The sequence below is a fragment of the Engraulis encrasicolus genome, chromosome 16 (assembly GCF_034702125.1).
Source record: "Engraulis encrasicolus isolate BLACKSEA-1 chromosome 16, IST_EnEncr_1.0, whole genome shotgun sequence".
In the NCBI taxonomy this organism is placed as follows: Eukaryota; Metazoa; Chordata; class Actinopteri; order Clupeiformes; family Engraulidae; genus Engraulis; species Engraulis encrasicolus.
Window position 1 is genome coordinate 29,256,757 of NC_085872.1, and position 144,179 is coordinate 29,400,935.

Sequence of the window (144,179 nt, forward strand, 5' to 3'; positions counted from 1 at the left end):
ATTAATTGGAGATCTCGATAAAACAATAATGTCGTGTCACAGGCGGAACTGCATTCACTTGCGTTGTTTCCGAGGGGAACAATAGTCACAGCGACACCTGAGGTGCAGGTAAACAACAGCTCATTGGTAAACGCTGGCATGCCAATTCAGTTTGTTAATTAATGTAAAGCAAAGCAATGAGAGCCACTTTAGTAATTAACCACTCTAGCGGTAGGCAGGAGTGCAATTTAAAAGCATCAGCTATCCGGAGAGGAACATAGCCGAGAGGGAACAGTGAAGAACTGGAGGAGTTGTAAACTGTGAAATCGCTGTGGAGGACCCCATCACGGACGGGAAACGGTGGACGGAGCCCCCCTTCTGCCCTTTGGGCAAGGTAAGTGCTACTTTGTGCGATATACCTAGGGTGACCAGACGTCCCGGTTTGACCGGGACAGTCCCGGTTTGGAGTTGTGTGTCCCAGGTGCCCAGCGAACCCTCTTGGGACACAAATATGTCCCGGTTTTGGCCACCCACTACATTGCGCCATGTCTATCAGGGTAAATATATGGAAAAGATGACATGTTTACCTGCCACAATTAATGGCAGCCAGCGCTTGTATGGAAAGCTTGAAGGAGTCAGTTGCGATTTGTCATTCCTCCCTCTAAAATTGATTAGAATGCAGGAAATTACATCTAAAAAATAAAAATTTTCCTGGGGGAGGACCCCCAGACCCGCCCGTCAAATATTGTCCTTCAGTCACGCACGAAGTGTCCCGGTTTCAGACTACAAAAATCTGGTCACCCTAGATATACCCCCCTTGCCACTGCCTGCCTAATGCTCTGTTGGCCCTTGCTCGCTAGGCTACACCTCCACCGTAGGTTACCATTGTGCTTGCAATTGCCTCCTTGCCTTCGCTTGCCCCTGGTAACCCATCGTTGTGTTGCTGTCGCTACCCTGCCAGCATTATAATAATGTTGCTGGCCCATGGCCACTGCTGTGCTCGCACTGTTAACTCCTTTCTGTGTGTGCTGCTATCAAGTCAAGTCAACTGTACTTTATTGTCAAAAATCTATGTAACAGTGTTGGCACAGAACCAGTTTGAAATTGCGTTTGACCAGTCTCCAATGTGCAGTCTCCAATGTGCAATACAAACACACACACACACACACACACACACACACACACACACACACACACACACACACACACACACACACACACACACACACACACTAACTAACCTACTCATACATGAATTTACTAAGCTTATTCTTTCTCTGACACATTCATTCACAGCATGTGCAGTACACAGACAATACACACTCACACAAACTCTGTCATACTGATATAGACATGTAGGCTACAATACAATACACGCACACACACACCCAATCGCTTCCCCCAACCCCTGCTTGCATTAATGCTGCTACTCCCCTAGCCACCTGAGCTGCTAAAACTCTGAAGCGCTTGCCCACTGCATGTGCTACTGTTACTATTCCCGAGCCTTGCCTGTATGACTGTTGCTATAGTTCCCCAACATGGCTGTAAATTGTGCTGTGCTTACCATTGCTGTCCCCTTATTGCAAGAGCTGCTGCTATCCCCCGGGCCCCTCCCTTTGCATGGGCTACTAACCTAGTCACCTGAACTACTGCAACCGTGCTGTGCTTACCCCTCTTGCCCCTCTGGCGTAACTACCTTGCTAACCTCCCCATCTCTTTTTCTCTAGCCCCAGCCCACAGGAAACCAGGCGGCTCCGACCTACTGTACCCCACCCACTCCTGCCAGAACGCCACCACATCTCCCCAACGTTGGTCTGTCTTCACGTGTGAGTCTGTAGTGTTATTATGCTCCCTCTCCTGAGCTAAAGCAAGGGTGGGGAACCTTTTTCATTCGAGGGGCCACTTCAAATTCCTCCAAGGGCCGTAGAAGTTCTCAGAAGTCTGTACTATGAACACAAACCAGCATATTCCCCTGCACTTCATGTCTATATTGAAGGCAGCAAACTTTAAAAGAGACCACACCTTCTCTAGGCCCCCTTAATATAACATGATTGTATTGCCAATGCAGTTTTACAATGTCATATTTCATGTGAAGGATGCATAGCATTAAAATTATATCGGGGGCCGGATAAAACGCTTCAAGGGCTGCAAACGGTCCTCAACACATAGGTTACCCACCCCTGACCTTAAGTGTGCCATGTTTATACATGCGGGTAGCTGACCAGGAGTCCCCACCCCTACTTGGACAGTGACTGGAGCCGACCTGATCCATGCTGCTGTTGCTGCCCCGATCTCTTCCAGTGCAATTGTTGCCATCCCCCAAGTGCCAATCCCTGCCCCTATGCATGCTGTTAACCCTTTAACCACCTGAACTGCTGCAACAGTGCTGTGCTTGTCTCTGTTGCTCCATCAATGCATATTCTTTCACTACCCCTGAGCCCTATCTGTATGCATGCTGGAACTAGGAACGGCAACCTGCCCTGGCCCGTTGTACCTGCCCTACTCTGCTGCTGCCCAGGCTTTGTCCCTCTCCTGGCGTGGGTTTGTCATCACGCGTAAGTTTGTAATGACACTTGTGCCTAACCTGATTACACTGTTGTGTTCTGTATGCCTCCTCACAGGTCACATTCGATGTAGCTGCACAGCCCGCTGGTACCGGACGGGACCTAACAGATCGGACTATTGCTGCTTTCCCCTCCCCCAAAGACGGGGACCTCATCGGGCTCCCATCCACCCCCTGACCTGTGGACTAGTGCTGTTCTCTCCTGCCCCTTCTAACCAGCTCGCCCAAGTTGATTGACCTACAGTGTGCTGTGTATACCGGTAGTTATTCACCCTACTTACATGGATTGCTGTGTTCTCATTGTGTGGTCTCATTTTAAATAAAAAAAATTCAACCCTTTAATTCTGTAGTCCCGTGTGTCTTATTGGAGGTGTGTCCCAACTCCTCAAGGTTGCTAGGGTAAATTCCAAGTAGGCATTTTTGCCTGGTGACGCAGCAGTGCTTTCCAATATGCGACCTTGCGTCCTCCACTCGGGCTTGTGGCCTCACGTTTTGATGATACCCCGCCTCTGTGGAGAAAACGATTACGTTTTCCCCGCTGTCAGCCTAGCCAAAACAATTTTTGGCGGACTATTCTTCATTTACCATCCTGTTTGAAAATGAGAAAATGACTTTACAATTGAGTTTTGCGAGATATTGAAATATAATGCTGTTGTTTTTGATGTCATTACAATGTATTACTTCCTGGTACGAGGCCACAAGCACAAGTGGAGGACACAAGGTCACATATTGGAACGCACCCATAGACCCTAGAATATCAACATTTGCCAGTATATGCCACTTTAGTACTGAGAATAACCACTGAAGTATGCAAACATGAGGCACTAGAGATGTCAGAGTAACGAGGTGGAAGTAGTAGGCTACTACAATACAGTGTCTGAACTTTTGGAGTAGTGTTTACACCCATTTCCACTTTCATATGATGAAATAACTACTTGATAAGGACAGTTAAAAGACAAATCTGAGTAAGTTAACCTGGAGGCAGTGGTTAACTGTTTGAGATCCCTTTGCCTTGATGGCAATTGTGCACCAGGGCTGTTTTATTACTTCTTAACTTTTCCTTTCAGTAGTAGAGTTTTTCTTTAATATTTAAAGACGCACTGTGTAACATTTCCAGTTCATTTCCAGAATTCATGCTGCCCATTCACAAATGACCTTTTCACGAACAAGCCTGCTTATCACAATCTCACATTGTCAGCCTTATTCATTATGATTGGGAAAGAGCACTTTTCATTCTTGAAAAGATTGATATGCTCCATGTCTGCCATTTTGAATTTCCAGACATTTTCGCTGCAAAACTTATTTTTATATAGTGCTTGTTGTACTTCTTCTCCAGTCCTGTGCTTCAGTAGTACTACATTTAATATACGGTATACAATAATATGTACAATGATACATTTTCAGCCCTGACCCTGTGATTCAGTAGCACAAAATGCTGTGTGACTGTATGATGGTAGCCTTGAGCAAGTAAGGCAGTGTAGTGATTAAGGCAAGAGTCTAGCATTGGGAACAATGAACCCAGATGATAACAGTAATATGTTTGATCAGTCATCCGCTTCTTCCAGGAGTGCCCTTATCAATGGCCTCAGGTCTTTGTAGAGTTTAATGGCTCCTTCAGCTCCAGGGCGGTGAGTCAAGTTGTGTTCCTCCATCACCATCAAGCACAAGTCATGTAGGTCAATGTCACATGAAATATCTGTTTTCCACTGGCAAATGTCTTCACCTAGGATTGTGCTTATTTTGTACAGTTCAACTGGATGCAGATAATTCTGTGCATGATACAGCTCAGGGACGTTGTACATCATCACTGGCTTGCCATGGTAGACATCACGTCTATTCCTTCCCCGACGAATGCGATGGTAGTCCCACATTTGCACCACTGTGTCCAGCTCGTCCTGTAAGGCAGGCAATTAGTGAGAAGCATTGTTTACAACTATAATTAACGGCTTTAACCCTTGTAAGGTGTTTGTGTTTTTGTTGAAGGGGTGGGTCATTTTGACCCGGGCCTATGGAAAATAATGTTAGGGGGGGCATAGCTCGTATTCACCATGTTCCCTTCATCATGCTTGTGAATTTCTGTGTAAATATATTTTTGAGTGAGAGATTCAAAGAGCGATAAGGAAATGGTGAAGAAAGTGAGTCACTGTCCCGACTCTCAGACTGAGCCAACATTGATGCACAACCCAAAAATATTGGCACTCATTTTCCCACATAATTCACCCCCTGCCTTGTCTACTCAACATGTGATCACTATTATATCAGAGAGTTTAGACAATATTGCTCTATAACCCCCCCAAATGATACTGGTCAAAATGACCCAGCAACACCTCCAGTGTAATAGAAATATGTAATGGGGTTAGCAAGGGGGGTCTCTCGTTTTGCTTTCAGATTATATTTTCCCCTGAGAAAATGAACCAAAGTCAGTGAATGTCAATGTGAAACAATAATAACTGATATTTTTTTTCTCAAGCAAAATGGGTCACCCAAACACCTTGGAAGGGTTGCAAATTGGTAGCGAGACTGTGCCCTCCTAGTGACGCAACACCCTCAAGAGATTTGAATGTCGATGATTATCAGGCTAGCAAATTGGGCTAGTTGCGCACAATGGCCAAACCGTTACGCACAATATTACGCACACATCCACCACTTTATTTCAACCGTTTTACTCTCAAAATAAATAGCATATTGCGTATTGATTCCTTACCTGTATAATCTTCAGGAAACAGAATTGCACAAGACCCTTGTCGACGAAATCACCGCTGAAATCACCCGTAGCTTGGAACTCTCTGAAGACGTCTCGCCAGTAGTCCACGTTCTGTCTCCTGTACATCCCCCACCAACATTCGATTCTCTGGTTTGCCGTGCTCCTTCCTTGTATAACACAAGGGGGCCCAGGGGCCTCTCAAGTGTCATCTTCCCTGAAAAAAGTCTGTAGTCTGTTGGCATGGACATTTTCTGTTCCATGATCTTTTGGCGCAGCCTCCGAGTTTAGAGACAGTTTGCGTAAAATAGGCTGCGATTACGCACGGGTTGCTGTTGGTAGAGTTTGCTTCCATCCAAATTATATACCTCGAAAATCCATCGATGCACCCGTTCACCCCAATGCCAAAGGGGGTGAGCTTGTCATATGAATCCATGTGCCATATGTAATTAGGCCCCGGAACACTGTATGATCTTCGCCGCAGTCTCCTGCCTTTCCGACGCTGCACGGCCACGGGATCAAGGGTGGTCTGGATCTCCGCAACGACATCCCGACTGACACGGAATCCAGCTAAAAGGCACCTTGCGTGCATCATACGGTAGCCATGAAGCCGTCCTGGTCCGTTCATAAGACTCGAGATGAACTCTACGACCTCAGCTGGATCGCTATATGTCCGTCGGTACAGACGAAGCCGGGCCAGTCTTCTGCGGAGGTGCCGCAGACTAATTTTGAAATTATTCCTTATTAAAAGACTTAATGCAATCTCTGCCTGTGTCATCCCCTAATCAAAATATTGCCTTATTAGGTTATCCATTATTCCAGACATTGTAAAGACAAGCGTTGCAACTATGAGAGCCCCGAAGTCATCAAAAGCTCTTCCCGTGGTGCCTATGAATGACCCATTTGTCAGCTGTTTGCTGATCATAAAAAAATGATTCGTTTTCCCGAGATCACGGAATAATTGTTGTGTTTTTTCGAGATCACGGAATAATGGTTGTGTTTTCTCGAGATCACGGAATAATTGTTGTGTTTTCTCGAGATCACGGAATAATTGTTGCGTTTTCTCGAGGTCTCCAATTAATTATATCGTTATCTCGGGATAACAAGGTGAATTAAAAGTGTACTACAAGATGGGCCGCTCTTGTCTTCCGTACATATGCACTATATCTCCTCCTCTTTCCTAATGTGACTATATTGCATTCATTTGTTATAATTATATTTTTTAGCATACCCCTGGTGGATCCTATTCCACCATCAGGGGCGCCGATGGGGGGACAAAGGGGTCTCGTGTCCCGGGCCCAGGGAGATGGGGGGGGGGGGCATAATTGGATCCACATTACATTGTATTGGGTTTGGGGCCCCTTCATGTGTCTTTGTCCCGGGCCCAGCCAAAGCTGTCAGCAGCCCTGCCACCATTGAGAGACAATGGCAAAAAAACCTATTTGGGCAGAGATTTTGTTGTGAAGGGAAAGGGTAAGACAGGAATGGGCAATACTCACCAATGCAACATCTGAGCTACCTTTAGGTACTAATAGTTCTCATACAATAATTGCATTGCGGTCTGAGTAAAACTCACTGACTGCTTATTGAAGTCCATAGCTTGTTGATAGTTATGCATAGAGTAGAATAATATTCTATAGGAATGTCATAGTCATACTATGGAAATGTTTGAAGGACAATATCATGGAAATGTGAAAAGTTCAAAGTTATTTACCGGCTCTGAAGAAGACAGTTTGGCAGACCTTATCAACAGCCACAACTGAAGCTAAGTCTGACCATAATTTTAAGCAACTTTATTTCATTGTGCCAAAGTGCACCTGCTTATGAGACAAAAGGTGAAGCAGCACTCCTCCATGACCAGCATTCCTTAGCATTCCTTTTTTTTAGCTTATTATTTCCCCACACTTTGTATACCGCTATTGGTGTCGTCTTTTGTTAATCACTTTGGATAAAAATGTCTGCTATATGTAAAGTAATTGAAATGGAAGGCAAAAAGCCCAAAATGCAAAAGCTACACCTGCTGTGTGACGGATCGATTCTTGGAAATGTTGTCCCAGAACTTCACATTTATTTGCAAAGAAAATGTGCTTATGGTTAGTTGTACGGTACGTCAGAAATGTTTCCCGCAGATTGTATGTTCTCTGGAACCTTATTGCACCCACATGTTGAGTGAGTCATGTCGGGTCAGGTGGCCACACAAAGCATTATGCTTCCCCCTCCTGGTCAACAAGGAGAACTGCAGCAGATGTCTGCAGCCAAGGATTCACTTTTCACTCTGTGTGTTTAATGACAGTTTGTTCGGGACAGTGATTTTGTGTTCTGTTAGGCAAAATAAATCATCAATCATGTTTTGACGTTTAATTCCATGAAATAATCATTGGGTGACTGAAATATGCAAAGTCTGCTAAGAATCATTGATGGGCTACAGCAGAGGTGCAATTATTTTGGCTCAGGGGCCACATTGGGTGTAGTATACTGACTGAAGGGTGAGATGTCGCAGGCAAGTTGCCGGTGTCAACATTAGATACGATAGGATAGCGAATTGGGAGAGAGACGGGGAGGGGTCGGCAAAGGACCGGGATTCGAACCCGGATCAGCCGCATGGCAGGCAAGTGCCCCACCGGTTGTCCACGGCAGGGCCCATTCCCGCACCATTGTAATTAAATTTATTTGAAAGCCCCATTGGGAAACTCAAACTCCCATTGTCATTGTGACACAGCTCTACACAGCACACAAGTGAACACTGCACACTGCACACAACGAAATTGCATTTATGCCTCACCCGTGCAAGGGGGCAGCCCTCAATGGCGCCCCAAGGGAGCAGTGCAGTTGGACGGTACCATGCTCAGGGTACCTCAGTCATGAAGTAGGATGGGGGAGAGCACTGGTTAATTACTCCCCCCACCAACCTGGCGGGTCGGGAGTCGAACCGGCAACCTTTGGGCTACAAGTGTGACGCCCTATCCGCTTACCCATGACTGCCCCTTTTTTGAATTTAGATTAATACAGTAGCATATCTCAGTCATACCCACAAGACCCTGTCATGGGTAGCAGCTTAACCATTTTGCTATCTTCCTATCTTGCAAAGGCTCTGCGGACCGGATCAAATGGCTTGGCGGGCCGCATGTGGCCCCCGGTCCCGAGTTTGCCCACCTCTGGGTTACAGCGTATATGGCCATCTTGTCTAATTCTATATGCACAGTACACCCTCCACATGCTTCCACAGCCATTGGCCTATCTCTAGCCCAGTGTTTCCCAACCTTTTTTGTCTCGAGTACCCCCTAAGCCTTTTCTTTGTGCCATGAGTACCCTGAACTCATGTTCTATATCACTTTCTCTATCTCAATGTGACTATGTTACATTACATTACATTATGCTATTACTATGTTCCATGCATTTGATAAAATTTCATTTTTCCAAGTACCCCCTGCAGTGTGCTTGCGTACCCCTAGTGGTACACGTACCTGGTTGGGAAACACTGCTCTAGCCTATGGCCAAATATCGTGATCCTCCGAACACATGTAAATGGAAACATATTACATCAGCATGAAATAGGCTACAGCCTACGGAACAACTGACATTGCCTCCATGTCATTGCTCAGCATATTGTTTCATAACACGTGAACTTGAACTAGGCCTACAGTGAGGCATTAACAGCTGTAGGCCTAATAGATTGCAAGTAGGCCTATATAGTCTTAACCTGACTCTCGCGCAGATGGATTGTCATCCACGAAGTGTAACGAAGATGCACGAAGCACTAGGGGTCTCGCGAGAGCCAGGCCTATATAGTCTGGCCTTTAGTCTAAATTCTGCCTCTGTTCAGTAGGTGATTATCGCAGTCCAGAAGTCAACTCTTGTCAGTTGTAATAAAAAATATATATATTTTAAAAAATGTCAATGCGGGGACTAGGTAGTGCATTGCTATGTAAAATTTCTATCTGGCAGCACTCATACATTTTTATTGTTGGGACCAATTTACACCATGTAGGCTAGGCCAGAACTAGTGGTTGTGCCTGTCAATGGGGCTGCCTTGGTCTCGTGTGCTCTCTCAGCTGCGCGTCTGATTCACACGAGCACATTCTGTTCCACGAGGCATGACTACGATCACCCGCGCCTCCAGTTACATCAGAGCAAGGCTCTGGTTACTGATGTTACATCAACATTTTTTTGCTCGGTTTTGCGTGGCATTCTGGGAAAATGAGTCTGCCCTACGTATACCATCTCAGATTTACCGGAATATATCAAATGCACACTTTTTCTTTTAAAACACGGACTGCTATCCAACGCCATGCTAGTATATCGTTTCACCATAGTAATGTATTGTGCTTTGTATTCGTAAGTAGAGTGACATTTAGCCCTACAAGAACTCACACTGCATGTCCCCTGCGTTGGATATACGTCACGTTTCGTCACGAGGAAGGACATTACTTTCGTAATTTGCGGCTGTCCACTCCAGGCGCGCTCTTCATTGCGGTATTATTCACAGTTGGTAAGTACAGTACCTCATCTCTCAACTTAAAGTTTCATTTATAGTAACGTGTTAATAACAATGTCAGGCCGACATCCTGCTACATAGCGTAAATTGTTTCTACCACGGCCTAGTGTTACAATGGTAGTAACATTGTTTCAGTCCTCTAGAGACCCGGTTTCCCGGCATAGCCTATTATCGAATGGACCTCCTGAATTAGATTACTCTACACTCACATGGCCATGGCTATTGTAGGTTCTTTGACCATTGACTGAAAGTCTTATGGCAGACTAGCTCTATGTGTAGCCTACGCCTGGAGTGAAAATATATCCAAAAGCTAGTGTGGGGACGCTCAGGTGGCCACAAAAACTTATCTGACCTTCGGTGAAGAACCTTATGTGCTGAAGCAAAGTAATGTGAACACGGCTTAGTTGGCTAGTGTCCTAAAGTTAGACCATGTTTCAACCAGGTGGCCTAGGCTTAGGCTATGTCATTAAAAAAAGATGCTAATGAACATCTCTATGCAAGTCCATAACTTGCATAATAAGACAGTAGCTTGCTTTACACTGTTACAGACATCGTTCTGATGGGACTGTCTCTCACGTGTGCCATGATAATATCTTCTAGGCAGGATCCAACAATTCGAAGGTCAACATGTCTACCATGGATTATGACGAACATGAGTCCAAATTTATGCGCAAAGCAAGAGAAAACCCATTCGTCCCTGCAGGTAAGTTACCCTTGGCCATTGATATGCTGTAGACATCAATGCACTGTTGTGATTGTATGTTCAAAGGTGTAAAAAATAATGTAGAAGTACACTTAAAATGTAGCTACCTTATTAGGTACAATGGAATAACTGGTGTATTAACAATGTAAGATCATAGTGTTGTAATTACACCAGTTAGAGTACTTCTACTTCTGCTTGTATCGGTTACACCTCTGTATGTGATGATACTTCACCTAAGATGTCTGATGCTATTGTTTTGCCTCGTCAGGAATGGCTGGATTTGTAGGTATTGTGGCCTTTGGACTACTCAAATTGAGAAGTCGTGGGAACACCAAGATGTCTGTCCATCTTATTCACATGCGTGTAGCAGCACAGGGTTGTGTGGTCGGAGCAATGACAATAGGTATGGTTGACATTTGAACATCTGTATGTGGCACATTCAATGGTGTTTGTCATTTTAACGTCAATATTTATATTCGTTCATTCAATGCACCGAATATAAATATTGATGTTAAAAGGTGATTCAATGGTGTTTGGTTCTGTATACCTTGCAATGATGCCATACCTTACGATGCTGTGCCTCCTTTCCTCTGTAGGTGTCATCTACTCGATGTACAGAGACTACGTGCTGAAGCCCATGGAGGAACAGAAAGCCCTGAACCACAAGTGAATGTTGTCATGTATAGCTATGAACTGCACCTGATACGTTTGTCCTTGACACTTTCTAATTTATAGAATCAAGTAGTGTTTTTTAGTAATGGGGGTCTTTTCCCATTTTATACATTTTGCGCCTCAGTTTTCTGAGGTCATCACTTTATTTTATTGTTGGGCCTGATCAAGTGAAGATTTTAAGGGAAGGTGGTTTGTAGACAGCAGCAAATTATGCTGTGTACTGCAAGTGGTCTGCATCAAGACATTTGTGAAGTGGGTAACTCCATTCAAAAAAGGGACATATGGTCGTATGGAGTTACAGGAAAAGAATGCAAAGCTGTGGACATCACAGTTGTAAAAACAAGGGGTACCGACGGGGCACAATATCCCTTGATCAAGGCCTTGTATCATCACAAGGGACAAAACGGCATGAGTTTGGGAGTACGAACATATTCATGTAACCTAAGTTGATACCCTTTTCGGTAATACCCTACCGGTACCGGTAGTACCGCTAGTACCCTACCCCCCAGTTATGGAAGGGCATTTCACACTTTGGTGGACATACACCTCCACCCTGCACAGGCTCGCCTCTTGAATAACTCCACCAGCACCAAAGGAATGCCATCAGCCAGCCTTTTTTGTTGTTGTTAATTGTTTGTAAGTGCCATGTGCCTTATTGAAAATTGTATTTATTTTGTGGAGTTGAATTGTATCTTACTCAGTGTTTTTGAAGCAACCTGCATAGAAAAGAAGATACTGTGATTTGTTTTAAGCCCAGCCCTTTTATAGGAAGTTTAACTATTCCCAGTCAAATAGGGATTACTCTCATTTGACAGTGATGTGCTACCTACGTTTGTATTAAACAAACAATGCTTTAGTTTTTATCGAGCCGTTTGTGTTGTTCGGTTTCAAGATGTACACGGTAGATCACCAGTATTTTATTGTGGATAGGGTGACTGGCATGACAGCCATCATTTCTTCACTTTTTTTTTTTTTTTACCTCTGGTTCAAATGACTCAAAACCATAACTGATGTTACTAGCATCAGTATAAGGGGAGAATGAATGATTGTTTTCCTTTTCCCATGATGATCTACTGTGTAAAACTGTAGAGATGAAAATAAACAATTTTCAGATATGTGAATTTCACTGTTTTGACGTATGTAATTTATAACATATAAGCCAGCCACATTACTACTGCTGTTATGAAATGAAAAGCTTGAGGAAAAGAGTATTGTTTTAGAGGTTGACGCTCTGATGAAGACCCAGTGCGGGTTGAAACTGGTTAGCGGTTTAGCCTTTGTTACAATGCCCATGGATTAATAGAGGGCTTTTATACTAAGAACAATCCTTGTCGGCCTGTGGAGTTGCCTGAAGTCGGCCCTAGTGCCAACACGCTCTATTGTTTTAGTTGTTTGATTTCTACACTCACAAAGAAGCCACAGCTACAGTATTGCTGTATTTTCATAGAATAGATCTGCATATCTCCAAAATACATCAGATGCACAAGTATTTACCCAATCTGATCTAGGTTCTGTTCAGGTGCAGCACTCAGTTTTCCAACCAGTGTCTGGCCTCCTGAACTCAATCACTCTGTGCCTTGTGGTTTTATCACAGATTCTGTAAGAGACTATATAGGCTGTGGTTTGATGATATTCAGCAGTACCTTGCTACATAATTTCAAAGACACTAATTTTAAATCTAAGCTTTAAATCTAGACTCAAGACAAAGCTGTTCTCAGATGCTTTCCCCTAGCTTAAATGTATTATTATTATTTTGATGTTTATTTAATTTGTTTTATTTTATTATTATTTTTACCTTATGTTTTATCTTTATGTTTTAAATGTTTTTTGACTCTAATTTATTTCCTTCTTTCTTCCCTGTTTCCTTCATTTACATTTGTTAACTTTGTGAAGCACATTGAGTTGCACCTGTGTATGAAATGCGCTATATACAGTGCCCTCCATAATTATTGGCACCCCTGGTTGAGATGTGTTTTTTAGCTTCCAATTATTTTATTTTTTTTCTAAATAATATGGGACCTTAATGGAAAAAAAATGAAAAATCCAACCTTCAATACAAGTGCATTTATTCAGTGGGGAAAAAATCCCACATAAAGAAATAATTATTTGACATCAAATAATGTGTGTCACAATTATTAGCACCCCTGGTGTTAATATTTTGTACAACCCCCTTTTACCAACAAAACAGCACCTAATCTTCTCCTATAATGTTTCACAAGATGGGAAAAGACAGAAAGAGGGATCTTCAGCCATTCCTTTTTGCAGAATCTCTCTAAATCATCCAGAGACCTGGGTCCTCTCCTCTGTACTCTCCTCTTCAGCTCACCCCACAGGTTCTCAATGGGGTTGAGGTCAGGGGACTGAGATGGCCATGGGAGGAGCTTGATTTTGTGTCTGGTGAACCATTTCTGTGTAGATTTGGCCATATGTTTAGGGTCATTGTCTTGCTGAAAGACCCAGTGACGACCCAGCTTCAGCTTTCGGGCAGAAGGCAATAGATTTTTATTTAAAATGTCCTGGTATTTCAAAGCATTCATGATGCCATGCACCCTAACAAGGTTCCCAGGGCCTTTGGAAGCGAAACAGCCCCACAGCATCACTGACCCACCCCCATACTTCACAGTGGGTATGAGGTGCTTTTCAGCATGCGCATCTTTCGTGGTACGCCAGACCCACTTAGAGTGTTTGTTGCCAAAAAGCTCAATCTTGGTCTCATCTGACCAAAGCACACGGTCCCAGTTGAAGCCCCAATACCGCTTGGCGAACTCCAGACGCTTGCGTTTATGATTGTGAGTGAGGAAAGGTTTTCTCCGTGCATGCCTCCCAAACAGCTTGTTGGCGTGTAGACAGCGCCTGATGGTTGATTTGGAGACTTTGTGACCCCAGGATGCTACCATTTGTTGTAATTCTGTAACAGTGAGCTTTGGAGATCTTTTGATTTCTCTTACCATCCTCCTCACTGTGCGTGGTGGCAAAATAAACTTGGGTCCTCGTCCAGGCTTGTTTACCACTGTTCCAGTTGTTTTGAACTTCTTAATTATTCCTCTCACAGTGGATATGGGCAGCTGCAGTTGAGTGGCAATCTTCTTGTAGCCTCTGCCTGACCTGTGAAGGTCGACGCACATCTGCCTCACTTGTATGCTGTGTTCCTTTGTCTTTCCCATGTTTAAGAGTGGATAAGAGAAATGGCCTCGGTGTCACGTCATATTTATACCCCAGGGAAACAGGAAGTGATGAATTACTAATTAAATGTTCCTACATACTCTGGTAAACTTTGTAAACTACTTTAGAAATGACAGAAATGCTTCAATTATATTTATTTCCTGGGAATTGTTAAGGGTGCCAATAATTGTGGAACAGGTGATTTAATGAAAAATAATTCTTTTTTAGTCAGGGATTTTTTTATTTTCTTACAATTCATTTGAGTTGAAGGCTACATTTTCCTACAATTTTCAGTGTGACAGTATTCTTCTGCAATAAACACTGAATTTATTTTAAGGCTTTTAACACATCTCAACCAGGGGTGCCAATAATTATGGAGGGCACTGTAAATAAACTTGCCTTGCCTTGCCTGTTCTTAGAGTATGCCCCACTATCTTAGCTTCTGAGATGTGATAGGACAGGACATGCATGTGGCATTACATGTCTCAGAGCTGTTCTTGAAGCCAGCGACAAGAAGAGCACAGTAACCTGTGGCACAACGATGCTGCTAACCAACTAACCAATCAGCCATCTGCTTCCTTGTCCGAGCCACTGGGCCCATTCTGAAAAGTGCATTGGTGAAGACTTTTGTGGACATGTTGGGGTAGTAGACGACAACTTTTTATTCAGTTAGTTAGAAGGGACATACATCATTCTATGGTGGTTATGACTATTTATTTATTTATTTTACTTTTGGGATCTATTTTAGGTTAATTGTCAGGTGTTTCTGTTGGTCAACACAAGAAAAAGTTAAATTGTCATCCAACCCTGACATGTTCAACACAGTAGTCTTCTGTTTGCAACATGTATTCATGCAGTGAGCACAATGGAAAATCAATTCTTAATCTCAGAGGTAACCAGTTACCAAGTCATAACAAATATGTGATGTACTGTCACCTATTCCAGTAAATTGTTGGACAACTCATTTTTTTAAATACATATTCACTGTAAAATGAAATGATAAAAGTGAGAGAAGTCAAACACTCCAAGGTTTCTTTTATGATCTCTGAAGTTTTTTTTGCTTTTGAAAGCTCTTTCATAGTTGGCAGCCCAAACAACAGCAACCAATTCAAACCAAATGTTCAGAATCTTTAAAAGTTTCTATGGTGTCATTTTTAGAGTATGTTCAGAGCCCACAAACCATTCATTACTCATTGTGTTCATCACACTGAAAGTGTTATTCTATGAACGGGCTCTGGCTTTGTGGTTGTTGCTGGGTTGAAATCGGGCAGGCCTCTGCGGTTCTCCCCCCTAGAAGTTCATGTCCCTTCTGTCATCATGTCCTTGGCTATTACACTGTCACAAAGACAAACCCATGGGAAAACACTGGAACACATCCATGGGCCAATGTAAATGCAAACATGAATAATTAAAATGACACAAAGCACCTCGCATTTTGGCATCGCTTTTATTATTATTATTATTATTATTATTATTATTATTATTATTATTATTATTATTACAGTAGTAGTACAGTAGAAGTAGTAGTAATAGTAATATTAGTAGGCTTAGTAGTACTATAATATATAATTATTGTTGCTATGAATATGCATGTAAGTGTCTTTTTTGTTGTTATTGTCCAAATATTGCAAAAAGGCATGCCAAATATGACATTTTACCTGTGACGACAGTCAACACAGTGGACTTTAACTTAAATTTTCGTTTATTAGTCTCTCTCTCTCTCTCTCTCTCTCTCTCTCTCTCTCTCTCTCTCTCTCTCTCTCTCTCTGTGCCTCCTTGTTTGTGTGTGTCTCTGTGTGTGTCTGTGTGTGTGAGAGTACTTTCTCATATCAGGTGACTGTTGGACAATTAGGCCTACTTTGAGTCAACTGTATAGTTGTGATATGGTGCTGTATAAATGCATATTGATTGATTGATTGATTGATTGATTGATCGATTGATCGATTGAGTTTAATTGTGTTATAGATGTAGCCTACTCCATTCAGGGTCGCCAACCGTCCCTTGAAATACGGAATCATCCCGTATTAAGAAATAAAACTACAGTTCTGTATTGAGTTGAAACGTGACCAAGTTTTGGTTAAAATGCAGGAAATTGCTAATCTGGTTCTCACGATGGCGAGCTCACGATGTTTAACGAAGATGCACGAAGCACGAAGAGTCTGCGTGAGAGCCAGGCTAGGAAATTGCATCTTAGAAATGCAACATTTTCTGAAGGACCCCAAGACCCCTGCAACAATTAAGTGTCACATTTTTCCCCCAGACAGTTGACAACCCAAACTCCATTGTGTAATGCCCACTCCATGTTGTGTGGCAGTCTGCTTGAAACAAAGCATCCACTCCAGAGCAAATATCTAATTCAACGGTGTCTAGCTAAATTTAGGGGCCACTATGTTTAGGGACCACTGTCAATTCTCTGATGCTATTTGTAGGCCTATGCCTCATCATTCTCTAGTCCTGTGTAGGCCTATATTATACTAGCCTAGTAGGCTATCATAAATAGATGGATTTCACACAATTTAGCTGATAGCTCAAATTTCAGAGAAAAAATACCAAAATACTCTTTCATTCACTATTTCTATTATAACGCCATAAAAGCATGAACAGGTAGCCTAATCAAACGACATCTAGGCCTATTCTGTCTTTAGTGCATCTGGCTCGAGCTAATGGCCCCGCCCTACTGCTAGACCAAAGTTTTGCTGTCATGGATACGGCGGCTGGGGGAGGTGTCAGAATACAAATGCAGAAAAGGAACGATGTCAAGCTGGAAAAAAACATTCATACATTTAAAATAATGTAAATTGTGTATTGTAGTACTTGTGTTTTCTGCTTTTGTGATAAGGTAAGCTTACAATTATGTTGACCTCTGTCCACACAGGGAAGAACTGCTTTTTTAATCGCAACTTCATCTAGTTATCTGTTCTGCGACGCTACGTAACCTGAGGAAGATTGTGTTACATTGTAGCTCTAGACTCCAATGTAGTCTAATTCAGATGCCATAACAGTATCCCGTCATAAAAAGAACTGTAGTAGCCCAACTCCAAAAAGAGAGACATGGAAGTCAATGGGTAGTAGCCATCGCTACGCTACGGCTGAACGAACAAGTTTGACAGCTGCTTGGCTACAACGTAGGCCTAACGCATATGGTTGAGATACTAAATTAATGGAAGTGTGTTGTAGGCTAATTAATCGTTATGCATGTAATCTGTTGCACAAGTAACCCCAGTAACGGCACTGAGGAGGATCTATAATTGCTATGAATTGCATTACAAAGCCTGTGTTTTGGTTGCACAGCGATGGAGGGGGACCACGATGAAATCAGGGAGCACCTGAAGATGCAGTTCCAAGCTCTGCAGGAGCAGCAAGAGAGACGACTCCAGCAAAGACTTGAACAAAAGAAGAGAGACGTGGACAATGTGCCTACTAGGTCTTCCTCACAGACTTTGCCTGGCCTGGAGGAATTACAACTGACAGGACCAGACACAGATAATAATATTGATATAAGGTGGTTACAGTCACAAGACCAAACTCTACTAGAGTTAGAGTCACCTGATTCTTGTTAGGCCCGTGTTTTACTTTGCTTTTGTCTAATAATTACTCCAATACATCTTGCAGAAACACACCATTGTATAGAGTGTTGCAGAATGAAAATGAGATGTTGCACGACCAACTGAGGGAGCTCAAAGATGAAAACGGAAGAGTCCACAAATTGCTACTCCAGCAAGACTTTGAAATACAGTTCCTGAAAAAGAAAAGAGAGGAAGAGCGATTGGCACTAGCAGGTGGGCAATGAAATAGCCTAATCATTTGTAAATTACATTTAACTCGAGAGCGACATATAATATATGTATTTCAAGTTTATAGGCCTACATACACTAAAATAAACTGAATGTCATTCTCTTGTTATCCCTATCCCACACAGGTACAGCAGGCGTGGCAGGAGATGCTGCTGCTACAAAGATTGTAGAGCTGTCAAAAAAGAACAGAGCGCTCACCGTTGAAATCGAGAAAGAGAAGGCCAAAACAAAGCAATTTACCAACCGAGTAACAGAGCTGGAGAAAGAGGTACTGTGAGAAGCTGTCAAATACACCATCACAGTTGATTATTGCAGATATTTTGTGTTGCTGATACATACATAACAGAGTGTGGAAGTGTGGACCGGTCTATGGTTTTCTTTCAGGTATGTGTGCATGAAATGCATCTATCTGGAGTTACCGGTATTTCATAATATGTGCCACATTCTATTTCCACAGTTACACAATGCCTCCCTGATTTTGCCTCAGACTGATGCAGATAAGAGTAAAAAGACAAGAGCTACAGAGGAAAACCATGGGGTAATGCATTTTACATAAAGTGAATGCTGTTTCATATCCGTAGTGTTGACACAACACAATGATAGACAGTAATTGCTTGATACATGTTTCAGCAGCATGCTTTTTGTGTAGTTAGTTACCACTGTCTTAACAGCACTGGAACTCCCTGGTTCATAAAGTAAGGTTCCCCCAACCCCTATTTGCTCTAACCAATGCACTGAATATGGGGGTCTTAATTTGAGTGGATCTGTTTGTTCTAATTCCCTTTCACGCTTTGACGCAGGACCTCTATTATACTGTAAGCTGGTTGTTGTCAACATGGGAATGACCATTGAGTCATTGAGTCAGATCGCCCGGTTATCCCATCTGCACTAAAGGCTACATGGGTAGCCTAGATTAGCTGATTACTGAAACCCCCTGCATTTATGCAAGACAAATTAAGTAATTTCTCCTAAAGTTAGTCTGACCACTGCTGCTGTTGAATACACTGTATGATGTCCTTTGCCCTAACAGGCAAACCCAGTGGTGAAGTCCCTTCAGGACAAGCTGTCAGCCGCCCAATTCAAAATGACTGAATATCGCAACCAGATCCAAGCTGTCAAACAAGAGCTGAAAGTGGCCCACAAGGTTTGTTTTTACATCATTTAAAACTCTGAACTGAGCTGACTTAATCAATGTACTTAAACTGTAAAATAGCAGCAGTTTTTGCACACTTTTGGCCAATTTTAAATCAAATGACCTTTGTTTGCATGGCATTCATCCTGTTTGAGCATACGATAATTCTACTACATTGGCATCACTGGCTTCATGTCTGTGATCATTGAGAGAGTTTCTGGGAATTGCATAAACTTGCACTTATACCTTTGTTTATGAAAATAATAGCTTTCATATAAGGACAGTGTGTGTATTTGTCTCATTTGTTAATTGTGTATTTTAATTCAGTGATGTAACAGTCATTTTATATCCCCATTGGTGCTGCTTCCTTGAACTCTAGGTTCTAAGCAGTGAGGTGGGGGAAGATGTCAACATTCAGCAGTTGCTAAGCAGTCCAAGTAGCTGGAGAGGACGTGCTCAACAGATACTGGCCTTGCAAAACAGAGTATGTCTGTCCAGTTTTTTCATATAGAGTGGAAAATATAATTCATTATTTCTTTCTTTCTTTCTTTCTTTCTTTCTTTCTTTCTTTCTTTCATAAACACATATGCACATACACACATACTGTACATACACCAATGTCTGTGTGTGTGTCGACACAAAACTTGAGAATGGAAGTTCTAAGAAGGGTGTGAGAGGGGTTTAACGAGGCTTTCAATGTCCCTGCACTTTACTGTACTGTACCGTGCTGTACTGTACTGTACTGTACTGTACTGTACTGTATTGCACTGCACTTTACTGTACTGTACTGTACTGTACTGTACTGTACTGTACTTTACTATGCTGTACTGTACTGTACTGTACTGTACGGCACTTTACTGTACTGCACTTAACTGTACTGTACTGCACTTTACTGTACTGCACTTAACTGTACTGTACTGTACTGTACTGCACTTTACTGTACTGTACTGTACTGTACTGTACTGTACTGTACTGTACTGTACTGTACTGTACTGTACTGTAGGTGCGAGACCTGGAGCAGCAGCTGGGCCAGAGGAAGCAGCCGGGAGTCCTGACCCTGGAGGAGGAGATGCTGGGACTCAGGGGCCAGCAGGGGGCAGTGGAGAGGAACCTCAGCCACATTCGCTCTATGGAGAAGGAGAGGAAGGAGGCTTTAGAGGTACCGCTCCAGGGATAAATACCATTCAGATTTAAATAATAAGCAACAAGCATTTCATTTGCTGTGGTTTTTTTTTTGTGCCAAGATCTAGGTGAATGCAACGCAAAAGAAGTTGTTGGGGAGAGATGTGTTAGTCAGGACTATGTGACAGGAGACAAGAACAGCCATGAAACAATTTAACAAGACAATCAGCATTGTAATGAGAGTTTGAACACTTGGTTATGTTTAGTCTTACATACAGTTTTAGTCTCCCGAACAGGTTGAATGATCTGATAAAGAAAGTCTAAGTTGTTTAATTATATGGGGTGTATTGTTCCATGTGTGGCCACGTGTATCCAAGTGAAAAGGTTTTTGTCTGCACATATTCTATTGTTTCCTGTTTTCCATCATTTGTATGTGAAGAAGCCAGATAGGCTCTTCATCCAATGTTTGTTGAATTTCATACCTGGATGAAATTTCATTGGTGATCTAAAAAAAGACAAAAAACAAAAACAAATAAATCTTCTGGTTGACTATACAATTGCACAATTATGCAGTACCGTTTTCCTAGTGATGGCTTTCAATTTCTTTGTGTGTGTTCCCCGGACCTTGGCAGAAGATAACGGAGGAGTATGAGGCCCTCCTCAAAGACCAGGAGGAGGTGAAGAAGAAGCTGGAGGCCTCCAAGGCCAGGAACCGTGTTCTGAGCATGGAGGTGAAGACGCTGAAAACCCAGATCACCACCCTGGTGGAGAAAGGCAAACACGACGATGAGCTGGTGGATGCCCTACTGGTGAGAGAGCGTAGTGTGGCTGTTGGCGGTTGTCCTAAAGCATGAATAGCAATAGCAATATCAATTGTATTAGCACATTATCATACAGAAGAGAAGGAATCGTGTGGCACGGCTGTCTCCACTGTACATACACTAGTACATGCCTCTACTCTGTGAATGGTTGCCAACATTACAGTTTATTACTGAAATACTTTACTCTACAAAACAAGCAAGCTTTTTTTCTAGAAGAAAAAACCTTGGTCTTCTCCTAAACATTATTTTCTCATTTTATGAGAACTGAATCATGGTACATTGTGCACAAAAGGGCCTTACTTGTCCTCCAGATGATGATGTGCTGCATGGCAATCAGGACAGGCATCTCTGAGAGGGGCAGGAGTGTAATTCAGTGAAGCACCTTAGATTAGGCCTGTGATTCGAGACATGTCTTGATTAAGATCCAGCAACCTTGTCCTTGCTCTAATTCACTCTCTCTCATGCTGCTTCTCTCTCTCTCTCTCTCTCTCTCTCTCTCTCTCTCTCTCTCTCTCTCTCTCTCGCTCTCTCTCTCTCTCTCTCCTTGTCTTTCTCTTTCTGCTGTCACTTGTTGAACACACTCTGTTTCTCTGTCTCTGTTCTTCTGTATTTGTTTCTCTTTCTCTCTCCTCCCCCTCTCCCCTCTCCAACCCCTATCCTCCCTCTTGTTTTCCTTCCCTTTCCCCTGTGACCCGTGACAACAGAAGCAGCAGGCCCAGCTGCAGGGGGTGCTGAGCCGCCTGAGCCAGCAGGACGAGCAGCACACGGAGGCGCAGCAGAGCCTGGGCAAGCAGCTGAGTAGCGAGGCCCAGCGCCACGGCTCTCTGGTGCAGCAGCTGCAGCGCATGGTGGCCGACAGGGAGGCCAAAGTCAAGGAGCTGGAGGAGGAGATTCGCCTCCTGGCCCTCAAGGTTACCATACACACATAACACACGAATAGACTTTTTTTTTAGAAAGCATGTAAGTTAATGTGTGTTTGTATGCAGATGTGTCTGCTATATTTTATTTTATGTCTGCCTGTATGCAGATGTGCTCGTTTTGACTTTGCCATGTGTAGTGTGTGTATGCGAAGGCTGCTACTAGGAACCTGAATTTCCTTCGGGATCAATAAAGTCACTCCATTATGGAGTCTCCATATCTCAGGGTTGCCTTGTTTTGTGCTTGTGATGTTTTAGTGGCTAGTGTGTAAGGCCAGTATCGTGTTGTCCATGAGACTGCTGAGCATTATAGTCATGGGCATAATGTTAAGTGTGGATGGTGGGGATGTGTCCATACCACTTTTGAGATAAACCTAGCTTGTCCTTGCCATTTTTTCACAAATAGAATGCTAAAATAGCATACCCGGACAATTTGCCAAACAATAGTTACCGGTATGTTCCCACCACTTTCCAAGCCACACTTACACCTTTGCTGATAGTTTAGAAGCATGCAGTCTCTATAACTCCGTATCTTCAGGTTGGGTTCTTGTTTTTGTGTTGTATTGTTTTGCTAGCATCAAAGTTGTGTCGGTCATAATAAATACTGCTAATTGCCAATGCCAGTATTTAAGAGACATGTTCTTACTTGCTGTTCAACAGAAAAGAGAGGATGCTGAGACAAAGGCCACCGTTTCATCAAGAGCGGAGAGTGTTCGCAGATCAAGGTCAGCACAATATTTCATTCATTCGGAGACATAATCCTCACGGCTGAATTATACATTTTAAGTTAGAACATGTTAATCACTTTGTTTCGTCACTTTTTAATAATTTTGTTTCCAAGCACAAAATCTTTGGAGGTGACTTGAACTCACTTCCTTTTTTTTGTTAGCATCGGCATTCCAGCAAAGGTTATAGAGCAGAGAGTTTCGCAACGTTGGCAGCATAAAACACTTTTGAAGCAGTCATTTAAATTGCCATGACTTGTTCAGAATTACTGCTGAAAGTTGCCTGTCCTTTGTAATAAATTGTCTGCTGGTGTCTCTAACTTTGCCAGCAGCGCAGTCTCTTCTCTTGGACACAAGTTGGTTGAAAGTGCTGCCAGTCTACCAGCAGGGGGCAGTGCTGAAGCAAGGTTAGTGACCAGTGCTGTTCTGTCTATGCCGTTTGTTCAGTGCGGCTTCATTATTTCCTCGCTGCTCTTCTAGAAGTAGTAGTGCAAATACAGTTAAATAAATATGATGGCTTGCTTACCATTGCTGTACTGTTTTGGCCTGTGTATTTTGCTTTATGAGTTACATAATGCAATTATTGTCATATTAATAATGCAGTATACATCCAAACACACCCTGAAAGCTCAAATCAAACAGGATTAAACAAATGTTGTAAGTCTGTGTCAGACTATGGCGAACCAACAGACTTTATTTAGCATGACAATTATTTAGCATGACAATTTCCCGATTATGATTCCCTTACATATCACCTAATACATCTCTCCTCTGAACTGATCTCTATCTACCTGATACCTAACCATTTGGTACAAGTCGGGTGTCAGACAACTGTAGGATTGGAAAAGAAGCAATATACCGTAAGCTAGCTGTTGCTACCTGAGTGCACGTGACTGTGAATGGACATACAGTAATAAAGCCTGTTGCTGGGCCCGTGGTCCCTGAGGTCCTTAGCTACATTACAGCAGCGCTGTACATCTCTGCAGCCACACAAGTAACCAGCGCTGATCAGTAAAGGGCAGACCTAGGCAGTGCACAGGGGACCCATGTGATGTTGTGACACTGAGCCAAGCTGACAGGAAGGGGAGGGCAGTGTGCTTCTGGGCCTTCCCCAGGGAGTTACAGAGCACAGGCATGCTATGACTCTCACCAGTGGGAGAACAAGCAACACAAGTCAGATGATGTTTCCACAGTGGTGGGCTAGTTTATAATAAGCCGTATAGGATATATTTTTCACTCCTGTGTATGTATGCTTTGGATGTTTGGTCAGAGTGGTGTGGTATGCAATATGCTGTATTGCCATGTTCCACTAACAGGCTATCTGTAAATTGGGGGGAAAACTTCGATTGATAGGTATTGCACGTCTGAATTGTAATTTGAAAACTGTCTAGACTGCAAAGTAGCAACATGAGATAGACACAGTCATTGTACTGGCTAGTGTGCTGAGTTAATTAAGATGAAGCTTAATGAAGCTTGGGACTGGGCACGAGTGCAGGCTATGGGCTAATGGCGATTTGCAATATCCCGTCGTCTCTCCCTCTGATCTTTTCTGACTTTGATAAATTCTTGCTGCGATCCGTTCTGACTGAAATGATAGAATTATTGTTGGTCTTTTCATGAAGTTGCTCGTTTTATACTTAATGAGATGGCACGAGAAAGCACAAGGGTTACTTCGTCACACACCAAAATGAAATACACCCTTTTCACTGCATTAAACAGAATGCTTGGCCAAAAAAGCCCATTCTACATACCAGCCATTGTGGCTGGCCAAAGCAATAGCACCCAAGAGTGCATAGTCCCTCATTCAGACAGGTGATGCCAGATCATGAAGGCAAAGACATGGGATTTACCATAACAATATCTCAATGCAATTCATGTATTGTTTAACTTGTCAATGCCTGCCCATTGACGAGCAATTGCTGTGTGCGTGCGTGTGTGTGTGTGTGTGTGTGTGTGTGTGTGTGTGTGTGTGTGTGTGTGTGTGTGTGTGTGTGTGTGCGTGCGTGTGTGTGTGTGTGTGCGTGTGTGTTTCATCACTGCAGCCATAATTGTCCGGGCTGCTCTGCCAGAATAAAGTCCCTGCTGGCCCAGTGTGCTGAATACAAGGCGCTGAGCCAGGCGGCTGGTGTGGAGAGGGACAGGCTTCTGGAGCTGGCCAAGGTGCAGCACGGCAGGTGAGGCAGAGCTAAGGTACAGGTGGCCCCCTGATAAGAGAGGAGCCCCGTGGGGCAGAGCCTCTCCTCGTTACATGGAGGAGAATACAATGAAACCTGCAGGGTGGCATGAGGAGATGTTGCTGTGCGAGTGAGTGTCTTGTGGGATGATCTGTCAGCTTCTTGTCTCAGCTCAGCTCAGCTCCGCTTGTCTCGTATTGTCCTGTGTGCCTCGTCGTTGTTTTTGCCGTGCCAGGGAGGAGGACGTGCAGCAGAGGTGTGCGGAGGCGGAGCAGAGGCTGCGAGAGGAGCGGCGGCGGGCCGTGGTGCTGGAGCAGAAGCTGGAGAAGAGCAGGCTGGAGCTGGGCAGGACGGCCGCCGCGGGCCCCCACAGAACACCCAGCAAGGGCAGGGGTGGTGGTGGTGAGTGATGGGATGGGATGGGGTGGTGCCGGTCTGGGGAGAACTGGACTGTTGCGGAGGTGTACACTGAAGTGTGTATGATTGTTTGTGCTTGTGTGTGTGTGTGTCTGTGTTTGTGTGATACTTTATGAATATGTGTGTGCATGCTTGCATGCGTGCCTGTGTGTGTGTGTGTGTGTGTGTGTGTGTGTGCGTGTGTGTGCGTGTGTGCATGTGTGTGTGTTTGTCTGACTGTGAATATGTGTGACTGAGTGTGTCTTGCCTTTGTATGTGTGTGTGTGTGTGTGTGTGTGTCTGTGTGTGTCTGTGTGTGTCTGTGTGTGTGTACTGTGTGAATGTCTGTGTGTGTGTACTGTGTGTGTGTTTGTGTGTACTGTGTGTGTGTACTGTGTGTACTGTGTGATTGTCTGCGAGTCATTGTCTCTAAGGAATGCACTGATCTGTACCTTCTCGTTGGTCTAATTTACTGCTTGTCTAAAGTATGTTATATCCTGTATATATAAGCTAAACATTCTGTTCTGTTACACTGCATTACATTACTTTAGCGAGCACTTTTGACAATGGGTAACAGCTACTAAATGGACAGTCAACTTTGTAAAAGCCTGAGGCTATATTTCCTACCAGTGTTTTATTGACGTTGTCCATAACTCAGATGATTAGACCACAACCATCGCACCACTTTAGCGTAAAGAGCCTCACAGATAAATTTGTATGTGTTTTAATTACATTATTGCTTTGAAATATTTTATGCTAAAATATAACACAAAAGGCAGTGACACTGAACACACGTGTGTCTGATGTCCCTCTTATTGACACAGGTCTGTCCTCGAGCACCGTGGGCCTACCGGACAGACAAGACGACCACTCCCCCAAAGGGACAAACCCAAGCCAGGAGGAGGGCCATGTCAACGAACTCACCATCCAGTACGCCACTACACTACACTTGCCTTTAATTACACTTGTCTGTTGGGGCCACAGGGGTTGAAAGGACGGCAGTGTGCTACTTGCATGTCAGCCTTGCTGAGCTTCTGAGAGAAGCTGAGCATGTCTAGTTGTTAGCACATTATTTAGACTTAGAAACTAAACCTTCAGTCTGATGTGGACTTGGCAACTCTGCCGTTTGCTTTCATGTGTTTACAGATTTGAAAACAAAAATGTGGTGTATGGCTGACGTATGAAGTACTGTAGGCTTTGATTTTGGATTTGAAGAGATACTGGGGTTTGTACAATAACAGGGCATTTTGTGGAGGTGAAGGCCGACCCGAACACTATGCTCTCTCCGCTCAGCTGCAGGTTTGCTTTACAGTCACAGTGTGAGTCACGAAATGAGTGGTGTTGCAGTAGGTTGTCAACCAAAAGTAATGAACTCCGGGGCAGCTCTAAGGCTCTTCCTGTGCAGATGGCAGACTGTTTCCACTTTCAGCTCTGCTAACTATACAAAGTGCAAAATATAGATCTTCAGAAGTATCGCAGCCTTCCTGTCAAAGATAAAGCCAAATTCCGACACCAACTCAAACTCTGCTCTAAGATCATTGGGCTGCCCAGAGCACACCTGTTCCAGGAAGCTCACAAAAAGAATATGCTCAGACTGGCCACATACATCTCCACTCACATCACGCACATCCTACACCAAGAATATCAATTATTACCCTCAAATAGGAGTTTCAGAGTTCCCTTCTTCAAGTGCAATAGATGCAAACATTCCTTCACACATCAATCACTTCTTCTGTTGAGTCTACAAGGAGATAATTGTCCTCATGTTATGCATGTATGTACATATGTATGTCTGTACATAGGTCTTTGTTCGCTATCTTATGGTTATCTGTGACTGGCTGTGGGTTAATGTGGTCCCAGGCTCCATGTTTTGTTTGTGGCTATGCTCCACATGCATGGTACTAATGCGCATGGGCTGTACTGTCTTGTCCTTTGAACTTGCCTTGTTCAGGGATGCAAAATGAATTTCAATGAAAAACTGACAATAGAGTGATATTGCATTGTATTGTAGAAGTGCAATATGTGTACCCTCTGTATTTTAATTTGAAATGAAGGGGGCACACATAAGGGTGCACATACTGTAGTCACTTTGTGTTCAATAATGGCACTCTACCGTTGAATATACTGTAGCTTGAAAGATGGTGAAATGTCCAAGGAACAGACAACCTGCTTGGTAGGTGTCCAAGTCTACACACAGTTGACTTGGAATGACGCATTGGCGCTTGTATGGACATGCTAACAAGACTCCTGCCAGGGCCATTGGGAAGGCTGTGGTTGCACCTGTGCCATGTGCTGCAACAGAGTGGTGTACTCTGATGCCTAATTGGTTGCTGTCATTCTTGGGCTCGTGTTCTGCCTCTTGTGTAGAGTAATTACAGCGGGCTCAGCCCACTGCCAGAACTCCCCTTGGCTTTGGGATGAAATGACTTTGAAGTCTTTTCCCCTGTCTGACACACCACACGAGTCTCTCTCTCTCTCTCTCTCTCTCTCTCTCTCTCTCTCTCTCTCTCTCTCTCTCTCTCTCTCTCTCTCTCTCTCTCTCTCTCTCTCTCTCTCTCTCTCTCTCTCTTTCTCTCTCTCTCTCTCGCTCGCTCGCTCGATATTCTGGAAAGAGGCTGTAGTGGGGATTGAGATGAGAGACACTGTGGACCTCCCCTTCTAAAGGCGTGAGTGTTTTAGCTGGAGAGCGTGTTTGAAGGGGAGATGGCAGAGGATCAAAGGACGTGAACATATTGCACCTGTTACAAGTCATTGCCACCATGTTATCACATAGAAATTACAACCCTGTGTTAGAAACCCTGGGGACAGCTCCCAATTAGAATGATTACCATATAAGTAAGCATAATGTTACCTGAGCAAAATTGGTGTGTAGTCTGTGAAGTCTTGTTTTTTGCTCGCTGGAAATTTCCACTGAAATTCAAATTAAATCTGTGACATGGCTACATGCCTGTCCAAGAACTGATCCATAGGGTTTGCTGGATAGCAATCAAAAGAAGAAATCGGGAGATGCTGAACAAATACTGCACTGCTAAGCTGTCTTACCTACCTATTTCTTACATTTGCAATGAGGCTTTTCAAGTATGTTTTATTATTTACAATAGGCACATGGCACTCAGACATACTGTAAGCCTACTAAACATAATGCCTTCCAAGCACAGGACATGTTTCTTTTTATGTGTCCAGTCCACTAATCAATGTTCATTTCCGTGCTGCTGTAAGTGATGTGTGCTTTTTGTTGTGTGTGTGCGTGTGCGTGGGTGTGTGCATGCACGCGTGTGTGAGTGCGTGCGTGTGTGTGTGTGTTTGCGGGCGCGTGCGTGTGCGTGCGTGCCTGTGTGGGTGTGTGCGTGTGTGTGTGTGTGTGTGTACTGCAGGCTAGCCGGCCAGCTGGAGGAGATGGAGGCGCTGCGGGCCACTCTGAGGACCACCCGGCAGGCCAAAGAGGAGGACCTGCAGCTCTACAATGACATGATGAGCCAAGTCAAGCAGGTGTTCCTGCAGGCCCTGCGACAGCACAAACAAGACACAGCCAGCCTGGAGGGCTAGCGGGGGATGCCGCGGCCGACCGTCCCCGTCCGATTCGTCCCGCAGAGGGGAGCCTGTGAAGAGGCAGAGCATAGCTTCGCTGCAGAAACAGCGGCAGTGTGGATCCATGGTATCTCTTTTCACGCCTGATTACACACGCTTTATAAACATAATCAGTGCCTTTCTCAGTACCTGGGTAGAGAGCAGGATTTCAAACAGTATGTACTCTTAAAGACAACAGAGGAGAAATGCCACAAAGGGAAATGTCACTGAGATAGTGTGAAGGAAGCGTCACGCTTTTATGTCAGATGCTTGTTTCATGGTTGTCAGAGCGGGAGGCTGTGAAGTTCAGATGGAATTTGGGGAGAAATTACACATTGTGATACTTTGAAAATGTCGATGTCCGTTGCAGAGGCCTTAGGGAAAAATGGTGTTTTCAGGGAAACAGTAGCTAGTTGTAGAATTTGCTAGACCATAAAACATTAAAATAGGCCAGCAGTTTAAATTAAATATGCTTCAATATTACCCAGACTGTTGTGAATTATTGAAATTATATTCTAAGTCATGCAAACAAATAAATGTTTTTGCTGTAAACACAAGCTCTAAAATGGACACAATCGACTAGTGAGCCCCATTTCGTCCAGTCCAAAGATAAATATTGGCGCAGTCTGCTATGTAAAAACAAGAGAGAGCAACATTCCCCACGTTACCACGTTTAAAAACAGAGGAACCACACAGACAAGCGTGTGCACACATTTAACCAAACCTTCTCTCGAGTGAGGGAAATGAAATCATCACTGACATGACTTGTGATCCAGTTGTAAAAGTGTCTGTCGACATGAAATGCCTTGGAACTACACCGTTCTTTACTTAGTCCACATATATATCGGCCGCTCCCCTGGCCTTTGACAAATGCACACCCTACATGTGCTGAGCCACCCCGGCCGTCTGGAGGCTGCTCCCTAGAGCTGCCTCACTGGATCGCCTTCCTCTAGCATACTCGCGTACACAAGAAAATGTTCTTCCGACTTGGCAAAAAAGGGACTTCAGCAGCCACCACACACTGCCCTGCCTTCCCGCGCTGTTCCACTACGCTTAATTTAAGCCTGTGGCTGAGGTACTGTGTAGAGCCTGAAATACAGCAGTATTTTCTCCTTCCCAGAACCCTAAGGGACACTGGCAAGCACCCTAGGCTCCAGCGAGTGAAAAGTACCACGAGACAAAAATGTCACAGAGGTGTCGTGGATATCATGGAAAATAGGACTTTTTGCACCAGGAACTCAAAAAGCAGCTTGTGTTTAACATGTCAAGGATTGGTGACGATGGGGAATGCATCGGTGGAGAGCATGAGGTGACGTTTGACGAGTCGGAGGTGATGGGGCGCAGGAGTGGGGGCTGGGGCTTGGGATCTTACCCAACAGCCTTTTGGCACACACACGGTAAATCCGTTCAAGAGGAGTCCACTTTCCCTTTGCGGTTGAATGAGCAAATAGCCGTCACGCTAAATAAATGTTTTTGAATCCATCTTTGCTTCCCAGTGTCATTTGGATGTCTAAATTAGACCAGCAAACTGTTTGTACATAAGTCCACAATGAAATGTAAACAGACAACCCAAATATAAGCTGTTCATTAAAAAGTTATTTTCTAGTTTATATTCTACATTGACATTCATGACTATCATTAATAATTTCGCAGGGCGTTACTACCACATAGCAGTTCATTTACATTTATTAAATGTAAAATATTTCCACATCGCTACTATGAATGTGATAGAGGTGGCATACCACAGGGGTCAGGTCCTAGACCTTTCATATTCAATCATGCCCTAAGGTGAAATCCTAATACTTTTTGGCAAGTGATATTTTTGGTGAATACACATAAGTGTGTGCATGTTATCAAATAATAGTATTTCCCCAATTTTTTGTTACGCTATCGGAAACTGTTCAATTTATTATAGTTATTAAAAATATAAGCACCATGCATTTGATAGCACACATACAATATGTTGGTCAACTAGTGTTGACTGGCAATAAAAGGGGAATTATTACATTTGTACACCACAGCTCTGCAACCCACTTTGGATCTTGACCCATCAGTTAAGAAACACTTCTTAGTGCATTCCCTGCCTTTCAGGAGAAGCACTTTTCCAGAGGAGCAGGCTTTTTTAATGACCTCTTCACTGTCACTCTTAAGAAGACAGTTTACCAGCTATAGCTTATCACAAACACTACTGGTAGAATTTCATCCAAGAACAAGAAATTGAAGCATATGCACCACCACCACCACTCAAAACACACATGCACGCCCACACGCAGGCAGGCACACGCGCGCGTGCACACACACACACACACACACACACACACACACACACACACACACACACACACACACACACACACACACACACACACACACACACACACACACACACACACACACACACACACACAATGGACCCAACAATCAAAGCATAGAGATAGTACAAGTATACCCAATAATATAGTCTAGGTTTAACCAAGATGGACTCCTGAGAATCAGAGAGACAGAGTGTACTCTAGTGCTGTATGCAACTTGAACCAAATCTATTATAGATGTGCAGATGTACCCTGAAATGTAGCCAGTTTTATCCCAGTTAAACATGCATGTGCTCTTGATTGATGCACTCTATTCCTACAGTGCATTTATTTGAATGTAATGTTATTCCTTACCTTCCCTATCACTGTTTTAAAGTATGTTGCATCTCACTCTTTATTGATTTGCACTTGGTCTCGTTTTTATTTAGACTTTCCATTTGGTTTAATCTGTAGAAAACACATTGCAAATGCTCTGATTAAATACACTTGCCTTGGCTTTTCAAACTAACTTCAAGTTTCAAACTAAAATGAGTTTTCATGTTTCAAACTAAACTGTCATACCATTTTGCTAATTGTGACAAGATGACATACTATTCCATTCTAATGCCCAAGGTTGTGGTTGCCTTTCTGGAAAGGCAGAGTACCAGGAGAGTAAACATCAGCGGTGTGATAGCTCAGCTCCATTTTGGCAAAACAACAAGCAAAACACACACTATGATCCTCTCCGTTACGCAAATTCTAATTAAGACACTAAATTATGTACAGAGCCAAAGTCCCAGTGAGCACCTACTAGTGTTGTTGCCAAAACAAGTATATCTTTAAAGTGATAGAAAAAATTATACAGCATTTATATTTGATGTTCCCACCTCATGTTTGAGGCTTACTACAAGCAGCCCCCATCCATAACACATGGGCATATGCATGCATACCAGAGTGGGGAATATCATGGCCTGCTTTACATGTGCTGCTTGTAACTTGGCGTCCATGGTGGATTCCTGAAAACAAACATAGCTGTCTCCCAGAGAACCTCTGACTGACAGAGCAATTAAGGACTTTGTCACATCCATATAAATTAAGTTTTACTATACAGATTAGTATTGTCTCCTCATGCTGTGCTGCTCAGAAAGGTGAAGATTTATTCCAAAAATCCTTCGCAATAACCAACTAGGCCAAACAGAAACTTGTGTAAACATAGCGTACGTAAACAGCCTCACCTATTTGTCATTCCAGGTTTGAATGAGTCCTTTCTCCATCCTTCTCCTCAGAGGTATTCCCTCGTTCTGGACCAATGCTTCCTCCAGACCATTGACTGTATCCAGGGACTTAAGTAAACAGGTCCTGCTGTGAAGGCAGAGGTTAAAGTTTGCCATGTGAGTTTGACGGAGTTGTGAAAATGTGTCGACCTGAAGTGCTGAGGGTCTCAATGAGCTCATTCATCCCGCGGCAGAGAAACCTCTCATTTGCATGCAATGGAAAAAACACAAACAGGGCCATTTATCTGCGAACGTGAGGCGTTGGGTTGTTTATGATGTGCAGTAAAATATTTTATTTCAAACATGTGTGTCATAAAGCTGTGTCCTGTGCTCACCATCAAAACTGGAACACTCTGGATTTTTTTTGCAATCAGTCTAGAATTTACTGATATTCCGACAAGTTCTCTGAGCAGAAGCCAGTGGATGCCTGTGAGAAGCCCAGAGGGCCTGATGGGTCAGTGCCTTGTTAGTTCCTTATCAGCTTCAACTCCTCTGTCGGTACTGTGGTTGTGTGGACACAAGAGTAGCACTTAGGGTGTAAAATATGTAAAATGCTGTATATTTCTGGATCATGGAATTGATGGAAGAGCCTTGAACTTGTCTCCGGATTTACTACTCTTCATTTTTTGTCAGGTGTTATGCAATCTACTGTATGGGCTGAGAAGACGTCAAATCCAGCCATTGTATTGCAGTCAGGGCACATGTCATGAGGTTTAGTGGTTTAGGATGTGCACATCACTAGATGGCAGTATATGGTAGATCCTATTTTCTCACTGTAGCGTGGCACCAAAGCAACAGTGCTTTCACAAAGTGGAAACTAGCCACATGTATAGGGCTGCGTGCAGGGCCGCTGACAACTGTGGCTGTGCCCAGGACAAAGTTGTCTGAAAGCCACCCCACCAAATACTGTACATACAATGTAATGATGACCCAATTCTGGGCCCTCTTTCTCCCTGGGCCCGGGCCAACTGACCTGTTGGTCCCTCCACCCCAACCCCTCATCAGCTTCAGCTTCCTTGGCTGTGTGGGTTGTCCATATAAAGCAACATTATGGTTGCCAGCACTGTGGTGTACCTTTTAGCATCTTGTGTTAGTCATTCTTAACTGTAATTACATGTGGGTCTGTGAATGGGAGATTAGAGGCGATATCTTGTACTACAGTCTCTGCACATCCTCAGTGTTGTGTACCTGCTCCTTGAAACTCCTTGCAGCAGTGCAAGACAGATCAGTACACAATGCCAGACGGGATTTGAGCAAGCTTGGATTGTTGCCAACTACACTGCTGTTAGACAAACAATTACAAGGATTTTGCACAATTTTTAGCAACTTGAGGGAAGCAAAAACAGTAATTCTTCAGCATGTGCCTTCTGTACACCTATGTCGGTTTGTTGGGTTGATACTTCAAATCCCTTTCATTTCAACCCACACACATTCTTGCAACATCTTGTTTCTGTCGCTGTAGGGTTTTAGTGATTTTGACAGTGAATGATTTTTACTTGCCGATTGCAGTCATCTTTCATGGCTGGTTTTGTGGTGTGGATTGCAGGGCATATTAGTAATCGTATTGGATTTCTTCTGTGAGAGGCTGGACCTCCTGCCGGACAGATTTGTCAGGTGCATGGAATTGTGTTGTTAGGATGTCAACAGTAGATGTTCTGAAAATCAATTGAATTGCAGCTCTTCTCACTGCCCCCTCAGAGATACCACGTCATATACTGCATTGTAGTAGAAAAAAAACAGTGTTCCCATTTGTATCACTGTCACCGTGGACAGCCCTTACAGGTATATTGGGATGTATATATTAATGAATAATTTCTAGGTTAGAAAACCATTATTGTGTGCTCGAGAAACCACACAGAAAAAAATGGTGGGTAAAATAAAATGCAGTCACTTATGTGTTTATACACACACACACACGCACACACACGCACATAGATGATTTCTATTTGTGGATGCTGTAGAAGCAGGCCACAGAGCATTTGTGTCATGATGGGGGAATCTTTGGGAAAGCCAGCATGGATAAAGGTCATGGAATCAAAGGTTAAAGGTCAAGAATATGGCAATCTAATTGAGAATGAATACAGAATCAAGCATACACAAACATCAAGGGTGCAAACGTGCAGAGTATGCTGCGTCACAAACACGGGCATAGTACATATCATGCAGTGTGTTTCTCAACAGGGGCTCTACAGCCCCCTGGGGGTCATTAGGGAGCCTTTGAGGGGTGTCGAGAAGGACTCAGCTGAGAGGGGCGGGACTTAGTTGCAAATGGGGGACAATAGTCCTTAGTTTTTTTAATTCTGAAGGGGGTGTTGACAGGCTTATCATGAAGTAAAGGAGGTGTTGGCAGGCTTATGATGAGGTGAAGGGGGTGTTTTTTCCAAAAATGTTGAGAGCCACTGATGTGGTATGTATAAGCCTCTTTGTTGTTGTTTTTGTTGTTGTTGTTGTTTTGTTTGTTGTTGCTGCTGCTGCTGCTACTGTGACTCCTGAATTTATCATGGTGTATGCCTGCTAGAGTGCAGGGGAAATCTTAGACAGAGGACATGCGTGGGTGAGAGCTGGGATCGAAGCTGGAAGTGTGAATCAATGACTGCTTGACATGGCCACTGGCGCAGAAATCCTATGTATGTGTCATTTCCATTGCCTGTGCATCTGGGGTGGGGGGTTGAGAGACTGAGGCAGCTGCAGGTGGCGGTGCGGTCCTCAGTGGAGGATGATTGGCATTCGAGTCACACCGCCAACACATCTGTGCAGCACCTCTGTGGTTCATTTGGGGGGGAAGTGAACAGATTGCTTACGTGTTTATAATTAGTATCGATGGCTGACATGCCAGCGTGACATGCCAGTGACATGATCACAGAGGAACAGCAGACATTCATTGACTCAGAGTGGGGATTTTATTCTATTAAAAGCTGTTAGAAGTGTAGATAGGGAGCTGTTGAAATATGACACAATGATTTATAAAGGATTGAACGGCCCGGACCAGTTAGCCTGGGCGAAAAGCCGACTGTTGAGATGTGCGGAACCAAAATCTTTGGGTGGAGTACATAGGATGGCGTCGCCAGGCTACAGACCAGTCACCATGGCTCCGAATTTGAGCTCCTTTCAGCAGTGGTGCAGCAGGCAGCAGAGTCTTATCTCCAAAGAATCTAGGGCTACACACATGGTATGCATCAGCGCTGTGTCCGTGTTGTTTAAAAGGGTATGAGGATCACATAACGGAAGGTCAGATCCCTTGAAAATATATGGATTATTCACAAGTACAGTGTAAGGGACTGGGAGCAATCTACTGTGCCTCGCGTTTTTTTTTGTGGTCTATTGAGTCCTCTGTAGGCCTACGTTCACACTTGGCAGCTGTATCTAGATTATTATGTCTTATGTAGAATATGGTGAACAGCACTGACTTACATCAAAACACACAAACATGCTTAGTAATATTTTCAAACGGCTGATCCGATGTAAATAAATGTATGCTAAAAATAATAAGAAGAATGAAAGGCTCTTGCCAAGACAAAAAGGTTATATTCTATCGTGGGTTTATAAGATGATTGCTTTCTTTGTTGTAAGTGCAGTATTGTCGTGGCCAAAGGGCCAGTTGAGTTTGATGAACTGCTCAGTTTGAGTCTGGTCCAGTTGTGTGAGTGGGGCAAAGTGCCATGTCAAGTGAGCAGCGTGGTGTTGTCACTGTGGAGCTGGCTAGATTGTGCCCACTGCGAAGAGTCCATCTGCAAGAAGCAGTTGACAAAGTGGTGCACTCACAAACCAGACAGGCTTGCCGACCCTTGCGATCCCTTGGACTGCAGATCGGCAAAGCCACTGGTCGGTTCGCCTACTCTTGACTGGCACAGAAACAGTTCTAGTAGTACAGAAGCTTGCAACTTTCTGAAACGTGGCAGCATTTTGACATTAAACAGCACGCTCAGAACTTTCCAGATTAATGTAACAGGGATGGACTTGGATGTATTAGGAATGAAAATCCTTAAATCCTTTGAAGGGGTTAGGGACTAGCGAGGCTGAAATGCTGACGCAGCAGGCCTCAGCTGTGTGCCTTTATTGAAATAAAGACGGTAAATAAGCAAGCAAACAAGCAAAAAAAAAGTTTTCAAAATAAATATGACACAACTGTAATTCAACAGTATGCAGCTGCCTCTGCTCAGACATCGCCACTGCATTGTCTACCCCGCTCCACCTGACGTGACATGACACCTCAAAGCCAGTGTCAACTTTGATGGTACCCTACAACAGAGAAATAGCCTCCCTGGATGAGGCACTGAAGCCAGGGTGCCGGGAATCTAGAGGATGCATGCACATACAATATGGAAACCTCGCAAAACCACTGCCATTCAGAATATGAGATTAAACAAACAAACAAAAAATGAAACGGGAGATGTGTTTCATATACTTACAGTTCAGCTGGCATTCTTTATTTGTAAAGAATAGTATTTGGCATTCTTTTTCATGTTTGTCACGCCAGGCAAGGATGCTGGGAACTGTGTCGAAAAGGCAGAGAGATACATGTATCTGTCTTCCTTTGGTAAATAGACAAACCAGTGACCCAGAAATTTGTCAGTGTAGCTCAAAAAAACTGTTAGCCTACCCTTTGGGATATTGATTTGTCTGGAAACAGCGAGCCAAAGGGCCCCTCCTAGATAGGAAATGCCATTTGTTCTACCGTGAAGTCCTGGAGGATTAATGCCAAAAAAGTGAAATGAAACAGAAAAAACACTGTTTCAATGGATTGCCAATGCTGTCAAGTAGCATTACTTCAGAAAATGTTTCCAGTGCAACTGCAGAAAAAAGAAATTCACTTCGTCAGTTGTGTGTTTTCACTGGTGACAAGGCAAATTATGTGCTTCCGTGTCACCATGGAATCCACCACACTTCCTTTTGGTTGAAAAGGCAGTTGCCCTATATGATTGAAAAGGTCTGTGATGAAAACTGAATTTCATTGGATAAAAAAAGAACGATTTCCCATTTATCCTAGTATTGATGGCTATTCCTGTTTCATCACCGTTACACGTTTCACTTAGTCCCACCATATGAAACCATTTCTCCATCTAAATAGGGCAGAAAATGACAGCATTCTGGAATGTTATGTGAAAAAATAGACATGTCTGAAAAGAGAGAGATTTCTTTTACACTTTTTGAAGTTGTTTAGAAACAAGCCTCTTTTCCGCATGCAGTATAATGCCCATGGTCTTTTAAGATCTATTTCTAAATTTTCAAAATGGCATGATGTCCAGGGAAGTATTACTTCATAAGAAGAAGATTATGAGTCATGGTGTGTTATGCAAATGAGTTGAAGGGGACAATGGAGAAAAAGAACAAATGAGAAAAACAGCAAATTCACTAATAGGCACATAAAGTTGAATTGCTTTGAAATAAATCGTTAAAAAGGGCACAGTTCAAATCCTTGACAAATGATGCCTCTCTCTTTGTCTCGCCTCCAACGCGAATCAGTTATTACATGATGCCAGTCCAAGCAGAGTTGGTATTCCCCTCATACCACATAAGAATGTGATAGGGGGCAGATATATTACATAATAGACGACATTTTGAAGCCTATGCCAGGTGAGCAGAGGAGATTTTCAGTAGGCCCCTGTGGCAGCATGGTTAAATGGGAGCAGGGCCACCGCTAGGCATAAGCAGAGTAAGCAGATCGTTTAGGGCAGTGGTTCTCAAACTTTTTCAGACCGAGGACCACTTTGTCCCCACTAACATTTTCAGGGACCACCTGTCAACTGAATTGACAGTTGACGGGTACTATTTCGACACTGTTCATTTTTATACATACTTTTTATTCACATTTACAAGTCTTATTGTGGTGAAAAAATGACTTCAGACATGTTTGGCTTCGTAATTATGTTACAAGTTTAGCCTTCTGTTAGTTTGTCCTGGAAAAGTAGAATTCCCTGTGCGGACCACCTGAGCTCTGTCGCGGACCACCAGTGGTCCCCGGACCACACTTTGAGAACCACTGGTTTAGGGCCTCATCCACTTTGCCCCCAAAATTGGGGCCTCCCAAATTGAGATTGACTAAAAAATGTATTGTAATTAGTAATATTTATTTTATTTAGGGGGGGGGTCTCCTGATATGCTTTGGGCCTCCAAAGCCTTAGCATTAGCCCTGCATGTGAGCCCCACAAGAGGTGCAGGGATGGGTTACCTGGATTCAGAAACTACAATCCAGTTCCTCATATTCCAAATGACCCGGTTTCACCTGTGCAACAATAGAGGGCATGTGGACAGGTAAAACCTGGTGATATAGAATATGTGGAACTGGATTGTAGCCTCTCAATCTAGGTTGCTCATCACTGATGAGGTGTTATGGGATCTTAACACCTCCCCTTACACAGGTTTCCTCTTATTACCCTGAAGGAACAGTTATCTGTTAGTGGCTTCGTGTGCGAAAAAACTCAAGGGCACACTTGGTAGAGGGGACTGGCGTCATTGGATTGAGCTTTATTCGAGGAAAAAAAAAGTAACTCCTACGAACACAAGTTTCATTATTACGCCTTTCTGCTGCTTTTTGGGGTTTTCTCACATACATAACCGCAAAGACAAACACAGACACACACACACACACACACACACACACACACACTTTCTCTCTCTCTCAGACACACACACGCACACACACTCTGTCTCTCTCTCTCTCACACATACACACACACGCACGCAATTTGGGATGATCACACGCACACTTGTCCTTCTCTGTCGGAATCCGAGGTTTTGCCAAGGCCAGTCAGCTCTCTGTGTGTTGTGCTGTGTTTTGTAACGCATCTTTACAACAGCCAATCATTGGCTGCGGAGAGGCAGATGAGTGTGTGTCCCGGAGGTGTCCACTCCCCCCATAGCAGCATGAGGCTGCATGGCTGGTAGTATTCCTGGCAGGCGAGGCTGTAAGCGACACCGGCCCCTTAATTAATTAATGGCCCCTAACGGATGGGCTGGCTTCTGCCGGCACGCTGCAGAGTGCGCTCGGTGTTCTGGGGCGCGGACAGTACGGCAGGCAGTGGGGCTGAGCTGAGAGGAGAGGATAGGAGAAGAGAGGAGAGGAGAGGAGAGGAGAGTAGGAAGAGACCAAGAGCATGAGCCCAGTCAGGCGGATGTGAGGGGAGCGGAGCTGCAAGGGGCTGCTGACCAGGCAAGCTGGTAGGCTATCAATCACCTGGACCATTGTTAGTTGGTCCTCCCTGTTCCAGCGCGCAGGAGGGGTGGGGGGCAGGGTGGAACGACAACAGGGGACAGAGAGAAAGGGAAGGGAAGGGAGAAAGAGAGAGAGAGACAGAGGGAGGGAGGGAGCGCAAGAAGGGGAAGAATGGCGACAGATCGGCCTACGTGCCCTCCCTCGGTGTTGTTGCTGTCAGCCGCAGTCGCTGTGCTGCTCTCTCATTACATCCTTGATGTGGCTTCCCAGGTCCCTGACCCAGAGGTAGGAGATCCCATCCCATGGCTTTATTTACAGCGTAACATGGTGAATGCACCTCACATAGTAGCCTATGCGTATGGATGACGGTGACGAGCGTAAAAACGGCGACATTTGAGATTTAGGTGTGGAACGGAACACCGAGTTGCGGTGTCGAGCGCTCATAAATGGTGACAAATGGTTTATATGCAGAAATAAACTGGTTTGAACCGCAATGGTGCATCTGTTATGGCACTACTGGAGTCAGACTGAAGTAACCCCCTTTACCGGGGCTCCCCAATGTAAACAAACAGACTTAGGGGTGTCCAGTGATGGAGCAACATGTAGCAATGTGCTTTTAAATGTATTGTTTCCCTCCCCACAATTGTTACTTTGTTTACACAGCATATCCATAGCATAGGAATGTAGTACACAGGAAGTGATGAGTATGAGGTCACTGTAATACTGTAAAATTAATGAACATTTCTCTTCATTAAAAACTGTACCGCTACCCAAGGTCCTAAAAAAGGCTGACTCATGGTTTTATATTTAATTCATACCACCAAATAGTATGGATTTCTACATGTATTTTGTAATATACAAAAATAATAAACCTGCTGTATGCCAACATAACACAACACAAAGCTCATAAAATTGAAAAAAGAGTAAAAACACACAAAAAAAACTTTATATCACCTTTGCCCAAGGGACAAAACTCCCAATGTACCGACTAGATCATATTCCAGTAGTTCTGCGCATATGATAAAGAGACGCTCTTCCAGGTGGCCTGCAGAAAGAACTCGGGGGGTAAAAAGTTTTGTAACAAATAGGTTTCACAACAGGCAACTTTGGAATGGCTAAGTGGGGCGCTATAGGTGTAACTGCGCTCATTTCACATGCACACCTGTGCCGGCAGGATGAAGGGACGCTTAACCCAGGTGTACCTCATCATCTCAGTGTGGCTCTCAGTGTGAACCTGGGCTGCTCCACAACACAGGAGCATTTTTAACCAACAGATGGTCCATTCAGTTAGAATGATACACCAAGATTAGATACATTTCTTTTAAAAAAAAAATTAAAAAAATAAAAAAAAACAGTGGGAAGAGAAATTGCAATATTTCCGAGCATTTCACTGTTTGTTATACTGTATGCCTTTCCACTGCACAGCTTCTATTTTTATTATATCAACTGCGCTGTTAACACCTCGACTTAACTACATTACATTTTCTGCAGCACTTATAATACACATAAGTGCTGCAGAAAATGTAATGTAGTTAAGTCGAGGTGTTAACAGCGCAGCTGATATATTAAAAATAGAAGCTGTGCCGTGGAGAGGCATACAGTATATAACAAACAGTGAAATGCTCGGAAATATTGCCATAGAGAAAAGGAGGGACAAAATACTTATACAGAAGAAAGTAAAGTTAAAGTGAAGCTTGAATCTGGACTCAAGGTGTTTTTTCTGTGGTCTCCTTGGACTTGTCTCAAGACTTGCAAGTACTTGGACTTGGACTTCCCTCCTTTGCCAAATATGACATTTGTCTCCGTCAAGTCTGTCTTTATTATATCTAGAGCATTGACCACCAAAAAATATTTTAAGATGCACTACGCATGTTTATATCTCTTTAGTATGGTTCAGGAATCAGGTGTTGTCAGCTAATCTATTTTACTGGTTTATGTGTGGAGGGGATATTGCTCGCATTATTCTGCCAATCTTAAGATCTTAAAATATTTACTTGTTGATTAACCCTTGCACAATAGACAAACATCTCTGTAACACATTGTCTGGCAGACTATCAGGAAAAGATTAAAACATTTCACTGGTGTACAGAATTCAACAAGTAATTTAGTCTCTTAGAGTTGGATATCCTATGACATAATATATTTTTGGCTTATTCTGTAATGGCAAAATATTGCTTATTTGTTTCCTCTGACTAAACTATAAAATGTTGAGGTATGACAGATGCTGCTGAAAGCAATGATTTCTCACTTCAGGAGTCCAGGTAGGTCTACCTGGGGAACCAAGTGGTTGACCTGACAACAAGAAAAGGCAGGCAATAAAGGGTTATTGCAGAGCTGATAGCACTATCATTTCCCTTTGCATCAAGTGCTTTGTGCTCATAAAATGACGTTTTCCATATGTTTGTCTTTGTCACCCTGGAGAGAAATTGACCTTTCTGTACGCTGCACTGCTGATGTTGTCAATTCCCTGCCACCTCCAGCTATGAACTGGGCCATTTTTGCCTTGTGGGTAAATCCATGATGGTTTCCTTTTTTAGTTCTAGGCCACTGATTTTGTGTCTGTAATATTGGACATCATTACACAGTTTGATAGTTGTTTTTTTGCAATTCCGATTGAAGGAGATATGGGATTTCCTAATTTGCCTTACATGTCCCTGTTATGACCATTAAAGGCTGATATAGACATGCTACATTCTGTACCTCTTAATGCAACGCTGACCTCTGCCACAAGGAGGTCAAAACCTCTGACATTACATTATGTCGAGGAACTTGACAACTTGTGAATGTACAGTAGTGTGGTCATTAAAACCACATCATACCAACAGCAAATCAGTCTATCGATCCACCACAGATATGAAAATGTAAAACCTAGTCATTTCAAGAATGGGTTCTTACTGGACTAACTCACAGACATACGAGCTCGAACTGAAAAGACAATACTTTACTTCTTCATTTCCCAGAATCCCCCAAATTACCCCAGTGTCTTCGGATACATACAAAAGCATCTCTGCCAATCGAACACAAAGCATCTTGGGACTTGCAGTTAACAAAATACACAACAATCACACTTTCTGTTCCTACAAAAATACTGACAGATACAAATACATCAGTCATTGTATTGTATTCAGGGCCGGCACTAGGCATAGGCAGACTAGATGGTCACCTAGGGCGCCACATGTCTTGGGGGACACCACAGTCCACAGAATTACAATATTAAAGCTTGAAACTTTACATAGACAATGATTTTTAATGGGCATTCAGCACACTTGGTACTAGATCACCTGTCCTCAGTCAGATGTATGACACAAAGTTTACAGATTACAATGTCAAATTCCACAAAAAGGAAAGATTAGTGCTCGCCTAGGGCACCAAATTGACTAAAACCGGCCCTGTTTGTATTTATCCTACACGACCAGCTTGCTCTATCAGGCCATGTCTGTATCACTTCCTCCCTCCTTGTCTCCTATTGGACACGGCTCTGAAGCACAGGAGCCAAGCCAGCTAAATACTTTATTTACACGATTGTTTATGAAAGTGTCCGACGTGTACAGTATGTATCTCTATCAACAGACCAATGTCATGAGGTCCGTGTTAGTGAATGTGGTTTTACATCATGGTGTGTTTACTCCACAGCTCTTACCCACAGACCCCCCTCCGAAACCGGATCCCATCACAACAGAGACTGTTGTCTTCTGGGGGCTACGGTTATGGCAGGTCGTGGGGATATTTTCCATGTTTGTCCTTGCTATTGGTAATGTAATATCCTACCTGCTTCTCTCACTCTGACAACCTCTCATTTTAGCGTTCAATTCACATACTTTGTCCAGACACTTGATGACTTTTTCAGCTTTTTTTTCCCAAAGAAATTATCACACCATTTAAAAAAATGTAGCAACATTCTGTCAGCATCATTTAATGTTTTCTGTATTCATTCATACATTCATTCATGACTCTGAAGTGAAATATTTTCAAATGAGATACAGCCATATGTAGAACAATAAATAAAAATATAAATAAAACAAATAAAACAAAAAACAAATCTATCTTGCAGTGATCACTCTCTGCTGTATCTTCAAATGCCGTATTCCCCGCACGAAAAAGGAGATTGAGGCACGACATGCCCAAAGACTAGCAGCGAAGACCTACGCGGACACACTGGAGACAGTTCCTCCCCTCAGCGAACTCACAGAGATACCAGGCTGTAAGTGCACTCTCCCTACCTTACTTCATGGCTGAGGCAGAACAATTCATATTAACATACATTAACATTTTAATTTTTTTTCCCCAAAGAAGTTATAATTAGTCGATGTCTGTCTCCTGTCAGCCATGTCTGAGGAGCAGGGTAATTTCAGACACACACTGTATTGAGTCAGAGTGTACTTTCAAACGTCGCTTGAAAGAGGACGGACGAATCCCATTTTGCAGCGACAGTCTGTTAGCCTGCTGATGAGGAGCATGAGCGAGCTGGACCTCATTAGATTCTTTGGTCCATTTGACACATTAATATATCTGCATTTGCTTCATGATCCCAATAGCTTGGGTACAATGCCTGGCTACTGCCATTTATGCCAATCACATTCACACAAGTCACAGAGACAGACTGAGCTAAGGGATGTGTCATGTCTGGCTTGAATTCAAATAGAAAATTTTGCCTTAGGGAAAGAGAGAGATAAAATGTACAGAAGAAAGTTCAGTTAATAAGGTTTGTGATTAGTTATTAGACTCCTCACTTAATATGTGACGCATGGAAACCTACCCCAAGGAAAAGATGTAGGTACATGGTTTCCTTCTGACAAAAAAATGGGGCAATTTGTGTGACTGCTGTAGGGCTAATTACACTCACCCAGGCAATCACACACTCAGTCAACAAACAACTATCAAATTATATTAGCTTTCTGATTTTGTGGTAAGGAAAGATTGACAGGTGGTCTATTGAAAGTGCACATTTTGGTGCAAGATACTTAAAGACTGTGCTTTCTGCAGTCACACTTAGGGGTTTCAACCATTATTTTCACATTTTCCACACATAGAAACCCTTATTTATATAATTAATCATGTGTCTTTTGACGCATATCCTGCTTTACTGACTGCACATTTGTCATATGATCATACATAAATGCAACACAGCCGTCCAATACTCTAATCATACGAGGAGGCCACTATTACGCAATGCACAGGCAAGTGCATTAGTTGAGTTATGCCTCTTTTCCACTGCCAGTTTTCTGGTAGGCCTACAGCTCGACACAGCGCGTCTTGGCCGCCACTTTTTGCTTTTAGATTGGTCACGAAACAGCTCATTCGAAGAGCAAAACGTGGCGGCTGAGTCGCACTGTGTCGAGCTGTAGGCCTACCAGAAAACCAGCAGTGGAAAAGAGGCATTAGTGCTGTCTTGGAACAAAGAGTCTTACAGAAATGTAAGTGTACAGTAAACAGTGTCGATTATGCCATCACCTCCCCTGAGTATTGTACAGTCGTCAGTCTGTGACGCTGCATCACCGCTCATAATCAGACTGTCAGTTCATTACGACCTTACTTCCTGTGGTCGTGGCCATGCACACCGTGCTATCTTTCCTCTGGCTTAGGTCATTCACTTCCACGTCTTTGGGAGCTCCGACTTAACCCCTTAGCGCAGAGCCTATGTTATAACCTTGCTCTCACCAAAATTGTAATGGCTGTGTCTTTATCTGTTACTTAAGGCTCTCTGCTCTGTCATAGCAATGCTGTTATGATGTAGTTGAGTGTTTTCAGAAAATAGTGAATAGGCTCGCCGGCGACCCCATCTGCAGTAAGAGGCTACTGTAAGCATTGTGGTGTCGTGTCAGCGTGTTACGAAGAACCTTTCTACTTCATCCTTCATTGTTGCCGGCTTTGCTGCTGCTTTGTATGCCTATGACCATGTTGTGCAGGGGAGGCATGTCATGGGTCACTGCCTCCTGGTGTGCATCATCGTCCCTGATTATTAAACGCACAAATATGTTGTTGTAGCTGTAGTTGTACCTGTTAAAATAAATATGAAAAGTCAGTGCCGGTACGGGTTGTGGTTGTAGAACCTTGGTGTATGTAAATAAAGCTACTCCTGTGAACTTCTTACCCATTTAGTTAGGACAAGATTATGCAATGTCACTGCATATTGGAAAAGTACATTTTGTTAGTAACCCCACAGAATGTATTAATCAGACAATGATATTCAATCCACCCTCATGAGTTTCGCAAGACTTGTTTCAACAATTTAGCCTTTTTCCTCTGTCTGTTGACATTTAATAAAAATGATTTTACATAGAGTTTAGGTACTTAATGAGATCACTCATTCTGAAGGTTTATGCTGAACAAGGAAGTTTACTAGTAAACCATAGTTGGTGTGTTGCGGTGTGACCATCACCAGGGTTGTGATGGTGCTTTGACTATCACCCAAACAAACTTTGATGTTCGATGTTTGGTGTAGAGGTCAGTGCATACGTTTGGTGCACAGGGGGCCAGTGTACAGTACAAAGCTGTCTGGGCCAACTCTCCACCACTTTCCTACAAATAGTTTCGGAAGAGGGATGGCACACTGCCAAGACCATCAAAGGTCAACAGAGATGCGCTCACTGTTGACCACAATTCCATACGGTGCACCGCTGGAAGAGGTGGCCCTGGTGGTGTGAAGGACCTCAGAGATGGGTGGTGCTGGGGAGGCATGCACAGAGGCGCATCTTGCCACCAGGCAAGACAGGCAGCCGCTTGGGGCCCCCAAGCCCCTAGATAGTGAATAACAGATACTGTACTACAGTAGTGGTGATTTTGGTTCAAATGTTCATTATTTTGCATTTTTTCTTGGGGCCCCACCTGACCCTAGATTCGCCTCTGGGCATACAGTAGAGAGATGGGAGGAGTCTGGTTGAAGTTGCATGAGAGATCCCTTGAGGGTGGGAAGAGCGAGAGTGTGCACACAACGATGGTGTGATCATCATTAAGGTTGTGGGTGTGATCTGACTGTCACAACACTGAGTCACAGCAGCAGAGATTACGGTTGCCCCTATAGCTGGCTTCATAGTTTGATTGAATAATATAGTGATAATGGTTTGCCACCCTTGACTTAATGGTGAATAGTTTACTTCAGATTTCTAATTAGCAGTACCTCTGCAACAAACTTTCTCTGTGATATGTTAGAAATCATTGTTTGGAGCTAGCAAGTGTGTTGGCTGTTCAGAAACAGACAATCTGTACAATGTGCAACTGTCTATTCATTCTCTTTTTCTCTTACATAGTGGTAACAGGGAATCAGAATGATTTTCACCCTGTAATAATTTGGAATATACACGTAAGCAATATTTGAGAATGTTTTTATCTCTCTTTGAACTCAATTATTTTAGTCCTTTTGTTTGTATACCTTAAATATCCCCTTGTCACTGCAGGGGATGCGTGTGTGTGTGTGTGTGTGTGTGTGTGTGTGTGTGTGTGTGTGTGTGTGTGTGTGTGTGTGTGTGTGTGTGTGTGTGTGTGTGTGTGTGTGTGTGTGTGTGTGTGTGTGTGTGTGTGTGTGTGTGTGTGTATGTGAGCGCGTGCATGCGTGTGTGTCGGTGGGGTGTGTCCCTGTCCCTGTCCCTGTCACTGTCACTGTCCCTGTCCCTTCTCTTTCCTCCTTGCTTGCTCTGTAACCTGCCTTCTCCTGACTTTTATTGCTTTTAGCAACTGTCCTTGCGTGACCATTCCCCTTACATTCCTCTCCTCCTCTTCCTTCTCTTCCTCCTGCCCTTCTTCCTCTCTCTTCTTCTTCTTCTTCTTCTCTTTTTCCTTCTCTCGCTAGCTGCCACCGCTGAAGCCTCGGCTGTCCCCACCATCTCTGAGCAGGTACAGGCTCGGAGTGCCAGCCAGCTACCTGTGGTCAGGGAGGAGGATGAAGTGGCTAATGCCATCAACCAGACGGAGATGGGATAGCACTTTCCCGCTGAGGCTGTCTCTTGCCCTGTTCTTTCCTCTGTCACAACACTACACGTCTGTGTAGTTTCCCAGTGGCGTGGGAGTCCTCTCCTTCCCATGGCATCTGTTCATGACTGCAACCTCTGCTCTGAAACTAGTGTGCAAAAGAATTGCTCCGCTACTTGCTGTCTCATTTCAGGTTTTTCAATCAGCATATAGCAGAGAAGATGTCACAAATTGTTTTTATTATTTTAATATATTTTAAGTGTCAGCGACAAGTATTGTATGCGTTCTCGGTCAGCTATGTGGCATTGCCATCTCAGGTGGGGATTTTCCCTGCCTTGCCTTCTGCTATACACCTTGTAAGAGGAATTAAACGGTTGTCTTTGTAGATTTTTTTCACAATCTGGATGCACAAAGCATGACTTGCTTTCACAAGGAAAATACATTGAATGTGTAGACAATTACCTCAGCAATCTACTGATTTTTAGTGTGTTGTTTACCTGCCTGTTTATGTGTATGTTTGTTATACATTTAGTAGTTCACTTAAATTTGTAGATTTATACCTTCAATAAACTTTGAAGAATGTACGATAACAATTTATGCATGTATATTCTCTTCTCTTCTCTTCTCTTCTCTTCTCTTCTCTTCTCTTCTCTTCTCTTCTCTTCTCTTCTCTTCTCTTCTCTTCTCTTCTCTTCTCTTCTCTTCTCTTCTCTTCTCTTCTCTTCTCTTCTCTTCTCTTCTCTTCTCTTCTCTTCTCTTAAAAAATTGAACACTTGTTTCAAGCCATACCAGATCGAATCGAATCCATAATGTACAGATCTTGTGTTGAATAATTATGCACTATATTCTATATCTTTATCTTCTTTCATCTTCATGTACTCCTGTCGTAAATATCTTGTGTGTAAACACATGGGTAAGATGGCCAAATGGCCAAACCTCAGTGACCTGTTGATGCAATGAGCAGTCTACGATTCATGTGGGGGTTGGTGTGACTTCGCTGAACTGAGTCTTCTTCAATAATGGCTTTTTAGTCAGTCAGTCGTGACACTGGGCCGTATTGTCACACTCATATTTAAAAAGAGGTGAACCATATTTATAGTCTCATTATTCTGTGTAGGATGTATGCTTGAGGAGGCATACAGGGAAAGGGGGAGCAGCAATACTGTATGTGCATATTCTAATGAGAGTGTGGGATGCCCATGATCAGTGCAGTGGAAGAGAGGGATGTGCACATGTGCAAATCTCAGCATGCTACCCATACTGGACGGCGTTGCAGATCACAATGATTCAGTCCATGCATACATGCAAACAGCAAATACTGTAGGTTTGACTGAAGGGAACGAAATGGTTGTGAATGCGGTACAAAATAGAATATCGGTGATAGTTAAACTGAAATAAATTATCGCTCAGTGAACAATGGGCTGACTATTGAACCCTGAGCCAACGATTTCCACAACACAGTGTTTCTTTTATTAACGAAATATCGCAGTCATTTGAAGTGGCAGATGACCTGTGATTATTGTGATTTTATCAGACAGATGGGCTGATGATGCTGATGACGTGTGGAAGTGCTGTGCAGCAGTGTTGTTGTTGCCCTTGTTGTGGTGTTTGTTATCAGGGCTGGACTGGCCATCTGGCATAGCAGGCATTTCCCGGTGGGCCGCATCCTCGTGGGGCCCTATTTTCAGAAATGTAAAAAAAAAAAAAAATTGAAAATATGGCCCACGAAGGTGCGAGGCCCAACCGCTGAGTCAGTTCTGCGCCGCTAATTATGAGGGCGGGCAAAAGTGCCCGGGCCCTATTTCTCCCCCAGGCCAGCCCTGGTTGCTATCCACCTTACTGTGAAAACAATCACATGAAGATGTGTGTGACGTGTGCGAGACCACATAGCCTCAGGGAGACTGTGTACAACGTCATGCAGGAAATGGTTCATCTCTTGACACATTTCTGTTACACTAACAGTGACTGAGACAGACAGGAAAACACAACGCTTCCATAAGACGCGTAATCAGAACACACCCACTGAGGCGTCTTTGCACACTGAATAATATCAACTCTGCGTAAATAGGGCCTTCTGAATAATATAAGCCTATCATATATAGGGCACTGCCACTGTATGTCTTTTGCTGCACCTTCGATCTAGGAGAGCTGTAATAATGTACGTACACCAGTGTAAAGTGGCATGAGATTACACATTCTCAATTTATTTGTATCAGAGATGTTTTTTAATGTATCTTTCACATTTACATTACACTAGTATACAATTGAAAAAATGAGTTTGATAATCAGTCTTGCTTTAATGTAGGTAGTAGTCGATAGAGTGCTTGTACTTTTTCATTTAAATAAGTAGTTAGGCTCTATTACATTTTGTTATTAGGTAACACGCACAACATTAAATAATTATCTTGTGCCGTCTTGGAAAACTCAGCATAAGCTTGTCTTTGGTGTTCTTGGTGGCAAATCTCGAGTGTTGTGTGTTTTGCTTCATGTTACCAGCCCTGCCCCCATCTCCACCCTCTGCACTCTGCTTCTGTTCCCATTCATCCCCATTAGGAGTTTAGACTTTCAACAAAACCACACAGCACAAACCAGACATGTCTGTCGTGGACTAGGACAAAACTCAGAAATGTCCATCGCTCTTCCATTGTTTATGTTGCTGCAGACAGAGAGATATAGATCTGTGGTGGCAACTTTGTACCATTAAAAACTATAACAAGCACAGTAAATCAATGCGACTGAAGCTGCATGTCCCAAGGAATCGATTTAACCTGTTTTTTTCGAGATTAGTAGGATTTTCCCCAAAAGTGCTTGGTGCTAGACGGGATATTTCCAGATACCTTGTGGATTATGCTTTTTGTGCTAAATAGAGCTCCTGAAGTGCAAACTGTTGAGACCAGCATAGCATGGCGTATTACCTACTAATTACCTTACCGACCTTGTCAGTCAGTGTATTTTTGACAAGCTCTCTTCTGTCCCAGGATAGCTTCTTTCTGATCTTTTATGCAATTGGCAATGCAAGTTAATAATATAAAATTCAGGTCCCTGAAGCAGCTGAAGAATGAAGTGTGAATATGTGTTTATTTTTTGATACAATTGAATGCCAGCAGAATGTTTCGCTTCTCTTTATTCTTCTGTGTTTCACTCCTTTAGGGATCCTGCACTGGTTAAATATAGCAGGCATGACATGTCCTTACACTTTTGCATGTTTCCCTGTTTCTATGTTTCGGGTGAAAATGTCACACTAAATGAAAGACTTGATATGTATCTTAGTAGGCCACTCATTCACAAAACTATTACATACAGTAGTACTCCACTGTGCACTGAGACTGTACGATCCAATTTCCACAATAATAAAGATTTATTGTTGAAGTAACTATTTATAATCAACATTAAACCTAATTCGGTAAGTGAGCATGAAACTAACAAAGCATTTCAGAAAACTATGTCAGTTTATGGCTTATTAGGCAAAAAAAAGAAACTGGTCTACTGGTGTAATTCATACCGTAGTCATAGTTCATGGCAAAACATAAATTACCTCTTTAGAGGAAAGTTTCAGCATGGGCTGTTTGTTGCTTCTCGTGTGTTAAGTCCAAGACTTTTTTGGCCAGGTCTTTGCAAATAGTTCCCCGTAGACATGGTGTTTACATCTAATTATCAGTAATGTGTTGGTTTAATAACATGCAATATTTAATGTAATGCTTCGCCGGCCTCTTTTACATTCCCTAAACTCGGCCCAGCACAACTCTACGACTCTGCACCAGCTTTTATATCTGTGCCCCTGGAGGACCATCATTATTACATTTTTTTTCAACTTTATTTTCAATTAATTCATTTATTTATTTATTTTAATCTCCCAGCCGTACCAATGTACAAAAAGGAGGTACCTGTATTTCCCACCCTTGATTTCGGTATTCAATTAAACTCCTCACTGCTCCTCACAGACACTGACATTACAGCAGATACATTTAGCTTGATCTTCAGGTGGGAAATCATCTGAGCTAGCCATTTATCTTTTAATGTCTTGTGTCCATCACTCTCGCTTGCTAACCCTCAGACCTAGGGAAAGCCATGTGTAAGTTTAGCAGTAGGCCTATATAGTAGTCTTATTTCTTCACGGTCAGTCAGAGTAAAACGCTCACTGTCCCCTCTCTCACTGATAGGTATCCAAACTGACTGCCATCACATCACCTTTCTGCTGGGTCATATTCCCGCCAACATTATAAAAACGAAGGTCTCCTCTCAATACAATGAAATGGGAGCCCAATCTTTCCCTGACACACCCCACCCCTCCACAGGCCTGTATTTTAGTTTAAAGATTTGTCCGCAAAGTAATTACCCAATTTCATTTACTGTACATACTGTACATAGTATCCACACATTTTTAAGGAGGCGGAAAGGGCAGTTGAACAGTATGGTCCACCAGACTAACACATCCCATAACACCCAGTCCGGCCTTGAACCATTTATGTCAGCAGCCAGTCACACATGTAGCAAATGAATAACTGGCTTAAGAAATGTCCCTACCTCTGCGGGACAAGTCGCCCAAATCTGCTGAGTTTCTGTCTGAGACCATAAGCTGCCATGCCTTCTCCCGTTCCCACCCAAAGCCTGCTAAAAGGGTTTACACCCATTTACTCAGGTGGGTTTGATAAAGCCAGATTTCCACCCCGAGAGGAATGTCAAAAGGGAAATTGTGTGGCGTGCCGTAGGGACACGGCAGTCCCAGTCCCGACTGTTATCAGTTCAGCGTTCAGGCTACTGGCTGGCTGTCACAGCACCTTCACACCCAGCCCAGGGGTGAATTTCTCAAAACCAAAGTTGCTTACTACATTACCTACTTTGTTGTTTTCAATGCATTTCCCCATTGGCAACTACCGAAGTTGCTAACAGGCTATCAACTTCTCTTTTGAGAAACTCACCCCAGGCCAGGCCCGACTGACTGTAGCCAGAGGGTTGCTTCATCTGCTTAGTGCAGTCAGCGATGCATTGTGGTGTTAAACTGAGTTATTATTTGTAATGCCTTGCACCTCTGCTATGAAGCCAGAAGTCAACATTCACCAAGTGATGCAACCGACCAGGTGCATCTCAAATTCAGTGGAAGAAACCTGGCTCCGAGTCACTTATGACTTAATTAGGGTGAAGGGCTTAATCTTACACTCCCAGGCACACTTGGAATGTTTTTTTCTTACTTTTAGACTCGAACTCATCAGTGGTTGTTGAATCTGTGAGAAGCAGTTGTGCTTTTGACCAAAAGGAACACAGTGTGCTGTACAGTGAAAAGGTCAACGGGGAAAATAGCTTTGAGATCGTCAATCAAGATAGTAGTGTCGTTAAGCTCATTTTCTGTAGGCTCCAACCCACAGTTATTTCTAACTTAGGTATAAGTTGAATGCCATAGTTTCACTTGGTAAAAATGTGTAAAAATGTACTTGTACTGGTTTTAGAATGATGTTGATAAACTTGCATGTGCATATAAGTTCACCTGGCTCAATTTCTCAATCGTGTGTCCATTCAGTACACCCGTGTCACGACATACCCAGCTCTTATTTTGTCAGACACACAGTAGTTCACTATTAAACCACATCTTGGAATCAGTGGAGCAGTCATTGCCCCGAGATAGTACATTTTGTAAAACCAAGGGACTAATTGTAAACTGCCAGGTATGCCCACAGATGTTTAGTACGGTAGTTCCAGACATGCTGTGTTCAGGTGCAATGATGGTGCATTTCTGAAGCCTACTACTGTATCTTAGTAAGTTGCCCAGATAGCCTTGACTTAGTGATGTATTGTAAACATACTGAGTATAAAAGTGGGTGAGTGGAAAAGAGCAGTACATAACAAATTCTCTTTTTATTTTCTAGCTGCAAAAGTGGAAGAAAAAGAGGTTGATACAGTGGCTGGAAAAGTGGACGAGAAGGAAGGGAAGAAAAAGAAAAAGGCAAAAGAAGGAGCAGAAGGGGAAGGGGATGGTGAGGAATCTGGAGAGAAGAAAAAGAAGAAGAAAAAGAAAGATGAGGAAGAGGAGGAGCCACAGGAAGAAGAGGAAAAGAAACCAAAGAAAAAGAAGTAAACAACTGTCACGCATCTTTACAAAATGTGCTAAAAACTTTTAGTAAACATTTTTTAAATAATTTTTATATTTTTTATTTTTTTATAAAAGAGTTTGTATTATGTTGTATGTATTACAAAATAAATTTTTCTATGTGTTAAATGGCTGCTTTATTGTTTTACATTCTGAATGCATAGGGTGTATTTAAGCTAAAGAAGTGTGTCTTGGACATGTTTATATAGACATCCCACATTGTTATTGCAATATCACAGTCCAATTCCGATGAGGGAATCAGAGGGTATATATCTGGACTGTGAATCTGTAGGCCTACTCCTTTCCACATGTGAAGGCGTGAATTGGCTTGAGAATCAAACTCCTATGACTAAGATGACCTGCGTGAATGAGAATATGCAATATCACACATTTCGCAAAATTGAAGTAAGTATCTGATATTCAGATTATTTTTCGTTTATTTCATTATTCACAATACAAAAATGTACACTTTATAGGTCAATATATTCTTAAAAAAAACAGACAGTGGACGTAAAATCAAACCACATGGTAGCTAAGCACTACAGTTATTTTTGCAGCATAATGCCTGCTTGCCTGACTTTCACCATATGTTATCATTATTGGCTAATCAACAAGCTAGGGAGAGTTGTGAGAACAGCTTATGCTGTATTTCTTCATACAAACCATACAAAATAAACAATTTATGGAAAAAAGGCAGGAAAATTAATAAGTTTGAACAATGCATGTCAAGTTTCATAATTCCAACATGGACACCTGACAGGTGGTTGATCTTAGTGAAAGATATGTAAGCGCCATCTTTAAGACATTTATGAACTACCATGAATATGACAGTAATTTGTGACAGAAAGTAACTGCTGATAACTGCAAATAAGAGCTTTAAAGTGCTTATATGGCTATTTGTAAAATGTCATGGACAATTCCACTCTTTAACCAGCAGGTTAAGTAAGGTGTAGCCATGAGACATTAGAAGAGCATGACACAGTTAAGGATAATTTGGCAGTGACACACTGTGTTTGAATATTATTGGTAGTGATCTATGGCCCAGAGGTCTGTGAGGCTAACACATTTCTACTGATATGACCTTTTGACCCCAGTTGCTATGCTACAGGGCCAAAGAACCAGCTTGGTAACAGCAACAGTGTACCAACACTCCAGTGAAACTAGGGTTCCAATGGTGACGTCGCCTATGCTGCAGTGGAATATGCTACCACTCATTATAAGCCACAGAGAGAATGGAGGACATTTTTATAAATATCATAAATATGTTTAAAAAAAAACAGTTTACAGAGCATTGCAAATATATTAAAGATGGTAAAGCGATGATAAAGGGAATTTAACAAAACAAAATGCTGTAAAATATTGTTTATGCTAAAAAAATATATGGGACCTTGTTTCTGAAGATTTTGAAGCCATCTATCATAGCTGAAAGAGAGGACCATTTGTTTAATGTCGTCTCTGTTGCTTTGCGACAGTTGTAGCAATAGGACAATTCAAAACACTCAACCAAGAGCCTTCCAAAAGTCTCATAAGCATGTAGAAGCACATCCCTGATTAAAATAACAACAGTAAAAAAACAAAAACAAAATAAAATACTGTCCCTTCATAGTTAAATCACATTACAAAGTGTTTGCAGAACACTGATGCTCATTTAGCTCAATACTAGTATTTGTAAACATTGTGACTTCTGTTACACAAAAATGGAATATTTATACATACATACAAACATACATACATACTTACATACATACATAAGCAGCATAATACTGAACCATATTCAACAGTATGTGAGCTAGTATATTACATTACCTTAAAATTCATGATTAAATTTATATTATGATACTTTGATAAATTATTACAAATTCTTTACACCAAGCATCACAACAGACTGCAATGAAACGACTCATTAACATAGAGAGATGTTTTTGCACATGGAAATTTAAAAGCAGAGCCCTAAGCAGATTCATTAAGACCATTCCTCTGACCCCTTTGGAAACCCAAGCTCGCAATTATGTAGCAATTATGTATGTCCGGAAGTCTTTAAAGTAGCAAAGTCTGTATTTATCCTTGTTAAGCTATTTTCGATGTAACACACTGCCATAGAGAAATACCAAGAATCCTGATCAAAGGGGGGGTCGACGTCCTTCGTGGTGCTGACGTGGCAAAGTTGATATTTGACTTGAATGTTTATTTTCATTTGGAATTAATTACCATGCCAGGGGGATTGAATTCTCCCGACAATTCAAAGGCATCAGACTGGGCGCTGACATCTTAGCTCTCTGAACACTCAGCCCATTGGTCTTTCTAACTGGGGACTTAGTACGTACATTCGTTTCAGAGACAGCTTAACTACCTGTGACAAATGTGTGGAAAAAGAACCACATTGGGCCTCATGCAAGAACCATTTGTACAATCATAGTTGATTCGAAGTGACAGCTGCAACTGTTTAACACAACCCCGCTAAGAAACTACACTACATAACTACATCATATTTTAGATTTTTTTTTCCGTAAATGTATGATTCCTTCAGACGTCGGTGCCTGTAGGATGTCACTAATTTCACTGGATGGCTTTTTCAGTATAACCAGCAGGATTCAGTTGTGTCAGGTTATGTGTGGACATTTATGATCAAATTGCCAAGTGAATATATGTATAGTATTAATGCAATGAATGTACAGCATGTTATGTAAATCTCCTCCTTTAAGCGAACCTTTTTTCAAAAGAACAAAAAAAAACCATAAACAAAACAAAACAAACAAACAAAATCAGTCATAGGCTACACCAGGCATAGCACTTAATAAGTGGTTGCAGGGTGAAATTTCTGATCATTTTTTTTCTCTCTTTTTGAATGTCTGCAATGCTTTTGCTTCTGGTCTAGCCATTCTTGGTCAATTATCGTGTATCCTATTGTTGCAGTGTATGCTCAGTGACTGTCCGCATTGGTTCCACCCCGAGTGTCAGCACGGGGTCATGGTTCTAAGCTGCCTTAATTGCTTTGTGACATCATCGTATCGTAGTAGCCTACAGGTACATCTAATTTCCCATCAAAGATTTGGTGTCTTCAGTGATTCTACCATCAAGTGACAGTGTACATATAAATGACCCCAAACATGTTCATACAATTTCTCTCAATAGAGCTTAATAAAATTCAGAATTTGACTCCTCACCATGATATGTTTGGTATTGTAGCCTAATCTATAATTATACGTTATGCTATGCAGCGGTGCAGAAGAAAATACAAGGGCAGCATTCTGAACTGAAGTGATGTGCATGCCCTAGCACTCTCAAATGACCCTGCCAAAAAGAGAGCATTGTGATAAGACAAGAATATGCAAGAGTCCTTGCATGAGGCCCTTGGACCAAAACTCCAACTCGTCCAGAAATGTGTTCTCCTCAATGAGATAGTTGCCTTTTTTTGCTTAATACATTAACATAGTGGAATGTACAATCACTGACTTGTCTGCACAGATGTGATGTGTCAGAATGTCAGTTTGAGATAACATTGCAGGGAGATTGAAGCAAAATGTGTTTGTATGGTCAACAGTACAGTCAGTGTAAAAATGAATTCCAAAAATGTGTAGCTTCAGTGAACAGTTTTACATGAGAACGTTTTGTCAGCCAAACTGTAATGCAGCAGACATCCATTACATAGTAATGGATAAACACGTTTCATTGTTGGTAATTGGCTCATTTAGGAAAGATGCTGATGACAGTACCATTCAATCGTTAAGATCATCTTTAATCACTTATGGTGACAGGCTGTCGACACAGATAAATACCTTTTGCCGTTTGAGTACACCATCTCTCCCTCTGTCTCGCTCTCTCTCCCTCCCTTGCCTGGATCAAGACTGACTCTCCTCCCACCATGATATTTCTATTTCTAAATACCTGATACAAAATTACAGTAGATTCCCGTAGTTTATGCTTATTCCAGTTCTGCTTCAGAGCAGGCAAGGCCACCGTCCCCACCGCAGGACAGAGGCTGTGTTCGTGTTCGGTGATGGCGTAGGATCAAGGGCAGACACGACAGTGTTCTCCAAGGTCCTTTGTAGTACCCTCTTCTAACTCCCCCCACTCTGACATTTCAGCCTCGGACACCGGCTCTGGCCCCAGTGTCCAGGCTGTCACTATGCATTGCTGGAGACCTTTGGAAGGGGACTGGTGGCGGGTTGTGTGTGTGGACGTGGGCCGTCTGACATCATCACAGAAATTTTGGGATCTCCAGGGTGACAGCATGTTCCAAGTACAACATGCAATTTGAGCTCTTGGCTTTGTTTTCCAAAGTCCATATTTTGTGACTCACAGGACTTGAAACGGGGCAGAAAATCCTACAGCCATCTTCCTGAAAAAACAACACATCTTGGACATGTACATAGCAATGTAAATTATCCTTCATTTGTTTTTGTTTCCTTCTTTTTTTTAAAAAAAGGAGAGAACCCTTTATTTGTGTGCACGTCCTTGCTGCCGCGGTTCACATGACTGTCTCCCGCTCCTCCTCCACGACGGGTGGCGGTTTGTCCTCCACGGCGTGCCGCGTGCCGTTCGAGGGTTCCTCCTCTGGAATGTGTAGCTCCTGTCCTGAGGACGGTATGGAGTTCTCCGACACGGAACCGTTCTTGACGTAGCCCGGGAGGTTCCGGTGGTGGCCGTTGACGGTGACGGGCCCAAGGCGCGTGGTGAGGTGCAGGGTGAGAGGGCCCCGCGCGGTCACGTTCGTGACGCTGGTGTGTGACACCATGGGTCCGTAACTGTACGTGTTACTGCCGCTCCGGGCTTTCCTCTTGAAGTCCAGCGCCAGAGTCCGCCTGCTCCAAGATTTCTTGATTTCGGCCTGCACCTGAAAAAGAAAGCACAGCAGAGAGTTTTTTTTTAATCACAGATGGTACTTAAGTAATGAAAAGACAACAGAGCGCAGTGCCACTTTGAAGTATTTCTAAAACGGCAGAGTCAGAAATACGCTGAACATCAACATTTTAATTAGAATGTATTTCCATTAAGTGGAATTGTTTCAATTATTTGTGCTTCGCGTTGCTGATTTCTTTCTTGTTTCATGTACAGTATGTCAGTATTTTGGCGCCAACCCTAGATGACAAAAAAAGCATTGGAGGGGGGAAGAGACTGAACCGGTATTTTAGTCAACTCCTGAACATAACTGCAGCGGTGTGCTCATGCACAAACAAAGACGTAGATTGCCTCTGGCCTTGTTCATCAATAGATCAATACAGCCCATCCTTATGTATAATGTGTTACAGCAGTGCATGACAAATTGAGCAATGCAAAATAGATTGAGCAGATTGAGCTGGAATTGCATATCGAAAAAAACCAAATAAACAAACAAAGCAAATAAACAAAACAAAGCAAAATTACATGTGTGTTTCATCAGACATCACCTATAGATAGTTTTTCTTTTTCTTTTTTGAGGTGTTCACATAGTTCTTAGTGCATCTGATATACTTCTCTGTCCACCTGAAATGGGGCAACCTATTTGTAGAGTTAAGTCTTTTCCATCCATTTTTTGTGCTTTTGTTTTTCTAATAAAGATTATGAATTAACAGGAGCAAACCATGTTGTATTAAAGTCTCAAAGGTGTATTGGAGTGCTGCCTTAGCTGACTCTGAGTCCCTCACCTCTTACCATTTCATCTGCACCCATATCAATCTGCCTACGCAATCCACACATAGTAGATATCACATTGAGTTTCTGTAATGGCCATAATTATGTACCGTATGAGCTTCATGTACGTACACATTTATCTTGGAATAATACACCTATATATCATTTTTCACTTGAATTATAGTATATATGTATCATTTTGACCTGAGACCCAACAACAATATAAGAAGATTCTACAAAACAGATAAATAACAGAAGACTGGAGTCGTGTCAGAGGCAGTGACCTTCTCGGCATGCCTCCTGCCTTGCCCTATAAACCGTATGCCTTAAGAGCATTGTCAACCTTCTGCTGAGAGTGTGTGGTTGGGCAAGAGCACAGGGCTCCACTGTGTCTGTGTGAGAGAGGAAGGACTGATTATAAGAGGAAGTCCATTCATTCTTCCTCAACTCAGAGCATATTTTACATTTTAAATTCCATTACAGATACATGATACTTGTCTGTTAAAGGGCTTAATTGATTGATTTAAATCCCAAATTAAGTTTTTAACTCCAACTAAATATAACTATTCACATGGCAGCGACTTCCAGCATGCTAATGACAGGGTTCTTCCGCCAAGTGTTTAAATTCCAGCAATTTTAGTGTTTTCTGTAAGTCACACAACAATACTGTGACAAGGAAAGTTTTCAGTTCATTGTTGCTATTTCCACGTGCAGCTTGTGTTATGTGAACAATGTTGCCCTTAATCACTGGATTACGGTTAATTGCTAAAGGCTGGATTCTGTGAGCTGATATGATGGGTTTACTTCTTATTTTCCCAAGTCTACTGTGCTCTAGACTGCACACACACACTGCAAACAGAATCTGCAATAGTCTTTCTGCTTTGTGGTAACTCACATTTAGTTGGAGAAACTCCCTAAGTTGTCTTTTGTTGCTCAGAGACATAAAGAGCCTACTGCAGGATGACAGGGCCAGATCACATTGGTTCATGGACCGCTAGGAATAATTTTAATCTGTCCGCACTACTTAGGCACTGTAAACATGATTTGAAGCTTCATTTATTTCATATTAGTCATGTGTGTGTGTGTGTGTGTGTGTGTGTGTGTGTGTGTGTGTGTGTGTGTGTGTGTGTGTGTGTGTGTGTGTGTGTGTGTGTGTGTGTGTGTGTGTGTGTGTGTGTGTGTGTCCTTACCTCTCCATTGCAGAAGCAATATATGATTGCAACAAAGAATCCCTGAAAGAGAGAGAGAGAAAAACAAATCCTTTGTAAGTCTCTCTTGAATTCAAACACCTTCCCCCACAGCCTTCAAATTAAACCAACTTTGAGATGAAAATATGCAGTGAGGGGAAGTAATCAGTCTGACATATCCCTTGATATTACAGCTTGAAAGCCTATAGCGACCACTAGTCTAAGCATTCAAACAGTTGACTGAACACCTCTGACAGATGAAAGCAGTCTACCCTTTGTCCCAAGAATTAAAAAAAGAATCATATGATGAGACTCACAAGGCCTGATATCAGTGCTTAATGCTTTAACAAACAGGCCTATGCTTTTAAATATTAATTCAGAGGAACCTGTTGAAGGAGCAGCAATATGCGTTGTTCACCAGAATACCAGAACAGTAAAATCAAGTCTACCTTTCTCCTGGATGACTTATGACTAGGACCAGGGACTATGCCATGCAAGGCGTATCGGTAATATACTGTAACATGCTCCTGTTCTGCTTTATTTGCAATGCATGATGATGAATCAATGCCACTTGATGGGTTACCTGGAATGAATTGACGAGCATCTCATAGTGCATCTGTATCTGCCACGGCACTCCAGACACTTCCGTGTAAGGCATGGCCATGAAGATGATGTAGTGAACTCCAAACAGCGGCATGAGAACCAGTGTGGATTTCAACAGTTTCCTGTGTGGGGGGAAAAAAACACAAAAACATAAAACTTTGCCATCATCACTTATAAGATATGATACGATTTGATATTATTGTCAGTTTTCACTGAAATTCATTTTGCGTCCCTGACTGCAACACTCGCTTAAAGGACCAGTTCAGGCAATTTAAATATGCAGTTGTAATGCTCACACTACCCTGGACTTGTCAGTACCTGAGATTTTTTTTTGGTCTTCAACCTTTTCCGAGATCTAGGTAATTGTAATGGGGGCAGCGCTTTGTTTATATTTCAAACATTTTTTTTTTAAATTTATTCCCGAAAACATCCAAAAAGGTTAATCAACATCAGCAAACAACTAGCAAACAGCGGTAACTTTTGGGAAAATATTTGGAGTAGGCCTATGTTAAAAATGTTTTAAAATGTAAACAAACGCTGCCCCCATTAGAATAGCTCATATCTCGGAAAGGGCTGAGCAGAACAATGCAGCATCACCGGGTACTGACAAGTCAAGGCTAGCGTGAGCAATAAAACAGCATATTGACATTGACTTAACTGGTCCTTTAAGACAGGACATACTCATAACTTCACATCACAAGACTATTGCACAACTGACAAAAAACAGAGGACACAGGCCTATATACAGACATACATGCATACATACACATTACATACAACCCACACTTATAAACTCATCACTTATGCTGTAGAAATGCAAGAGAAAAAAAAGATGTGGTGCGTGTTACTATTTTAAAATCTCAAAAGGTTTCAACCTGTATTGCTGTCTGGTGTCACATCTTCCTGCGTTGGTTTCTCTTAATTTGGTTGCCAGGACTCTGACTATGTTTAAAAACAGGACAAAATTGATCTGGAAAAGAAACAGAAAATGAACCACACATGGTCACATTACTTTCAACTCGATCTAAATCTGAGAACTGCTTGGTCATTTTGAAAATTGTTTGAAACTAAGAAATAATGAATCTCACTCAAGGCACAAAAAAACAAGTCCTGATTCAGTTATTGGTCTGCACAGCATACCTGTCAACCATCCCTAATTTCCCGGGAAACTCCCTAATTTTGACTCATTTCCCAATTTCTTCCCGATTTTTAAAAATTTTCCCGGAAATATCCTGGATTTTTCACTTGATCAAAAAACACCGTCGGTCCAGTAATTATACCCACGGCCCTGTCCGACGAGCTGTCACCCTCGAGCTCTGTAGCGCTTGTGCGCCCACTCTTTTCCACAGAAACCATCAGTTCATTAAATGCATTAAACAGCCTCGGAACAGCGAATCATGTGATTAACCTAATCACAACCAACTTATGCGACAAAACAACAAGAAGAAACTCCCTGCGCTCATTTCATTGTTTTGTTTTCATTTGCATTGTTTGCACGCTGTAAAACGTGTGCAGAGGGATTTTAGACGGGACTGTCTGCACACGCGCTGTTGTGAAAAGCAGAGTAAATCCGATCCGTCTCTGTCATCCCGTTTACTGTCAGAATTTGGCCTTCAGAAAATTTCCAGAATTTTGGCTTAAAATATGGGATTTTTCCTGGATTTTGGGAGCTCAAAGTTGACAGGTATGCTGCACATTCATTAACAGTAGCATAGGCCGCATTCAAATTAACCATTAAGCTGACACACACATACAGTACATGCGTCAGCCAGAAATGCCGCTCAATATGTATATGACCACTATCATGGACAGTCAATCAATGACTATCACACAGTAAATCAAACCACTCATACATGCATATAATCTCAAGAACAGGTCAATGATATATTACATAGGTAAATGATATTATTTATCTTTCTATATGGATAAAAGTAATTCACTTCTCTTAGGAAAGGTCACATAAAACTGGAATGATTAAATGGAAACGTGTGTACCTACTTACCACAACAGCTGTTAGTATAGGTATTTGTATAATCCATTTCACATTGCCTGCACTCAAATCCCAACACCTGTGGATGAGATATCTAATTAAAAATTATCCTTCACTCATATTTGGGAAATATGATGCAGTCCAACACAGCACACTCATGGTTATGTGCTGTCATTTTATGCTAACCATTAACACTCATGGCTCCTCGGCTACAACACAGCCTTTCAAAACAGTCATATATAATTGCCTCATGGGCAATCTTGTATATTTCCCTCTGTAAATAAATCGAATCTACCTGAACCATCATTAGTTTGATCAATAATGTTCATTACAACTGTAATCTTGCCATCATCAGCGATACATCGTGCATAATTTTGTTTCATCTTGTAATGCATGCGCGAGAAGATTCATTATTGTAATATGGCACATTTCCAGGCCCAGCCACAGGCTGGCATGTTGACTTACTCTGTGTCTGCTAGGGTGGCTCTGACACTTGCCCACACGGTTACAAACATGGCAGGTACTCCTAAGGAAGACAGTACAAATACAGCATCATGACACTACTGTCATACCAAGGGCTGGAGCAAGACACAATGGACAGATTCCCCAAACACAGCAGTCATTCCTGAATTCACTGTTGATTCTTGTTAAGTTATACAGTATAGCCTAGGATTGACACAAATATACAGTAGGCAAGATCACCAGCATCAAGAGGAAATGTATATTGTTCCAGATATGGTAGAGTACAGTATGTCCTTTGAAGTCAAACATAGACAGTGCGGAGAAGCGGCTCTGCAGCATCCACATTGTATGCGCTGTGCATACAGAACTATTACACACAGTGTGTACAATGCAGGAACTGTAGGACCAAGGGTCAATTACTGATTGCAATCTGCCACGGTGCGATGGCCTCTTGAGCAATTTCATTTCAGCCAGGCTCTATACAAAAAGTACATGGATATATAGCGACAACAGAAAAAAAACACCAAAACAACACAACATGTTGGACATGTGGATGTGCACAGGGACGTTACTTTGAGTAACACAACATGTTGTTTTGAACATGGATCTATTCAGTTCAATAAATCGACAAAAACATCCAGTTAAAACACAACACACAAATAGTTCAATGCGATCCTCAATAACCTGAGGTAAAGCTGAGCACGCAATTGTGCAATAATTGAGCTCAGGCCAAAACAGCAGTTTCACACATACGTACCCCAGCCAATCAGAGTAAATCCCCAGAGGTACTTCCTGTCCGAGAAAAAGGTCATGAAGATGAGGCTGTGTAGGTAGAGGCCCTCCACCAGGATCCAGTAGTAGTTGGTTGCCAGGAAGTACAGAAAGAGCGTCACCGCCACTTTACAGCCAATCTGAGAGCAAGAGCAATGTTCAGAAAACAGATCACACCACATTGATATCCATATTTTAGGACAAAAGAAAGAAACAAATAAAAGGAAATAAATAGCTATTACTCACAAACTGGGTCTTGCTGCCTGGGGGAACCTCCGTAATGGACTTGAGATCTTCCACACTGACCCGCTCCATCTCCCCCAGTACGTCTCCGGAGTACAGGGCCATGTCTTTGACAAAGATGCTGATGGCCCGCAGCATGAAGGACACAAACAGGTGCATGTGGATGTAGTTCCTGGTGCAATGCAGCCGGCTGCAGTAGAGGAAGACAGACAGGGCAACCGAGGAGACAGTTGACATCACTTGACAACCGAGGAGACAGTTGACATCACTTGACAACAACAACACACGCTTGACTTTTTGTGAAACGTTACGGGGGTATAATCACAGCAGTTGTAGAAATACAAAAAACATTTGTTTTTGTTGTTTGTTTGTTTTTTTCGTAATAAATCAGGTTTCAATTAGAACCATAACTGCCAGGCATTAATATGGCTTGAGTAAACAAGCGCAAGCAGAGACGAAAACAAAGAAAATCTCATCATAGCATGAACAGCAGCCGGAGGTTAATCACAACCTCCGCAGACATTTGGAGGTTTGGAGGCTCTGTGTGAAGAAGTCAGTTCCCTTCCTCTACAGTGTTAATTCAACACTCTTAGAGGGTCAAATGTAACACTGTTCTTCCAGTTGTTCCTACTCTCTATCTGTTGACTTAACACTACTGTTTACTGTGCACAGAGAAGCGTGCTACGGCATTCTCACTCACACCCCTTCGCCTGCCCTCTGCTCTGCTTAAAGAACAATACTCATTCTAATTAAAACCACATGAACAGCACACCAACTGTGACGCGATCTTCAAACTTGGGAGCTTGAAAAGCGCAAATATTGAAATGTGAGGGCTCAAAGTGAGCTGTAAAAAGCAAAATTGCAAGCATGTGTTGTTGTGTTGCTGGGAGCCAAAGGCATGCCTATCTCTTCCCACTAGGCTAATTCAGTGGGAACGCTTATTGCGTAAATACCCTTCCTTATCGCGACTGAAGTCCCCGTGAATTGAGCACAATAGTCTTCATTTCCGGGCACTCCGTGCAAAAATGTGCAAAAATGTGCCTACACAAAGAGGTGATTTTCACAGCTGCTTCTATACAGAGCAATTGTGTTTCCGTCACTGCATAGAGAAACAGACAGACAAACAAATGTGCCTCATGAAATGCACAGCACCACTGGGAATAAGAGCCACTTAGTCAAACACTCTGAAATTCATTGAAATGCATGAAAAAAAGGCCCACTGGCCTGTTTGTCTGCTTTGGTCTGCAAGACGTTCCCTCTGGATTGTTTTGGTAAAAAGCGTACTCATTCACATACATAAATGGGCTGAGGATAAAAGGTGGAGAATGTGCTGGTTTTCTGTAATGTCCATGTACGAAGGAATCATATGCTCCTATGAATTTTGTCAGGAGACATCTGGTGTGTATCCGCACTGGTCATAATTTTGAGCTTAAACACAGTGGGTGCTCATATGCCCAAACTGAGACACGAGGGAAGGCAGCGACAGAAGTGGCCTCAGTGGTGTGTTAAATGAAAAAAGGGAAAAGAAAAGAAAAAAAGAAAAGAAAACTTAAAGGAAATCTTCTTGAGTTGTCCAACCGCAGAAACTGCAATGTCCTCCATGACATCATTGATGTATTCACAGACACACAAAAAAGCAACAAGAGAGAGAGAGCGAGAGAGAAAAATTAAGGGCCTTTAATCCATGCCAGCCATAATGATTTAAATAAACAGTGGGTGATACAGTTAAGGGATTATTTACGTTAGGAAATGTGCATGCCAGGTTTAGACTTAACTATCTGAAATTGGCCATCCCCATGTGCAATCGACTGCAATCAGCAGGTCGGCGTGGGCTTCCTGGCAGGTGACGACGTTGATGCGAGCCCCCTCTCTGCACAGCCTCATTAGTTTGCCCGGTTATTTGACCATTCACCCCTTTGGGGGGGAGCGCTGATTTGTGTCCGACATGACGGGGCGTCTGACGCGTGCGTGTACAGTTGCAGTGCAGTGCACCGCCGCCGTCCAGGTCTGAGGCGCGAGTGAGGCAAGAACACTGCGGCTAATGTGTGAAACTCCCTGGACGCTTTGTCGGCTAACGCCTCGGAGCCTGTGTGTGCACCTGAGACCGGGGAGCGAGGGCAAGAACACGCTGAACAGGAGGCATGGCTAAAGTGGCCTGGAAAGGCCGTCGGAACATGGGGGGAAAAGCCACGAGAGGCCTTATTAGACTCATTTCCCTCCGATGGGCTTCCTGGTGCCGTCTGAGGTGCCGTCTTAAAACGTCAGGCCCCGGCAGCGTCTCTGGACCCGAGTCAAGCCGAGTAAAGCGTTTGTCAACAAGTCTTTTTTAGCACGTCCTGACCCTCTATTTAAATAAGCCAGTTGAACAAATATCAGAGGACGTTCGCTGCATTAATTAGCGAGGAAAATGAAACCATTCAGCATGACGCCAAACTTTCCCAATCACACGCATGCATTTGAAAAACTTGACTCTTGGAATATCAAATCCATAAGAAAGACAAACCTATTTTGAGCAGTGCAATAAGCCAGGTTTCTGGCAGAACAATAAGCTCAAAACTGTATTAAGTTCTTTTTGTGGGTATATGACAATAGCATACTAATTGGTATTGGATCAAAGATCTGACGACTAAAGGGAGGAGGTTTGAAGAGTCTTTTGTTGTAGAGTAGAGTGACTTTGTTGATCCCTGGGGGGACATTAAGGACCGTGGGGGAAATTAAGGACAGAATTGTTGTGACAGAAAATGAATAATGCAAATGGGTGACATTTTGTTCGGGCCCTTCTCATTATTGAAGACAAGCATTTGACACAATAGCCATAATGTACTAGTTATATTCTTAAACCATTCCTTATTTTCACCATAAATAAACCTGTACCAGCAATGTTGTTAAAAATGCTTCCCTGTTCAATGAAAATCGATCAATGACTGAACATCTTACCATTGCAACTAAACCTTAGCTTTGCAACTAACCTAACCAAAACCCAACTAAACAATGGTCAAATAATGTAATACATGCTGTAAAATGCTATGCACTCCTACAGTAGACTGCCTTTTACATTTCATCTCTCCAACTACTAGAGATCCTTAGCTTTGCAACTAACCTAACCAAAACCCAACTAAACAATGGTCAAATAATGTAATACATGTTATAAAATGCTATGCACTCCTACAGTAGACTGCCTTTTACTACATTTCATCTCTCCAACTACTAGAGATCCTTAGCTTTGCAACTAACCTAACCAAAACCCAACTAAACAATGGTCAAATAATGTAATACATGCTGTAAAATGCTATGCACTCCTACAGTAGACTGCCTTTTACATTTCATCTCTCCAACTACTAGAGATCCTCGGCTAATAACAGAGTATATAACCACTGTGGGGACCAATGGCTGTAGTCACTGGCAGGAGCCATCAGGTCTGCCACTGCCATGAACTCTCAGGTGTCAGACACAATCAGATCATCACACGTTTCTCACTTTCAAGGTGCCAACATGAAACGACCATCCACCCACCAGATCAATGAGTTACATGAGTCATCATCACACAGGTTCTTCCTTAATCTGTGCACTGCAGTGTACATTGGCAATTGAAGCTGACCGAGGAAAGTAGTCACCACTTACTCTAATATGGGAGGAAATAAACCGTAAATGTCAACAAGGAGGAACATTAGTTATAATCTAGCCTGGGGCCATTTCTCTGTAAAAGTCAAAGGTGCGAAAGGCGAAAGACCTGCTTTGAGCAGATATATCCCACTGACTTTGTACATGCTGTGAAATACACTGAGCAAGGCGCACCACAGGGGGCTTGGGCTGTTCCGTGTAGAATATTTATATGCCTTTTAATTTTTAAGCATCCTAAACTATATGTGTATGCTAGTCACATATATCATTCCCACATGTTCATGAATTAATTTTAACTAATGATTCTGAGAACTCCCACCGCCAATTAAGACCACCACGTTCTGTGGGTTTTCAAGATACTTTTCCTCGTTACTCAAATTAAACACAGAGGAACTGCTCCTCTTACTTATATCACACGTCACATACCCAGTGCCCTCCATAATTATTGGCACCCCTGGTTGAGATGTGTTAAAAGCCTTAAAATAAATTCAGTGTTTATTGCAGAAGAATACTGTCACACTGAAAATTGTAGGAAAATGTAGCCTTCAACTCAAATGAATTGTAAGAAAATAAAAAAATCCCTGACTAAAAAATAATTATTTTTCATTAAATCACCTGTTCCACAATTATTGGCACCCTTAACAATTCCCAGGAAATAAATATAATTGAAGCATTTCTGTCATTTCTACAGTAGTTTACAAAGTTTACCAGAGTATGTAGGAACATTTAATTAGTAATTCATCACTTCCTGTTTCCCTGGGGTATAAATATGACGTAACACCGAGGCCATTTCTCTTATCCACTCTTAAACATGGGAAAGACAAAGGAACACAGCATACAAGTGAGGCAGATGTGCGTCGACCTTCACAGGTCAGGCAGAGGCTACAAGAAGATTGCCACTCAACTGCAGCTGCCCATATCCACTGTGAGAGGAATAATTAAGAAGTTCAAAACAACTGGAACAGTGGTAAACAAGCCTGGACGAGGACCCAAGTTTATTTTGCCACCACGCACAGTGAGGAGGATGGTAAGAGAAATCAAAAGATCTCCAAAGCTCACTGTTACAGAATTACAACAAATGGTAGCATCCTGGGGTCACAAAGTCTCCAAATCAACCATCAGGCGCTGTCTACACGCCAACAAGCTGTTTGGGAGGCATGCACGGAGAAAACCTTTCCTCACTCACAATCATAAACGCAAGCGTCTGGAGTTCGCCAAGCGGTATTGGGGCTTCAACTGGGACCGTGTGCTTTGGTCAGATGAGACCAAGATTGAGCTTTTTGGCAACAAACACTCTAAGTGGGTCTGGCGTACCACGAAAGATGCGCATGCTGAAAAGCACCTCATACCCACTGTGAAGTATGGGGGTGGGTCAGTGATGCTGTGGGGCTGTTTCGCTTCCAAAGGCCCTGGGAACCTTGTTAGGGTGCATGGCATCATGAATGCTTTGAAATACCAGGACATTTTAAATCAAAATCTGTTGCCCTCTGCCCGAAAGCTGAAGCTGGGTCGTCACTGGGTCTTTCAGCAAGACAATGACCCTAAACATATGGCCAAATCTACACAGAAATGGTTCAGCAGACACAAAATCAAGCTCCTCCCATGGCCATCTCAGTCCCCTGACCTCAACCCCATTGAGAACCTGTGGGGTGAGCTGAAGAGGAGAGCACAGAGGAGAGGACCCAGGTCTCTGGATGATTTAGAGAGATTCTGCAAAGAGGAATGGCTGAAGATCCCTCTTTCTGTCTTTTCCCATCTTGTGAAACATTATAGGAGAAGATTAGGTGCTGTTTTGTTGGCAAAAGGGGGTTGTACAAAATATTAACACCAGGGGTGCTAATAATTGTGACACACATTATTTGATGTCAAATAATTATTTCTTTATGTGGGATTTTTTCCCCACTGAATAAATGCACTTGTATTGAAGGTTGGATTTTTCTCTTTTTTTCCATTAAGGTCCCATATTATTTAGAAAAAAAATAAATTAATTGGAAGCTAAAAAACACATCTCAACCAGGGGTGCCAATAATTATGGAGGGCACTGTATTACATCTGATTTCCAACACCGTAAGTATTCAAGACATAGGGCAAAGAATGGAATGGCAAAGTATGCTTTACGATCTACGTCTTTGCTTACAGTAGCATGACCTAGATACAGTAGTCTCAACTCTTTTGCATCCACGGTAATGTTTTGTATTTACGCCCTTTATCAGACTCTTCTGACTGAAGGATGCATAAACAATGTGAAACATTGAGCACCCAAATGCCGATACGGGTCTACTTCCTCTTGAGGATAAAGAAAATCCCAGCTTAATTAAAGCAACACTGCTTTTCACAATCCCTCTGGCTGAGGAAAGTCTCTTTTTAAAGCACCCTGACTGATTAGAGTGATAGAAGTTCACTCTATCTCTTGAGGAATTATGATACTTACCGGAAATACCCCAGGATCACCACCGCTACCATGAGGGATCCCAGAGAGATCGAATAGCCCACGGTGTAAATTAGATACAGTCGATCAAACACCTCCTGTTGGTGGAGACAACACAGACAGAAGACCGGGGTCATTCGGGAAACGTCGTGTTCAGCTCATTGGCATCAATGCATTTACATTAGGGCTGTAACGATATTGGATTGAACCGAGAAATCGCGGTACTCAGAGTCACGATACTGTATTATGATGTGAGGAGGCAGTATCGTGATATACGGCCCTTCAAAGTTTTGTTATCCTTCAGAAAACAACCATATGATACGGTGTGATAGTGCTTCCAAGCTTTAAGTACATTTCAGAAATCGTGGACTGTATTAAAATGAAGGTCAACAATAGTAATACGAACCGAATCATGAGTTGAGTGTATTGTTAAAGCCCTAATTTACATACGGTATGTATTTTTGCGCCAGCCAGAGCAACAGGGTTGATCACAAACTGGGTTTACACAATCAGAACAAGAATATCACAAGACCTATTATGCAGTACACTATGAGTTCACAAGTATGATTGTAGATGAAATCTTTGAAAAAAACAGAAACATTTTTTAAGCACAACTGGCAGCGATTGTGAATATGTCTGAGATGCATACTGAGTGTGGTGTGTGGAGGCTGACATCTGAAATTATATCTGTGGCACAGAGGCAGAGGAAGCAGCTGGATTATGCTCATAAAACTGTTACACATCCAGGCCGTTTTAATTAGACTAAGAATCTCGAACTTGCAATCGACTCTAGAGTGAAACATAAACGTTTGCTTTGACAGCAAACTGACACGCAGTGACTGAGGTGGTTTGAATAGCATTAGCTTCTAACAAAAACATTTTTCTCCAAGCTCTCTAAGGCCGAATGAAAAGAGAAACAAAACAGAAGAAGAAAAAAAAACGAAATGAGAAGAGAAAAGACCAAGGAGAAAAAGAAGAGGAAAGAGGAAAAAAATTGGGGTGGGGAACGCACCATTTCCAAAAGAGATTACTTGGAGTACCAGGCATCCAGAGGCCATTCTATGTTGAGACCACACTAACCATGCTAGTTGGATTGATCCTGCGTGCAGCCTGAGACCCACTGAAGGCTGATGTAACCAAAACTCGGAGGGCTGTTATCATTTAGCCTGTGGTGCAGGGGCCCCTGCCAGCACCGAGCTGTGGTGTGCGCAGATTGCACTATAAAGATTTTCATTTGTGCGTATGAATTTTTCATCAATGGCTGCCACAACTCTTGGGTTCCCATCAGGGTAAATAGTCAATGTCAGACTAAAGGGTCTCAAAATACTGACGTTTGGTTTGGTCTGTATTTATTTATTTTTTCCACCAAAAAAGGAATGAAATGTGAGAAGCGGGGGTTTAAAGACAAAATTGTAGAGAAGTTATAAATGCTACTTTTGCTAAATTACAGAAATATGTTGTGCCCTTTTGCAAGAATAAATGTTTATTCCCAGTTTTTAAAAACTTTTAATTGGGGCCTTTAGGCTAAGCTTGCTATCTGAGGACTGTGAATATTTTATTGGGAAACCATTTAATTTCTAGGTGTTTTCAAGTCGAAACACACAATACTACTAATCATAAATTAGTTAACGAAATACAAAAAGTAATACTTAAAAAAACAAGTCTTTTTTCCTGAAGTGAATTGGGTATTTTTGGCCAAAGACAGGGAAACTGGCTCAATATAGCTCAATAAACCCAATTGCCACACTGTTTTTCCAATGGATACCAATAATCCATGCTGTTAATCTTTGTTGGATTACTAAAAGACGCTGATCTACGATACTGACTGCTTTTGTCCTCAAGTAGTTGTTTTAGGTCTCAGATTAGTGATATTGCGTTGTATTTGCATATGTGGTGTGAGAGAGAGAGAGAGAGAGGGAGAGAGAGAGAGAGAGAGAGAGAGAGAGAGAGAGAGAGAGAGAGAGATTTTCATCCACCTATTTTGGGAGACACTGCAGGTCTTCTACTTAATCCTCACTGCGTCTCTTCGCAACACCAAGCAAGACATCAAATGACAAGTTGGTTGCCTAGGCACCAGCAGCTCTAAAAGATCACTGGCTGACTCACTCCCTCTTCTCTCTTACCTGAAATCCACCCCACAAAACTGGGGTCTCCACCACTACTCATATTACCATCAGTTGTCTGAAGAGCAAGAATCTTAAATTGTAGGTTAGCTAGATATCATGCAGATGTCTTCTTTTATCACAATCAAATGTGTGAGCAATTTCAGACATACTTGAGTCTCAATTACATTAAGCTTGGCAGGGAGAGGTCAAGGGTGGGTCAGAGAAGAGTCTTAGGAGAAACATGCTCCCAAATCTGAGAATGTTCCACATGAACATGATTATGGTTATATGAATAAAATCCATTCAAAACAATCATGATGATTGGTGACGTGCTTCAATCCGGCACAAATTCAGAAAGGAAGCAGCCACAATTCATCACTAACCCATGCAGTCATCCTGTCTCCAGACCCTTGTTAAAATACTGATTTATTGCAAGAGGACAATCAGACTTTGTGGAAAACTGTTTGGAAATGTTCATCATTAAAGGCTGGTTGAGCTGGGAAAGCTTCTCCCTGTGCTTAGCACTCAGAAATTCACATTTCCCACAAGTGGGCATGGCGGATGCAGAAGTTACAAATATGGCCATGGAGTTCCGCTGTCTATTTATCTAACACAGGGGAATCCATTAATTGCAGGTGTCCTCTGGCTAAATGCTATACTTATTTAAATAATTTGTTATTTACCATTTCAGTCATTCCTTATATGATTCATGGTCTACCATAAATCCACACAGGACCAATCAGACATGTCCCAATGCTATAATTAAAAAGCAGTCAAGAGGAAGCATCATGTGCACTCATGCCTCAGAATCATACCACATTACACCACACTACACACTACAGAGTGTTTTAAATGGCGGCTACTTTAAATGTGTACTATCTTTATTTGAATATTTTTTTTTAAATAAAGATTTAAGGTCATAGGAGTCACAGGAATCCAGGGCCAAGGTTGCAGTGGTATCTCAAAGCTTCTGATAACAAAACCATATTATTGAGGTTTCTCATCTGCTATATCTGCACTGACCAACAGATGATTTTCACATATCTGTCAGTCACTAGAATGATGTTAAGCAGTCTGTCAGAAGCCTCTATTGGATGACTCAATTTGAGGAGATTTATTTCCCCTCCCTCTCCTCGTTTTGCTCTTCCCCGAGGCCACATTATTTGGGCAGGCATTTTAATTTCCTAATAAACTATGTGATCATGTGTTACTGATTATCACTCTATGTCTTCTCTCACATTAGAGCTGTCCTATTTAGGAAAATCTGCAGGTCTATTTTCAGACAATGACTTTTGCAAATGAAACTAAATAATAAAAGTGAGACCAGAGAACATCTGTGGCAGTGCCGATGCCATAAGCCACAGCCTGGGTGCCCTAATTGTGAGAGAGGGTAGAGAAACCTCACTAGTAACTTAACATGCAAATTTCAATGCTCCCAAGTACGCTGCTACTGCTGCAGACTGGTCCTACATCCTTGACTGCCCACGTCTCCCCGTAAAGCTTGAGTCTGGCCTAGTTGAAGAGAGTCCAAAATTTGCATTAGCAAAATTAGTGCTGAGCTACGCCTTCACAAACGTCTCGTATGAAGTGGTCAGTGAGAACATCGGTTTGCAAGCATGTAAAATGAGCACCCTGAAAAAGCATGCACTTTAGAGTGACAGTAGACAGTGACAATATGAAACACACACTATAAAATTGGGGTTTAAGGCTCTTTTTTCGAATCCTGCACACATGTTTTCAAAGGCTATTTCAAAGACTTTCTGCAATGCTACGATGTTCTCCAATGAACAAAGCCGTTCTTCTCTGAGCTACATCCATCTTAGCTTCTCCGTCCTACAGACAACAACACAAAGGAGTTGTGGCATCTGGCTCATGTTTTATGTCTATATAGTTTATGTCTACAAATAATATTTTTATGGGCAAACATGTATATTATGTGCACAGTAGGTGCAGTAGTTGTTGCAAAGTGCAAATTCTGATAAAACTGCTTAGCCATGTTTTTTACATGTTTATTGAACTATATCCCGCTGTCTCACTTACAGTACTATGTCTTTCCTCTATCCACTGCTGCATTCTTCTACCCCAGTCATTTGGGTATGGAAGGATTTGTACGACTGAAAAACGTAGAATTCTTAGAATTAAACTTAGAATTCCCAGAGAGGATTGAAGTTGAGATAAAAGTCTAACCGTTTCAGTCCTTTGACTAAATGCAGCACACTTGCAGACGATTATACTTACCATAGTGCAGGCTGTAAGGCTGTGGGCCTTTACTTAAGGCCTGTCTAGACTTCTGTCTGTGGCTATCCTGTTTTTTTTCAAAGACAGATGGCACATTTAGCATCATTTGCTATGTTCCTAACTGTCAACAATTAATTTCGACTTTAAAAAAAAGTTAATATGACTGAAAGCCAACGTTATATTTTCATAGAGGCTACATTTTGTATTCTCCAATGCTGTAATTTTCTTCAAATTTATCTTCACGCTTCATGCCGGAGGACTGCTGGTAGAGCCGTGGTAACGTCACAGCCATTTTGGTTTCCATTTGAAGTGGTATTTTTTTTCCAAGGGGACCTTATGGTGGCATTCCACGTACTAGAGCTGCTTTTTTTCCACACAACTGCGCTCTCCAAAACCAATAAGAGAGACATCCGTGAAAGCTCCACATAACTAGTGTCAGTGCCTCACAAAAGAGTAAACTCTCAATTAAGGCTCATTATGGGCTGGATCGAGGCTGCGAGCATCTCACGGTGTCTGATAGTCCTTTCTGTGGCTTCAGTGCAAGATGCCACATCCCTGTAGATGTGCTCACATGAAAAAAAAGAAACCCAGGATATGAGTCACTGCTTTCTTTGCATCATTCCCGTCTCGCGCGCGGTCTATTAGACACGTCCATTGTGCATAATTTACGCCAAAGGGCAGCTGCTCAAGATGGAGAACTGAGAGAGCACTATAAGGAGCTCTCTTGCTTGTCAAGCGCCACATTCACCAGGAATAGCAATAGAGGATGCTTCCTGTCACAACATTGGGATGGGGGTAAAGGTATGACTGAAAACATGAAATGGAAAAAGACAATGAGTATGTTACAAGGGAAACTGATAACTGCGAATAACAAATCTTACCCGCTCTTCATTGGGGTTGTAATGGCCAAGGAATTTGGCGCATTCACTGTAGTTCGCCCATGTCTTATTGTTGGTGGTTGCCAGCTCCCATGTTCCGTTAAAGTCACAGCGGCGATATGCAAAGCCTGTGCGAAGAAAGAAAGTAGACTCTGATGAACAACATGCCTCTGACAAGGATCGTTCACATTTGTTCGTATGTTTCACTACATTACAGTGCACGCCAGACATGTAATTCAGCAGTGGAAAGGCTGTCCTGAACAGAAATAAACTGAAGGCATGCAAAAATCAAAACTAGGCTGCTTAGGAGGACAACCACTTAAGGTGGGCAATAAGAATACACCTGGAATGGAGATGTTCTGGCTTCAGCAGGGGAAAGCTTAATAATAATGAATAAACTGTCCATGTAAAAATAATCAAGGCTGAGCCGTTCAGACACAAACTCCAAGGGCAAAGTCACACTCACACATTGAGAGAATTCTGAAGGGCTTCATACTGTATCTGCAGTGTAATTTCAAGTTCAGCTGCTACTTTATCACTATAAACTTTGCAGAGAAATGGAATGAGTGATTTATTGCTGATGTTTAGATAAAAAAACACATTATATTGAATGATGGACCATAGCAATTATCACAGTTACACACTGTAGAACGAAAATATTTCTGTGCAAAAGTGAAGGAGTTGGAGTTGTCCACCAAAACACCACTCCTGAAGTGGTCTTCATGGAAAATTAAATAACTTGGCCTATTTTAGACTACTCCTTACATAGTCCTATCTCGAGGATCAACAAGTTTGCAGCTCCTGCTGCCAAGTCTGCAAACAACGAGGAGATTACATGGACCAACAAACACACAGATAAACAGACAGACACACATACAGATACGAATAGGTCTGCGTGCAAAGTTACCTTTGTGGTTGAAGTCGTAGACGTAATCCGGGCAGGAAGTGGACACCAGCCTCCCTGGGGGTCCCTCCGGCCAGCACACAATCCCATCCCACTCCGGCAGGCAGTAGCCCTCTAGCAGGGGAGCAGATTTACATTTAGAATAGGAGTGCAACTCTTGCACTACACTACACAGGTCATCATGACCACATTATTGCAGGACACCCTGTCTGCCTGCACTGGCAACGGAAGCAAGGCAAAGGGTGGAACGTTTCATTTTCAGCAGATATATAGTCTGGTGACTGCAGGTAGTCAGGTACTGCACAGGCAGGGTCGTGAAATCATTATCTTGATATGGGCAGCAACAGTATTCACAGGGTTTTAAGCACATCTTTGTTGTTCTTGTCAGGTTTTTGGCCACCTAAGGCCTCAACGCACACACGCACGCATGCACACACGCGCGCGCGCACACACACACACATGCGCGCGCACGCACGTACACACATACACACACACACGCGTGCGCACACACACACACACATGCGCGCGCACGCACGTACACACATACACACACACGCGTGCGCATACACACACACACATGCGCGCGCACACACACACACACACACACACACATGCACACACACACAAATTGAGGTGAGGGTATCAAAACAAACGTCTGGGACAGTGTGCAGACAGAGCTCTGGGAAGCCCATTCTTGTGGAGTTGAGGTTAACCATCACTATTGCAAGCAGTTGCCTCTGTCGCCTATATATCTCAACATTGTCCCATAGCCAATCATCAGCTTCTTAAGACCACAAAGGATTTATCATCGATGGCATGGGAAACTGGTGTGTACTATTTTTTTTCTAAAGCTCAGGCTAGACAAAACTAACCAAATAAAACAATATTGTGTTGATCTGCATATTTATGTTGAGGTCAAGAAAAGTGCTTGTAGCCCGATGAACATTTTCGAATGCATCATTGCGGCTAAAAAGCAAAAAAAAAAACAGACATAGAGAATACTTCACATACTTCCCATATAAAAGCATCAATGATGAATAAAATAGTATTACGCACAAACCCGAATCTATAACGCTCAGTGTCTGAGAAGCATGTACAGTATATGGCACAGTCAATTATGTCATGTTGCGTGTGGCATGTGATGACATAATACCACTCAAACCTCAAAACGCTGCCTGCTGCGCTGAGCCAAACTGACCTGCTATAGAGTGGTCACTGAGGCCATGACTGACAATGAGTGTGCAATTTGAACAGTTCTGTAAAATACTGCCAATGCCCAAACAATCAGCACAACAGGCAAATAATCCCTTCAGGATCGCTTAAGGGCCTTTTTTACTCTTCAGCCTGGTGCGCTGTAGGGCAGTGTTTCCCAACCTTTTTTGTCTCATGTACCCCCTACGCCTTTTCGTTCTGCCATGAGTACCCCCTTAACTCATGTTTTACATCACTTTTTCTATTGCAGTTTGATCCATGCAATTGCATTTTTCCAAGTACCCCCTGCAGTGTGCTCGCGTACCCCTAGTGGTACACGACGTACCCCTGGTTGGGAAACACTGCTGTAGGGCCTAAGTACCCATCACAGCAAAAGGAGTACTACTCACAAAACACAGCACACAATATCCTTCAGCGGACACTATTGTTGCCTATACATAAAGATCCAATCTAAACGCCATTTTCACGTAAAGCTGCAATTTATGTTCAATTTCCACGCCAGCACTTGGCAGCGGCCCTTTATCATGCAGCGTGTGCTGTCTGGAAGAGGTGAAAGGTGAGGAATGTCGTTTGGCTAGCAACACTGCCATGAAGGTATCTCTTCGCTCTCGGTTCAAAACACTGCGGTGAAGAGACTATTGCAGCACAACCAGAAGACTCCCATCACATCACACAGTTAAGAATCCAACAACCCATTTTTCTTCTATAACCTACTTTTTTCCAGCATTCAGATTGTAGCATTCCACACAAACAACAGGCAAACAACAGTAAAACAATATTTAACTTTTGTTCTCCTTTCCAGACAAAAAGTCTGTGGAAAACATAGATGTTGGGAGGAATAAACAGTTAAGCAAAATGAGACAATATGCAGCAATTGCTTAAAATGTCCTCAGAGTTTAACAAGGTTTCAGTAAATACGTATAATGGTTTTAAAGACGCATTCTTGCAATAAAAAAGTGAAGGAAAAAAGCCACACATAGACACGTGCACACACAAATACCGTTCAAGACATACGTAGCTTCATAGCTCTAGAAATGTTAAGATTCAACAGTCCTTTCCTATATGTTGAAAGTGCTCACATTTAGTGACTGCCATTGTATATTTAGAGATTCTATACCCTTGATGAGTGGGAGGCTTTTATCTCCAGAAACGCTGGCCAAGCCTGACTCCTGGCTTTGCCATGGCTGTTATTGAAACCAGCTGCCCCAGTCTCACCACAAATAACCAGTTAAGGATAAAACTTAACCATGCAGTCTTTGCTGTAGATCCATTATTTTCTCATGCCTATAATCACAGATTTCAAAGCGGGAATCAAAGGGGATGACGCTATGCTGTCTGTATGGAATCCAAATGTCCTGTCACTTAGCAGATCGGCCCCTAATTAGAGAGTGAACTGACAGGGCTCAAAAGTCATGAAAGATGGCCCTTCGTGGACCATAACACAACTTATGTTAGTCAAACAATAACCCCTGCTTTTTATGGTGCTTAATTTTCCCATATACTCAGACCACCTACTGAACTATGGCTCTCAATGTCAGCCCTAGCATATACGCGATGCAATTTCCTCTGTAGTCTACGTCTACGACTTAAATATAACTGTACCTCCGGTAGGGTGGGGGGGACAAGGCTATTGATGATGTCATTTGGGTTTTTAATAATGTTTTTCCTCGCTGTATTCACGTTTGATTCAGAACTGCAGATGTCATAACACATATTGTGTGGCGTTTTGATATATGCAGGCTTTTATGGTGATTGCTGGTGTTATTTTACGGGCCAGACCACAGAGTTTGAGCGCGAGCTATTTTCACACACGGCAGAGTCTTGGGCCTGAAACCCACATCCCTCCTCTGTCCGACCCATGCAAACCTCAGTGTCTCTCTCAATGGAAACCTTGTTTCAGGAAAGTAAGAGAGACTTGCAGCACCCGACCAAGGCACAAACTCGAAATAATAATAAATAAGTGGACTTCACTGGAGCACACGGCAGCAGCAGCAGCAGCAGCAGCAGCAGCAGGCTCCCGGCCTTGGCTGAGGTTTGGGCCACCACTCCTCCCCCCAATGACTAGAATAGCTAAAATCAACTCACAACTATTTGCTAATTTCATGCCACACAGTGCAAACGATTTGAAATATCCATCACGACTCGGCAGCTCTAATAATAGTGGGGCTAACCACAGCCTGAGAGACACAAGGCTCCAGGGGTGGCCCGGCGCTGCAAAAAGCACCAACAACAAAGGGAGGAAGCCAAAGATATCACAGATTTACATCCAGCAGCACATTGTCCACAGAGAGAGCGAGTGGGAGCGAGAGAAAGAGAGAGGAGAAGAAGGTAGGGTTTTTAATCCTACCCACCACAGGCTATTTCCCTTTACATCCTTTTCTTCCCAGGACAAATAGCATGTCCCCAGGAAGCTAATAGTATGAACATTAGGAATCGCATTTCACGGCATTCATTTCCTCCCCTCACTCTAAGAAGTCTCTGGCCCACAGACACAAACATGAGTCAGCCTAACTAGAAATGGAAAAAAAACATTTTAACATCACAATGTAACCTGGCAGATTTTATTTTCTAAACAGTAGGTAACAGTAAGCAGCTGTAACAATTAGCAGTAAATAGAACACGGCAGACGCATTCTCTCCTTTTGGGCCTGTGACCTTACCCAGTGTAATTATTAGCATGTGTGGTGAATTTACAAGATGGGCACAATATTGCTAAACCGCAGGAAACACATTTCCCTGGGATATCATTACATCACTGTAAACACCTGGAGACAAAAAACACACAAGTCAGAGTGTAAATTGTGTTGACAGTGGAGGGGAATTCAACCATGACTAGTGAATGTATTAAAACAATAACAAACAACGAAAAAAAAAAAAACAATGTGGATGTACAAAAGGGCAGCGGGTTGGGTGCTAATATGACAAATCAATTACTATGAAATTGAAATTAATAGCTATAATATCTATCCCATGGCTTGGCCTATATGTGTAGAGATGAAGCGGCCTTGTGTATCTCATCATTACATATAAGATAAAACAAAGAAAAAAACAGTTTTTGGCAATTTATAAAATATATACACTATATACACACTACCCACACATTTGTAGATAAAGTAGTCAAGGGGCCAAAATAAGTACATGTGACTGCACCAGCAAAACACACAGCATAGGTATCATAATGCACAAGTAGCTACATTTCTGTTTTACTAAGCTACCAATGACGTCTTCTGATCAAACGTTCTTCTCTTAAAAAAAAGAACTGCAGTCCATGGAATCAAATTGAAATATTTGCAATATACTATATTATGTCAGCTATGGCCATTTAAAATACTTAATACCTAGCACATCAGGCACATAAAAATGTATTTGTTAACACAACTATGTTGCGAGTGATTCATTGTTACAGGATTTAAGAGCTACCAGTAAGTCGAAACCACATTATAATCCATCGTAAGGCCATAGAAACGCAGTCTTTCTGTTATACGATATTCACTGAGGTCATTTGCACACTTGAAGTGAGGGCAGCATTGTTTTTGAAGGCAAGAACTCTTCTGGTCTTTCCTTTAAGCCTACCATACGGCACACACACACACATAGTCCATTTCAAAGAACATTTAGGATGACAAAATGGCTGGCACTCAGTTAAAGCCTCAGCCACCATCTGTGAGAGCTCAGCCTGTGGTTCCTCTGTTCCCGGGTTTTATGGAGGAGGAAAAGCCTCCCTCATGCTCCTAAATGTGTCGTGATCAGGCAGACGTGTGCACCCTTCCAAAAGGGGTCAGAAAACAGCCACTAGATAAGAGCTAGTTTGCCATCCTCAGGTCTCTAGGGTGTTACCTCCCCCCCCCTCGCCATCCCCCCCAAACAAATACACACAAACACACACACACACGCACACGCACACCAAAACAAACACATACACGTGTGCGCACACACGTGCACACACAGACACAGACACAGACACAGACACAGACACACACACACACACACACACACACACACACACACACACACACACACACACACACACACACACACACACACACACACACACACACACACACACACACACGCCAGAAAGAACACATCAGCTGTGAAGCTGTGAGTAAGGTAAAGACCACAAATAGCTTCATTTAACTTGTGAGAAACATGTGCAATCAGCCATGTCCTCATATATCCCCAACTGTTCCAGTCTGGTGATTACCTGTAGCCACAAAGGTATACAGATGTACCTGAAAACAGACAAGTGCAGATGAACACTGCAACCTGTTCATTTTGGACAGAGTTGTGCTGCACTCTGTCTGATGTGACAGCTGTGTTAAAGCTCGACTTGCTGTGAAGTTTATCTGCTATGAAGCCTAGATTATCCTCAGCCCACTGGTCCATACATGCTGCTGCTGTGACCTCCCCGTCTTTCCCAAAAGCTCACTTCACAGCCAGGTTGTGTCGAAAGGTGCTGCCACTGCCAAAAACTGACACTAATGCCGCCTCTGTTTTATCTACAGCAGGGGTTCCCAACCTTTTACAACTTGGGGCCCACTTGACATTTTCAAAAATGTTTGGGGCCCACCTCTGATCGAATAAACAATAAAACTCAAATAAATAGTCAACGGTAACGCACACAAAATATTTTGACTATTACAATGCCCACTTGGAATACTTTCAAGGCCCACCAGAGAGACCAGGCCCACAATTTAAGAATAACCTAATCTTTTCATCTTGATCTCTCAGTGCAGATTCATCAATGTATTCTTCCTTTACTGACTTACGGGACTTTTGACTTTGTTGTTACAGTATCTAAATTAACATAAATAACACTTAAAGGCATAAAAAAGCTCAATGGATATTTCCGGAGCTCTGTGTCTGCAATCCTTGCAGCATTGTCTTAGTCACACCATGTACAGTAATCAATCAGTTGCGGTGAGGTTTTGCAAAGTGGATTCAAGGTTTGTATGGGTAGATAAAACTATCATTAGCCAAAGTACTGCCACAGTTTTAAGCACCTCCATCCACAGTTTAGGGAAATACATTTTCAAATTATATAATCAATGACAGGAACGTTGTCTAAATGAACTAAACAACACAGCACCTTTCACTTATAATGCCAGTTATATGCAGGTTGGTGAGAAATAAAGGAATTTCTCCACAGCTATTGAAATCTACCCGTAAGTCACTCTATATTTTCCAGTTAGTTTTAGGTTGTATTTTAATCTTCATAAGGACACGGCCAGTTAGTTTGGATCTCATCTCATTCAAGTGCAGACAGGTACAGGCTCGGCTCCGGGTGACATCTCTGCCGTGAGGCCTGGCCTCCCTGTCCCTGGCTGCATCTTCAGGCGGTGGGGTGAGCACTCCCTTCCACTCCACTGGCTGCTTGAGCTGACAAACGACACACACTTCCCCTGCTGATCACACTGCTACCCCCTCTCGCCCCCTCTCAACCTGCCAGCCTGGCCCAGACATATTCCACCGACATTTTAATAGTAGCAGGGCTAATAGGCCCTGATAGCTTTGTCCGGGGCCCTGGACAATGTCGTCTGAAACTCAACTCTGGGCCGCCTCTGTCCTTGGGCCTGGGACAACTGCCCCCTTTGCCCACTCCTGCCTGCTTCCCTGGGGTGAGTTTCTCAAAAGAGAAGTTGTTAGCCTGTTAGCAACTTCTGTAGTTGCTAATGGGAACATGCATTGAAAACAGCAAAGTAGCTAATGTAGTTAGCAACTTTGGTTTTGAGAAATTCACCCCAGAATGGCACTCAAGAGGAGCCACATGGGGAACGGTCACAGGCACGGTGCACCTGTATGGTCACAGTGCACAACGCTACACTGACTCCTAGTTTGGCAAGCATCTACCTTACAAATACAGCTCTAGGCCACTTTATTAGAATAGCATAAAAAAGTTGATTTATTTCCATAATTCCATCAATAATGTTAAACTGTCATGGATTGTAGATGCATGGCCCAGTTGTTTAACTATTCCAATCATTCAATTTTTTCTTTTTATATATTTTGGCCTTCCAGCTCAAAAAACCCATGAATTGGGGAATTCGCATCATTAGAATATTGTAATAAAATCACAATTTTCTTCATCAAAATTCATTTCATATCAGTAGTCACCAGAAATGAAACCCCATTGAAAATGAATGGGGTTTTATTTTTGGTGAGTTAGAATGAAACTGGTGAGTTAACACCAAAACGTAGCATGGATATCTACGGGTATATTGAAGAGTGAAGTGTGGGACACCAGGTCAACAAACAAGAACAGCTGACGGCAAAGCATCAAGGATATCTGGGCTTCCATTACTCCCATGCACTGTTTCTGCCATTGACTTCAATGTTAAACGCATCATGGCCGTTATTAAGACAGAGAGAGTCCTAATCAAGTATTGAACATTGCATGTTATGTAGAAAGTACCAAATTTCAACTGATTTGATGTGCACTGCTGTGAAACGAATTTTGATGAAGAAAATTGTGATTTTATTACAATATTCTAATGATGCGAATTCCCCAATTCATGGGTTTTTTGAGCTGGAAGGTCAAAATATGTAAAAAGAAAAAAATGAATGATTGGAATAGTTAAACAACTGGGCCATGCATCTACAATCCATGACAGTTTAATATTATTGATGGAATTATGGAAATAAATCAACTTTTTCATGCTATTCTAATAAAGTGGCCTGGAGCTGTACATATACATGTATATTCCCAAAAATGGGGAATTAGGTGAAAAAAAAGGTTTTAAGTTTAAATATGCTGACAAGCTTTCTAGAACTACAGTATGTCCCACTTGCAAACCTACATACTTCTAATGACTAACAAAATACTGGTTATTGACAAAGATGCCACTTATGAAACACAATGCAACTACTTTCAAGAACACTGTACACATCAGATCTGTCACTTCAATGTAAACATGACATGAGTCTCTACAGGTAACACAAATGTTCATGCACAGTGTAAATGTGTTGAAATCCCACTTCCCACTACAGAGACATGAGTCTCTACAGGTAGCTCTAACATACATGTGCATGGACAGTGTAAATGTGTTGAAATCCCACTTCTGTCTTTGTGCGTTAGCAACACCAATGAGAAAAGCAAATCACTTGCACATAAGGTCAAATAGTATGTAAGTGAAAATGAAATGAGCAGAACAACAAAGAGTCACGGTCTGAACACATTGCAAAAACACACCCTGGGTCTCTCCTGAAATGATGCGTAGCACTCTCTGCTGTAAAGATGGAGGAATTGTGTTATTTTTGGGAAACGACTCTCTTCAGGGAAAAAGTGAACACCCAGGTTATATTGAGTCAATGGGTTGACGTGGCGTTACCAGGTAGTAAAATTCATTTTTCTTCTTGCATCAGAGACTTTATGGCAAAACTAACAGTATGACAGCAGTAAAATGCTAAATTTGTGTCTACACGCCTTATTTCACACAGATGATGAGCAGATGAATCCAATGTTGAACATGACCAGACGTGGTCGATCCGAACAGAGCAGGGATGCTGATACATTACATTATGCCCAATTCAACAGCGCTCTGATTAAGCCTGTTAGGCTACAAAAAGGACAAACGAATGAGGCCACTGGATTTATCTATTTCAGGAAGCTTAATTGCAAAATGCCCACAGCCTTGGACTCTGTTATTTTTCTGTCTTCCGACATGAAATGAACAAACAGTAGATGTTGCTCTCTGTTTCCCTTCCTGTGCCTATCAACAGTCTGAGTTAGTCCAATTAGCCATTTGTCAGTGCATTTCACCATGGAAACAAATGAGGAAGCACAGAAGTCGTGAAAAAGAAATGTCACCCGCTCTGTAGGATCACTTCTGCAGCAGTGGCACAGTCTGGGGCACATGATGACTACTGTAGTACAGTGATGTGTTCATGTTCTGACGGCCCACGCGTGAGATCCAATACTGTGAAGTTTCTTTTTTTTCTCCCTCTATTTTGAGGTTTTTCCACCTTTGCCCTGAAATAGACCAGCTTCAAACTGAGCGACTGAAAAAAAAAAAGATGGCTACCCTGTGGAAAAGTAAGCTCAGATACCTGGAAAAGCAGAGTGCCTGTCTGTGTCTGTCGCGACATGCAAGTCATGTCAGGAAGTATTAGGCGTGATGGGCTTCAGATGAGGCCACTGGACTGCGATCTTAAAAGGCTGTAATGTGCGAGAGGTGGCTCTGCTCAGCCTTACTGTCCGCCACCATTCAAATCAATACGTCTTGATGCAGTGCATAAGACCGTGTGCTCCCTTAACTGATTCACTTTGCTTTTAACACAGGACACCCTTCACTTTTTTTGTGTATGCAATGTAGTACAAAGGTTTAAAACAAACAACAGAAAAAGGGGGAAAAAAGGACTCATGGGATTGGGTAAGAGATGGGGTGTTAATGAGGACAGCTCGTATCTGAGAGACAGTAATCAAATTTTCGTTTCCCAAACCAAGTTGCCTCTAGCTGTTGGAAAACAAACAATTGTTAAACGATTCTTTCAGAACTGTCAAGGCTTCCCACAAAATGATTGAGGAATGTTTTCAAATTTAATTGGCACGGAATAAACCAAAGTTGAAGAGAAAATAATAACTGAGTCAGAGTAAGGATCGTACAATAGCCCACTAAAGACGGGTTATTTTGGAACAATTCAAAACAACTGTGGGTAAAAAGAAACTGTGACCACAACAAGAATATACTAAATAAGTAAAAAAAAACTCCAGATGGATCTAAACTATGTATTTAAAGATAAGTGCTTGTGGAGAGAATTTAGAATCAAATAGTAAGAAAAAGAGCTGAACAGCAGTCATAAGCCATCATCAGCTCAACTCCACAGTATTTTGAAGGAAATGAAAATTCAGAAATTTCAACAAATGTTATAATACCTGACCTGAGGAGAGTGTACAGGAGATTTAATGCATTCTTCAGTGGAGGCAATAATAGAGTCCATTTACCACACAGATCAGGACCAATTCAGATCAGATCAACTCGAAAACCACGTGTGAGGAGGGTATTGTGTGTTTGCGTGCGTGCGTGCGTGCGTGCGTGCGTACGTGTGTGTATGTGTGTGTGTGTGTGTGTGTGTGTGTGTGTGTGTGTGTGTGTGTGTGTGTGTGTGTGTGTGTGTGTGTGTGTGTTGCTCTCTCTCCCTCTCTCTCTCTCTCTCTCTCTCTCTCTCTCTCTCTCTCTCTCTCTCTTCACATGCCATAATCAATCTATATTTCCTGATGAAACAGATTTTACGGATCTCATTAACTTACATTTTCATTGAATTTCAAAACAAACAATATATCACATTTTGAACTGCCATTAATAATGACACCAGGTGTCAACAACACAATGATTAAAGCAGCACAGGTATAATAAATTGAACACAGCAATCTACTATTGATAAAAATAATATTGGTGTGACAGGGGAGAGTATTTATGGTAGCAGCTAGAAGTAACAGAGAGTTGGTTTACACAATTTCACACTTCTATATACTCTATACTTTAGAATCTTAGAACATACAGTATATCACCATACAATACAACCAATAGCAATCAGGACTAGACATTACTGATGAGAATGCAATACACCACATCAGGGAGGATGTCACTTAACCCATTGACGCCTAAGGCACCTGCAAAAAAGGGTGCTGAATGCCTGAGCCCTTTTTAAGAAAAGCTGCCCTCAACCTATAAAAACCTAAATATCTCCTTTGAAGCACATAAAAACACGCTATAAGTTGCATTTAAACGCTAAGACTCTCATCTTTCATTAGCATGTGTTCATTCATCTCAAACAAGCAGAGATTTTCAATAAAGTTGTCTCAAATATCATGAGCCTGAATGTTGCGTAATGCAACTCCAGGCGCCAAGGCCAATGTTGCGCAATGCAACATCCAGCATCAATGGGTTAACACCATCCCTTCCACTTTTGTCATACTGCGTAGCCCCTTAGTGCACGCCATACCTCCAGTGGCACGCTATAATATTCATTGAAAAGTTAACTACCATAGTACTACAATACTATGACATAACACAGGGCCTTTAGTAATGCGCTACGACTTGGTCATTGCCATTCTGGTAACAGCAATTTTACCCGTGTCTTAAGGGGTTCGGTATCTCGTTCAAGACAAAAAGAGGTACGATAAGAGCTGGAGAGGTAAAGGAGGGAGGAGGATGCCCAACTCACTACCATGTGGGAATAGACAGAAATCATTGTTTTATTTTATTGATTTGTATGCATGATGCAAAAGAAAATATTGCATATGCTTTACATCCGTTTAAGTGTAGGCAGATATTTTGTATTTTCTGCATGTTTTAGGACTAGTTAAAAGTCTTCGGTCCAGAAAATAGAACTACAAACCAAGCTGTCAAACCAAATAGAAACCTTCTACATATCCATCCCTATCTCTGCCTCCCCACAGCTAACAACCATCAGCGCCAGACCACAACCCATAATCCTGTATATCCCAGATGCCTTGACAGCGTCGCTTCAATCAATGTCAGTTTATCCCTGCTGCAGGGAAGACGAGGCATACCAGCGAGCCTTGTATCTCCTCTGTAACCTGTCTATATTGCTTTGGGAGCAGCCGCAGTGCCACTACAATGGGAGGCCAGACAGCACTGCCAGAACAGAGGCACGAGTGTGGCTTAAAACAGCTGGCTGCCTTACATAATCACTTGTTTACAGACGTATGGTTTCATTGTCGTGGGTCAGAGTCAGTGTGTCAAATAGCACCTTGCTGCTCCGTGTCACCTTGAATTAGGCGGGCAGCAGCAGCAGCAGCAGCAGCAACGGGAGTTAGCCATGAAGGGTGTGTGGGTGAAAAGCAATTCTCTATGCATATTTCCTTCAGGACCATGTTGGTGTATTAATATTGACAGCGGGACTGACCGGCAATCTTGTGCTTGGACTTGATGGCACGTTCACATTTCCTCTTAGCGTTGAATAATAGATAGATTTGCTCCTCCTTGGTAAGGACATCATCAGCATCCACCTGCAGAGAGGAGAGAGGAGGAGGAGGAGGAGGAGGAGGTGGGGGCAATAGTAGTAGTAGAAGAGGAAGAAGAAGAAGAGGAGGAAGAAGACAAAAAAATGAATGAGCAAATTAAACTAGCAATCTTCTACTGCAATTATGTAGTCATCTAAAATGGTGGTGTTAAAATGGTGAGGACAGGCAAAGTGCTGTTATTTGACACTTAAGTGATCCTGGCAAATTGTTATTGACAAACATGTCAGTTACACGTCTATAGATATTACAAATGTACAAAGGCTGCTCCCACCGGGTAGTTTCCTTCTGAAGCACATACTAAGGGTCACAGCCTCCAAAGATGCAACACACACTTGTTACCCCGATAAAATTAGAAAAGTCAAACAAGCAACTGTATTTGTGGCTCATATATTTCAACCGTGCTTCATGGAAAGCAAGATCACCAAACAGATCCAATCATGTCTTGATTCATCATGTACACAGCTGAGGCGATAGCAAACTTGATATTCCTGTCAGAGCAGGTGAATCCAAACGGGGGGGGAATTTGCTCAGGTGCTGCTTCTGGGGAAACAGCATCACATGCAGGGTAGGCTTTGTTGAAAGGCTCAGTGTGAGACTCTGATGATGTGACTAACTCAGCAGGCAAGATGCATTCAGCACTGCACAGAGCCAGCATCGTAACAATGAGCGGACTGCAAATTGACATCAACTCTCACAGGGGTAGCCGCACTGTACACACCCTGTCTTTGTGTCGTTTGTGATGATGCGCTTGTGTGACTTGTCTTGTTTGCTTGAAGACAGATTGTTTGTTGTTGTGCTGTTTGCTTGTTTGTGTGTGCTAAGTGATTGCAGGAAACAGAGACGTCTCTTTGCGTTATCTCGTGGCATTGCTGGCCGGGCCACGTGGAACTAATCACAATGTCACCGATCATCTGCATTCATCTAATCAGGCGCACCGTGATGGAGAATGCCAACTGGGCAGGCCAACAACCAACTGGACAGCCCTGTGCCAACCCCCACTCTCTCCACCGCAGCCGCTAACTTGCATGTACGTACGTAAGCATCTCGATCCCTTGGGCTGTTTGTTTAAAATCAATATTTTGCTACTGAACTCTAGCTACCATACCTTTCCCTACATCTGTCGGCAGCAAGTGTTGAGTTCTACTAATTTAAGTCAGGTCACATGTCCATCTGATGAAAAGCAAATAGGATATTTTGCTCCACCGCACCAAAATGAAAGCAATGAATAGCCTCCCTTTTATTTTACTGCTTGAACGGCCGAGTGACTCTCAACTGGACTGTGCAGGGCCATGTTTGTATATGATAATGAGAACAGAGTTTCATAGCGGAATTTATAATTCATAATTTCCACCGTTTTTTTTTTAAGAAAAGGGGAGAGCTGGGCTGATAAATCTTGAACATAAATGGGCCGAAATGTTGCCATCTGCCTGCAGAACATCCCGCTGTATCAATCATAAAAGTGAGGAGGGGCAGGGGGAACAGTTTTATGGGGAATACTCAGATGTTATTTACTTATCACGATGACATCCAACACAGAGAAGAGAGATAACACTGTTTCTAGGGGTTTCTTTCATCATTTACTCAGGCTTTGGCTAGAGTTATAATGTCTACAAATCAACATTCCTACTGTACTGATACCTGGCCAATGGCCATTATATTCCAATATACAGTATGCCATGACATACAAGCACATATCACATTCTTCTGACCGTGTTAAACCTCAGCCCCCTGACACAAGCACTTAAAAAAGCCATTGTAGAGGCATGTTTGTGCATGTTGGTGAATGACCAGTGTGATGTCCTGTGCTGCGGCCCTGCGCCAAGGTGCAATGTCAAGCGGGTGTCAACAAGTTGTCAAACACGGTTACGCCTCCAAGCTGTGCGCTCTGCAGGACGAGCTCTGATGTATCACACAGTGTGAAGTGCCACAGTGAGCAGGGTCGGGCCTTAGCTTGGGCACCCTATGGACACCCTATGGCCATGGGACCCCACTGTGCCAAGGGTAACTCAGACTGTGACAGCAAGGGACACCTATGATAGAGCTGCGTCCTCTTCTACTGTATGAGGTCATCTGGAACAAGCAGGTGAAAAAAGTGGTGGACACAAACATGTGTAGGCCCACAATGCATGCAGTTCCACCGGTGACACTCTGTAATAGTGACCGAAATGATAGCTACCATAGTGCTACATTACTATGATGTAACATAGGGCCTTTAGTAATGCACTACGACTTGGTCATTGCCATTCTAGTAACAGCATATTTGTAATCCCCGTGTGGTATCGGGGCAAAGCCATGTTGTATTGTTCATGGCTGTCGGTACTGTAGAACAGAGTAGGGTATCAGGCAGGTTGACAAGATGTCTGAGTAATAAAGTATCAATTGTCTCGCAAAGGTCTGTACACCATTCTTTACTCAAAAACCTTTTCTTTTAAACCATACAGTTCTTGCGACACTTTTTTTGTACTATTTAGGACTTGGTTTAGCAACCAAACTGCAACATAGCATCAGCCCCCAATTAGCGCTGTAGAACATCCCCTGATGTCAGTAAAGTTGGACTCTTTGTTTCTTTCCTGGCAGTGTATTTCCAAAGCATAATATTGAACTTTCAAATATATAACTGCCAAAGAACCACAGCACCTGAAACCATAATACTTCATCCTTCAATATTTTCTCTACTTTCAGGTTTGAAATAAGGAAGCACATTCTGTGCTGTGAAAGAAGGCGCAGAGCGGGAAGACATTTATGGCTACGCATAGTAAGAAACCACAGGTGAAACAACATTTTACCGCAAGCAAACAAGGAGAGATACAACTTGTTTGCTGCATTGGCTACACCAATATAGAATATTCCAAAGGCTATTCCAGAGAGAGAATATAAATCTTGTCACGTCACAACATCACTGACAAGTGCGACAGTATGCATGTCAATTCAAGAGAAAAAGAAACAACCTGGCGTTAAAAACGTCCTGCTAACTGGTCCAAGCTCTCTCTCTCTCTCTCTCTCTCTCTCTCTCTTTCTCTCTCTCTCTCTCTCTCTCTCTCTCTCTCTCATAAACACACATGCACGTGCAAACACACACACACACACACGCACATGCACACGCACACAAACACACAAGCACACACAAACACAAGGACGCATTGAATATCTAAATCCGATGCCACAGTTTAATTTCCATCAACATTATTTTTCTGTCTGAAGATGGAATATATTCATACTTCTTCAATTTGCCAGATTTGCAACACTGACGCACGCGCCCATGCCCATGCCTGCCTCTGACTCTCCAGACGGGCTCTGCGGTCAAGCGCTCGGTGGAAGCCAGGACACTCGGGGTGTGAGAAATATCCCCGCTGCATTTCAGGCCCTCCTCCTCCCCCACCAGGCGCAAACGGGACACTTATATCTGGACTTCCAAACCAGCCGTCATCTGAGAGAACAAATCGCCGGGTCTTTTCGGCGCTGCTTTGTCACCTGCGGTTACCATCCCACGACTTCAAAGGCACTGCCCACGCTCCCTCTCCTTGGAAACCAAGGGCAGGAAGTGACCTCGGGATTCATTTCTTTTCTAGAGGATTTATGTCACTCGCTCTGGAATGAGCTGTCAGGAGAACATGTGTGTGCCTGCGCTCCTGATACACAGGATGAGCATATATGGAGCTTGGTTTGTTTGCCACCGAGCCATGGAGTACAAGCAGGACTTTTGTCTGTGCATCAGATCCTTGACATACCTAGCCTTAATTGCATTAGATTCCTATCATCTTGGACAAATGCCAGCGATGCCTGCAGCACTGCATGAATATTAAATTAAGGAGACAGGGCACAGCACAATGCTCCACTGCCCCACAGTTCGAAACGAACCGCCAATTTGCGCCTTGTGAAGAGGAGCGCTTGTTGCATGTGGTGGGACATGGGGCATGTGGCCCCCAAGCTGTCTCGGACAGGGGGAGCTGCACGCCTGGCAGGCGGGCCGGAGTAAAATGATAGTCTCGCCTTTCCATCTAGATATGAGGTGTAATTTTGGATTGAGCTGTCCCAAGACGGGGATCATACGTAATTAGCTTGCGCCTCACAATTATTTTAGAAACGTATTCCTCCTCAACTGGCTGAACTCCCAGCCACCAAAGTAAACACTGCTTTTCACTGGGTTTCGCGTGCATATTCTTCTTTATGGCATTTCATTAAAAACACAGTCTCTTTTTTGTTAAGGCACCCCTGGCGAGAGTCCAGTAGCAAAATGAGAAAAATACACAGAATATAAATATATGTATAAGTCTTGGCCATTGCCGAGTTAAGCCACATTTTGAATGAACATCATGTCTCTGTTTGTCCTCAAGACCGGTCTCTGGAGAACCAACATGAAATCTCTCTTTTCGAGGAAATACCTCAACCAATATTGAACTAGCTGTTTTTGACCAACAGTGGGGGCGGCGCAGAGCAGATTACAGCTAAACAGGTCTCACACTGACACAGGACTCACAGAGTTGTTCCACACACAGACAGACTGCAGACAACAGTTCACATGTTCCCTCAGCAGGCCTGAACTCACGCAATTGAGTTATTTCATCTACACAAAGATACAAAGATACATTTTTTTACTACATTAACCAACTGAAGTGCCTGGACCAAGGATTTTTTCCTTCTGTCTTTTTTGAACATTGTTCCCCATCCAAGAGCACCAGTTGGTTTTGAGGGACACTAGTAACGCTCTACCAACTCTTTTGACAAAGATACATAATTTGAAGTACATGAAAACCCTCTGGCCATTTTTTTTCCTCTGGCCCAGAATTACTTATTAGATAATGCAATTTTAATATTCATAGATTTCCAACCCACTTGTTTCACCAGTAGGGAAGAACATATCCGTATCAAGAATACTCTCTCTGAAGCCTCTTCAAAGATTTAATGCCAACTAGCTTCTACTATGGGGTAATTGCCATTTTCTTCATGAAGTACATGTCGGACCATCAAGTTCTGCATGTCTGTAAATCATGCCCGTACGCGGTGAACCTGCATTTTGCAACTGATTGAACCTTCATGCATCACTTGTACAATCAAAACCCCACTTTGCCATCAACAAAGCTGGACAAGCTCTTCCATATCAAAAAATGGAACCTGATTAGAATCTCTGTCTGTCTGTCTGTCTGTCTGTCTGTCTCTCTCTCTCTCTCTCTCTCTCTCTTTCTCTCTCTCTCTCTCTCTCTCTCTCTCTCTCTCTCTCTCTCACACACACACACACACACACACACACACACACACACACACACACACACACACACACACACACACACACACACACACATACTGTACACACACACATGCACACATGCAGTACCTCACGCACACTCCAACAAGCAAAAAAGAACACCTCCATTTGCTGCACTGTGACCAGACAAAATCATAGCATACTTTTCCGTAAACGAATATCTTTGACCCTTTTTTTTAGTTTGAGCAGTGGTTTTGTCTCTGCTTCACCCAACCCCTGAGTGAGTGGTGGTAGAAGATATCTGGGTTGCAGTGGGTTACCGTCTGACTGTGGTCTCCATCAGCAGTTCTTGTATTGCTGGGCTCTGCACAATACGACCACTTTGGAACAGTTGTGGCGCACCACACCACTTCCTGAGAGGGTATTTACTGTTCCGTGTCTGTTGTTTCAAATATTAAGTTCCCATCTACACATAAACAACAAACCCTATACCCTGGTGGATTACGCTCGAAAATTCAGCAGGCGGACGATTAGTGGATCATTTACAGCACAACAGAAGTCCATAATTTCAGCGTGAAAAATGCTAAGCACAGAAGAATAACAGTCGCTCATGTCATGCCCTCATGCTCTTTTGTCCTGTTTACTTTGAACTTGGCAAGTAATCAAGCTATTTCAGAGAAGCTGCAGAGGGCACACTGTGGAAGCCTTTTGTTTGTCTCCATTCCATTGTTTGCCAGTTTTCTTAAGCAAGACTTATTTTGTGGTGTCAGTTTTATTTAGAAATGTTCAGAGCTTTGAACACGCTGGGAGGAAATGTATCCTTCTTTTCGACAAAATTCTGCATGCCTGTTAGGCTGCTGGGTCATTCAGGGATACAGAAACCACGCGTTAAATCACTTTTATTGCATGGAAAAATATTCATTGACATTGAAGTGTTGCAATCCTTTTTCGTGAATCGGATTTCGTCTGAATGTCCCTCTGTATTGGGCACACCGTTCTGTGTGCAGCAGGGTACCTGTGAATAACAGTCCTCAGTGGCAGGTACATATTAGGGCCAATGAGGATTTACCCTGGGTTAACCGCATAAAGTGAGACTTTCCTTAGCATATCACACTTCATCACAAGGATGACAAATAATACACAACTAATATTTACATTTCTTACTGAACGGTCACTGTATTTTCAGAATGGCGATGAATTTCTAATTTATTTTCTTCTTTTTGGCTGGTCATTTGCCCTTCTTTGCACCAAGGCTTAACATTTCCTTCCTAGCTGTTGGCCACTTTTCAAAATGGTATCCCTGGGGCTTGCTCCCCTTATTTTTTTTCTCCTTTTTCAAAAAATGAAGGGGATCTTGTAAATTATAGCTCCACCGAATCTTGTTTTTAATGGCATGTCCACAATCTGGAAAAAAACATGAATATGTTACTTCTGACATATTACACCGCATGAATGTTTTAGCGGACCGGGTTCCTGGATATTATAAACTCTATGAGTCAGTGCCACTCCTCTTCAACTGTGCAATTTGCATTTGATGATAAAAACCACAGACCACAAGACTGGTTGTCCCTTGGAAATGCTCGCAAAACCACACTCTGACTTAGAGCAGCATTCAGCTCCTAATTATACCCTGCCCAGGCCAGATAGGGCTGAAGAACAGCAGTTTGTTTCGTATGGAAACATTGTGTGTTGCCTTAGTAAGCACACATACCATGGGGCCAAAAGTGGCCTCTCCCAGTGTTGTTCCCTCTAATTGAAAGGAGAGCATTTATTTCTCGTGTTATATAAAGACTTGAATATAGAGTGCACGTTCTTATTCTTGTTCACCACAACCAAGCCAAAGAAGCACTTTAATTTTCATGGAAAGATTAAAAACTACTAATAGTTATATAATCATCAAGCCACACCCATGCTTTCATAATATCCTAATGGGCCTTCATTGGGGTGAGGGTGTAGAGAGAGAGAGAGAGAGCATATCAGATGAACTAGGATTGGCGGTAGGCAAAGAGTGGTGTATTTATGTGTATTGACATTACACATTAACAATGCATTTGGTGAGCATGTGGAGCCTTCCAGCCTATAAGAGCAGGGTGATAATCTGCGAACCCCGGCCAGGGATTACACATACATTCTGAAAGTGTTGCTTAAGAGGTTTCTATTTTCAGATGGTTGCAGATGTTCAGCTCTCGGCTCTAGTTATCGTAACCGAGACTAAAAAAAGTTGCCTTAAATGTATCAGTGCAGTATCATCCAGTGGTGTAGTCTACGTAGAACGCAGGTATACGGAGTATACCCACTTCTAAATTTTAGGGGCCTCAGTATACCCACTTAAAATTGATTGATCCATTATTTAGAATAGCATAAATATAAACAGTATACCCACTTCAAAAAATGCTTGAATATACAGTATCCCACTTCAAAAAAGTAGACTACATCACTGGTATCATCATCATCATCATCATCATCATCATCATCCTCATCGAACAAAGACAGCACGGCACATGCAATGCATACTGTATATTATTGCTCACATGAGGCAGACCTAAGACAAAAAACAAAAAAAACAAATGTGACCTTAACAGCACATGCTTTCCCAACCAGACATCCCCTGTGTGCCACACAAAAGATGCCATGGTTAGGCCCCATCCACTTCCTCTCCACTAACTACAACTGTGTAATTATGCACATATTCCTTTCCTGTGATCACTTGCACTGCAATGCTTCACTTTTCACTTTCAATTCTATTCAATTTCCCATGCAGTCGCTCTGAGCTTAGCTCTCAGCCCACTACATGGTGCTGTGCAGGCCAGGCAGACGAGAGAGAGAGAGAGAGAGAGAGAGAGAGAGAGAGAGAGAGAGAGAGAGAGAGAGAGAGAGAGAGAGAGAGAGAGAGAGAGAGAGAGAGAGAGAGAGAGCAGCAGCAGTGACGCCCACCTACAAGATTATATAGATGTTCAGAGAACAAATTGGTTCTGCCCCCTCCAGCCCATCCCCACCTACTTCAGGTAACTCCCTAATGGACTCATGATATATTTACGATGTTCCATAAAACGATGTGAGGATTTCTAGAGAGAAAAAAATGTCAACAACTGCAAACAAAAAAAGTCTGTCTGAAAGCGTCTTCCTCAAGCTTGTCATGTGATGGGTGGTGTCATGAATGAATGATGACTGGAGATGCCACTGCCAATCTTCATGAGCAGCCAGCAATACAAAGAGCTTCAGAGAATTATCCTCTCTAATGAGCATGAAGCTTCACAATTCATACAATTCATTACAGAATTATGGGTGTCATTAAAGACGGGTAGCACATATTTAAAAGAATTGAGTGTCTTGGATATAAATTGTGCTGCTACCTAAAATCAGGGAAAATTCCTCCACAATCATTACCGATGGTTTTCCTAAACGATGAATTTTGTTGATTTTGTGAATTATGGTTTCCAAACACATTAGATAATTTATGCTAATCAATTTCTAGTGTAATTTCATATGAAATTAGACAGCGAATAAACATTTCAACTTTGTGTAGTTAATTCGTTTATGCTTCTCATTTCATGCTATTGATCTACTATGACTGGGCAAAGATTTCAGGCCAAGGGGATAAAAGTCTATTTCTTTTGCTGTAAAAGTCTGCTTTGGGCAATTACTTCTCAGTCATCAGGGCAAGATTGGTGTCTAGTTGAGACATTCAAATGCCCAGAATTGTGATACAGCTCCATTCATTTTTTGGAAAAAAAAAACAAAACAAAAAATCATTATAGTTATGAGGTCATTTGATCATTATGTGCTGTTGCGGTATTTCTAGAGAGAGACACAGTGGGTTGTGGGGACGATAAAATGGTCGACCCCGGGTAAATCCCTCCAGCAGCCATGAGATCTTGTCAGTACTACAGAGCTAGATGAGGCTGTCTGCGTGTGTTACGCTGATGGGTTAAATAGTCTCCGTTCATACATAATGTCAGGCCCTGACAAAAGCACAAAGCAGGCAGCTCCAGTCCGACTAATGAAACTGTAATACATTTCTGGCACTTCTGCCGAGAACTTCATAACTGCTTGGCACATCCCGCTAAATAGCCAATTTTACGGGTTTCTTTGCTCTAGCAGAGCATTCAATACTTTTTTCCCAGAGAAACTTGAGGAATGGTAAAATGCTATCTAACATTTTTCCCATGGGAATATCCACTCACAGACCTAATTACAATTTAATCTAGACACTGCAGAGTCCATAGTTCCCCATCCAGTAGCATATATGTGCATGTAGTGCATATGTGTATTAGTGGTGTCAACAATGATCGATTCGGCGATCCAATCCAATGCGGGGCGTGGACGATCCGATTCAATGCGGCAAGTTCCAGAATCGATGCAGCAATTTTTTTAAGTTTCAATTACTTCCATGGATATTTCGGGAGCAAATGAATGTTAAATTAAATAAAATTACTTCAAAGCATTGCAAGACTGATAGATACTGAACAACAATTTATTGACTGTTTTCAGTATCCGTCTGGATCAGTCTGTGACTACTTGTATTGCCTCATCATGACTGATGAAACATTTGCTTTGCTTTCAGTAGAAATGTAATTCATCGCAATGCATTGTAGAATTTAATCGGATCGGATCAAATCGCATAGAATCGAATCGAATCGCTACCTCCCGAATCGTGATTGAATCGGATTGTGAGGGCAGTGCCAATCCACACGACTAATGTGTATAAGGGAAGTTATGGGTAAGCTGTTAGAGCGTCAGACTTGTAGCCCAAAGGTTGCCGGTTCGACTCGCGACCCGCCAGGTTGGTGGGGGGGAGTAATTAGCCAGTGCTCTCCCCCATCCTCCTCCATGACTAAGGTACACTGAGCATGGTGCCGTCCCGCCGCACTGCTCCATTGGGGGCTATCCCCTTGCACGTGTGAGGCATGAATGCAATTGCATTGTGTGCAGTGTGCAGCAGTGTTCACTTGTGTGCTGTGCCACAATGACAATGGGAGTTGGAGTTTGGAGTTTCCCAATTGGGCTAAAAAAATATGTGCATAGTTCTATTCAACTGCCCTTGAGAAACTTGAAGAGTGTTAACACACTATTTCACCTTTTCCCAGAGAGAATATCCACTCACACACCCAAAGACAACTACAATTTAATCTGTAGACACTGCTGAGGCAATAGTTCCATTCTACTGCTTTTTAATTTAAGCCTGAGGGATACACAGATAACTATGTGACAATGCACTATGTGACAATGTGACAATGCATCATTGACATACGGTAGTCCCATATCTATGTCAACTGCCCTTGTTGCTACTGAACCATACTACGCCACCATCTGCAGATCAGCCGAACCTACAGCGGTCCGCTTACCCCTTGCATCACGGCATACTATCCAGTCAGAAGATAAACAGAATGCACACAGTGGCATTCTAGAGAGACAACATTCAGTCATCTAAGTATATTATTCCGCTTCTTTGACTGACAATTGAGAAAGCTGACTACGATACCTAAAGCAGTGCTACCAAAACTACCCCACAATAGCAAATAATGGAGGACCTTGTGAATTTCTCAAAATCGCACTTTGTTGATTCAGCTTATAATTAACAGTGAGTGGTCCTTCACAGTGCTTTGCATCACTCATGCAACACACACACACACACACACACACACACACACACACACACACACACACACACACACACACACACACACACACACACACACACACACACACACACACACACACACACACACACACACACACACACACACACACACATTGCCATCATGCAGTTTAGGGGTGTGTGTCAAAAAAAGACAAATCCTTCCATGAAACTACAGTGTTGTCACCACCATGCTGCACAGGCAGGATGTTTGTGAAGGAGCAGCTGATTATGGCTGTGTTAAGCAAGGGAGACAGTCAGCCCAAATGAGGGGAATAATCAGGGGCTGCTTAATAGCCTGAGGTGCTGCTCATTTCTCACAACATCCATTCACTGCCCCTCTGATTAGCTTGTTAAACACTCCATTGTGAGTGGACCTTGATGAGAAGGTCAAGGAAGGTCACGATTTTTTGACTAGGTCAGGCCTTTTCTCTGCTTCTCTATCTTCTCTTTTCCCATCTCTTCATTCCCTCTCTTTATTTGTCTCTCTCCCTCTCTCTTTACTCTTTGTGTTTTGTTTTCGCTTGCTTCACAGGTGTCCCTGTATGAAGTGTCTTCAGACTGTGTTGTCAGCGAGACAATGCACAGCCAATCTCTTTCATACCGGTATTTATTTTTAACCTGCTTTTGTGTGCTCACTCTGGCACTTAACCGGGTCAAATTGAGGTTTCCCAACGAGGTGAGAGCCATTACGTACTCAGTATGACAGAGGGCAGTAGGCCTCCTAAAAACGAATAAAAAAAAAAAAAATCAAACACCCGAAATAGATATGGAGGGGCTTAAAATAAGCCTGGGATCAATCTTTCCTCCGTTAAACCTCATTACAGGGAAGGCCCTTCCTGATTTATATCACCAGAGTCCACAGTTCCATAGGCCATACTTCCCTGCTTATCTGAGCGCAATGATTTCTGACCTCCATTGCCAATGGTTCATATGCATATGATGCCACTGGCCGACGAGAAACAGAAATAGACTATGACTTAACCTGCCTGAGGAAAAAAAGAGGTTGGACACACACATGGAGTGATGCTGGCCTACTCAGGAAAAGTAACTTTATCATCTGTGGAATGCAACATATTTATTTTAATCTTCATCTCACTCAACAAGAATAGTTCACACACAAACACACACGCACACAGGCATGCATGCACACACACACACACGCACGCACACAAACACACACAATGTCCAGTTATCCATTTTGAAAGGACTAAGTAAAAGTGCTGCTCCTCTTGTCTAGATCAATTTGACAGAAGAAACTGTTCTTAGCGATATGAAAGGGCTTTTGTTGGCTTGGTCTTCTGTGAGATTCAGAGTCTGATAAGTGGGCACTAGCAGAATATTCTTTTTTTTTGTCAATGATTTTTTTATATGAGGGATGTAGTTAGTAACTGCACAGCTAAATTCGTAACTGAAAAGCTGTCCTTTACACAACCTTCAGAACAAATTTCCCCTGTTTGTGAAATGCTTGTTTATTTTCATGGCCAAAACATACTAGGCTTGTGCAGACAGTCTGCTCCCATGTCCCTTCACTGTCACGGTTTGCATGATTTCCACCGCAGAACCCTTTTTTTCAGCGCTTGAGACGTATGGCCGACTGAAGCTTTTGAACGCTCCGCACCGCTGAAGTTAAATATAGTGATGGCAGTATATCGACACAACGTTGAACCGTTTTAAATTGATTCATCATGCAACCACACACTGAAATCCCACGTGAGGTTCGCCTCCAACGTAGCGAGGCTGGCACAAAGACATTTTTTCCAAAACCTCAGACTCGAGAGCTAGATAAACAACAAAAATGGCTACGTGGAGCGGAGGCCTTCAGGATGGCGGTAGACAGCCTCCGCCTCGTCTACTGCACAGAGGTCACAGCCCCACATCATCAGTGCTGTATTTGTTCTTCACATGTATGGTAGGCTACTGTAGCAGTGCAGCACCACAAGTAGCTACAAGTAGCTACAAGTAGCCTATAGCTATCTAGCGCGCCGCGCCGCCAATACAAACCCACTCACTGTCCTGTTGGCAAAATAATGAAAGCTGTCAGCTGTCTCCCCTTCACGCATCAGACCATCAAAACAGTTGCATTGTTCAAACACATTTGAACAATGTATTATACGAAGAGACCCGCAGCCTGCTGTTAAAAGTTTTCTTTTACCACAGTAAGAAAAGAGAGTGAGGCTTTGACCATTATTAATAGTGTAGCAATATAACACTAGTTTTTTCAATGTGCTATAATTGAGTGTGTGTGTGTGTGTGTGTGTGTGTGTGTGTGTGTGTGTGTGTGTGTGTGTGTGTGTGTGTGTGTGTGTGTGTGTGTGTGTGTGTGTGTGTGTGTGTGTGTGTGCGTGTGCGTGTGTGCAATGCTTGCGTCTATGTGTTTTGTAATCCACTGTGATGTGGTGTTAAATTTGTGTGTTTTTTTTTTGATTCTTAATCCATCATTAAGTACACCAGTTGTGTGCCATGTTTTTCCATTCACTCAGGCTTGATAGGATACAGTCACTGGGGACCAATTATTCAAACAGAATAAGTAGCTAAATAACCATGCCAATCTTTCACAAATGTCATAGTGGTGGTGTTGTGATAAATAGGATTATCATTTGTTATATATGTGTAACACTGCATTTCATCTAAGACTTTACAAATGGCTCTGCTGCTTGATGATGTTACGTCATTTGTGAAATGATGCACTGCTACAAAGTGAGCTATTGTTGTGTTGCGTTGGTGGCACAGCCACCATGATTAACGAACAAACTGTACTTGCAAATTAATACCAGGTTTCTTAGAAGAACTGCAAATATTGTGTGATAATTATGAGGGAGCTCTTTTATTAGGTGCAGCCCGAGGCTCTCTGTGTTCTTAATCCAGCCCTGCCTACACATGGAACATGGCTTCATGCCTCTTTCCTCTACATTATTGTCCAAATAATATAAGGGCTAATAAAGTGCTACAATTGTGTTCGGTTTTCTTCGGGTCTCTTTAAAAAAACGAAAACAAAAATGCGCTGTAGAGGCAAGAGTTGGAGTGGGAGTTGCAGCCAAGACCGGAGGATCATTGCTAACATGACTGAGAGATCTTTCTGTTTGCCTGTCCATTGGCCAAGTGACAGTAAGGCCCCTTTGGTCCTTTGATAGCATTCTCCCTGGAGGAAGAGGTGCACCTTTATTAGGGATGGGATATCGGTATAGGTGTATCAGTATCGGGTTCAGATATCAACATAATTCAGATATCGGATCGCATCGGAATTTTCTCAAAGTATCGGAATTCTCCTGATACTGACGTTTAGCCAGGTGTAATGTTAATTTGAAATCATATCTCTTGCATATTAGTTTTCATGATGGGATTGTCACTTTTTTACTTGCTACTTTTTACTTATTAATTGTTTTCCTGTTCTTCTGACTCACTTTTCTGACTAAATAGTCTACTTGGGCCTACCTCAAGTTGAAACCCATGCATATATGTGGTTTTGGTATTGGATCGGAGTAGTATCGGTATCGGCAGATATCCAAATTTAGATATTGGGATCGGATCGGAAGCGAAAAAATGTGTATCGGTGCATCCCTAACCTTTATGAATAGATCATTGTATCATCCACAGAAGCATGATATGCCATTTTTAGCCTGGCTAGCGACCACACAATGAAACTGGATGTCATTTTTAAAAAATCCTCAATTCAAGCGTGGGCATAATAAGATACGGGCTAACAAAACAAATTTAAAACTTTGTTTGTTGCTCCTCGTTGTCATCCGTCCAAAAAAAAAAATCAGAGAAGCCATTCTGTCTGCAGCAGCAGCAGCAGCAACAGCATAACAACATATAAATAATACATGCAGCGAACTCCTGCCCTCATCCCAGAACAGTGCCCTCTAACACCCTCACTAACAGCACCCACATTTTAAAGTGCATGTCCTGCTCAAGGCCTTTCAACATAGGGCTTTCCAGCACTAGGCAGAGATACACGGCTCAACTCTTCTAAGGGTGGTGTTTATCTTTTCCAGCGACGTCTGGGTTTTTTTTTGGGGGGGGGGGGGCTGGAACGAGAGCAGAGCCCCATGTCATAGGTGACCGTGCGCAGGAATGTGACCGCTAAGCAGTTGATAGCAAGCGTTTACAGTGCATGGCACTTGCATACATTAATGTTGGGGCAAGAAGGCTTGGGCTCTCTGTGGATAAATGAGGCCCAGTGTTTTCCTGCAACGTCACTGAGGTGTTCACAGTCAATGACTCACTCACTGAGATCTCCCGCTTTCATGGGGAGCGTGTGAAGAAGGAAGCAGCACTGAGGCAGTTATCACAGGACTGTGGAAGGCAGTGAAAAAAGTGGCAGCGAGTCAAGGGAGGAAAAAAAAAATTCAAAACAGACTCCGATTCTCACCTGTCCTTGTCAACACACTGGTGCCTGGAGTTTAGCTGAAAAAGTAATTTGCATTTGGAAAGACCACGTCTGTGTTTAAGGAAAAAAACTGCTACCTTGTAAAAGAGATGTCGGTTTTTGTGTGTTTGCAATAACCGTGCATGTTTCTCACGCAGTGTTGCAAAAAGTCATTTCAGCTCAGAGGCCAAATTCGCTGCTGTTATCTGGATTTCAATTAGGTAGTATTTTGCGTCTACAGAGGATTTCTTACTCTCGTTGGAAAATCTGGAGCTGTGAACTGCATACTTACTAACCCGTAAGCCCCAGAGGTTTGCAATGAAACTAATAAAGGTCCTTTTAAGAAATGCTCCCTGCTCACTCCAATAAGGCCTGTGCCAAGAGTTCAGTCCAGTCTGAACTTGAAAAAAAAAATCCTGTATCACCAATCACCAAACAAATAGCGTAACGCAGAATGCACGACGCCGACATTAATACGGGGTCTTGTACAAAGAAGGAATAATGCCCTCGGACTGCTCAATTAATGCTGCGTTGAAAAACACAGCCGATCTCGTTTAGTGATGTGGGCCTGCCTGCCCGATACTCCATGATCCTTAAATGCACACACGGAGGGAGGAAATTACACAGTCCATGGCTCATGCACAGGGAGGCTGTATAGCTGAGAACTTTCACATGTCAACGCAATTTAGTCAGGCAGGGAGTTAAGGAATGCAGGGCTTCTTGGAATTTGTGGCCCACAAGATTGATTGGCAAGAGTTAGGAGAGGAGACAAGGCAACAAGGACTTATCTACAGACATAGATTACTTTTGAAAAAAAGAAGAGCTGTCTGCTGGTACCGCTTTGTACAGAACAAGTAAAAAAGACAAATGAGTACACACAGTTCTCCCTCCCCCTCACAAAAAAACTTTTTGTTAAATACAAGTATTGTGTTAACTTTGTGGACATTTGCGTTTCCTTCATACTATATAGAGGATACAGCGTCATAATAAATGTTATTTGTGGAAATAACAGTATGCCATGGCATACATGAATATGTTAGAGATTAAACTAGAAATCCTTAGCTAGTACAGTACACTGGGTACTGGGCAGTCCGCTATCTCTGCATCACCACCACTTCTATTTTGGTAAAACTAAGCCAATGAATAAACCTTTCACAGTGGCCTTGGATAGTTATTTTCACAGTTCATATAATTGGTACATTTTTGGGGTGCACTAAAAAAAACACATTACCTTGGATCTAAAATAAACAGTCTTGCTCATTGTACAGGCTAGCTCCACTCAGCCCTCTGCTGCGGTCCTGAACACGACACTGGTCAACTCAACTGCTCAACACTGTTGCAATTGGTCGTGAAAGCAATGAAAGCGACACCATTAAAAATGAATCTAAAGGGCTGAGAATTTTTAAAAAATAGTGGCTATAGGCGAATTATTTTGTGTTGTTGCTTAAGCGGTGAAAATATATATATATAAAAAACTGTACAATATCATGTCACCCCGGCCCGAACTGGGAGAAAAAGAGGAAAATAGCCAAAACCACAATGAATCATCTCCAGGCGAGTAAGTGGAAATTGCTTCTGGGTAAAACTGCTAGTCCTTCAGCATTTTTTTTAGGGTTTTGCCACATGTCCCACATGGTGGATGATCATTCACAAAAGCTATACACTATCGTCATTAAGGCACGAGGGAGCCAAGAAAGGCATCCCAAGGAGCCATCAGCATACCTGGAATAATAACAGTGGATTGACAGCTCCATAGACACAGCAGTTTTAAAACCCCACAATTACAAAAACATTCCAACCATTGACCATAAGCATCACCACAATTCAATGCACATTTTCCTAGAGCTAGCTTTTTCTATGCCACCCCCTCACAATACAAATGACTGGAATTCAGTCCTTGAATTCCTTTCTATGCATTTTCAAAAGCACTATGCATTTGGACTGGCGCTGTCTGTTGGTGCTGTCCACACCACATGCAAGTAGTCAGAACAGCGAGCAGATGAAGTAGATATACACTGCATTACACTGTACACACCTATTATACTACACTGCAAACACACACACAGGCACGCACACACACTAGCAAAAGGGGTTCAAACATGTGGGGTCCAGGATTTGGGCCCCGCATGGAGCGAGGGCCCCACCTTGTTGCTGTGCTCCAATAGCAGTGGCCTCACGAAGGTAGATTGGTTCAGTACACACACACACCCGCCACCCACACCCACACCCACACCCACACCCACACACACAGCCACACACACACAGCCACACACACACACACACACACACACACACACACACACACACACACACACACACACACACACACACACACACACACACACACACACACACACACACACACACGCAAAAATATACAGTACGCAACACACACATTTTGAACATCATCCCAGTCACTTTGTATGAGAACCACTTCCATTCCAGCTCTCCCTCCTTTGCAGGACACGTGCTCTGGAGGAGAGCCCTAAAAGGCTTTCAACAATTCCCTGAGCTTTGTCAGGAGATGATGTGCCCGGTGACACTGTCACAGATAACATCTTCACAGACGGTTTTCATGTAGAGATCCCATTGAATCATGTCAACTGCCCACATGGGGGAAAAAAAAACAATTCTGAGGCGGATCCGAAAGAACATAAAAATATAGCAGGCCAGACCCCTGGCTCTTTATAGTGTCTGTCTATTCGGTAGACATGTGTCAACTTTATCGCTCTTCTTTCTATTGCCAATTGCCTAGTGCTTTTAAGGTGTTCAATAGTCGGTCCTGCTTTATCTCCTTTCAATGTTTTCTAGTCCTTTGTGCACCTATTGTCCAGATCACAGCCTCTTCAGCACACCCACACTCCACATCCACACCCACCACCCACATCCACCTCCCACATCCATCACACACATCCACACCGATAGACAGAGAGAGAGAGAGAGAGAGAGAGAGAGAGAGAGAGAGAGAGAGAGAGAGAGAGAGAGAGAGACAGAGAGAGAGAGAGAGAGAGAGAGAGAGAAGGAGGGGGTGGAGAGAGAGAGAGAGAGACATAAGGGAGCGCAAGCAATTTTTTGTGTGACAGCATGTAAATAATCACATGCCAACTAATCTAACAGGAAGATGACTTTGGATTTATAGAAAACTACCTGTTTTTTCCCCCCGCATGCTTCCCCTGCTGTAAAACTGGCATTGACTTACTCACACTGTCAGACTCTTTGGCTGGAAAAAATGTGAAGAAAAAAAAAACCTTCCAAAGGTCACCGAGAGTCAAGTAAACAACATTTTCCTAAGTCAAACGCAGCCATGGTATAGCCTTACCATGCCAATGAAACTGAAGCCTCTTCTATTAACAGGCCAACCAGGAGCCTGAGTCATGAACTTTCTCAAATGCCTACGATAAGTCAACAACTGCCCAGGCACCAGCCAGATGAAAATAGATGCTGTCTTGCTGTTAACAGGGCATTGCTGAAAAACACCAGTCAAAGGCGTCTGGTCGGTCTTGTCCGACCGCGTGATAATAAGTTGATGCAACAGTAACATCATACAGGGAAGCCGACAAGGAGGGACAAAGGGGTCAGCTGTCCTGGGTCCAGGGAGTTGGGGGGCCCATGATTGGTCCACATTACATTTAATGTATTGGGTGGGGGGCCCTTTCAGATGATTTTGTCCTGGGCCCAGCCAAATCTGTCAGCGGCCCTGCACACACACCCCTTCTCACAGCTGAGACGGGTCTTCTTTGATGCCGCCATCATCAAGCAATGATTCCCGGAAATTTCATGCGTTCGCACTGCTCGCCCCCCAAAGTAAATGAAAGCGGCTGACCTTTTCTTGGAAAAGAGGGGTGGAAACCCCTACTTCCGACACCCGTGGACAGTGCTATCGGCCCTCCATCATTATCATTAATCCCATTACAGAAGATCAGAACTATTCCCGCTTGTTGTCAGACCTTTCCATTAGTTAGCAATAATAAGGTTTTCTTAGTCGACAACATAATTAGGTGCTCGCTAAGTTAATTTGCCAAGGAAGGTACAATTAAGCGAGCACCTCTGACAGCCCAGGTTACTCAGGCTGCACTCACTGTGCTGTTCCTCACCTCATTTTCTTCCACTATGTCACATTGAATAAGATTTCATTCTCTCTCTCTCTCTCTCTCTCTCTCTCTCTCTCTCTCTCTCTCTCTCTCTCTCTCTCTCTCTCTCTCTCTCTCTCTCTCTCTCTGGGGCCTCATTCTGTTGACAATTTCTTGAGCCTCTTCCTCATAAGTTGCTTTAGATAGCAGAAATAACACAGCCAAAGGTCATTATTGTGGAGCTATTTGTTCAGCAGTATGCGCCTCAGAATTGTTTACCATGTCACGACCCCAAACTTTGCGATATCATGTAAACTCAATTCAGCATTTTGCAGCACTGTTGACTTATCTGAGCGCGTGTGTGTGTTTTATGGGCGCTGACTGCTGTTCACACATATGGCATGGAAAAGGTGGACATTTAGTCACAGGTCTAGGCAAAGGTTTCCAAAAAGCAATTAGAGTTTGAGCACTGTCATGATGGGGAGCACTGTACAGCTCACATGAGGGTTTCCTCAAGAGCCTGCACTGTTACCACACATGAACTCACAGGGCTGATTGCAATCATGACCATTTAAATGTAGCAGCGAAAACATGCACGCACGCACACGTACACGCACACGCACGCAAGCACGCACGCACGCACGCATGCACGCACACGCACACACACACTCTCACACACACACACGCTCTCCTCTCAATCTCTCCCCTCTCTTTCTTCAACTCTCTCTCTCTCTCTCTCTCTCTCTCTCTCTCTCTCTCTCTCTCTCTCTCTCTCTCGCTCTCTCTCTCTCTCTCTCCTCTATCTCTCTCGTCCTCTCCCTTCAATCTCTCCCCTCTCTTCTACAAACACATACAAGCGTGCACACACAGTCACATACACACACACACACGCTCGTGCACGTGCAAGCAGCCAATCAGAGTGGATTGCCAGGAGGGGTCAAAGCTGTCATGGCGACAACAGAGGAGGCAGATGTCGGAGGTCTGAAGGAGGTGTCTGAAACTCGGAGGAACCAGGAGGTGGCCAACCCAATGCAAACATCACAGACTGCAGGCACACACCGAGCCATGTTGATACAATGCCCCTAATGAAGTCATTTGGAATCTAATCAAGCTAAATTACAGCGCTCTCAATTAGTGCCCGGAGTTGACTTAGTCTCCAACGAGAACAGGTAGCGCAATTGAGGTGGCGTAAATCATTTCACTTCACAGCATCTTAGTTGCCGCCATGTTGGACCATTCTCTTTGCTATCCTTTCAATCTGGGTTGCGTCTTACAGCCTCTTATCTCTATATTAATATCAAATTTTAAATCAAAACATTAATTAGACACCATGGTAATATGGCGAAGAAAATTAAGCAGATATGCATCTTTTTCTCAACTAGAAAAAATGGTTAATTGACCATATATATGAAACTATAAATAGAGCCAACACACTATGACTGTGAAATACAGTAGACCCTGTGTATGGTTTTACAACACATGAAATTGCCACAGCAGATGGGAAGCCGCTAAAATAAAGGATGAGAACTTCTAATAGTGTAGAAGAAGAAAAAGTGTGCAGACAGAGGCAGACATGCACGATGTATATGTGTGTGTGTGTGTGTGTGTGTGTGTGTGTGTGTGTGTGTGTGTGTGTGTGTGTGTGTGTGTGTGTGTGTGTGTGTGTGTGTGTGTGGGTGTGTGTGCGTGCGTGGGTGCGTGTGTGCATGTGTGTGTGTGCACGTGCTATAGCCAGTAACATACACATTACATACATGCACATAAGAATATCAACGCATTAGCACATAATCTATGTAATTACCACATTATCTCTGCACACCACGAGTGGCCCCAGAAAACAAACGTGTGCGACACAGCAGCAGCGTCACAACCTTTCAGGTGCTAATTTTCCATGTCTGAATAGACACATGGGCTACATCAAAGAGAGAAGAGCACTTTGTGATTACACATATTAACCTAATCACCTGCTTAATTGTGGCTGGCATGGGTACGGACATGTCATACAGCACTGACCACAGCCAGGCACAGAGGCCGTTTATATCTACAAACTCTCATTATGATACTCTGCTCCTATACATGCATATGTATATGGATATTTCTTGCAAATGCAAACGTTTTGGCCTTTTGTTTACACATAAACAGAGTTCTAGTTGCCTAAAACAGATATTTCAATTATACTAGAGCATTCTAAAACACACCTGCTAATGATGATCCACATGCCATGCAAACAGGATCAAAATATGTAAATGATTTTTTTTAACAGATATCTTTTGTTTAAATATCCACATGCGTGTAACCAAGATCTGAGTTTGGAGCTCCAAAACATAAACTATTCACACCTGGTGTTTTGGTGGGAGGCTAAGGGGGCTTTCGCTGAGCTTGATTGCCATTGTGGTGCTCTAAAAGCAAATCTTGGTCAGGCTGATTCTTGAAGGGTTTTGCGAGGCACAGACTGAATCATTGGGCAGAAAATCTTTTCATACAGAAAGTTCAACGCTGTTCTGACAATGGAAAGACATGAGTCACTCAGTCGTAACCACCGTTATAATGTTGAGCACACACAAATGGTGGAGAATCTGAAAGAATAAGTTTTTTACTTTACTTTTTGAACAACAATGAGTTGGGAAAGGGCAACGTGACAGGTCCCCAAGCATTAAACTGCAGAAGAGTGGCGTCAACACAGCACAGAAAATGCAGCTTGAAGGGCTGATGTCAGAGAGTGCTGACACTCAACAGACTGATGAAGCAGCGTGACCCAGTCTGCTGTGCTGCTGAACATGTTATTGGCTGTGCATGGCATGTGTGTAAGACACTGCGAGTGAATTTTGGCCTTTCGCTCTCCTGCCAGGAGTGAAGAATGACCCCTTCCACACCTGTGTGTGCCTACATGTGACTTCCTAGCCCCGACATTACACTGCATTACACGACGCAGCCTGCTGGCCTGATAAGATACATTATCTACCAATTAAATGGCACCACATGATGGTATATTGAGGGGTGGGGGTGGAGTACTGTGATAAATTTCTCAGACACATCGACTTGGAACTGAAAGGCTGTGAGGTCACTCAGTCAGGACCCAGGCTGAGGAATATTAAGCTGCCGCACAATCAATGTCATTTCTGCACGAGCGTGCCAGAGGTACGTATGTGGGTGATTTAGCTCGAGTGGAACAGATGCCAACAAAATAATAACACAGTACGGACACGTCAAGAACAGGGCACAGCCTGACGATGCTGGTCACCGGCGGAGCAGCACCGTGTTATCTTGTAAAGTGCAATGACAACGATAAAAGAAGCATCCTCCTTGTCACGGTGACAAGATGATGATCACCTGTCGATTTTAAGTGAGAAATCATGCACCGTGTACAAGCACACAGACAGGCTCCTGTGCATGCTCCTGCCACTTACAAGCGCCTGAGCTAAGAGTAAACCATCACAGTGGCACCCCCCTTTTTGCCTTGACACCATCACCTGGGACTTGCGTTTCTCTCTGGGCACTTTCACTGCACACTGAACAAGGTCGCCAACCCGATACGTTCATCAACAACAACATGACCCTGAGCACAGGGATCCCTTTTACAACCTGTAAGGTGCATACACACTGGCAACTCAGGTAAATACCTCACATCAGGTCCAAATAGTTTGAGGAGCAGGTCCTGGGAGCAAACCCAGACCTGAGCTTACGTATCCAGATGAGTGTAACTACAGTATAAGCCAACCGTATGTCCTTCCCTGGTAATAATCAACGGATACAGTAATCTGCCATCTTAATAAATGGATCTGGGTCAGCTTCCCCACGGCACTGCGTTTTAGTTAACCATCATCGGTTAATTAATACAATACCAGTGATAAAGCTGAGGTGCTTGCTTGCTTTAAAGAACATGGTCCATGGTCCGTGCATCAGTTTTAAGCTATTTTGTATTCAACATTGTCCAGGACAAGTGTGCAGTGTGGCAGTGTTGCATTATCATCCACCAGCAGTGAAATCAATATTGACTATATTGCTGTATTGACATTGATCTGCAATTCTGTTGCTAAATGATAACAAAAATGATTTTTCCTGGCAGTTCTGCCAGTAGTTAGGGTGCAATAGCTGGTTCAATAGCCTATACATGTATTTTTAATTCATAGATACAATCCACATGAAGTATTGCGCCTGTTTTGTTATTTATTCATTTATTTCTATTTCTAAACCACTTTCAGTAAATAACAAATTGCAAGGTGGGACAGGCATCAACTCATTCGGTAAGGGAAAAGTGATCAGAACTTACCAGACCGTATACAACAGTCAGCACAGAGCCACAGAGGAGAATGCCAAGGCTGTGGACCAGCCGCGTGGATCCCATCCCTTCACGCGCCGAAAGGAACGTCCAGGAGTCCTCTCAAGAAAGAAACTTCACGTAGATGGATGGTTGCTCTAACGGTGTTTCGCTTACGTGTTCGTCCCCTTCAACATTGCCTTTTCGTCGGTCGGATTCCACCATCTGCTTCCCTGTAACATCGTTGATGCTGACTTGTAAAAAACACAATCTCCAATACAATCTCTTGGAGCTGAGTCTTTCTCAGATGTAGACTTTACTCTACACATGAAGTGAGCATACAGACTGACGCCTAGACTCATTTTATTTCTCTGCATCTGTGTGCTTTTTCAGAAATTACATCCACATGTCAGGAACTATTTATGTCTCCCGTTCTGCGGTAGGAAGTTCAAATGATTCTTTGTGAAACCAGGACTTTATTTTTAGGTCTTTTAAATTTCCCCTCAGCTTAACTTAAAAAAAGACATAATAAAACTGGGCTCTTAAGGCTCAACCCCAAATGTTCTCTTTCAAGGCAGATGAAACAGTATTTCTTTAGTGCCCAAAAACAAATAGGGAATGTATCTTACAGAAGCAGCAGTATGTACAGTATCTGTCATGTTTTGCTCATATAAACCATGCGTAAAGACAACATTTCCAAATTGGTACAAAGACATACATTTCCACACAGAGCATCAGTAGCCTACTCATGCATGTTGTCATTCTCCTCTCTGATTTGCTATGAGGTAGGACACACATTACAGAATAGTCTACAGAACTAAATGCGTTTTCATTCACAATTATTCCATCACATTTCCAGCTAACAATGTAACTTTTCTGTAACAACAGCGCGTTTCCCCCATTACTCGATAACACCAGAAAGCTTAGGGAGAGCTAACTCTCTCCTGTACTCAAAACTGTAGTTAGGACGCGTAACCTCATGGCTCTCCGCACGTATTCCACCACCTCTCAAAACACACTATGGTGAGGATAGTTTAACACGCGTACAAAACCGATAACTGTCTATGCAAAGAATCCCACTTACTCTGTTAAAGCGCCCAAGAACCGCTTTTCTATTGCTGCAGACTTTTGTCAAGTCGTCATAGCTAAAAAGTAACAGAACAGTCACGATGAAATTAACATTTAAAGTTTTGCGTTGTACTCATTTCAAACCGCCTCCAGATGTGCACGCCAGTAGCCGTGGCACCACTTCTGCATTTTAGAGGTCTTGCTGTAGCGGATGAAAAGGGGCATGTACCGGGGAGCGTAAAAAACGCTGATTGGTTGACCGTCTCTTACGTTTGATTAAACCACGACGTTTTCCCACCCCTTTCACACAATCTCCACATTCACTAGTTACAGTATTTTTGGTATTCCTTGCAATCTGGCAACATATTTGGTGCAGGTAACTAATGACTTCTCACAATGCTGGAAAACAAGCAATTCAGTAAGTGAAACAAAGAAAAAGACAAATATGTTGATAGAAACTGTAAGTGACAGGTCCTTAAAATATATGTTGATTAACCTTCTCTCCCTTATTCAACCAGTAAAATGATCCCATCAGTGACTTTTTTTTGTTCCGTTGTCAAAGCTCATAAACTTGCCTGATGCACTCAAACCCAAGGATAATTAACTGTCCAACTTCAGTGTAAATAAAATAAAGGATTGGTTGAACTTTTTGTACAAGACTAATGGAGGTCAGCAAAGAGAGGGGAAAGGACACATACAATTAATGATGACCTCCAGCAACAACAAAAGTTAGGCTATCTATGAAACCTATCAAAATGTAGCCTATTCCAATGTTTTTTTTTTTTTTTTTTAAATGCGTTTGCAGCGCTTAGCAGCAGAAGATGAACTCACAGAGATAACATTCCTGTCCCTGAAACATAAATCACCTGACACCTCCATTATACCCTCGTGTACGAATTTTGGAAGCAGCCAGATGTATGCAGAGAAGACAGTAAAAGTGGCAGTGTAGGCAGTAAAAGTGCCTCCAGGCTGTAATAACTTTACCCTTATTATTGTTAATAATGATAATAATAATAATAATAATAATAATAGGCATGATAATAATTATAATGGAGGCAGTAAAGGGGCTTTAAAGGGGCGAGAGGATAAAAGGTAAAAATATTCTTCTGCTGCTGTTGCCAGTGGCATGCACAGACATTTTGGGGGGCAGGTGATTGGGGAGCGGGGTGGGGGCTGCCTACAGTAAGTTGAACTTCCGACTGCCTTATAGGCTGTGGGGGCTATGGATATAGAGTACTGTATATTATGTTACATTACCAGGACGTTATTATCACATGCTTTTATTGAGAGGATGATTTTAAAGAGAGAGACAATGATGCATCGCCAAAACATGGCAGAAATGTAGCTGTGCATTTGGGCACAGGGGTGCTGATAACATTTTTGGGCCCCATGAAAGATTCAAGTTTTGGGCCCCCAAAATGACAAATTATGTTATCAGCATCCTTGTCAGAGCTGACGGGCCCTTAGAATCTGTGACACCTCACCCCTCCTCGTGGCACCCATGCTTGGGCATGTGGACATTTGTCACTTGTTTGTCAACATCCAATGCTCCAAATCTGTCAAATCTGTCATCCAGATCCCATCACTCTACAGAGCTACAGCCCATTTGCCACATGTAGGTTCTATTGGACATTATAAGAGTGCTCTATAGCAGAATATATTGCAGAATAAATGCTGCAGAATGAGAGAAAGAAAATGTATTGTTAGTTTCTGCAGTTTTTGGGTACTCTGAACGGTCTTACAGTACTGCATGTTAGATCATCTGGTTTCACACAAGGCAAAGTGTTATCAAATGGGTTGTTGTACACACTATTGTGGACTGGTGCCAGGTCATTTGTTGTAACCAACACAGCACATGCCATTGCATTACATTTACGAGATGCTTTTATCCAAAGCGACTGACAAGGAGGATATGCATAGCCAGTGCAGCGTGTGGGGTGAATATAGAGTAAAGATATAAACAAGTTAAGCAGAGCAGAACAAAGTGCAGCAATAAACAAACTGTGGAAGACCCACTGAGTGCAATCACAAGCCCACAGGGTTATAGAATTATGCGGAGCAGAGTTTGTTTTATTATGCAGGAAAGCTCTCTCAGAAGAAATACAGCCCAATGTCATGTTTCTGCCAAGCGATATAGAATTAGGCAAGATTCAAAAGGCGAAAATCCTGCAACAGGTGACTTCATTGACTAGCATGATACTTGCCTGAGTACATTATGATCACCTGAGATGGTTGGATCCGATGTGCTTTTTTTTGCTTTCTGAACCAAAGTCTCCTGAGAGAACTGTTTCATTGCCCCATGTTATTGCACTCTGTTACATTCAGAAACTCTAGCATCACATCATCTCATAGCCTCTTCTATGTGTATACTAATACGTACATATAAGTATATATACAGTATACTTAATACCCCCCTAATAGTCTAGGCAATGGGTGAAAAAATCGCTCGCAAGGTGATAAAAGCATGAAACTTGGCACAAGTTGTTTTCTTAGGACAGGCTTATCAATTCAGGGGTAAGAGCCATCCAAAATTCAAATGTTGCATAGCAACGGTAGCTAGGCCAAGCGATAGTCATAAGCAAACCAGCATCACGTATAGAGTTTTTCTTAAGCACTTATTTGGGTGTCATGATGTCTGTCCCTTGTTTCATTAGGGACATGCTTACAGTTTCAGGGGAGGAGCCACCCAGTTTTCAAAGTTGCATAGCAACTGTTAGCTAGCAAAGCATTTTCCTTAGCAACCAGCATCACGGATAGAGTTTCTTATCACTTTGTGTGTGTCGCGATGATGTCTGTACCATGTTCAATAGACATGCTTATCAGTTTTCAAGGGTAGCCACCCCCTACACCGCCCAGAATTCAATGTTGCATAGCAACGTTTGCATGCAAAGCATTTCCTTAGCAACCAGCAACACGGATAGAGATTTTCTTTGGCCTTTTGTGGTGGTCATTATGTCAGAATCTAGGGTACTTGTCCTAATATCACTGCAATAATAGTAAATAGTTGAATACCTCAATAACTGAGATAATTTCCTCTTTGTTTATTCTTGCCATTCTAACTCTTTTCTTGTATTGAGCTCATCTAAATTAAAGAGATTTTAAACACTCATACAATTTTAAGTTTGCTATCTGTAAACCAAAGAAAAAGCAATTGCCTGACAACATACAACATTTAGGAATTACACTTTCAAATTCTGAACAGTAAAAAACCTACAATACAGATAATAACAATAGACAGTGCTTGCTTGTATTCTACACCAGATTCATACCACAAATAGATTAGATTAGATTTAGATAGCCTTTATTGACCCAGAGGGAAATATGTTTTCACACGTCCAAAGACATGTTTACAAGCCAACATTAAAGACCCTGAAACAGGATAGCAGTACACTATTGAAATACACAGGGACAAACATAAGACATCACATGCAATAACTGTAACTCATTACACATAGACATACTCCAACACCTTCATACACACAATCACTGTACATGCACACTCCAACACATAAAACACATAACAACATACTATATACATTAAATGCACAACCGGGGGTGGGGGGGACCAACAGGGTCTTGTGGTAGTTTGTTCAGTGCTGTGATGGCAGATGGGATAAAGCTTTTGCTAAAACGTTCTCGTCGCCATCTGAGTGACCTATACCTCCGTCCTGATGGGAGCAGTGTGAAATGATGATGAAGAGGGTGTGTGTGGTCTCTGATTATTTTAGATATGGTCTGTAGACCGCCTACTGATTTCTCATAGAGAAGAGTGGTTTGCGAAAATGCAACGCCAATTATTTGCCTGTTTATCAATAATGTTCTCATTTGGTCTATAAGTAGCCCATACCAATTGAGTCAGATACTGAATATTGAACAAACAGAAACTACCGTTTGTCAAGTACTGTAAAACACGTCACATCTTTCCACCCTCACACCACTTGCTGACGGCCCCCAAGATCTAGTTTGCGCCTCACTGAGGATAGAATCCATGCAAGCTTTTCAGACTGGACATGTGCAAAGCAACATAGTTTTTCCCAGGCATAAGACAACACGAACTGCACTGTGTAAGCCAGCATGACTAAGCACTCATTCAAACCCAGATTGTCTGTTTTTATCCCTAGATACGGCCCATTAAGGTATAGGTTAAGTAATGATAAGGTTAATAAGAGTTTTTCCCACCCCTTCATATATACTGAAGAGAGGTTTGAGCCCCAGGAACTGTCATTAACTGTCACAGAAAGATGACTGTAGCAATATCGCATCCGCATAAGCTAAACACTTGGCATTGAAATTGTTATATTTTGTACACATTGCAATAATCAGTTAATGATAGAAAGGTATTTCATAGGTTTTTGGAAAAGAAACAGTACAGCGCTTCTATTCCATTTGATAAAGGTTCAGTGAAAACTGTAAGAATAAAGTTAAGACAAGAGAGAAACGCAGGCCCGGGGGACCAAATTTGGCCCACGGAACACTTCGGCCATTAGGCCCGCAAGATCTATGGCAAAATTGTATTGATTGGCCACAATACACCATAATACATAGACAATGTGACTTGAAAGGCAAATTCAGTCAGTCCGAGTAAGAGTCCTTTTATAAATCCACAAAGCAACATTTGTTCACACAAGAATTATTAGTGTGTCCAGACTATGTAACATCACATACATAGTTTGTTAGTTTTAATTTGGATATTTTGAAAAAACAAAAAGTAATTAATATATTAATACAGTAATAGCAAACATCCCCATGATATTAACCAACTTGCAAAGCTGACAACTAATGTTAAGAGAAAAACATTTAATTTGAATTTTCATTACTATAATCTGCTCCTATTTTAACCAAATAATTTTAGACAGACCTCAATTCATTTTGAAAACAATTACAGTTGTCAAAATGATTCGTAACACATAATCCATTTTAGATTAGGGGGGAGGTAGGGGAAGAGAACGGAGTAGGGAGGGGCGGGAAGAAAGGGTGAGGGGGGCAGAAGGTTAGCGCGGAGGCGGAGACGAGGGAGCGGGCCGTGGGAGGCAGAGTACGGTGTCGTGTACACTTGGTAGTGGGGAGACATTAGGCGGGTGAGGCAGGTGCGGGGTTAGTGGACAGAAGACAGGGGGGGTAGGGGGAGTGAGGGCAGACGGGGGAGAAGGATGCAGGGGGAAGTGGAGGCGCGCCGTAGGGGGCGTGGCGGGGAGGGGAGCGCGGAGGATGGGATTAGGGGAGAACGTTATGGGGAGCGGGGGGGGGCGGGGGGAGGGAGGGAGGGGAGGGGAGAGGAGAGGAGGCGAGGAGAGTGAAGATAGGAGGGAGCGGGGCGTGAGGGGGTAGGGGGCTAAGAAGGGGACGGGGGGGGGGGGGAGGGGAGGGTGGCGCGAGGAAAAGCGCTTATGGGTGGCGCTTGTCGGGTACCGGGTCTCGGTTGCGGGTGCACTCTGAAGACTCCGCCGGATCGTACTGACTTCCTCGCCGGGCCGTTCGCGTTCGTGTCTTCGCTTGGTTTCTTTATTTTTTGAAAAGCCGCTCCACTCTTCCCCCCCTTCATGAACTTTGGGCTTCTTTACGCGTTTCTTGTGAGCGTGGTGGTACTTGTTTTTTTCTTCTGTTTTTCGGTTTTTTCTCAGACAGGTCAAGTAGTTTGTAAACTGTTCTCCTGTTTTTTTGTTACGTTCATTTTGTCTCTTTTCTGTTCTGTGCTTAGTGTCGCTCATGTCCTTATTGTATTCTTTGCCGGCGTAGAGGGCGGTGGTCGTGTTTTCGTTTCTGGCCCCGGTATGTTGGTCCTCGACGGAGGTGGGGGGGTGCAACTTGGTCACCTCTCTCGTAAAATGTAACTGGAGTGTGTGGCCAAACTCTTGCTCTGGTTGGGTGCGTGGTATGTACGGCGCTGTTCGCGGTGTTGGCCTTCTCGTCCGTTTGGTCTCTTAACCTTGGTGTTGGATTCTGATCCGTTCCTGGTTGCCTGGTCGAAACTTCACACTGTTTATGCTTATCCCCTTCGCCCCTCTTGATTCGCTTTTCTCCTCGACTAGTTCGCTACGTGGCTCAGCATGTAGTTAGGCAGCTTGCGTTTTGTTGGTGTGTTAGTAGACGTTCGCCGCTGCAAAACACCAACTAACCAGGTACATGCCTGTCCAACAACACATTGTCCTGCCACACACCGACCCAACCAGGCTTAAGGCCCAGCCGGATCTTCTTACCCCAGTGGTAAATTGTGCTCTGAATGATCAGAATGCAGATAGGCACATGTCAAATGCCGTGAACTAAAGAGAGCCAGACTTGAAGAGACACTTAAAGCCCCTCCATACCTACAAATGTGTTCAAGTAAACTTAAGTGAGAATAATATTCACATAAATGCAATTCAGCTGTGAATTCTAGAATGACACCAGCGGATACCACAATGGCCCCCTTATGCAAATAACCTATTAAATGTATTAATACAGTGATAAAGCGAAGTCCAGATACAACTATCATACCACAGAACAGCTTAACAACTGTTTTGTTGATGTTTTGTGCACAGGCAAGTTCATTGATTAAAGAAAGGTCCATAAATCATAACAATTAGCAGTAATTGAAGCAATAATGATGCACTATTTAATGTGATATTAAGGGCAAGGATCAATATTTGGACATAACACTAACATTGTTTGAACTGTATTACATGAGCTAGTTGCTAATAATATGCTTTAACCTACAGCTGTGCTAGGCACATTGGATTTTAGTGGCCCACTCCTGAATAATAATGATAATTAGCAAGGAGTTAATATAACACATCATAACACCACAGAATTGCTGGGAACTGTAATTACTGATGCGGTTTGCTAAATAAGATGCTTACCTAGCACGTGCTAGGCACCATTCAATTCTGAGTGGCTTCACCCCTGATAATAAGTAATATTAAGGGCAAGGAGTCAATATTTATACATTCTAACATCAGACAAAAAGCTGGGAACTTTTGTTTTTACTACTGAAGCTGTAGTCATAAGCGGCAGATGCTTTACCTACACTGTTGCTAGGTAGCATTAAATTCTGAGTGGGTCCACCCCTGATATTAAGTAATATTAGGGCAAGGAGTCAATATTTAGTCATCATAACACCACAAAATTGCTGGTTGCTAAGGAAGATGCTTCACCCAGCAACCGTTGCTAGGCAACGCTGAATTCTGAGTGGCTCCACCCCTGAAATGAATAAGCATGTCCTACTGAACATTTGTGCCAAGTTTCACGCTTTTATCACCTTCCGAGCGATTCTCCCATTATATTGCACCCATTGCCTAGACTATAAGGGGTGTTAAGAGATTACCACCCTTGTTACATTACATTACATTACATTATATTGCATTTGGCAGACGCTTTATAACCAAAGCGACTTTCAAAGGAGGACATATTCAAGCCAACATCACAAGCAAATACAATGTGCACAGGAGATATACAGAACAATAAGTGCAGTTGTAACCTTATTGTCATAGACTCCTCCTTCAGTTGCAGGACACGTAGGCCTACTGCAAGCTGCAGATTACGGACAATTCAGCCCTGGAGAAATATACGTTGACGGCTGCAAGGGGTCTAAAGAGAGGGGTGTGGTGGCTGTTTGGGAACATGATCTGCCGCCACCCCCCCGCTGGCAGTGCGTGTCCTGCAACTGAAGGACAACTCTGAACTAGGCTTTAATCATTTACCTTGCATTGTCATAGCAATGTTGTTATGATGTAGTTGAGCGTTTTCATCAAGGAGTGAATATAGTCCTGCCGACAGACCCATCTGCACGAAGAGGCTACCATTCTTCTTGGGCTTTAATCAAAAGTCAATTCAAAGTCATCAAGTAACTTTGAACACAGTTCACACATTTAAGTGTCAGTGTTGTCTTCCTGTGCTAATGAGTTCATGTAGAGCAGACGTGGGCAAACTCAGGCCCGGGGGCCCCATGCGGCCCGCTCGGCCATTTCATGCGGCCCGCTCGGCCATTTTATGTGGCCCTCAAAGCCTTTCCAGAAAAAAATGCAGACTCGCATGGTCACTCATTCTTCAATGCGCTACCTAAAACAAGGGTCTTGGAAACCTAAGATGACTAAAGTCTACATCTAGATACAATTAGCAGGAATGACATTACTGACAATGGTGTAATTATTCTTATTATAAGCACGGGCAAGTTGCCTACGACATCCGGCCCTTTGGTCAACTTTCTAAACCCAATGTGGCCCTTGAGCCAAAATAATTGCCCACCCCTGATGTAGACTTTGGCACTTGCTGGAAAATCAAGCTGTCACGGAGGTGCAGCACCGCAGGGAAGTCCACAGTGGAGGACAAAGGGGTCAGTTGTTCTGGGCCCAGGCAAGAAGGAGGGACCAGAATTTGGATCCTCATTATATTGCAGGTATTGGGTGAGGGGGCCATTTCAGATGACTTCGTCCTGGGCCCAGCCAAAGTTGTGCAGCGACTCTGCAGCACTGGCATAATGAACCTTCTTATTTTTTTAATCTGTTATGATGACAAGCCGCTATACTGGAAATAGCCCAGAATACCACTTCTCTCATGTGGCTACAGACACACATATGGTCTGTGGGTGATTTTTTTTTTTACAAAAAAAAAACTTCAGCAATCATACAAAGTCTTTATTTGTCATGCGAGAAGACAGCGCTCAAGGGATGATTGATCTTTCAGTGAATGATGTTCTGGTGACACAAAAAAGTCTTGAGCATATGGCAGATAGATGTGGTGAGGTGTGGCTTGCTGTGTCAGTCAGGGACGCTTACAGCTTTGGATGGAAACAGGAAAAAAATCATCCGGAAGACCCCTCTCCCTAACCCCACACCTAATACATACAATGTAATAAGAACCCAATTCTGCCCCCCCCCCATCCCCACTCCGGGCCCAAGACAACTGACCCATTTGACCCCCGCCCCGGCAGCTTCTTATTATTACGAGTTTGCCATGTTTTGAGTCCGTAATTAATACATATTCATATGGTGTTGTTGAAAAGTTACTAAGTTATTAAATTACGAAGAAAAAAATAAATGTATGAACAATACAAAGGCAATACAAAAGCTAACAACAACGGCGACAACAAACAGAAAGGCCCTTAACGCGCGTGCGAAACCTTTCAACCAATCACGTTACATAGCAACCCGGAATTCACCATTTATTCCGGAACTCACCATTTATATACCGACAGCTTCCCTGCACACATTATGATGTCCTCTGCCCACCAGCTCCTGACATCCCTGCTACGGCACAGCAGTCAAGGATAAAAGGTATTGCAGTTTGTGCATAACATTACATTATTACATTATATTGCATTTGGCAGACGCTTTATAACCAAAGCGACTTTCAAAAGAGGACATATTCAAGCCAACATCACAAGCTGTGCATAACAATGTGCATAAGCTGTGCATAACAATGTGCATAACATAAGGTTGACTCAGAGCAATTCCACCTGTAGCCTTTTCGCCTTTTCAAAGTGCCACCGGGAGTACTTTGTGGTGTGGTGCAAGGACAGGGGTGTAGCTAATCAGGCCTGGCCTGGGAGCAAAATACGGCTGGGGCATTTCTGACATAGACCGGCCCCTCTCACAGCCCATCTGCTTCTCTAGGATATTACTTCTGCAGCAGGGCTTGACACTGGCACCTGCCAACCGGAAAAATGCTGGTAAAACTTGGCTGTGACTGGTAACAATTTCAGTCTCACTAGCCAATTTGGCAGGCAGCTTACTCAATGGTCTGAGATATCAGAATAGCGTATATTCTGCACTTTGCCCCTTGGGTATCAATTGTTTGTATTTAAGTTCAAGAAAAAGCTCAGTTACACAGTTTCTATCTGTTTTATGTCCATGTAGAAACCCATGCACTCATCTTCTTGCCTTAAGCATCTCATCTTCTGAGGTTAGATGTACAGCACCATGATATAAAAAACTAAAAATAAATGTGTGGCTAGTGGAATAGCTGGATGGCTAGTGACTCGGGGAAACCACTGGCCACAGTGGCTGGCAAGCATGAAAGTTAATGTCAAGCCCTGTTCTACAGCCTTTTCTATGATGTTATGGCTCAGTCCATTGTCTATCTTAAAATGGACCAATGGCCCGCCCCTTCTAAATGGTGGGCCATGGGCCAAAACGGTGGGCCAAATGGTGGGCCAAAACAAAAACATCAACAAAAACCCCAGCGTTGGCCCCTGAGAACTAACTGACGGCTCTCCGGGAGATGTATGCCAGATAGCCTGTCCAGCTCTGTAGTTCCTGCAACACTCACCGTTCATACTTGGTGATATCTTCTTGCAAATGGCTGGTGAACCCAGATGAAGTCCTCAATGCCTTTTTCTATTAGAATGTTCCTTTCAGCATGTGTAATCTCCCATGGAGGTTGTTCCTCAATCCTGAAGGAAAGCTTTTTCTGAAGCGGTTTTTCAGACAGTTCAATAATTGTACCCCTCCCTGCAAGCCAGTGCTTAAAATAAATACTTAAAAAAAAAATCTAGTTCCACTCCCCCATCTAAACCGTAATATAACCGCAATATAATTGCATTAATTGATGCAGCATTACATTGCTGACCAGAGATTGGCATGAAGATCGCAAAAATGTCTTCTTAAAATAAAACACATAGCACAGATTAAGAATGATGATCAAATGAAACGATAGCTTAAAAGCTCGTAGATGAGTAGATGATACTGCATAGTCACAGCTTTCTGTAGCCCACCAATGGTCCACGGACCACACTTTGAGTCACTGAAGGGGTTATCAGCTAAGTTCATTTTTCTTATTATAAAAAAGGCAGTGGATGGTAGAAAAGGACATTTATTACAGAGATAACGTGACATAATGTGTGACAGATGTGGTCTTTCAGGATATTTCGCCTCTGTCCTTACTTCACAGGTCCAGAAAAACAAGATAACACATCATAGTCTCATTCTAAAATAATGTTTGGCATAAAACAGCAGCGATTGAAAGATAAAAGTTCACCACCCTTAGCGTCCTCATTTGTGTCCCATCAACAGGGGACATATAGAGTTTCTGAGGCTTTGTCAAGAGTGGATAGGGGTCAGTGGAAAGTAACCGTAAATTATTTTGAGATCTAAGCCCCCTCTGAAGTGGAGAACGGTGGGCTTTGACCCAAAGTCATAACCCAATGTTCCTCAGGTTAGCTCAGCTGGTTCAGATTTCGCCTACAATGTGGTGTTTTGTAAAAATAGCATTATAGTGGTCACTGGTCCATCACAAAATTGTTGAAAGCACATCATGTCCTTGCATTTTGTGATTTGCCAGCACATTTTGGGACCTTGGAATATGAATAAAACATTCTGTGATTTTCAGCATAATAAATGTGAATACATAGGCCTACCTCTTAAAATGTGTATTCTACCTATTTGATATTAACATACATTTAGCATGGACCCTATGCAGCTGTCAACAAACAAAGTGGCAGTGTTCTGGCTACGTTTGTGAAATGGCAATGCTCACACCAGAAGTCAAGGTATTTGCAGCTTGGTATAATAAAAAGGTTTAATATGTTTTGATTTTTTTTTATTTCTTGATAATGGCAAGTACATTTTAGGCACCAGTTTATGAGAAAGTTCAGGCCTGATGTCACAGAGGGTTTGTCCAGTATAAAGGAGAATAGTGTTTGCTCTTGTAAAAACAACCCAGTCAACTTTTTTCAGCTGGCACACACAAACAAAAAACATTAGGATTCACACCTTTTTTCTCTCTTTGTTGTGCTCCCGGCGCGTTTATGTGTTGTGTTTGATTGCCAAAAGAAAAAGGATGGCTGGACACCTTGGTATTAAAAGGATATCTGTAGATTCAGATAAACACATTGAGCTATGCAGCATAAAAAGTATTTTATTTTCACTGGACTGAACTCTTTTCGACTTTTGACTTTTTTTTCTCTCTTTTTAGCTGTAAGGCTCAAATGTTAGATTAAGTGGCGCTCCATTCTTTATCCTCCAGGACAGGAATTGCCTTGGCAGAGAAAGGTACACTGATAAAGCTCAAGACAGAGTTTACGGCTATCTCAATGAAAAGAGGAACAGAGGGGCAGCCTTTTCTTAAAACTAAATGCAACAAAAGATTAAGTAACATGTAATTATGGCTACAAATGAAAAAAATAAAAAGGAACTAAACTAATGCAGATGTTTTTGACATTTGCTGGTAGGGTGGTCCTAGCCCACTGCCCAGATATAGCCCGCTGATGAGAACGTGGTCATTTCCCCTCCGTGGGCAGACTTCTTTTCTGCTTAACGTTCAAGGCCAGGGCTTTCAAGCGCTTTGCACGTCTGACGTCAAGCTCATGAGTAAGTATTGTGGAGCTGACCCACGGAACACGGCAGTCACAGCAAAGCACAATATCGTGCATTTGACCGCATCGTAACAACTGTTCAATTTTCGGGCTTTTTCTTTGGCGCTGCTCACAACCAGACAACATCCTTTTGAAGGGCTCACATAAATCCTATCTTGTCAAAACCCCAAAACCGCAGGAGAGAATAGGCTCCCATTAATCATTTGAATTAAAGACGACTCAAGTCATGATTCAGCCGGCCGTAATGGGTATGAAACATACTCCTACAGGTACCCTGCCAGCAGCAGTTATTGTGATGACACAAAATCATGTAATTTGATTTGGAACATAGATAAACTCATCCCATGGTGTTCTGCACTTACTTAAAGTGTATGCATTCAAGTGACAGGAGTCATAAAAAGCACTGATAATAGGCAGGCAGGCAGGCAGAGAAAGAGAGAGAGAAAAAGAGAGAGGAGGGGGGGAGAGATGAGGTGAGTAGACACACTGAGTAAGGGATGTTAACTGGATTGTCAAAGATCTTCCCTTAGAAGTGTGAAATTGCAGCTGTTTTCACGAGAACCCAGTGGGAGCGTATCTGACTCACCTGAGCCACGTTCCTGAGGGGACTTCACCATCTATACCTGCCTGTTATCAGATAAGATAGAACAGCAGTGAAAATCGAACCGTCTTTTTCAAAGACCGACATAGGGATGATTCAAATCAATCAAGGGCTCCCTCTGTCCATGGCATGACTGTCTTTTCATTCGACCCGAAACGCAGCTGCTATGCCTTCTCTTGTCTAGTAGGCCTATGCTCAGGGAGCGAGCGTACTCTCAGTACACATGCCATGGACTAAAACCTCATTCATGTCCTGTAGTAGACCAGTAGTGTAGTAGATCAAACGTGCTGGGGGAGGGTAAAAGATCATGTCCATTAGGATCGTCTCTCACATAAAAGCCCATCACTGCTTTTATTAATCTAAGCCAGCCTATCCTCGCAGCTGACTATTACAGTATGCCGTCTGCATACTGCATACTGTTTCAAATTCAAATTTCTTTATTGGAGGATAGCCTCTTGAGATAAAAATCTCGTTTTCGAGAGGGTCCTCAGAGAAACATACATAACACACACATTACAAATATTCACACACACTGCAGCTCTTCCCCACCACACACACCCCATCTCTTACCAAAATAAATTAAAGTTAATACCATGGCTAAAAAAAAAAAAAAGTTCTTCATAATACAGGAGGAGAAAACCAAAGAAAACACAAAATAAATATTCATGTCCATAATGTTCATACATGTGTATAGAACCAAAATTTAAGAAAACTGAGACATAGACAACGGGAGAAAAAATAACTCTATGGAGAATCTAAAACATATATCATTTTTCACAGATCATACTTAACTGAAACATCTACATTGGTCAGATGATTGAATGTAGTTCTGAAGGGATACTTTAAAAGAAGCATACGAGACATTCAGACATTGGCTGTGCAGTGATATCTGTCTGTCGACCCTGTCGCGTCCTCCCACCATCTGGCAACGCATCCCAATCCACCTTCCAGCAAAGCTCAGGCTAAGCATGGGGACAACATTGCCATGCTTTCCCAACAAAAACAGATGAGGCAGCCTCGTTTGGTGCCAGTGTTAATCCGTCCCCATATAGAAACTGCTCCTTTTTTTATATGCACAAAAATTAGACAGGGCAAAAATCAGGCAGTGACAGTGATAGGTGGTCTTTTACTGCTACCTATGAGACATGCTGCGAAATAGAAAACGTGCACTAATGCCAATCATTGAAACTTTACATTCACCTCAGGAGACATGGAACAGTCATATCTCCCAACATACGCCAAGCCCCCACACTGGCTACGAAGCGCCTTAAATCCCATCTATTCACATAGGCATATGGACTTTAACCACCCTGCCCCTTCAACCACCCCCCCTATTATGGCTGCTAAGGGACTTTCTGAGGACACCATCTTATAGGTTGAGGCTGGTATAGCCATTCAGTAGCTTTGCAATGCGTGCATGACTTGTCAGCTTGTCAAGAAGATGCATAAATTGAGACTCAAAACATGTTGGAAGCTTGTTGAAACGCTGTTTAAATCTTACATGCCAGCATACAAACCACTGTCAATGAATGCATTAGCAACATTTTTTAATAACAGTACTCAGTACTCAATAATCAGGACACCATGACTGTGTTAAGGTTAATGTTGTTTACTGCACTTTGTAACCATCCGTAGGTATTTTCTTTGCACTCAAACATTGAAATCTGACATACAAGCATACAAACATGAATGCATTTAATACTGCATGTTCCAATATTGCCTGCGACAGGGTATGAAAATGAAGAAAATTTCACAACATTTCTATTTATCTTGCAAAGCTTTTCTGCGGGTTTTAAGAAAACATTTCTAATTGCACATTAAAATATGCAGTGAAAATCAGAGCATTCCACAGTAATGTAATCAGGTCACACCTGAAGGAGCACACTTCCCTTCAAGTGAAAGAACCCCAGAAGGTCTTGGGGAAATGTGTGGGTAGGTGGGTGGGTAAGGGGCAAGGAAGGTCACTGATATTAGCTGCCTGGTACAAGTTTGCCTCTGACTGCAGCAGGCTGATGAGTGATCAGTGAGATGGAAATAAAAAGCAGGGGCCCAGGTTCATGCCCATGGCTTCACAGCTCCTCCTCTGATTCAAGATACACACATTTGCCTCCCTTGACCTGGAAAGCAACGGCAGCATAAATAAAATATGCATACATGTATGTAAGTAAGCCCTTTACTGTGGAAGACGAAGAACATGTGCATAATGAGCAACAAAATGTTGTTGCAGGATTTTTTTGTAGTACTTGTTGTTGTCGTACATTTCATGGACTGCTACACAGACATGACCTTTGATCGTCTGAGCAGCGGTAGTCAGAAAAAAACAGCGGCTCCTGTGAATCTAGGGACATGCTAGGGACAGTTTACCATATCCGATACCCATGGATGCTTACCTAGCCCCATGCTCAGGAGGCTACGAAGCTGATGATGTCTGAAGTGACATGTGTCAGACAGGTTGCGCCTCGCCGCGGCTTCCTTGAGTAGCTGCTGTAATTTGACCTGACAGTGATAAGTGTAGCCTCTATCCACTGGGAGTCGAGGGTCTCGTACACAAGTTCTACCTCTTTTCTCTCCTCTCTCTCTCTCTCTCTCTCTCTCTCTCTCTCTCTCTCTCTCTCTCTCTCTCTCTCTCTCTCCATCCCCATCACCCCCAGGCAACCAAAGAGAGCAATCGAAGTGGCCCATGGCTTGATAACCTCAGGGAGTAGAGTACCACCGACAGCACACTCTGAGCTGCTCCCCCCGGAGCCTGTGGGCTTTGGGTGTGAAATAGGCAGTTTAAGGTGGAGAAGGGACCACTTCAAGCAGGTGCAACAGAGAAAGATCAATAAGCTCTTAGAATCACCTGCTGTATTATGCCATGCCGCAACTTTTGTTGCAGTTTCTTTTTCTTGTCGGTGAATGGCATGGCCTGTCTGTCTGTCTGGACCATTATATTATGTGTTGTCTTTGTAGATGGAACTGTGTCTTTTTCTAGAAAACATGTTCATGGCAGTTCCTTAGTGCAGACTCACACTCCAACCCCACCCCCCACCCCCCCATCATATTTCGCACATTCAGCACAAACATCAAACATTGCAAAACAAAAATGTCTGTTTTTATCTCACTGCCTGTCATTCTCACCAGTTTCACTTCGCTCTCACCATCCCTGTGTGTACGGTATGTGTGCTAAAAGCTTCACACATGTGTCAAGATCACAGGAAGGAGACATATCGCTGTCGCATATGAATCACACGGGGACAGCAAGAGGGGGTCACACATGTCACACAAGAATGCCCCCACAGCTGCTCTCTTAGCTGAAACATGTCATGGCACCCAATATTTCCAAAGGAGGCAAAATCGTAGATTTGCTGGCTGGATGACTTGCCGGCTGGAAAATGGATGAAAAATTGCACATGCAGTCAGAAGACAGGGACAAAGCTGAGAGTTATTAAAGCCATCAAAGCTAATTATCTCGGCCACACAGATGAGATCTCTTGAGGACTGCCAGGAAACTGATGTACATATATGGAGGTCTAGTGAGAGCTACTACAGCGACATGTGTCTACTGCACATATGCAAGTAGGCTATATTTAACCCTTGTAAGGTGTTCATGTTTTTGTCAAGGTGTTCGGGTCATTTTGACCCGGGCATATAGAAAAAATATTAAAAAAGGAAAAAATCATAGCTCATATTCATCCTCATTATGCTTGTGAATATATGTCTTTGAGAGTGAGAGATACACAGAGAGAAAGATAAGGACACAGTGAAGTAAACTCAATCCAAGCTTTTGGATTAGCAGGGGGTTCACAATTTTTTTTTTCTTCCAGATTTATGTTCCTCACTGAAAATTAGCCAAAATCACTGAATCTCAGTGTGAATGAATAATAAATTATACTATTTTTCTCAAGCTAAAAACTGAAAACCTTACAAGGGTTAAGTGTGTAGCTGTTCTTACATCACCACTCTAGCCTGATTCAGCCTACAATATATTGAAGAAATATATTTAATCAAAACGAGAAAAAAACAGCACTGTGATTTTCAATGTCATTTTAGAATGACGGATGCCCTTTCTAAGTGTCAACAAAATGCCACAGTGGATATAACAAACAAAAAAGAGGAGAGCATAACCACTCTGTAACTTCTTCTCAGAAGAAGTGTATCAGGTCAACAACAAAAAAAGACACAAGCTTAATTGAAGTGTCCATGACGAGATTCATATATAATCAAATTTCATGCCTTTGATGAGACAAAAATGGCACACACTGGCCCGGAGAGAAGCCACATGTGGCTTCAGATCCTGCACTCTCTCCACTACAATCAAACCGGGGTGGGGGAGGACAGGGGGCAGGCCAACAGCCCACAGATTGTGGTCCATCTCTTGAGGCAGAGAGAAAAGATAATGTCAGGTCCATCCTAAAGTCACGATTTTCTGTACCACTTCAGAGTAGCTGCATGGTCTTGGTAAGCCCTGTATAATTTCATGTCCAAAAAGTACTCAGTTTCTCAAAAGGTCTCACAGAGCTACAATGAATGGAGGGGTTAGGGTTGGATCAAAAATCCACTTCACCTTTTGTTCTTTATACCCGAGATTTGGGGAAAGTGACCAAGAATGGTCATAATTAGGGCTGTTTTCTCCAAAGGTACATTCATGCTCTAGTGGTGATATTTTGATTAAACATGCATTAAAACATGCATTTTCTTTATTTTCTTTGAAAGGCCTTTTTTGATTATAAGCAAACAAACATAGCAATCAAAAAGGGCAGCAGACAAAAAAAAACCCTGTCTGGGAAAAAAACACCTATTCATGCCTATCCACAAGGGGATTATCCAGGAATTAAATGCAGGTCTGTTGCCCACTGTGCTGCAATAACAATGCGGTAGGTCATACCTTAGCACCATTGTGAAACAACTGACTTCGACTATGCCCTGCATCACTGAAGACAAAGTTAATCTAACCAGACATATCAGGGATGGGGAGACACCATATGGACCTGCCACAAAATATGACCAAAACATATGAAATGAAATGACTTTGTGTGTGTGCCTGCATGGCGAATTAATACATTTTCAATGTTCGTGTTTTAGGACAACATGTTATTTTGACTTTGTGTTGTATGCATTTCTACTGATAAATTAACTAATATCAGTCCACTGCAAACTGGGCCTTTCAGAGGTTCCTCATTTTTAGCTTGTATTTTGGAAAATGAATGTGTGACCTCTGCATTCGCTAAAGCATTTGGCCCTGACATTGCCACAGGAAACCAACATCTACAGGCTTGTTTTCATGCAGCAAATTTGTTAAGGTGCAAGCACATACATACATCATCAAAATGCCAAAATAATGTTGATGTTTGTAAAGCAAAACCCATTAATATGCCTTGCAATGCCATGCTGATGCTTCAAATAGAGTGCTGATGTGCACACGGTCAACATTTTGAAATCATGAGCAATGAAATTGGGAAGCAGTGTTCCATAGCATTGCTAGATAGGAGCCTCTGTATAATTTTGCAAGCAGTTAGACAGGCTGACATTAAAGAGGCATTAACAATGGATTTTGATTGTGCTAGCTGTAAAGACGCATTGCCTGTTTTTGTCCTTCATCATGGGAATATAGCAGAAAGAAATAGTCGTTTCACTCTTGCACAGTTTGCAAAATTCTCACGATTCTCTAACCAGAGTTTATTTTAGTTTATCTGTTCTCAGCAAAAAAACAAAATAAACAAGTTATGATGGTACAACATCATGTAATATGCAGCTGCCTACTTTCCCACCCCTCCGGTATACGATAGATCATTTTTCTCTGCGAAAAATCACTTCCACGCACCACCTATCAGGAATTATTCAAAACTTGTGAACAAGTGCTCAAACAAGGCACTGTCGCATGCCCCCCCTTCTCATCAGGGACCACACTTCACCCTCTCATTACACACCTAAAGAGTGCACCTGGGACATCATGCTCACCGTAACCACGGTAACAATGTCCTGAGCAACCGGGGGACTTATGGTCAAATTTGACACTGAAGTGTGTTATAATTGTTGTTAGGGATGGGTTTTTTTTCCATTACTGTATTGTGTCTTCAAATGAGATAACATTTAGCATTTTATGTAGACCTACCAACTATCTCTGTACAAAATATAGCAAAATAGTGCATCACAACAACACAATGGATTTGCTTGTTTTTTTTGTTATTGTTGCTGTTGTTGTTGTTTTTTTAACATGTGTTAAGGACACAACTACAATTAAAATATCAATTAATCTCAGGAGGCTCCTGTTTCATCCATATGTTAAAAGAAGTAGCATTCTTTTTCTCTGCACCTCTGGCAATGATTCCTATGATATTTAAATAAATAAGTAAATGAATATATTATGCCCACCTGACCCCATTTCAGATCACAAGGCTGTAAGTGTTATATTATCTGGGCCACACCAGTTGATTACAGCACACCGCATTGGTGTTCCACTAAGTGTGAACAAAGCAATTCCCTCTCACGTTATGGATTTGGCTTGTGCATGGTTTCTTAGCCGTCTTTAAAGGGGAGGAAAAAATGTAAAACTGTAATGACCGACACCTTCGTTGAACGTTCCAAGAGCACACACATTCTAGCAAGAACAGAAAATGCTATGGCAACAGGTGACACAAGACCCATGAGCAATCTGCCCCAAAATTTAAGCAACATAAAAGCAGTTCACATTAGACCTACAGTAATTCTGCAAGAACACCTTCCCATAAGGTCTTTCATTGTACAATGTTCTATAATGATGACTAATGATAGCCTGTTAAACGATTTGTGAGAAGGTGTGTTGTGATTATTTGCCTGGTTCCGACCAGACCTCTCTGTGTGTGTGTAGCTCTGGAGCTCCCTAGTGGAGCTCCAACACACACACGGCGGTCTGGGAGACTGTAGCAGGATTTCATTTCTCCAGTCAAAAAATATTTGGAGCATTTATTGCTTCAATATCAATGGCAGCTCGCAGTGAGGAGTCACAGGACATATTACATGTATAGACTATATACTATTAGATTAGATTAGATAAAATTATAAATTACATATTGACGCTTTAGAGATCAACAGAACATGTTTTTGAAGGAATTTGTTGATATTGAAGCAATAAATGCTCAGATTATTTTTTGACTGCAGAAACGGAATCCTGCTACAGTCTCCCAGACCTATAGTGGTGGAGCTCACAAAGCTGCGTGGAATACAGACAAGAGCCAGGCAATGTTGTGATGACCTGATGGTTTAGTTGCAGGGTCATGTGACATGCTAATACTAGGGGCAAGAATGGAAGACTTTGAGGTCACTGGTAATCTCAGATAATGTGCAGCTATTACACCAAAAACTACAAAGTATTTCCCCCTATCCTATGTGTGTGTGTGTGTGTGTGTGTGTGTGTGTGTGTGTGTGTGTGTGTGTGCGTGTGTTTGTGTGTGTGCCTGTGTTTGTGTGTGTGCGCGTGTTTGTGTGTGTGCGTGTGCGTGTGCGTGTGCGTGTGTGCGCGTGTGTGTGCGCGTGCGCGCGTGTGTGTGTGTGTGTGTGTGTGTGTGTGTGTGTGTGTGTGTGTGTGTGTGTGTGTGTGTGTGCGTGTGTGTGTGTACGAGCGTGTGTGCCATTCGTGTGTGCGTGCGTGCGCTGGCACATTTGAGTGTGTGTAAAGAATAAATGTTTGGTTTGAGAGAGACAGAGAGCAAGAGGAAAAGAGGAGACACAAGATTTGATAGGTCACCTCCAATATGTTGAGGACAATATGTCCAGCAGACATGTGGGTATTTTTAACACCTTTCATAAATATGCAAAACGGATCTTACAGCTACAGCAATGTCTTGCCCTATTTAAACTCCCTTAAATGTTATGACACTCATGCTATCCGGTAGGAGAATAAATAGGCCTACTTATTCTAATGCTTGCTGAAATGAATGGCAAAATAGACTAACGTCTGAATGGGGATTAATGAGATGAAGGTTGAACACAAGAAATGGAAATGAAATTCTCTTCTCTTCTCATGCACTTGAAATCAAATGTTCAGTTGATTGAGGTCTCTGGATTCCTCAAGCTAGCTTGCCTTGAGTATATTGCACCCTTTTTTTTGCTACAAAGCCTCGCCAGAAGAAAGAGATTGGAAGGGAAACACAAAAGGAAAAGAGTCTTCAGCTCCCTCATCTCGGGAATGAAAGAATTAGCATAATTGTTTTCACAAAGAAGTAGCTGTCATTTTATTTTAAACGGCCAGAATTACGTCTAGATACTCTGCAGTTGCATCGGAATAATGATCTGAGTTATACACACAGAACTGTGTCTCCATACATGGGCCTTGCTACTACACTCACAAACACAATGCATGTGGAATCCCCATCTACCCGCTTTGCAAAACCCATGCACGGAAACGTAGCCTACACATGAGGGCACAACATGGGTTCGGAACATGCTCCTCTTCACGTACTGAGATTACCCAAACGAAAAGTTCCATTGCACACGTGTGATTCACAGCTCCACTAGATTAGGTGTGAAGAGGTCCAGACGTGCCAGTAGGTGACACTCTTTCCACCTGCTACGGCCCGGGGCAACACTCACTCGTTCTCACCACAGCGCAGCGCAGCCAGTCTGGATGGGGGGGGGGGATGCTAGGCTCACACTCCCCCCCATGGACCCCTATGACTCATGTGAAAGCCCAGGCCATGCCCCACTTACACGTCTCACGTATCAATGTGTATTACTCAGCAGAATAGGATATGGAATGTTGGTCAGAAACGGGGAAATTTCATCTCCACATGGTTTGGTTTTATGATGATATTTCCTTGCCACATTCATTAGTTTTAGACCATCAGCCCCTAAAGCCATATGCTACATTTTGGGGGGAATTCAGAGCCAAGACAGAAGTCTGAATTAAACGTGTTTTTTTCCCACTGATTACATCTGACCTAAAGAAAACAACTACAGTGTAACCTTCTGCTGGGGTATATTAGCTGCCAAATGAGTGGTGTAAAATGTGCCACGCAAAATCTCAGGGGGCTGAGCCTCATCAGTTTCGCTCACTGAAAAATGCAGTTCTCTGTTTTAAAAGGTGAAGCCACATAAAGGAAAGTAGGTGCTGCTTGTAGCTGTTTTTCTAGTCTCTTCAGCATACATTAACAAACATAAAAACACAGTTTCAAAACTAAAATCAGAGGAGGCCCATATGTAACTCTTCCAAAAACACTAATCTGAATTTTAATCTTGTCACAATCGCACAGCAACATCAGACAGTAAAACATGGTAGCCATACCAGCAACACCTGTTTACAAACTCACCTGTGTGGAACACCAAAGAGTATAATCCTCCACGATTCTCCAGCACCAGGGGAAATCATCGGGGCCAACCTAGGGGTTCCACCACCCCTGCAGAAGCTCATTGGACCATGAGCTCCATCATCAGGATTCAGACTCCTCAAGTCATGCCATTCTATTTAGTTGACAACATCTACAGAATAAGAAACACTTATGCTTCTGGAACATGGTTGAGCTGGAATGAATCGCACTGAAGTGAAGAGATTGCTTTGCCTGCCTTTGAACCAGAAGTGATTGTATTCTTATGACTTTTTCCCATGTATGTGTCTAAGCTGCTGTGCGATTAATGAAGAACAATTAATAAAGGATATGGTGGAGCAGAGAGGCGCGAGCCATTTGTCACCAGTAGCACACAAGCTTTTTTGTTTACTTGTGTTGGTGGGAAAAAAGATTGCTTTGTTTACAGAGCTAGAATGCTTTGCATAAGTACTGCACAAGCCACAATAAAGGCCTATTAGGCATTGACGTGCTGCTTTTATGATGATTGTATGCTTTCAAAACAAACATGTGATAAGACAGCCTTTGCATGAAAAGCACGTGCCATTTAAACACATGACCACTGGCGATAGCAGTGCAACATTTGCAAAAGCAATTCATACAGGAGTAAATTTAAATGTATGCTATTCCACTTCAATTTACCACTTACAAGGGATCCTGACTTCATTATTGACTAAGTGCAAACAAAACACATGAATTCATTTTCATCCTCCTTATTCTGGCACTGTTTCAGTTTGCCAGTGATCTCTGCAGCAATTGTGCTGTCATAGTTCCACACCAGAGAAATTAATAAGAGAGACATTGAAACAGGTCTGGTTTCACCATTTGGGCAATTGCAAGAATAAGCCGAGCAACCGCAAAGTCATGAACATGTAAATCATCATGAATGAGTCTGGTGTGGACAAGGTCACCATACTTTCCCTCCGCCCATGTGAGGAACTGGAGGCCACCGGGGCCCATGCAACCTGCTGCTTCTTAAAAGGAAGTGGAGCAGTTGACATGAGCCATTAGCATACACATGATGTATGGCCCTCTTTCAATGACAGCAAATGAAAGATCTTAAACACACTTTCATCGCATATTCATTTGCTTAAGGTTATGTGCTCCATGCCCCCTTTTTTTTTGCTTTTGGCACTCCCTTAGAAGAAAATACAGGAGAATGGGTTTTTGATTGTAGGACTCTCCAACATGATCTCTCTTACAACTCTGTCTGTCTGTCTGTCTGTCTGTCTGTCTGTCTGTCTGTCTGTCTGTCTGTCTGTCTGTTTGTCTGTCTGTCTGTCTGTCTGTCTGTCTGTCTGTCTCTCTCTCTCTCTCTCTCTCTCTCTCCCTCTCTCTCTCATTTTCAAACAATATTTCTGTGTGGCACATTTCTGACAGTTTTACAAGGGGCGAAATGGAGTTGTCAAAAGAGGCAAAGCCAACTGGATTCAGAGTTCAATTAGGTGGCTAGAGACTTGATCCAGGCCCGTATTCAGTAGTCCACAGAGCCTCTGAGCCTCTGCCCTGTTTGGCTGTGAAGGTCACTTCAAAGGGCCACATAACAATTGGCATTATAAATCAGCCCACATGCCCACCTATCCACCCACCCCGCCTGCCTGGCCGCCCGCCACTGCAGGCAGTAGAACAACAGTTGGGTTCCAAAATAGCAAACTGGACAGGTTGTGCGTGTTCTGCGCTTCTCCCCTCGGCAAGCTCACGGCACAGATATTTCTGATGCCGTATTCAATGCCAATCACCTGATACAGTATTAGCGGGGCCGCATCCATTGCGCAAGGCCTGTGCGGGTGCGATATATATATACCTTGTCTTGGCACAGATGGTTTTTTTCCATCTGTTTCTGACAGTGGGTGTGATGTTCTGCGGATGCGGTTTAACCCCTTTTGTCCTCGCTGCAGACTCAGAGCCATTGGGGGGTTGGGGTAGCCCCTGGAGGGGTATCACAGTGTCACATTAGATCAGTGTTTCTCAAAGTTTCTCAGACCGAGGACCACTTTGGCCCCCCAAGAATCTTCAGGGACCACCTGTCAACTGAACAGTTGACAGTTGACGGCTAATTTGACACTCCTATTTTCAAGGCAGATCACTTAGTTTTTATTCAGATTTACAAGCCTGTCTTGTTGTGGTGAAAATAAGACTTCAGCTACATTTAGCTTTGTAATAATGTTACAATTATAGCCTACTGCTAGCTTGTCTTGGAAAAATAAAAATCCCCTCGCGGACCACCTGAGCTCTGTCGTGGACCACCAGTGGTCCCCGGACCACACTTTGAGAATCAATGCATTAGATCATTAAATGTCCGTACACCGGACATGAGACTGTGATCTGCAATAGCATCTCATCGGTCATGTGAAATGACAGATCAATGTCCCTTAAATGCGATTCAGATGCCAGTCATGGACAATTGCAATGGACAGGTGCAAAAACTCTGTTGTTGAAAGAAGGATTTGCCTGATGATTCTGTGGATCATGAATAGAGAGGTCCTTTGTGTGTCTGGGCAGTTTTTAAAACGTTCATGTTTATTCACTAAAAAACATTGCTCCTGCACAGTACACAGCCAGGCAGAACACCTCCACTCAACCATCATCTTAATGAAAAATTCTTGCGGATTCCAAGCATGAACATAATCAAACCCAATCCTATGTCAGGGGCCCCAGTCTAAATCTGAATTGATAGATATCCGTCAATTTATTCTTCTGTTGTATCATTCATAGACTCAAATATTTTGCTCTCTTCTTTCACCGTTTTCTTCCAGTGAGGAGACTGTGATGAAGTCAGACAATACAGGAGTTGAAGGCTTCAACAAGGTCTTAGTGTCTTTCAAAGCCAGGTAATCTGTAATGCCATATCAACCAATTGTTACGGGTTTCATGGCTGAAATAAGAAAAACGTGTTGAGGCTTAGGGAATAAACTAATAATTGCTGTTGGCTCTAAGCCACCTGAAATCGTGCTGCCGTCACACCTGTTTCTTTCCTGCCTAGACTTTCATGCAGTTAAACAAACGCATAGCAACGATGTTCCGTCTTTGTAGCAGTCCTTTCAGCACACCCAGGTTATCGTTTGCCAACTTTCTGGCACTCTAAAGAAGTGTAACACGTGGAGACCGCATGCGTAAAGCTGAACTCCCATCATTTCCCAATTGTCCACTAGATTCCAATAGATCCACTGCGACACTCTTCCACTCCCTGTGATGACACCGCAGCAAAGTCCAGCTGTAGACTTTTCCATAAGGCCTGGCATATGCCTCTACATCTAGCTGAATGTACCCGGGCAGCAGCTACAATCTAAAATGTGTTTTAAGCATTCCAAAGCCAATAAAACCACGCCCTCCGAAGTCAGTGCGATCCTCTCGACTATATACAGGAACAAGTTCTAGAGAAGAGGATAACTAACACATATGCCTACAGTAGGAATTCCCACGCACACACTACAAACACAATATCATGTGTGCGGAAGTATGATGCGGCCTTAATGACGAAAACTGATTTGCTATCCCTCCCAGAAAGGGCTTGCCCAAACTCAGACAGACAGACAGACAGACAGACAAAGACACACAGACAGACACACGAACAGATAGACAGGGGTTGGCCACCATGTTCCCCATTAGAAATGCTGAGCAGTAAGTGCCTATTCCTTGGGGGCCTGGCTTAGTTGGGGTCATTGGGATGCCCTTGCCCATTTGTCTGTCCCACAGGTGGTGGCTGGTGCTTTTGGAGGGCATGCACTACACCCCACCACCACCACCACCACCCCCTCGCCCAACCCCCACCACCACAGGCAGGCGGGTGCATGATGATGAGCCGTTTTGGACAAGGTACAGGATGCCTGAGGGTTGAGGCATCTAGCCTCATTCAATCCGTGGATGCTTGCACTACGAATAGCACAGTATGCAGCTCTGATTTGTGTGCTTTCTCTCTCTCTCTCTCTCTCTCTCTCTCTCTCTCTCTCTCTCTCTCTCTCTCTCTCTCTCTCTCTCTCTCTCTCTCTCTCTCTCTCCTCCTGTACACAGTATCGCCAATGTCACTGTGCAGATCTAGATGACAATAGCAACTCGTCCACTCACTTGCATCTATGTCAAAGGGACTGTGGCATCTTTGTTTACTGTAAGTCTTCCATCCCCATTGAATAATGCAATGAGGACATATGACATTCTGATGAAACAGAAGCTCCACGGCCACAACAGCTGCCTGCAGGCAGGGGAACACGTGCTTGCTTTAGTCACTCCCATCTTTGATACCGTGCTTCATTCCCCATCCTTCATTGGCTTCGATTTATGAATGGATTTTACGCTACTATGTCCACTACTACTGCAGATACTACTATGTTACTGTGTTAATAGGTTACAACTAAAGCTGTTGTACATTTGCACTAATGGAGCCAACTAATTTATTTACATTGATGTTATGGGGATTATTTATATTGCATTTTTGGAAAATCATTTTATTAGTAAAAGTAAAACTACAATATGACCTCCTGACAGTAGGAAGAGGGCATCAGGTGTTTTCATTACTGTTTTCATTGCGGTTGGCAAGATAATTCTGTGATCAAGTCATTATTCTGTATTAGTCCACAGTGCTCTACATATGGGAACGTCCTCTAACAATACTTACTGTGTGACCGTGACAATGTAATGATAATATAAATGATTTCCATGCTTCCAATTCAATGTCATTTGGACGACACAGTGCCTAAGCAGCAGAAAAGGCAACTCTATGTGCAAAACATAGGCCAGGCAATTCCATTCGCACAACCCGTTTAACACAGATAGCCATGTACTGAATTTGAATTGTGCCAGTAGCCACTTAGACACTTAGAAATAGAATTTTCACCTGATTTATGAAGAAGTTGTGAATGATGATGATATGACTGGAGTTTATAGGTTGTTGATGTGCAGTAGGCTACCTTCTCTACCTCCGTATACACAGCAGATACTAGGGCTGCACAATTCATCGAAATTAATCGGAAATTGTGATATAATCGCGATATCGAAATCGTGATTCCAATACAATACAAGTTTCACGCAATTGCCTTCTACATAATTATTACAATTCAGTTTTATTTTGTTCATCACTTCTACAAGTCATTCTTGGTTATATTTCATTTCATGATTTAAAATAAAAGTCTGCAAAAAAAGCAGCTGCTTATTGTTCAATGATCGTGATTTATAATTTTGTGATTTTTATCCAAATATCCGTGATAATCAATTTCCATAATTGTGCAGCCCTAGCACACTATACAGTATGTGTCCAATATAGTCTATACTAGTTTAAACTAAACTACTTAGCTTGGGAAGGCTGTGCAGACCTACATTTTGACACTTATCTGCCATAATCCGCTGAGATCTAAAAGCTCACCGGTAGGCTCCCTCTGCAGCAGCCAACACCACTTTATTAGCGCTGCCTCTGCCATAAAAGTAGCCAGTGGCTGCACAGTAGGCTCCATCCGCCCGCTACAAACACCCCCTGCCTCTGGCCAGGCCTGCCGACAGGGGGAGACAAACGGGTATGTTGTCCCAGGCCCAGGGAGACACAGGGCCCAGAATTGGGTCCGCATTACATTGTATGTATTGGGTAGGGGGCCCTTTCAGATTACTTTGTCCTGGGCCCAGCAAAAGCTGTCAGCGGCCCTGCCTCTGGTAAGCAAAGCCCTGGGTGAACACGGTGACACAGACACACGTAATTTTCTGTGTTGGACCACCAACCGATGGGCACTGTGCCGAATGTCACTCAAACTGAAGGGCTTTGACACCTGACATGCACATGGGGAGATGATGACGCATGAAACAAACCTGAGTCACTTTGTGAAAACCATTTTAGCTTTTTCATTTTAGCTGATATGAAAGAGGCAGACATGTACGATGCATGCACGCACGCGCGCACACACACACACACACACACACACACACACACACACACACACACACACACACACACACACACACACACACACACACACACACACACACACACACACACACACACAGAGGTGCAGTGGCTTTTTTTAACCCCAAACCGTGGGCAGCCTTGGCCTTGTGCTTAAGGAGATGGACTTTAGATCAGGGGTTTGCTAGTTCGAATCCCACTCTTCCACTCCCTTGGATAAAAGCGTCAGCTAAGTGTAATGTAAAAAAGTACAAGCCCATTTATATGCACATTAATAAATAGCTCATAATCAGGTTATTAGAGTAACTAGTTTATTCAAGTCCTAAACTGAATAAACGTGTTATAATATTTGGTTTATTGCTGTTATCGGTTTTATGAGAAATCTGATTTGCAGGTATAGGTTTTGGGCTAATAAACTGATTTCTCAAGACATGTACACCTTAAACAGGTTATTACTTGTTTAGTACAGAGGCCGCAACAGGGGCCAGGAGCAATTCTACAGGGTCCGTGGCCCACCCCTGCCCCCGCCCCCCCTCTAGAACCGCCTATGCACAGAGTGCATCAGCACCCTGGCTCCACTCAGGCATCTATGTGTACATTCACAAATGGCCACTCCAAGCGCCCCGAGCTATCACAGCTCTGACTTTAAAATCGTTCATAAATTCCGAGCCCTCGTTCATTTATCAAGAATGAAATGCTCTGCTTATCCTAACCATATGCAGTATTCTCCTTTCAAGTTGACTTTAAAAACGCATCTTTGATCATTTCCTCCTGTTGTGATGATGTCGTGCTGCATTGATTAAAAGCACACACACACAAACACACACACACACGCATACACACACACACACACACGAACGCACGCACACACACACACACACACACACACACACACACACACACACACACACACACACACACACACACACACACACACACACACACACACACACACACACACACACACACACACACACACACACTGTCACCCTGTCACCCTGTCAAGTTGTGAGGGTCAATTGGGAAACATTGTCATAAAGTCATTGATAGGCTTCACTGCACCTTGCAAGGGAACTGCAGTGTACCAACAGTTGCACTGTCTGGGATCGGCTTGTGTGCAGTGAGCAGTGTTGCCAGATGTGACTGATCAAATCCCACCCAAAATGTGCTCAAAAACCGCCAGGAAGCGCCAAATTCTGCCCAATTTGAACAAAAAAACCGCCAAATCTCCAATTTTTCCAATTTTTCCCCGCAGACTGCCATCCCAAGCAGCCCAATTGCGCGGGTAACCGCCCAATCTGGCAACACTGGAAGTGACTGAGTGACTTGAGTGGGTGACAGACAAACTTTAACCCCAGGGGGTAATAAACATAAGGGGGTGTCAGTGGTGTTAAAATGCCTACAATGTGACCGCGGGCCCAGACAGTACACCATTCTGTCTTAGGGTGGCCTTAGGGCTGACAGCCAACCACTTTCTCCTTCGCACCAGGGACTTAAGTAACGCAGCTCAGGTCATGGTATGTGACACGGCGGGCCTCTGCTATCTGTATGCATGTGTATGGGTCTGTGTGTGTGTGTGTGTGTCTGTGTGTGTCTATGTGTCTATGTGTGTGTGTATGTGCACACACTTGTGGAATTGTGTCTGTGCTTGAGTGTGTGTGTGTGTGTGTGTGTGTGTGTGTGTGTGTGTGTGTGTGTGTGTGTGTGTGTGTGTGTGTGTGTGTGTGTGTGTGTGTGTGTGTGTGTGTGTGTGTGTGTAATGAAATGGGTTATTGATCAGATCTGTCTAATTGGCTGCAAATGAAAATAAAGAGATGGCCATTTGAAACAAATTGGAGCTTCACATATATAACTCAATCAGAAAATTATTAGGGCAATGCAGAAATTATTACGTTTTCTCATTCTCAGTGTAGGCCTATGTCTTGACAGTATCCCCTCTCTCTCTCTCTCTCTCTCTCTCTCTCTCTCTCTCTCTCTCTCTCTCTCTCTCTCTCTCTCTCTCTCTCTCTCTCTCCTTATCTCTCTCTCTCCATAGAGACAATTTTAAGGCAAAGAGTTCCTACAGCTGATGGCTTGAAAATGCAATATTACGGGTCACGTGTTGGCTCAGCAGGTCTGAGGGTATTGATCAGGAGGGGGGCGTCCTGGAGACAGGCAATTAGATGGCATCAAGCATGACCCTCTGGGAATCTAGCGCTCCAGTTATATATGTATAGTGTCCCTCGCCCACTTATGCAAAAACATGTGGAGGGAAAAATGACTAATTGAGTATCGGCAATCAGTGTTACACTAAAGCTGCTCAATTACAAACCTGTGTACGTATATAGCCTTAGGCCAGCAGATTGGGAAACTTATTTTTGGAAAGTTAGAAGCCTATTATATCTCTATCTTCTGTGGCCTTCCTTAACGGTTCCCAAGGCGGGTATCTATAGTGTTATGATCCGCTTAGTCTTTGGGTCCTTTTGGGTTTAATTAGCCAGTGCACTGCCAAAGCTATCAGCAGGTGGCCAGGGGGGGCAGGCGTCCGCACCTAATTGCTAATGAGATGCACACATGCAAGGGGCAATATGTAATCCACTACTCTTGCACTCTGTGCTCACACCTCCATGGCTGATGGAGGGGTGGGGAGGGGGT

General features: G+C 42.8%; 4 protein-coding genes and 1 long non-coding RNA gene across 7 annotated transcripts; 4 read left to right on the forward strand and 1 right to left on the reverse strand.

Moving 5' to 3' along the window:
- Positions 1-203: 203 nt before the first annotated feature.
- Positions 204-2,842, forward strand: LOC134466485 (uncharacterized). Its single transcript, XR_010038312.1, has 3 exons — positions 204-373; positions 1,707-1,805; positions 2,601-2,842. It is a non-coding gene; the product is annotated as an uncharacterized LOC134466485 (long non-coding RNA).
- Positions 2,843-9,667: 6,825 nt separating this feature from the next.
- higd1a (HIG1 hypoxia inducible domain family, member 1A) lies at positions 9,668-12,239 on the forward strand. The gene is made up of 4 exons (XM_063220383.1): positions 9,668-9,732; positions 10,339-10,441; positions 10,710-10,844; positions 11,038-12,239. The coding sequence occupies exons 2-4, from the start codon at positions 10,366-10,368 to the stop codon at positions 11,109-11,111; spliced, it is 285 nt and encodes a 94-aa protein (XP_063076453.1). The 5' UTR covers positions 9,668-9,732; positions 10,339-10,365; the 3' UTR covers positions 11,112-12,239.
- Positions 12,240-16,995: 4,756 nt separating this feature from the next.
- ccdc13 (coiled-coil domain containing 13) lies at positions 16,996-30,405 on the forward strand. Of its 2 annotated transcripts, none has more exons than XM_063219316.1 (16): positions 16,996-17,114; positions 17,567-17,777; positions 17,888-18,054; positions 18,195-18,337; positions 18,527-18,607; positions 19,100-19,213; positions 19,581-19,685; positions 20,205-20,360; positions 20,956-21,132; positions 21,849-22,055; positions 22,722-22,786; positions 23,116-23,193; positions 24,829-24,960; positions 25,196-25,362; positions 26,181-26,286; positions 28,731-30,405. In XM_063219316.1, the coding sequence occupies exons 2-16, from the start codon at positions 17,569-17,571 to the stop codon at positions 28,900-28,902; spliced, it is 2,079 nt and encodes a 692-aa protein (XP_063075386.1). In that variant the 5' UTR covers positions 16,996-17,114; positions 17,567-17,568; the 3' UTR covers positions 28,903-30,405. The 2 variants fall into 2 exon arrangements, with proteins under 2 accessions (XP_063075386.1, XP_063075387.1); XM_063219317.1 differs by having other exon boundaries at positions 23,119-23,193.
- On the forward strand, positions 28,918-53,640 carry tmie (transmembrane inner ear). The gene is made up of 4 exons (XM_063219318.1): positions 28,918-29,011; positions 43,275-43,392; positions 43,693-43,842; positions 53,408-53,640. Exons 1-4 carry the CDS (start codon positions 29,009-29,011, stop codon positions 53,614-53,616), a joined length of 480 nt encoding a protein of 159 aa, XP_063075388.1. The 5' UTR covers positions 28,918-29,008; the 3' UTR covers positions 53,617-53,640.
- A 423-nt stretch (positions 53,641-54,063) lies between these two features.
- On the reverse strand, positions 54,064-113,645 carry pth1r (parathyroid hormone 1 receptor). Of its 2 annotated transcripts, XM_063219319.1 has the most exons (14): positions 113,492-113,645; positions 112,420-112,640; positions 88,749-88,851; positions 76,672-76,782; positions 75,768-75,892; positions 70,547-70,641; positions 64,498-64,684; positions 64,238-64,391; positions 63,484-63,544; positions 63,031-63,097; positions 61,904-61,998; positions 61,009-61,150; positions 60,429-60,470; positions 54,064-58,462 (listed from the first exon to the last, which is right to left on the reverse strand). In XM_063219319.1, the coding sequence occupies exons 2-14, from the start codon at positions 112,492-112,494 to the stop codon at positions 58,097-58,099; spliced, it is 1,623 nt and encodes a 540-aa protein (XP_063075389.1). In that variant the 5' UTR covers positions 112,495-112,640; positions 113,492-113,645; the 3' UTR covers positions 54,064-58,096. The 2 variants fall into 2 exon arrangements, with proteins under 2 accessions (XP_063075389.1, XP_063075390.1); XM_063219320.1 differs by lacking the exons at positions 70,547-70,641; positions 112,420-112,640; positions 113,492-113,645 and having other exon boundaries at positions 88,749-88,838.
- Positions 113,646-144,179: the final 30,534 nt, after the last annotated feature.

Coding starts and splice junctions, on each gene's coding strand:
- higd1a (XM_063220383.1), top strand. CDS start 10,366: ATGTCTACCATGGATTATGACGAACATGAGTCCAAATTTATGCGCAAA. Junction 10,442..10,709: donor AAACCCATTCGTCCCTGCAG/GTAAGTTACCCT, acceptor TTGCCTCGTCAG/GAATGGCTGGATTTGTAGGT. Junction 10,845..11,037: donor GGTCGGAGCAATGACAATAG/GTATGGTTGACA, acceptor TTTCCTCTGTAG/GTGTCATCTACTCGATGTAC.
- ccdc13 (XM_063219316.1), top strand. CDS start 17,569: ATGGAGGGGGACCACGATGAAATCAGGGAGCACCTGAAGATGCAGTTC. Junction 18,055..18,194: donor AGAGCGATTGGCACTAGCAG/GTGGGCAATGAA, acceptor TATCCCACACAG/GTACAGCAGGCGTGGCAGGA. Junction 22,787..23,115: donor GAGAGTGTTCGCAGATCAAG/GTCAGCACAATA, acceptor TAACTTTGCCAG/CAGCGCAGTCTCTTCTCTTG.
- tmie (XM_063219318.1), top strand. Junction 43,393..43,692: donor CATGTTTGTCCTTGCTATTG/GTAATGTAATAT, acceptor TCTATCTTGCAG/TGATCACTCTCTGCTGTATC. Junction 43,843..53,407: donor ACTCACAGAGATACCAGGCT/GTAAGTGCACTC, acceptor TTTATTTTCTAG/CTGCAAAAGTGGAAGAAAAA.
- pth1r (XM_063219319.1), bottom strand. CDS start 112,494: ATGGGATCCACGCGGCTGGTCCACAGCCTTGGCATTCTCCTCTGTGGC. Junction 76,783..88,748: donor GTCCAAGCACAAGATTGCCG/GTCAGTCCCGCT, acceptor CTCCCCTGCTAG/AGGGCTACTGCCTGCCGGAG. Junction 75,893..76,671: donor CTACGACTTCAACCACAAAG/GTAACTTTGCAC, acceptor TTCTTCGCACAG/GCTTTGCATATCGCCGCTGT.